Here is a 143,405-nt window from a genome sequence, read left to right on the forward strand (position 1 = left end):
GCTCTGAAGTGAGAGAGTGCCATGCGCATTTGAGGACTAAATTAGGGATTGCACAGGGGTGGACATAGGGGTATTCTACGCCAGTGATTCCCAAACAGGGTGCCTCCAGCTGTTGCTAAACTCCCAGCATGCCTGGACAGTTAGTGGCTGTCCGGAAATGCTGTGAGTTGTTGTTTTGCAACAGCTGGAGGCTCTGTTTTGGAAACACTGCCGTACAATACGTTTTTTTTTTTTATTAGGGAGACAGTGTAAGGGGGTGTAAATGTAGTGTTTTACTCTTTATTATGTGTAAGTGTAGTGTAGTGTAGTGTTTTTAGGGTACGTTCACACTGGCGGGTTTACAGTGAATTTAACGCTAGGAGTTTGCGCTGTGGTGAAAAATTTGCCGCAGCTCATACTTGAAGCAGAAAACTTACTGTAAACCCGTCAGTGTGAATGTACCCTGTACGTTCACATGGGGGGGCAAACCTCCAGCTGTTTCAAAACTACAACTCCCAGCATGTACTGACAGACCGTGCATGCTTGGAGTTGTACTTTTGCAACAGCTGGAGGCACACTGGTTGGAAAACCTTCAGTTAGGTTCTGTTACCTAACTCAGTATTTTCCAACCAGTGTGCCTCCAGCTGTTGCAAAACTTCAACTCCCAGCATGTACTGATCGCTGAGATGTAGTTATGCAACAGCTGGAGGGATCGCAACTACAACTCCCAGCATGCAGAGACAGCTGTTTGCTGTTTAGGCATGCTGGGAGTTGCAGTTTTGCAACATCTGGAGAGCTATAGTTTAGAGACCACTGCACAGTGGTCTCTAAACTGTGGACCTCCAGATGTTGCAAAACTACAACTCCCAGCATGCCCAGACAGCAAACTGCTGTCTGGGCATGCTGGGAGTTGTAGTTTTGCAAGATCTGGAGGTGCACAGTATAGAGATCACTTTGCAGTGGTCTCAAACTGTAGACCTCCAGCTGTTGCAAAACTGCAACTCCCAGCAAGCCTAAACAGCTCTCTGGGCATGCTGGGAGTTGTAGTTTTGCAACATCTGGAGGGTTACAGTTTAGAGACCACTATAGTGGTCTCAGACTGTAGCCCTCCAGATGTTGCTAAGTAACTCACCGGCTTCCGTTGGATCCAGGGAGCTGCGTCGCGGTCCTCTTCTTACGCCGATCGTCGCCCGTGGCCGCCGCTGATCGTCGCCCGCTGCCGTCGCAGATGGATCTTCGGCGCCGGTCCCTGTCGGTTTCCCCGTCCTGCCCCGCCTATTGTGGGTGCGCAGAACAGGGAAACCGAAAGTAAACCCCTCCGCCCCCGATCTGCTATTGGTGGTCGCGTCTAGACCACCAATAGCAGAGATAGGAGGGGTGGCAACCCTGCCACCTCACTCCTATCGCTACAGGGGGATCGTAGGTGTCTAGGATACCCGCGATCCCCCTTCTATTCCGGGTCACCGGGTCACCATAGACCCGTAATAACCCGGAATCGGCGCAAATCGCAAGTGTGAATTCACTTGCGATTTGCGCCGATCGCCGACATGGGGGGGTCTAATGACCCCCCCTGGGCATTTTCGCGGGGTGCCTGCTGATAGATATCAGCAGTCAACCCGGCCCGGTCCCCGCCCGGCGTGCGGCGGGGACCGAAATTCCCACGGGTGTACAGGTACGCCCTTGGTCCTTAAGTACCAGGGAGCAAAGGCGTACCTGTACGCCCTTGGTCCTTAAGGGGTTAAACAGTGGTCCCTGAAAATGAAAAAATTGATTTTTCATTTGCACAGCACATGTTCCAAAGATCTGTCAAATGCCAGTAGTGTGTAAATGCTAACTGTACCCCTTATTACATTCCGTGTGGGGTGTAGTTTCTGAAATGGGGTCACATGTGGGGGGTCCACTGTTCTGGCAGCACGGGGCTTTGTAAACGCACATGGCCCCCGCCTTCCATTCCAACCAAATTCTCTCTCCAAAAGCCCAATGGCGCTCCTTCTCTTTTGAGCCATCTAGTGTGCCAGCAGAGTACTCAACATCCACATATGAGGTATTTCCATATTTCCATACTCATATGGAGTAACACCAGCATTTTAGTGAAAATTATTATTATTATTTTCATTTTCATGTCCAACTTTAGTGAAAATTCGTCAAACACCTGTGGAGTGTAAAGGCTCACTGTGTACCTTGTTACATTCCTTGAGGTGTGTAGTTTCCCAAATAGTGTGCCATGTGGGGGGGGGGGGGGGGTTGTTGTTCTGGCACCATGGGGGCTTCTTAAAAAGACATGTTCCCCCAAAAACCATTTCATCCACATATGAGGTATCTCTTTAATAGAGAGAAATTGGGTTACGCATTTTGTCGGACATTTTCTCCTTTTACCCCTTGTAAAAATGAAAAAAAATGGGTCTACAAGAACATGTTAGTGTAAAAAAATGAAGATTTCGAATTTTCTCCTCCACTTTGCTGCTATTCCTGTGAAACACCTAAAGGGTTAACAGGCTTTCTGAATGTCATTTGGAATACTTTGAGGGGTTCAGTTTTCATAATGGGGTCCATTATGGGGTATTTCTAACATAAAGACCCTCAAATTCACTTCAAAACTTAACTGGTCCCCAAAATGTCCTATTTTAAAATTTTCGTGAAAAATTGCAAAATTGCTGCTATACTTTGAAGCCCTCTAATGTCTTTAAAAAGTAAAAATGTTTTATTTTATCATGCAAAAATAAAGTAGACATATTGTATATGTGAATCAATATACAGGGTGGGCCATTTATATGGATACACCTTAATAAAATGGGAATGGTTGGTGATATTAACTTCCTGTTTGTGGCACATTAGTATATGTGAGGGAGAAACTTTTCAAGATGGGTGGTGACCATGGCGGACATTTTGAAGTTGGCTATTTTGAATCCAACTTTTGTTTTTTCAATAGGAAGAGGGTCATATGACACATCAAACCTATTGGGAATTTCACAAGAAAAACAATGATGTGCTTGGTTTTAACGTAACTTTATTCTTTCATGAGTTATTTACAAGTTTCTGACCACTTATAAAATGTGTTCAATGTGCTGCCCATTGTGTTGGATTTTCGATGCAACCCTCTTCTCCCCCTCTTCACACACTGATAGCAACACCACAGGAGAAATGCTAGCACAGGCTTCCAGTATCCGTAGTTTCAGGTGCTGCACATCTCGTATCCTCACAGCATAGACAATTGCCTTCATATTACCCCAAAGATAAAAGTCTAAGGGGGTCAGATCGGGAGACCTTGGGGACCATTCAACTGGCCCACGACGACCAATCTACTTTCCAGGAAACTGTTCATCTAGGAATGTTCGGACCTGACACCCATAATGTGGCGGTGCACCAACTTGCTGGAAAAACTCAGGGAATGTGCCAGCTTTAGTGCATAAAGAGGGAAACACATCATCATGTAGCAATTTTGCATATCCAGTGGCCTTGAGGTTTCCATTGATGAAGAATGGCCCCACTATCTTTGTACCCCACATACCACACCATACCATAAATTTTTGTGTTCCAACAGTCTTGGAGGGATCTATCCAATGTGGATTAGTGTCAGACCAAAAGTGGTGGTTTTGTTTGTTAACTTCACCATTCACATAAAAGTTTGCCTCATCACTGACCAAAATCTTCTGTGTAAACTGAGGGTCCTGTTCCAATTTTTGTTTTGCCCATTGTGCAAATTCAGTGCGCCGATCTGGGTCATCCTTGTTGAGATGCTGCAGTAGCTGGAGTTTGTAAGGGTGCCATTTGTGAGCAGCTAATATCCGCCAAAGGGATGTTCGACTAATGCCACTCTCCAGTGACATGCGGCGAGTGCTACGCTGTGGGCTCTTGCTGAATGAAGCTAGGAAAGCCACTGATGTTTCTTCATTAGTGACAGATTTGATGCATCAACATTTTGGCAAATCCAACACTGAACCAGTTTCACGAAACTTAGCAAGCAGTTTGCTAACTGTAGCATGGGAGATGGGTGGTCTCATAGGTGTCTTGCATTGAAATCTGCTGCAATTACCCGGTTACTGCGTTCACCAGACATCAACACAATTTCTATCCACTCCTCAGGTGTTAACATCGACGACATGTCAATGGCTAAAACCAAGCACATCATTGTTTTTCTTGTGGAATTCCCAATAAGTTTGATGTTCACATGACCCTCTTCCTATTGAAAAAACAAAAGTTGGATTCAAAATGGCCGACTTCAAATGGCCACCATGGTCACCACCCATCTTGAAAAGTTCCCCCCCCCCCCCCCACATATACTAATGTGCCACAAACAGGAAGTTAATATCACCAACCATTCCCATTTATTAAGGTGTATCCATATAGAACAGATATATAATGTAGGCTCTTCAGTATAGAGTAGTATAGAATAGATATATAATGTAGGCTCTTCAGTATAGAGTAGTATAGAATAGATATGCAATGTATGCTCTTCAGTATAGAGTAGTGTAGAATAGATATATAATGTAGGCTCTTCAGTACAGAGTAGTATAGAATAGATATATAATGTAGGCTCTTCAGTATCAAAGAAAGGAAGCATAATCAATTTATCAAGGACCTCGTGGAATTCAGGGAACACCGCGCCTTTAATTTTAATAATCAAGGCCTGGTCGTTCAGTCTGAGTCCGAGATATCCTCCTCTGAACAATCAGACACAGATACATCCACCTCCCGAAGAGGCCCACCTGCCTATAAACGAGGTTTTAGTAGACGGAGAGGGAACAGGGGTCAAAGATGGGGAAACAGCCAACATCCCAATCAGGGTGGCTCTATGCAGCAGTCATATGCCTCCTCACACTTACCATCAGCTCCTCCCACACAAAACTCTACAACCACAGCCCAACATCTTCACCCTCTCAATTGAGGGAACAACAGAGGCCCTACTATGGGAACAACAGGAGGAGATAGGGGGTAATAGTATGGACCCTTATAACGAACTCCAAGTGATCAACCTCTTGGATAGGGTGCTTTCAGATACGGACGTATCTGTTCTCCAGAGGGGCCTTTCTTTTGTGCCGGTTACACGCCATGAAACATTCTCATGGATCAAAGATTTGCATCTATTTATCCGTAAATTAAAATGGCACAAGTTATTCAAACACATTGACTACCGTAACTGTCAGGAACTGGGTATCCACCCTGATGACCTACCTGATATACGCGTTCTGGCAGACTTATATGAAGAAGGCCAGAGACCACTAGGGGAGGGTCCATTCTCTGACCTTAAGTTACGAAGCAAGAGAAAGCCACCTATAGAGAATACACATCACATTGATATCTTCCTTGATATGTCACACGCGACCTTGAGGCACTAAAGAAAACCCATCATTCACCATATAATCGTACACGTCATGAGTTGGACTCCTTGATTAGCCATGAGAAGGATGAGTTAATCATCATTAAGCAGTCCGATAAGGGGGGTAACCTTGTTATCCTGAGCCATATGCAATATACGTCAATGTGTCATAGGCTACTAAACGATAGAACCTGCTATCGGACCCTAGACTGTGACCCTACACAGATCTTTCTACGGCAGCTACACGATATCTTGAACAAGGGTTTCGAGCTAAAGTTGATATCTAAAGACGAATTCAACTCATACCCGGATACCAACATTTTACGGTCTGCCCAATATACACAAGGGGCTTAACCCGCTTCGGGGCAGGCCAATAGTATCTGGGGTTGACTCCATCACACAAAATGTGAGCATCTATGTCGATCGGATCCTACGGGGCTTTGTTAAGGCCTTGCCCTCATACACTAGAGACAGTATGGATTTATTGCGAAAAGTTGCATCCCTCGAACTTGAATCCACGACCTACCTGGCCAGCATAGATGTTGATTCGCTATATTCATCTATTCCCCATTAGCAGGGTCTGGAGGCTACGCATTACTTTCTGAAAACCCGGGGTAATCATTTCTATCCGCATAATATATTTGTGATTTGTTCAATTTATTCTTACCCACAATTTCTTCCTTTTTAATGGCAAATTTTATCACCAACTCAGGGGGACTGTGAAGGGGAGTCCTTGTGCCCCATCGTACGCAAATCTCCTCCTGGGTTGGTGGGAAGACACCATTGTCTTCCCTGGGGTCACGCCCTGGTGGGCCCGTTACATAGACGACATTCTCATTCTGTGGACAGGCACCGTGGAGGAATTCCCGACTTTCATTAACACCCTTAACAATAATACGATTGGTCTGAGGTTTACACACGAGATCCATCTCAGTGAGATTGCTTTTCTTGATCTCCTACTCAGAAAAAAGAACAACAGGATTGCTACCACAGTATACCGCAAGAAAACATGCCCCAATAGTCTTCTGCACTGGGATAGTTTTCACCCTGTAGCTTTAAATCACGGCATACTGAAGGGTCAATATCTCAGCATGAGCAGAAGTTGTTCCTCTGAGATGGAGTTTCATCAGCAATCGCAAGACCTTTTTCGGAGGTTTATGCACCGTGGCTATCCATCAGATCCTTTGAGGAAGGCATTTAAATTTGCCGCCTCATGAACACGAGGGGATTTACTAATACCCAGACAAAGACAGACTGAATCCAATACCATTCGTATTATTGGCACTTTTGATGACCAGGCGGACCGCATTAAAGAAATCCTCAGGAAATACTGGCCAATTCTTCTGGTGGATGACGACATCAGGGACGTGATCCAAAAATACCCGAGTGTCACCTACCGTAGGGGCTGATTCCTCAGGGATAGGTTGGTCCACAGTCATTATCAGAGACCAACCCCTGAGGGATCATGGTTACAACACAAACCCCATGGTACCTATAAGTGCGGTGGCTGAAGGGCCTGTCCCTCAATATCAAGGACAAAAAGCTTTACCAGTGCCACCACAAACATTACTTACTCCATGAGGGACTTTGCGAATTGCCGCACTAAGGGACTGGTCTATCTAGCTAAATGTACCTACCCCCTTGATTATATAGGTAAGACTAGAAGGGAGTTTCAGAGAAGGATACTTGAGCATCTTAACGACATCTGTCATAAGAGAGATACCCCGATAGCACGCCACATTAATGAGGTTCATGGGGGAAGCCCTAAAGCAATTCTATTCTGTGCCATTGAGATTGTCAGACCTCCCTCTGGGGAGGCAACTGGGACAACCAGATCCTAAGGAAAGAAGCGAACTGGATCTATTGATTTAAGTCGCAGGCACCACTTGGCCTAAATGAGAGGCTAGATTTCACCTGCTTTATAGATACGTAATGCGTGGTAATTAAATTCTTTACCCTCTGACTCTTTTACGTACCCCCCTTCCCCTCCTCCCCTCCCTCCCTCTCCCTCTTCAACCCATGCTATCTGGTCATTATTTGAAAACCTGCTCTTATTGCCACGTAGTTATCGGCACTTAATAGTGTCATGGCTTTATTTCCATTAGGATCCTAATTATCGAGTATCCTTACCACTATAGGTTCCTAATTTTCCTTATGTCCTCCCACCTTAAATACTCACTCTACCCGTCTCATCATGGCCACACATATCCTTCCCCAATGTCAAGATAGGGCATTGATAGGGTCTTAGGTGAGGGATAGGTTCAAGGCGGGGTCGCCCTTTTTAGGGCGAGTGCACCGCATAGATAGGTAGGGCTAGCCAAGGGAAAGGTTCCGTGCAGGGTCGCCCTTTTTAGGGCGAGTGCTCTGCAATCTAGATAGGTAGGGGATTCATTTATAGGGCCTCAATAGGGACAGCTTAGCTACTATTTGTCATACTTTTGGGCATTATATCAACTATTCCCTTTTCCCCTTCACAATTCCCTACCCACTATCAACTCTACAATTAACCTCCACCTTAACATTACCCAGGTATCATGAAAAACCTGCTTATACATCGCTATCATGTTTTCCTATTTCTAACTTAGTATATACCATCAACCTACATTGTCTAGCTACCCCCTTGCTCTCTGATTATTTATCTATCCATCCCCTATCTACTATATTTAGACACCATGCCATTGTTACCAACATCGATATCCCACCTTATTTAATCCTTTTCCATAACAGTCCTTGTTAATGATCCCTCATTAATCCCCATTATCCTGGACACCATAACGCAGTACTTACTCCCCTCCCTCCTTATTAATATACCTTTAACCACCACGCTCTTCCATTAACCTAGACACAGGTACTATAGTAGGTGCATTTTATTATTAGCAATAATGTCAACATTCTATACGAGCATGCACTGGCGATTATATCGCAGTGCGGAGGGCTGTCTTCACATCTTTGTTTTTTCTATGCGCAGGCGGCAATCACGCCGCATACATGTGCCTTTGTTTACATTAGGCACTATGTCACGGGGTGGGCCATGCGCCAATGGCGGATGGTGCCGGGCGCATGCGCAGTCCCGCTTGGCTAATATCGCTATCTGCCCCAAAGTACGGAGTGCGGGTGCGCCTGCGAATCCAGCATCAGGTGCATGCGCGCTACTGTTAATTGCAATAATGCGCACCTTACCCGTTCGATGACCGGAATCTCGCTCCTCCCATTTGTGGGCGGAGCCTAATCCCCATCTTTGGTGCCAAATACTCTTGCTTATAAACCAACTGGGGATTGTCATCTCGCTGCTGCTGCTACCAGGAGGGGACCAGCCATCATCATACGGCTATCTGGATCACTCATCCCACATCAAGGACGATACCTTGGGGTCAGAGTGAGTGGTCCCCATCGGACCATGCATCATATATTCCATTCTTACTGGCGGTTATTATATGACAGTTGCATCTTTTGGATACATTTATTATTATTATTATTTTTTTCCTACAATTTATCCCCTGATGAACCCCGCATCACTCCACACTATCCCTTTTGGAGGGGGGAAATGCGGGATTAGTAACATTGATCTTGTGTGTATTGGCACAGTTTACTGTCTGTAGGATTTTTGTTTGCTGTGATAAATGAAGGTTTGAGCTCAATATCACTTATCCTAGCTTTTATTCACCTATACATGTTGTTATTTTCTATTGTACGTTGAGGACTACTTATATTATTAAAAATTTAGTTTTAAACAAGCTAACTACTCTACTTCTGTGATAAATATATCTATTCTATACTACTCTATACTGAAGAGCCTACATTATATATCTATTCTATACTACTCTATACTGAAGAGCCTACATTATATATCTATTCTATACTACTCTGTACTGAAGAGCCTACATTATATATCTATTCTATACTACTCCATACTGAAGAGCCTACATTATATATCTATTCTATACTACTCTATACTGAAGAGCCTACATTATATATATCTATTCTATACTACTCTATACTGAAGAGCCTACATTATATATCTATTCTATACTGCTCTATACTGAAGAGCCTACATTATATATCTATTCTATACTACTCCATACTGAAGAGCCTACATTATATATCTCTTCTATACTACTCTATACTGAAGAGCCTACATTATATATCTATTCTATACTACTCTATACTGAAGAGCCTACATTATATATCTATTCTATACTACTCTATACTGAAGAGCCTACATTATATATCTATTCTATACTACTCTATACTGAAGAGGCTACATTATATATCTATTCTATACTACTCTATACTGAAGAGCCTACATTATATATCTATTCTATACTACTCTATACTGAAGAGCCTACATTATATATCTATTCTATACTACTCTGTACTGAAGAGCCTACATTATATATCTATTCTATACTACTCTATACTGAAGAGCCTACATTATATATCTATTCTATACTACTCTATACTGAAGAGCCTACATTATATATATCTATTCTATACTACTCTATACTGAAGAGCCTACATTATATATCTATTCCATACTGCTCTATACTGAAGAGCCTACATTATATATCTATTCTATACTACTCCATACTGAAGAGCCTACATTATATATCTCTTCTATACTACTCTATACTGAAGAGCCTACATTATATATCTATTCTATACTACTCTATACTGAAGAGCCTACATTATATATCTATTCTATACTACTCTATACTGAAGAGCCTACATTATATATCTATTCTATACTACTCTATACTGAAGAGCCTACATTATATATCTATTCTATACTACTCTATACTGAAGAGCCTACATTATATATCTCTTCTATACTACTCTGTACTGAAGAGGCTACATTATATATCTATTCTATACTACTCTATACTGAAGAGCCTACATTATATATCTATTCTATGCTACTCTATACTATAGAGCCTACATTATATATCTATTCTATACTACTCTATACCGAAGAGCCTACATTATATATCTATTCTATACTACTCTGTACTAGTGTTGCTCGCGAATATTCGCAATTCGAATTTTATTCGCGAATATCGCATATTCGCGAATTCGCGAATATTCGCGAATATAGCGCTATATATTCGTAATTACGAATATTCGTTTTTTGTTTTTTTTTGTTTTTTTTCACAGTACACATCACAGTGATCATCCCTCTCTGCTTCCAGCTTATGTGGTGTAAGAAGGCTCTAATACTACTGTGTGAGACTGGTGTGCGAATTTTCGCATATGCGAAGATTTACATATGCTAATCTTCGCATATGCGAATTTCGCTTATGTTAATTTTAGTATATGCAAATTTTCGCATATGGCAATTTTCGCACACGCGAATATTCGCATATGCGAAAATAAAAAGAAAATATTTCAAATATGCGAATATTCGCGAATATGACGAATATTCGCCCATATATTCGCGAATATTCGCGAATTCGAATATGGCCTATGCCGCTCAACACTACTCTGTACTGAAGAGGCTACATTATATATCTATTCTATACTACTCTATACTGAAGAGCCTACATTATATATCTATTCTATACTATATACTGTAGAGCCTACATTATATATCTATTCTATACTACACTATACTGAAGAGCCTACATTATATATCTCTTCTATACTACTCTATACTGAAGAGCCTACATTATATATCTATTCTATACTACTCTATACTGAAGAGCCTACATTATATATCTCTTCTATACTACTCTATACTGAAGATCCTACATTATATATCTATTCTATACTACTCTATACTGAAGAGCCTACATTATATACTACTCTATACTGAAGATCCTACATTATATATCTAGTCTATACTTCTCTATACTGAAGAGCCTACATTATATATCTATTCTATACTACTCTATACTGAAGAGCCTACATTATATATCTCTTCTATACTACTCTATACTGAAGATCCTACATTATATATCTATTCTATACTACTCTATACTGAAGAGCCTACATTATATATCTATTCTATACTACTCTATACTGAAGAGCCTACATTATATATCTCTTCTATACTACTCTATACTGAAGAGCCTACATTATATATCTATTCTATACTACTCTACTGAAGAGCCTACATTATATACTACTCTATACTGAAGAGCCTACATTATATATCTATTCTATACTTCTCTATACTGAAGAGCCTACATTATATATCTATTCTATACTACTCTATACTGAAGAGCCTACATTATATATCTCTTCTATACTACTCTATACTGAAGAGCATACATTATATATCTTTCCATTTCGTCTTCAGGCAGCACAGAAGGGTTAATAGCTCCTTTCAGTTTATCCCAGGACCGCCCACCTAGCAAACAATTGAGAGAATTAACAAGCCTCAGGCCAAGCCTGGCTATAACCATCCATCAGAACCTCATCCACTTTTGTTTTTTTCTGTCCTTCAGTTCTGGGACAGGTGTAAGGTGTATATACCTTCCAAGCCCACCAACTAATATCTGTCTTTTTCCTTCCTATTCTCTTAGATGGGGCCATTGGGAAGCCCTGGCCCCCTGAGCGCAGTCTCGGTAAACCTGCGGGGTCGCCAGACTTGGGGGTACTGGCTCGTGGGACCCCTCTGCATGGCTGAGCAAGTCTGGCCTTAAATGCAGTTAAATTCGGCCGCTGCAGGGTAACTATCCATCCCTCTCCCCCCCCTGTTTTCTGGTGCTGGGTGAGCCTGACTAGGCCGTCCCCCTGGAGAGCTGACCTGTTTACAGTGCAGCATAGGATCCCCTGCGCTCCTGGGGCTACCGGTGATTGATTTCACTTGCTAGCGCGTCCATGCGCTATGTGGCAGTGCGGTGCTGCGGCGGGGAGCTCCGGTGGAGGCGGCCATTAGATTCCGGTGTGGAGATGCATCATTCGGCCGCCGGTGCAGGATGGGAGTTCCAGGGGAAGCCCTACATCAGAACGCCGATCATTGCGCCCGCACCTGCAGTGCTGGGCAGCCGGATCGCGCGTTCTATAAGGTATGTGGGGGCACATTGCGTATGCTGGGGTTACTTCTGGAGGGCTGTCTGCCAGCTAGTATCTGTATTAATGTACATGGAGGCCATAATATTCATAGTCAATCTTTGTTTGGTGTTCTGCATATACAAGGCTATTGCAGTGTTGTATATTGCTGGTCTGTTGCTATGTGCATATACAAGGCTATTGCAGTGTTGTATATTGCTGGTCTGTTGCTATGTGCATATACTAGGCTATTGCAGTGTTGCATATTGCTAGTCTGTTGCTATGTGCATATACTAGGCTATTGCAGGGTTGTATATTGCTGGTCTGTTGCTATGTGCATATACTAGGCTATTGCAGTGTGGCATATTGCTAGTCTGTTGCTATGTGCATATACTAGGCTATTGCAGTGTTGCATATTGCTAGTTTCCCTCTCTTATGCTGTTTCTCTCCAGGTAATAGCTGCTGGCAGACAGAGGGATTGTCAGCTGTGAGGGCTGTGTAATTAGGCTCAGCCTCCCCCAGCAGCAGTGTGCAGAGTTAGTGCAGAGTCTCTCACTGTAATACTCTATGGCAGGATAAGTGTGTGACGCTGTACGCTCACGGTAACACTTAGTATATACTATGTATATTGTGATGATGGTTCTCACTATTTATACAGTGTACGTGGTGATGATGCCTTACTCCCCATATCACTCATATTGTAAATCCCTGCCATGTTATTGCTGGTATAGTGTGTAATGCTGCGCGCGCTAATACACTATCATGCAGTATTTCTGTGCGGTTACCTCACATGAGATTATGTGTATTGGTGACTATGCGGGTTATGTCTTTCAGCTTATACTATTTGCTGTCAGTACAGATCACAGATGTCCAGCTACTCCCTGGTTGAGCCGTCTGTGTATATATATATGTATGTATATGGATATAAAATATATATGTATATGAGCTGCTCCCGGGTACGAGTGGGGCCCCGGAGGAGCCTGTAAATAGGTGATGCTGTATACTCACCTTATACTGTATACATAACCCTGTCAGTAAGTGATGCTGTATACTCACATAATGCTGTATACTGATATATAATCCTGTCAGTAAGTGATGCTGTATGCTCACATTATACTATATACTGATATACAATCCTGTCAGTAAGTGATGCTGTATGCTCACATTATACTGTATACTGATATATAATCCTGTCAGTAAGTGATGCTGTATGCTCACATTATACTGTATACAGATATATAATCCTGTCAGTAAGTGATGCTGTATGCTCACATTATACTGTATATTGATATATAATCCTGTCAGTAAGTGATGCTGTATGCTCACATAATGCTGTATACTGATATATAATCCTGTCAGTAAGTGATGCTGGATGATCACATTATACTGTATACTGATATACAATCCTGTCAGTAAGTGATGCTGTATGCTCACATTATACTGTATACTGATATATAATCCTGTCAGTAAGTGATGCTGTATGCTCACATAATGCTGTATACTGATATATAATCCTGTCAGTAAGTGATGCTGTATGCTCACATAATGCTGTATACTGATATATAATCCTGTCAGTAAGTGATGCTGTATGCTCACATACTGTATACTGATATACAATCCTGTCAGTAAGTGATGCTGTATGCTGACATTATACTGTATACTGATATATAATCCTGTCAGTAGTGATGCTGTATGATCACCTTGTACTGTGTACTGATATATAATCCTGTCAGTAAGTGATACTGTATACTGATGTTTTCTATATATTCCTGTCAGTAGTGAGGCTCTGCTCACTGTATATTGATGTTTTCTATATAGTCCTGTCAGTAGTGAGGCCCTGCTCACTATATACTGATGTTTTCTATATATTCCTGTCAGTAGTGAGGTCCTGCTCACTGTATACTGATGTTTTCTATATATTCCTGTCAGTAGTGAGGCTCTGCTCACTATATACTGATGTTTTATGTACAAGGCTTTGCTGACATTTTTTCTCTTGAGTAGATACAAGAGTGGACAAAGCCAGACAGGTACATGAGATGGACTCCAGGCTCAATTCTGAGTCCAAACATTGGGAGAATCCAGGTAAGGCAGACTCTGCTGTTACTTAACTATGTAAAGTCACTGGTGTCCTCAGATATCCAACTCTGCCACCGTGAGTAGTCCGGCTGAGCAGAGACATTGAGGACAAGGTACCTGGAGAAGAATTGTCTCCCAAGTGTCATCACGCAGGTCTGTATCAGGCGTCCTATGTGATTTTCCTTAGATATGTTTAGAATCTCATCTGAGAATCAGCCCGGTTGTCTGATGGGTCAGCAGTATATGAGGATCCTAGAGTTCTTCCAAGGAAAGGAAGAGCTTGGCCTTTCCACAAGCTGCCAAATGAAAACCATCTTAGTCCTGCTGCTCTAAAGGGCGAAACTTCTTCTTCAAGAGCCAATGTTCTGCAAAAGGGCTCAGGAGAAAGGAACCAGGGAGAAGACTACCAAACCAAATCAGTTTGATGTCAGAAGGACAACCATGGTTGGTGCAAGACTTTCTGGATTCCTGTCAGCCTGAGGAAGAGTGGCATGTGTTATGTACACCTATCTACATGTGCCCATACATCCATCCTCAGCGGAATATCAGAGTGGTCATACAGTCAGGAAAAGGAGTGCTTCACTATTCTGGACCCTGCCGTTAGTATATACTCCCAGGGTGGTAGAGCCATTGTGGTAGTGGCTGTTCTTCATCTTCAGGGGATCCATGTGGTGACGTACCCGGGCACATGACTCCGGCTGTTTTTTTCACTGAAGAAGTCACATTCTACAAACAGTCTGAGAGATTTCCAGGAGAAAGTTCAGTCTGTCTGGACAGGAATCTCCAATATTTTCCTCCCCGCGTGGGCGGTCAGTCGTACATGCAGGAGTCTCAGATTGTGGCTTTCCAAAAGAAAATCTCCCAATAGGTTGTAGCTTTTGACCTACAGATGTGGTCCTGCTCACAACAGATGCCTCTGAATCAGATTAAGGAGCTTACATGTTGGATCTTTGAGTCCAGAGGAGCTGGACACATGAAGAATATCAGATGTCAGCCAACCTGAGGAAGATGGGGCCAGTGAACATGGGTATTTTGGCTACTCTTTAACCCAGTGCCCAGTATCCCAGCGGTCCCAGCAGGCACTCTGAATATCCAGGCGGATCATCCGAGCAGAACTATTCTATGTTCAAGCAGAGGTCCCTCACTGAAGTATACCTCTGCCAAATAGTCAGTAAGAGAGGTCTACCTGATTACGACATGAGGGCTACCATAGAAAACTGGAAGGTTGCTAAATTTGCTTCTCTGAATTGCAGAAACCAACCAGACATCTTGGATGCACTGACAGTATCATAGAGAGGCCTCTACATCTATCTATTTCAGCCTCCAGTCATAAGGAAGATCCTGATGGACAAGCCAGACATGATCCTAATAGCCCCATACTGGCCAAGACGGGGTTTGTTTTCCCTCCTGTTACAGTTGAAGGAAATTTCCTCCCCACAGGGACCTGCTGACACAGAATGGGTCCTTCATCCACAGCCGGAGCTGTTACCTTTGACTGTGAGGAGTTTGAGAAGGATAGATTCCATATGATGGGCTCATTGGAGGAGGTGATATCTACTCGTCTTTTCAGCTGAAAGAGAATCCTTAAAGGTGCTCTACTCGACACTCTAGAGAAAGTTCACGTTCTGGAGGAGGATCGAAAAGAGGTTCCATTTGCAGTTGTTTTGCATTTCCTCCAAAATGGATTTGAAAAAAGCCTGTGAGCGAATACATTGATGCTCCATGTCTCAATAAATTCTTTCACAGTTAGCAGATTGGCAGTCATCCAGTCATCACTTGATTCTTCACAGCACTAAGGCAGGTCAGACCAGTCATAGGTCTTCCTCAGACCTGTCATGGGTCTTCCTCAGACCTGTCATGGGTCTTCCTCAGACCAGTCGTATGTCTTCCTCCGGTGGTGGTGTCTAAGCCTCTCCCGAGTAAGTCGACCTGAAGTGATTGTCCTACAAGTTCTTTCCTGATTGCGATAACATTCTCACAATGGTTGGGATAAAATACAAGCGCTCTTCTCATGAGATCCCTTTATAAGATTTGTACCAGAGGGAGTCCTGCTGAAGGTGTCATCTGAGATGACATCATCAGGGAATTCGCTTGCTGAAGTTCTTACTGGATCCACTGTTGAGGAGGAAGAGTTCTTCACCATCTGGATGGGTCTACAGCACTAATCTGCTACCACAATAGAACCAAGACATTCAGGGTGGAAGAGAATCTGTTTGTACAGTTGCTGGTGTGGTAAAGGGAAGAAAGGTGTCTAAAGCTACCTTTGTGGAATGGCTTAAGTCTACGATTCTGAACGCCAGTGAGATCACAGGAGTTGAGCCACCAGATTCCATCATGGCTCAATCTACACTCTAGACAACCAAAGCTGGGGTCCAGCCTCTGGCATGTCGGTGCTCTATGCCGTGTTCAATTAAGTATCCCCCCCCCCCCCTTATGTTGCTATACAGCTCCCTTCTGTGCTGCCTGAAGACGAAATGGAAAGGGAAAAATTTGTACTTACCGTAATTTTGCTTTTCTTGAGTATGAAGGCAGCACATACAAACCCTCCCTACTATAGGTCATCTTTTTGCATCAGAACTGAGTCTATTCAATAACACAAGTGGATGAGGTTCTGATGGATGGTTATAGCCAGGCTTGGCCTGAGGCTTGTTAATTCTCTTAATTGTTTGCTAGGTGGGCGGTCCTGGGATAAACTGAAAGGAGCTATTAACCCTTCTGTGCTGCCTTCAGACTCATGGAAAGCAAAATTGCGGTAAGTACAAATTTTCCCTATTCTATACTACTCTATACTGAAGAGCCTACATTATATATCTATTCTATACTACTCTGTACTGAAGAGCCTACATTATATATCTATTCGATACTACTCTATACTGAAGAGCCTACATTATATATCTATTCTATACTACTCTGTACTGAAGAGCCTACATTATATATCTATTCTATACTACTCTGTACTGAAGAGCCTACATTATATATCTATTCTATACTACTCTGTACTGAAGAGCCTACATTATATATCTCTTCTATACTACTCTATACTGAAGAGCCTACATTATATATCTATTCTATACTACTCTATACTGAAGAGCCTACATTATATATCTCTTCTATACTACTCTATACTGAAGAGCCTACATTATATATCTCTTCTATACTACTCTATACTGAAGAGCCTACATTATATATCTATTCTATACTACTCTATACTGAAGAGCCTACATTATATATCTATTCTATACTACTCTATACTGAAGAGCCTACATTATATATCTATTCTATACTACTCTATACTGAAGAGCCTACATTATATATCTATTCTATACTACTCTATACTGAAGAGCCTACATTATATATCTATTCTATACTACTCTATACTGAAGAGCCTACATTATATATCTATTCTATACTACTCTATACTGAAGAGCCTACATTATATATCTATTCTATACTACTCTGTACTGAAGAGCCTACATTATATATCTATTATATACTATATACTGTAGAGCCTACATTATATATCTATTCTATACTACTCTATACTGAAGAGCCTACATTATATATATATATATATATATATATATATATATATATTCTATACTACTCTATACTGAAGAGCCTACATTATATTTCTATTCTATACTACTCTATACTGAAGAGCCTACATTATATATCTATTCTATACTACTCTATACTGAAGAGCCTACATTATATATCTATTCTATACTACTCTATACTGAAGAGCCGGCATTATATATCTATTCTATACTGAAGAGCCTACATTATATATCTATTCTATACTACTCTATACTGAAGAGCCTGCATTATATATCTATTCTATACTACTCTATACTGAAGAGCCTACATTATATATCTCTTCTATACTACTCTATACTGAAGAGCCGGCATTATATATCTATTCTATACTGAAGAGCCTACATTATATATCTATTCTATACTACTCTATACTGAAGAGCCTACGTTATATATCTATTCTATACTACTCTGTACTGAAGAGCCTACATTATATATCTATTCTATACTACTCTATACTGAAGAGCCTACATTATATATCTATTCTATACTACTCTATACTGAAGAGCCTGCATTATATATCTATTCTATACTACTCTATACTGAAGAGCCTACATTATATATCTCTTCTATACTACTCTATACTGAAGAGCCTACATTATATATCTATTCTATACTACTCTATACTGAAGAACCTACATTATATATATTCTATACTACTCTATACTGAAGAGCCTACATTATATATCTATTCTATATTACTCTATACTGAAGAACCTACATTATATATCTATTCTATACTACTCTATACTGAAGAGCCTACATTATATATCTATTCTATACTACTCTATACTGAAGAGGCTACATTATATATCTATTCTATACTACTCTATACTGAAGAGCCTACATTATATATCTATTCTATACTACTCTATACTGAAGAGGCTACATTATATATCTATTCTATACTACTCTATACTGAAGAGCCTACATTATATATCTATTCTATACTACTCTGTACTGAAGATCCTACATTATATATCTATTCTATATTACTCTATACTGAAGAACCTACATTATATATCTATTCTATACTACTCTATACTGAAGAGCCTACATTATATATCTATTCTATACTACTCTATACTGAAGAGCCTACATTATATATCTATTCTATACTACTCTGTACTGAAGAGCCTACATTATATATCTATTCTATATTACTCTATACTGAAGAACCTACATTATATATCTATTCTATACTACTCTATATATCTCTTCTATACTACTCTATACTGAAGAGCCTACATTATATATCTATTCTATACTACTCTATACTGAAGAGCCTACATTATATATCTATTCTATACTACTCTATACTGAAGAGCCTACATTATATATCTATTCTATACTACTCTGTACTGAAGAACCTACATTATATATCTATTCTATACTACTCTATACTGAAGAGCCTACATTATATATCTATTCTATATTACTCTGTACTGAAGAACCTACATTATATATCTATTCTATACTACTCTATACTGAAGAACCTACATTATATATCTATTCTATACTACTCTGTACTGAAGAGCCTACATTATATATCTATTCTATACTACTCTGTACTGAAGAGGCTACATTATATATCTATTCTATACTACTCTGTACTGAAGAGCCTACATTATATATCTATTCTATACTACTCTATACTGAAGAGCCTACATTATATATCTATTCTATACTACTCTATACTGAAGAGCCTACATTATATATCTATTCTATATTACTCTATACTGAAGAGCCTACATTATATATCTATTCTATACTACTCTGTACTGAAGAACCTACATTATATATCTATTCTATACTACTCTATACTGAAGAGCCTACATTATATATCTATTCTATACTACTCTATACTGAAGAGCCTACATTATATATCTATTCTATATTACTCTATACTGAAGAGCCTACATTATATATCTATTCTATACTACTCTATACTGAAGAGCCTACATTATATATCTATTCTATACTACTCTATACTGAAGAGCCTACATTATATATCTATTCTATACTACTCTATACTGAAGAGCCTACATTATATATCTATTCTATACTACTCTATACTGAAGAGCCTACATTATATATCTATTCTATACTACTCTGTACTGAAGAGGCTACATTATATATCTATTCTATACTACTCTGTACTGAAGAGCCTACATTATATATCTATTCTATATTACTCTATACTGAAGAACCTACATTATATATCTCTTCTATACTACTCTATACTGAAGAACCTACATTATATATCTATTCTATACTACTCTATACTGAAGAGCCTACATTATATATCTCTTCTATACTACTCTATACTGAAGAGCCTACATTATATATCTATTCTATATTACTCTATACTGAAGAACCTACATTATATATCTATTCTATACTGCTCTATACTGAAGAGCCTACATTATATATATATATTCTATACTACTCTATACTGAAGAGCCTACATTATATTTCTATTCTATACTACTCTATACTGAAGAGCCTACATTATATATCTATTCTATACTACTCTATACTGAAGAGCCTACATTATATATCTATTCTATATTACTCTATACTGAAGAACCTACATTATATATCTATTCTATACTACTCTATACTGAAGAGCCTACATTATATATCTATTCTATACTACTCTATACTGAAGAGCCTACATTATATATCTATTCTATACTACTCTATACTGAAGAGCCTACATTATATATCTATTCTATACTACTCTATACTGAAGAGCCGGCATTATATATCTATTCTATACTGAAGAGCCTACATTATATATCTATTCTATACTACTCTATACTGAAGAGCCTACATTATATATCTATTCTATACTACTCTATACTGAAGAGCCTACATTATATATCTATTCTATACTACTCTGTACTGAAGAACCTACATTATATATCTATTCTATACTACTCTATACTGAAGAGCCTACATTATATATCTATTCTATATTACTCTGTACTGAAGAACCTACATTATATATCTATTCTATACTACTCTATACTGAAGAACCTACATTATATATCTCTTCTATACTACTCTATACTGAAGAGCCTACATTATATATCTATTCTATATTACTCTATACTGAAGAACCTACATTATATATCTATTCTATACTGCTCTATACTGAAGAGCCTACATTATATATCTATTCTATACTACTCTGTACTGAAGAGCCTACATTATATATCTATTCTATACTACTCTATACTGAAGAACCTACATTATATATCTATTCTATACTACTCTATACTGAAGAACCTACATTATATATCTATTCTATACTACTCTATACTGAAGAACCTACATTATATATCTATTCTATACTACTCTATACTGAAGAACCTACATTATATATCTATTCTATACTACTCTGTACTGAAGAGCCTACATTATATATATATTCTATACTACTCTGTACTGAAGAGCCTACATTATATATCTATTCTATACTACTCTATACTGAAGAGCCTACATTATATATCTATTCTATACTACTCTATACTGAAGAACCTACATTATATATCTATTCTATACTACTCTATACTGAAGAACCTACATTATATATCTATTCTATACTACTCTGTACTGAAGAGCCTACATTATATATATATTCTATACTACTCTGTACTGAAGAGCCTACATTATATATCTATTCTATACTACTCTATACTGAAGAGCCTACATTATATATCTATTCTATACTACTCTATACTGAAGAACCTACATTATATATCTATTCTATACTACTCTATACTGAAGAACCTACATTATATATCTATTCTATACTACTCTGTACTGAAGAGCCTACATTATATATATATTCTATACTACTCTGTACTGAAGAGCCTACATTATATATCTATTCTATACTACTCTATACTGAAGAGCCTACATTATATATCTCTTCTATACTACTCTATACTGAAGAGCCTACATTATATATCTATTCTATATTACTCTATACTGAAGAACCTACATTATATATCTATTCTATACTACTCTATACTGAAGAGCCTACATTATATATCTCTTCTATACTACTCTATACTGAAGAGCCTACATTATATATCTATTCTATATTACTCTGTACTGAAGAACCTACATTATATATCTATTCTATACTACTCTATACTGAAGAACCTACATTATATATCTATTCTATACTACTCTGTACTGAAGAGGCTACATTATATATCTATTCTATACTACTCTGTACTGAAGAGGCTACATTATATATCTATTCTATACTACTCTGTACTGAAGAGCCTACATTATATATCTATTCTATATTACTCTATACTGAAGAACCTACATTATATATCTATTCTATACTACTCTGTACTGAAGAGGCTACATTATATATCTATTCTATACTACTCTGTACTGAAGAGCCTACATTATATATCTATTCTATACTACTCTATACTGAAGAGCCTACATTATATATCTATTCTATACTACTCTATACTGAAGAGCCTACATTATATATCTATTCTATACTACTCTATACTGAAGAGCCTACATTATATATATTCTATACTACTCTATACTGAAGAGCCTACATTATATATCTATTCTATATTACTCTATACTGAAGAGCCTACATTATATATCTATTCTATACTACTCTATACTGAAGAGCATACATTGCATATCTATTCTATACTACTCTGTACTGAAGAGCCTACATTATATATCTATTCTATACTACTCTGTACTGAAGAGCCTACATTATATATCTATTCTATATTACTCTATACTGAAGAGCCTACATTATATATCTATTCTATACTACTCTATACTGAAGAGCCTACATTATATATCTATTCTATATTACTCTATACTGAAGAACCTACATTATATATCTATTCTATATTACTCTGTACTGAAGAGCCTACATTATATATCTCTTCTATACTACTCTATACTGAAGAGCCTACATTATATATCTCTTCTATACTACTCTATACTGAAGAGCCTACATTATATATCTATTCTATACTACTCTATACTGAAGAACCTACATTATATATCTATTCTATACTACTCTATACTGAAGAGCCTACATTATATATCTATTCTATACTGAAGAGCCTACATTATATATCTATTCTATACTACTCTATACTGAAGAGCCTACATTATATATCTATTCTATACTACTCTATACTGAAGAACCTACATTATATATCTATTCTATACTACTCTATACTGAAGAGCCTACATTATATATCTATTCTATACTGAAGAGCCTACATTATATATCTATTCTATACTACTCTATACTGAAGAGCCTACATTATATATCTATTCTATACTACTCTATACTGAAGAGCCTACATTATATATCTATTCTATACTACTCTATACTGAAGAGCCTACATTATATATCTATTCTATACTACTCCATACTGAAGAGCCTACATTATATATCTCTTCTATACTACTCTATACTGAAGAGCCTACATTATATATCTATTCTATACTACTCTATACTGAAGAGCCTACATTATATATCTATTCTATACTACTCTATACTGAAGAGCCTACATTATATATCTATTGTGCTCACTATATATACTGGCCATACTATAAAGTCTATATGACTGACCCGAGAAGCCTCCTGTCCTCCGCACCAGGATGAGTGTTCCCTCAGGCCCCTCCTCTCCCCACACACAGACAAGGACCCTCTTACATCAGAGGGGGAGGCGGCCATGCCTTCTGTCTTCTACATAGACCGAACTCCTCCCTTCCATCCTCCTGACAGTGCAGACAGTTGCAGCCTCCCTGCCCCCACATGATGGAGACGTGAAACCCCGGCTGCTGTCTCTGAATCTCTGGCCTCCTCACGTGTGGCACTGGCACGGACCGCGCGGTGTGTGAGTGCCCGCTCCCTCATCATAGTCCTTGTCACACTGTCACCACCAAGAGCTGTGCAGCTTCTGGGTTATTAGTTACCAGCTGGCACCGGTAGGTTACCAAGGAAGCTAATGCCAGAATTATCCGGTAACCTCTCCTATATTTATCCTGTCAGTGGAAAGCTGGGTCTATTTACCTTGTCTTATTTTATGTTCTGTGTATGGAGCAATAGAGAGGAGAATAGGAACTTATAGAACGCGATAATAGGCCCTCATGTAGTGTATATACGGTATTATGACATATTAGGGATAGTAGTCCTCATGTAGTGTATTTATTATGGAATGTTATGGATAGTAGTCCTCATGTAGTGTATTTATTATGACATATTAGGGATAGTAGTCCTCATGTAGTGTATTTATTAGGACATATTAGGGATAGTAGTCCTCATGTAGTGTATTTATTAGGACATATTAGGGATAGTAGTCCTCATGTAGTGTATTTATTAGGACATATTAGGGATAGTAGTCCTCATGTAGTGTATTTATTAGGACATATTAGGGATAGTAGTCCTCATGTAGTGTATTTATTAGGACATATTAGGGATAGTAGTCCTCATGTAGTGTATTTATTAGGACATATTAGGGATAGTAGTCCTCATGTAGTGTATTTATTAGGACATATTAGGGATAGTAGTCCTCATGTAGTGTATTTATTAGGACATATTAGGGATAGTAGTCCTCATGTAGTGTATTGTGTAACATTAGGGATAGTAGTCCTCATGTAGTGTATTTATTATGTAAAATTAGGGATAGTAGTCCTTATGTAGTGTATTTATTATGGAATGTTATTGATAGTAGTCCTCATGTAGTGTATTTATTGTGTAACATTAGGGATAGTAGTCCTCATGTAGTGTATTTATTGTGTAACATTAGGGATAGTAGTCCTCATGTAGTGTATTTATTGTGTAAAATTAGGGATAGTAGTCCTTATGTAGTGTATTTATTATGTAAAATTAGGGATAGTAGTCCTTATGTAGTGTATTTATTATGGAATGTTATGGATAGTAGTCCTCGTGTAGTGTATTTTTTGTGTAACATTAGGGATAGTAGTCCTCATGTAGTGTATTTATTATGTAACATTAGGGATAGTAGTCCTCATGTAGTGTATTTATTATGTAACATTAGGGATAGTAGTCCTCATGTAGTGTATTGTGTAACATTAGGGATAGTAGTCCTCATGTAGTGTATTTATTATGTAACATTAGGGATAGTAGTCCTCATGTAGTGTATTTATTATGTAACATTAGGGATAGTAGTCCTCATGTAGTGTATTGTGTAACATTAGGGATAGTAGTCCTCATGTAGTGTATTTATTATGTAACATTAGGGATAGTAGTCCTCATGTAGTGTATTTATTATGTAACATTAGGGATAGTAGTCCTCATGTAGTGTATTGTGTAACATTAGGGATAGTAGTCCTCATGTAGTGTATTTATTATGTAACATTAGGGATAGTAGTCCTCATGTAGTGTATTGTGTAACATTAGGGATAGTAGTCCTCAAATTATAATGTGAATTTTGTTTACACCAGATAGAATATGTTATGAAGCACAAAGATCCTGTCTCTGGTGGTTACATTCATTCTTTATCACATCCGAGCATTGCAGCCTTTATCTAGGATCCAACCCTACTGGATAAACCTCACACCTGTTTGTTTTGTAGGTTTACATACCTGCTGGGTGTCGGGACGCCTACTATGTACATGAATGGGACACCATATTATGTATTTCAGCACGCAGTGATAGAGATAAAGTAGAGCAGTTGCCCGTTGCAATCTATCAGATTCCTTCTTTTGTTTTTCAGAGGCCTTTTTTAAAATAAACAAGTGATTGGTTGCTATGGGCAACTGGTCAACTTTCCCTCTACACAGATTTTAATAAATCTCTGCCAATGTACCTTTAGGGTATGGTCACACGTGGTGCATACACAGCATCTTTCACGCTGCACATTTTTTCTATGAGCAGACACACACAAGGCTTCCCCTCCGCAGCCCTGTGTGTGCAGTGACTGAAGTAACTGTGATGCGCAGGCCCACCTCCAAACCTTACTGCACACACATTGCTGCGGTGGGGGAAACCCTGTGTCTCTGTTTATAGCAAAATGCGCAGCTGATTTCCCACTGCGCAGCAGATTATCTCACAGCATGAAATACGCTGTGTATGCGCTATGTGTGACCCTACCCTAATGCTCCGTTTCCACTTGGCTTTTTTTTTCTTTGGGGCGGTGGGGTGGGGGGGAAGGGGACTGCCACTGCAGTTTTTGAGCCAAAGCCAGAAGCATGATGTGATAAGGCCATTAGCTGAAAACATCACAGATGTTTTCTCTTTCTTTTCTTTATTACATTAGAGTTCATTGTTTTATAGACATTTTTACAGATTTTATATATCTCAACTGAATTCTGAACATGGATGAAAAGTGCAAAGAAAATGAGACAGCAGGACAAGAAGAAGACGCCGCATCTGACAGTGCCAACACCGAATCCAGTGCCACAGAACACCAAAACAAGGTAACTATGGGCCCAAAATATACTTGTGTGAGTGCTGTATTATGTGAGTGCTTTACTGTGGGTGGATGTTCAGTTCTGTTTTATATATATTTTTTCTTTCATACATAAATGTTGAAATCACGCTTAGGCTAAGTTTCCACTTGGTTTTTTTTTCTGGCAGTTTTTGGAAAACTGCCACTGCAGTTTTTGGAAAACTGCCACTGCAGTTTTTGGAAAACTGCCACTGCAGTTTTTGAGCCAAAGTCAGAAGTGGATCCATAAGGGAGAAGAAGTGTAAGTCATTCCTTTATATGTCCTATTCCTTTTGAATACACTTCTGGCTTTGGCTCAAAAACTGCAGTGGCAGTATTCCAAAAACTGCCAGAAAAAAACCCAAGTGGAAACTTAGCCTTAACCCCTTAAGGACCAAGGACGTACCGGTACGTCCTTGGTCCTGCTCTTCTGATATAACGCGGGGTTACACAGTAACCCCGCGTCATATCACGGCGGGCCCGGCGTCATAGTGAAGCCGGGACCCGCCTCTAATAGCGCCTCTAAGAGCTGAGCCACGCGGCTATAACCGAAAGTGAAAGTTCCCGGCTAGCTCAGTCGGGCTGTTTGGGATAGCCGCGGCTAATCGCGGCATCCCGAACAGCTGACCGGACAGCCGGAGGGCCCCTTCCTGCCTCCTCGCTGTCCGATCGCCGAATGACTGCTCAGTGCCTGAGATCCAGGCATGAGCAGTCATGCGGCAGAATCGTTGATCACTGGTTTCTTATGAGAAACCAGTGATCAACATAGAAGATCAGTGTGTGCAGTGTTATAGGTCCCTATGGGACCTATAACACTGCAAAAAAAAAGTGAAAAAAAAAAGTGAATAAAGATCATTTAACTCCTCCCCTATTAAAAGTTTGAATCACCCCCCTTTTCCAATAAAAAAAAAAAACACAGTGTAAATAAAAATAAACATATATGGTATCACCGCATGCGAAAATCTCCGAATTATAAAAATATATCATTAATTAAACCGCTCGGTCAATGGCGTGCGCGCAAAAAAATTCCAAAGTCCAAAATTGTGCATTTTTGGTCACTTTTTATATCATTTAAAAATGAATAAGTCCTATCAATGCAAAAATTGGACCGTTAAAAACTTCAGATCACGGCGCAAAAAATGAGCCCTCATACGCCCCATTCACGGAAAAATAAAAAAAGTTATAGGGGTCAGAAGATGACAATTTTAAACGTATTAATTTTCCTGCATGTAGTTATGATTTTTCCCAGAAGTCCGACAAAATCAAACCTATATAAGTAGGGTATCATTTTAATTGTATGGACCTACAGAATAAATATCAGGTGTCATTTTTACCGAAAAAAGTACTACATAGAAACGGAAGCCCCCAAAAGTTACAAAACAGCGTTTTTTTTTTCAATTTTGTCGCACAATGATTTTTTTTCCCACTTCACCGTAGATTTTTGGGCAAAATGACTGACGTCATTACAAAGTAGAATTGGTGGCTCAAAAAATAAGCCATCATATGGATTTTTAGGTGCAAATTTGAAAGAGTTATGATTTTTTAAAGGCAAGGAGCAAAGAACGAAAATGCAAAAACGGAAAACCCCCCGGTCCTTAAGGGGTTAAATGTTTGTTTTGTAAATAAAAAAAATAAATGATTTCAATGGAATTCTACTGCACTGTTCACACAGCAGAATTTCTGCGGCAGAAACGTCAACAAAATATGATTCTGGTGTCTGCAGAAAGAATAGACAAATCTATTTTTTCTGCAGAGTCTGCTAGGAAATGCATTGCCGTTTATGAGACAGCACATTTCTGAGCGGTCCTAGTGCCCATCGGATCAGGCATATGTGTGGAATGTCTGCAAATATTCCCAATGTGTGAACCTGGCCTTAGAATTAATAATGGGATTTTCCAAGCTTAAAAAATTGCAACTCAGGAAGCCTTACATAATAGTTTTCAGTGTTCAGATTGGTATATGAACACTGATGGTTTTCGCTGGCTCCAGGAGAGGGGCTGGGTCGGAAGGATCCCATACACCCTGGGGTTATTTGTATTCTTGTGAGAAATTGACCATCTTTTATTACTGCTCATATATTCTCTTCCTGTAAAGCAATTCACATACCTTGTATCTCTGTATGATCTGTTATTTTTCAATAAATAGCAGCAAAATAAGACATACATTTTACCCCTTGGGGACAAAGCCCATTTTGACCTTAAGGATGAGGCCAATTTTCCATTTTGCACTTTCGTTTTTCCCTCCTCTCCTTCTAATAATCATAACGCTTTCAATTTATCACCTACAGACCCATATAAGTGCTTGTTTTTTGTGCCACCAATTGTACTTTGTAATGACATCACTTATTTTATAACATATTCTACGGCGGGAAAAAAATTCACCCCAATTTATGGGGTCAAATAAAAAATAAAAAACATTTTGTAACTTTTGGGGGCTTTCGTTTCTAGGAAGTGCACTTTTTGGTAAAAATGACACCTTATCTTTATTCTGAAGGTCCATACGATTACAAGGATACACAATTTATGTAGGTTATATTTTATTTTACTACTTTCAAAAAAATTATAACTACATGCAACAAAATTAGTATGTTTAAAATTGTCAAATTCTGACCCCTATAACTTTTTTTTTTTTCCGTATACAGGGCTACATGAGGGCCCATTTTTTGCGCCGTGGTCTGTAGTTTTTATCGGTACCATTTTTGTTTTAATGGGACTTTTTGATCGCTTTTTATTAATTTTTTTTATGGTATATGAAGTGATCAAAAATGCACAATTTTGGTATTTTTTTAAGTGTACACCATCTACCGTGCGGTTAAACTACCATTATATTTTAATAGATCGGACATTTACGCACACGGTACCACAAATTATTATTTTTAATTTTATTTAAAAAATGGGAGGAGGGGGGAATCAAACTTTTATTAGGAAGGGGTTAATCACTTTTATAAACTTTTTTTTAACACTTTCTTTTTCATTTTTTTTAGGCTGGAGCAGCAGAGCACTGATAACACTGATCAATACTATGCTATGGCATAGCATTGATCAGTGTATGCCATCAAAAGATTGGGACATTGCGGTTTCACTTTTACTTTCGGTTTAGATGCCGTAATCAGCTTTCATGGCGGGGATCTCCGGTAATCTCCTCCGTTAGCTCTGCTCCAGGCACCCGGCTTGGGGCATGGGCGGAGCTTACTGACGTCACTGCTGCTGCAAGACCCAGCAGAGAACAGCAGCGGCTTGGGGCATGGGCAGAGTTTAGTGACGTCACTAAGCTCCGCCCGTGCCCAAGCTGGTTCCCCAACCACAGAACGAAAAAAGGTGAGTACCGTTGTCATCAGTGTCACTTGCACTGTCGGTACCGACAGGTTAGTGCAGGTGACACTGGTGACAGATTTCCTTTAATGCTGGGCATCGGCCCGATCGGTGATGCCCGGCATTAACCCTGGGACCTGGCTGCTGATAGCAGTCGGGACCAACCGGGTTTGAAGCATGCTAAGCTCTTAAATGCGCTTCAAACCCCGGGAATGGGACGAGAGCGTACCTTTCCGCCCTCCGCTCTTAAGTACCAGGACGTGAAGGCGTACCTGTACGCCCTCCGTCCCCAACAGGTTAAAGTATCTCCAGTGTGTTTTCACCTTGTTGAAGCACAGCCAATCACGTGGTGTCAAGCATGTGATGTGTGGATTTGTAGAAAGGCTCATTGGGGATAGATTGATCAAAATCTGCCCAGAGGAAAAGTTACTGAGTTGACCATAGCAACCAATCAGATCGCTTCTTTCATTTTTGAAATGGCCTCTGAAAAATGATAGAAGAGATCTGATCGGTTGCTATGGGCAACTCAGCAACTTTACTTCTGCACAGGTTCAGATAAATATCCCCCATAGACTTTTTTTTATGAATCTGTATAGCTCTTGCTCTGCCCTCTTAAGTTCAGCTGTGCATAATAGAATGGGCTCAGATCTCAGCTGAGCACTTCTGCTCATCACTTTTAACAGTTGGTGGAGGTCTCAGGACCCAAACCCCCCACCAATCAAAGCTTGACATGACTGACCTACTACTATGACACAAAAATATGTAAAAATCTGTATCTTTCAAGTGCCTTTTACTATTGTAACATAGACTGGTGTGGGGACCACTGGAGCTACAGAGAATTGAAAAGATATGTCCTATTTTGTTTGCATCTGTCGGTAATTTGTTAAAAGATGAGAAAATCAGTATACCATTGATTTATGAATGAAACACTTAACTTGAAAAACGTAGCTGTTTTCTTCAAATAGGTGAATGAAAGACACTTATTCATATTTTGGTTGGGCTTTAAAGGGGTACTCCGCTGCTTAGTACCCGAATTCACACTCTTTTCTATCCACTCCTTTTTTTTGTTTGAACATGTGCTGCACTCTTCCCCACCCCCTCAGCCCAACCCTATATAAGTAGTAGTTAGCTACACAAGGGCCATTTCTTTCCTAGCAGCCTCCCAGTCTGACTGGGAGAGCATGGTAAGTGTGCTATTACACCTTGTTCACACTGGTGTGGTGCTGTGCGGCGTCCGTTGCTGCCGTATCTGCGGGAAGGTGCGACCCATAGACTGGTTTGAGTCGCATTGGGGCCGCTCTGCCAGTGGGTCGTTTCCCCCCCGTGGGCACTGGTGTCGCGGCGGTGGTGGTCGCCGCCCAGTGCTACGCCATTTTATGCTAGGGACGTTAAGGACCCACTCTAAATAGGTGGCCTTGACATGGCGAGTGGGCTTGTACTTTTTTGATCAAAAATGTATACTAACAACCTAACTAACCTAACTAACAAGTCTGTGGGAGGGGGGGCATGATGGCTGTCACCGAAAGACTAAGGAAATCCTGAAAACATGACCCGTTGGGGGGTTTTGAGGACCGCGCTTGAGAAACACTTTTCTATCCTGTTTTGGTGTGCAGAATAAAATTATTTATTGGGTGGGGTTTATAAGAAGTTCAAATTTCACAAGATCCCAGTGAAATGGGATCACTCTACCCTCTTGTTTAACCCACCTAAAACATAATTTTTATTAAATAGTCATTAAGAAATACTCACACAAAAACTCTTTAAAAATACTTATACCACCAGAGTATAAATATTAACCCCTTAAGGACTCAGGGTTTTTTCATTTTTGCACTTTCGTTTTTTCCTCCTTACCTTTTAAAAATCATAACCCTTTAAATTTTCCACCTAAAAATCCATATTATGGCTTATTTTTTGCGTCGCCAATTCTACTTTGCAGTGACATTAGTCATTTTACCCAAAAATGCACGGCGAAACGGAAAAAAAAATCATTGTGCGACAAAATCGAAGAAAAAACGCCATTTTGTAACTTTTGGGGGCTTCCGTTTCTACGCAGTGCGTATTTCGGTAAAAATTACACCTTATCATTATTCTGTAGGTCCATACGGTTAAAATGATACCCTACTTATATAGGTTTAATTTTGTCGCACTTCTGGAAAAAATCATAACTACATGCAGGAAAATTTATACGTTTAAAAATGTCATCTTCTGACCCCTATAACTTTTTAATTTTTCCACGTACAGGGCGGTATGAGGATTAATTTTTTGCGCCGTGATCTGAAGTTTTTATCGGTATGATTTTTGTTTTGATCGGACTTTTTGATCACTTTTTATTCATTTTTTAATGGTATAAAAAGTGACCAAAATCCACTTTTTTGGACTTTGGAATTTTTTTGCGCATACGCCATTGACCGTACGGTTTAATTAATGATATATTTTTATAGTTCGGACATTTACGCACGCGGCGATACCACATATGTTTATTTATTTTTTTTTTTTACACTGTTTTATTTTTTTATGGGAAAAGGGGGGTGATTCAAACTTTTATTAGGGAAGGGGTTAAATGACCTTTATTAACACTTTTTTTTTAATTTTTTTTGCAGTGTTATAGGTCCCATAGGGACCTATAACACTGCACACACTGATCTCTCATCCTGATCACAGGCGTGTATTAACACGCCTGTGATCAGTGTTTCTTGGCGCTTGACTGCTCCTGCCTGGATCTCAGGCACGGAGAAGTCATTCGCCGATCGGACACCGAGGAGGCAGGTAAGGGCCCTCCCGGTGTCCTGTCAGCTGTTCGGGACGCCGCGATTTCACCGCGGCGGTCCCGAACAGCCCGACTGAGCAGCCGGGTCACTTTCACTTTCGCTTTGACCGCCGCTTCTAAAGGGTTAATACCGCACATCGCCGCGATCGGCGATGTGTGGTGTCAGCCGCGGGTCCCGGCCGTTGATGAGCGACAGGACCGACGTGATATCGCGGGAGCCGGCACAGGACGTAAATATATGTCCTGCGTCGTTAAGGGGTTAATGTGTGCCACAGGGATGGATAGCATATATAAATGAAACATTAGACATCAGTAATCAGTTAAAGGGGTATTCCAGGAAAAACGTTTTTATATATATCAACTGGCTCCAGAAAGTTAAACAGATTTGTAAATTACTTCTATTAAAAAATCTTAATCCTTTCAGTACTTATGAGCTTCTGAAGTTAAGGTTGATCTTTTCTGTCTAAATCCTCTCTGACACCTGTCTCGGGAAACGCCCAGTTTAGAAGAGGTTTGCTATGGGGATTTGCTTCTATACTGGGCGTTTCCCGAGACAGGTGTCATAAGAGAGGATTTAGACAGAAAAGAACAACCTTAACTTCAGAAGCTCATAAGTACTGAAAGGATTAAGATTTTCTAATAGAAGTAATTTACAAATCTGAAGAAAGCAGGTAAATGCCAGCGATTAAGAAACTTCACCTTTATTGGAACCATGTAAAACCATCGACACGGAGAGACTTCAATAAGACAAACATTTAAAATTCCAGGAGTCAGCGCCAAGCATGACGCGTTTCAGGTCATGTGACCTTTCATCAGATGCATGGTGGGAAGCAGAAGGGTGGGGGAATAAATACCAGCCTCCTAATGGAACAGGTGAGTAGCTTGTAACACAGCGATTAACCATATCCGTTCCAAAGGTAGAGGCACCCTTCTGCTAAACATGACTGGTATTGAATCATAAATCGTTAAGCACATATAACGTGGTTATAAAATAAGTGCAAATAATATATATGAAACCTGTATATTTATAGGGAGACACAAAATGTAAATTCGGAGGAAAAAGGTTGCAAAAACACTTAATTAATAGTGATACAAATATGTATGAAATATCAATGGCAACCTAAAACTATTTAATAATGAAGAATGACGTCTGGTTTTAAATTTAACCCATGTGGTTGAAATGTACGCAAAGAGTAAATCCAAAAGATTTCCCTATTGCGTAATGATTTGATGCGGTCTCCACCTCTGTCATGCGAACAAACTATTTCAATACCCGAGAACGAAAAATGGGCTACATTACCGTCATGGACATTTTTAAAGTGTTTAGAAACATTTGATGTGTTAGTGTAAGAACTGCTGCCAATGGCTCTAAGATGTTCTTGGATGCGTTTTTTCAAGGTTCTTTTAGTGCTGCCGATATAAGAGACATTACAGCTATTACAATCTATTTTATAAATGACGTGAGTAGATTCGCAATTAATAAATTGTTTAATCGGTATAGAATTCGAATCGGGAATTGAAATCGTAGAAGTCTTGGCAGCATGTACACACACAACGCATCTGGGTTAACCGCATTTAAAAAACCCATTTAATTAATCCATGAACGAGAACTGGCAACAGAGGCAAGTGGCAAAGCACTCGGAGATAAAAGATTACCTAAATTGGGGGCCCGTCTGCTCGAAAAATGTATGCCATTTTTTATATATTTATTAAGGATAGTATCCTGACATAAAATAGGTAAATATTTATTGATAATGGATTTAATACTGTTAAATTCTAGACTATAAGTAGTTGTAAAGGTAGGCTTCGATAACATATTCGAAAATGTTTGATAAGGTTTTGGTGTGAGAAGACTCTCTCTAGATTTTTGTAAAACTTTCCGTTTGGCTCTGTTCAGACACCAGGGCTGGTAGCCTCTCTGACCCAAACAATGGAAAATATTATCCGATTCAATTTGAAAAGATTCGTCTGTGGAACAATTTCTGCGAGCACGAGTCAGCTCCCCCACCGGAACGGCTAAAACCGTATGTTTTGGGTGGCATGACAGGGATGTGGAAATCCTATAGCCCGACGCCCGGGACAAGTAGTTTTGGGCGCCGGGCAGGTGAATTGTTTATAGATTTAGTCCTGTATCGGGCGAGCAGGGACAGACAGACTTCTCCCTTATTTTTCTTTAATGTCGGTGTGAGGTGCAGGAGCCGATGGAAGTCTACACCTCACACCAGCTCGGAGTGTATGGAGGGGGCGGCGGCCTCCAGCTGACTGCAGTGCCCCCTTATCTCTCCTCCAGGAGGATGGAGGACGGAGCTCAGAAGACACAGCAGGGTGAGAGAAAGGATGTAGACAGCTCCGTACACAGCTCCATCCCCCGCACTCAGCTCTATCCCTCCCCCTGCTCTGTCCCTCCCCCTGCTCTGTCTAGACAGGACCTAATCCGCCACGGGGCTGTTGCTTGTTTGCACGGGGAAAACACAGAGCAGGGGGAGGGGAGAGAGGAGAGGACGGAAATCTCACCTCACACCGGCCGGGACTACAGCTCTGATGTCCACTCATGGCGGCTCAGGTGAGGAGGCCGAGAATGCAGACAGCGGCAGGAAGGGTGGTTGTATATGTATGGTGTGAATGTATGTGTGATGTGTGTATGTAATGTATGATGGGGGGCAGCGGCAGGTGTATGTATGATGTGTGCATATGTATGGTGTATATCAGTGTTTCCCAACCAGGGTGCCTCCAGCTGTTGCAAAACTACAACTCCTAGCATGCCCTGGGCATGCTGGGAGTTGTAGTTTTGCAACAGCTGGAGGCACCCTGGTTGGGAAACACTGGTGGATATGTATGGTGTGAGTGTATATGTGATGTGTGATGTGTATGTAATGGATAATGTGTGTATGTCTGTCTGTCTGTGATGTGTATGTAATGGATAATGTGTGATGTGTGTGTATGTAATGTATGATGTCTGTGTGTGTGATGTGTATGTAATGTATGATGTGTGTATGATAACTAAGTGTGATGTGTATGTAATGTATGATGTCTAAGTGTGATGTGTGTGTGTGTGTATGTGATGTATGATGTGGGGTGGGCAGCGGCGGGTGTATGTATGATGTGTGTATATGTATGGTGTGAGTGTATGTGTGGTGTGATGTGTGTATGTAATGTATGATGGGGGGCAGCGGCAGGTGTATGTATGATGTGTGAATATGTATGGTGTATGTCAGTGTTTCCCAACCAGGGTGCCTCCAGCTGTTGCAAAACTACAACTCCCAGCATGCTCTGGGCATGCTGGGAGTTGTAGTTTTGCAACAGCTGGAGGCACCCTGGTTGGGAAACACTGGTGGATATGTATGGTGTGAGTGTATGTGTGTATGATGTCTATGTGTGATGTGTATGTAATGTATGATGTGTGTATGATGTCTATGTGGGATGTGTATGTAATGTATGATGTGTATGTAATGTATGATGTGTGTATAATGTCTGTGTGATGTGTGTATGTGATGTATGATGTGGGGTGGGCAGCGGCAGGTGTATGTATGGTGTGAGTGTGTGTGTATGTAATGTATGATGTGGGGGGGGGCAGTGGCGGGTGTGTGTGTGTGTGTGTATATGTATATGGGGGCAGTGGCTGGTGCATGTATGATGTGTATGCATGAATGTTTTGTATAGGAGCGGACTGTCACCTTGGGCATTAGGGCAGTTGTGCCATCTAATTTTATTTATTTTTAGTTTCACCCGCACTAAATTGCACCCCCAGAATCCCCCTCTTCATACTCACCCGCCAACCAAGAGCCCCACGGATGCACACAAACACGCCCGAACCAAAACTACAACTCCCAGCATGTTGGAACATAACCTAAACTGTAGAACTATAAAGTGCAACATGCTGGGAGTTGTAGTTTTGGTTCGGGTCTGCTGCAGAGCCATAGGCTGTATCAGGGCATGCTGGGTGTTGTAGTTACTAACTGTAATTCCCAGTATTCCTTGACACAGACTATGGCTCTGCAGCTGACACAAACCAAAACTACAACTCCCAGCATGTTACACAATAACCTTAACTGTCCTACTATACAGTGCAACATGCTGCAACACCCCCACAACCATAGACTGTATCAGGGCATGCTGGGAGTTGTAGTTATCTACTAACTAAATGCAACTTCCAGCATTTTCTGACACAAAATGCAGCACATAAACTGGAGAAGCAGAACCCCCCCCCCCCCCAGTAACACATAAGTCCCTATTGAGACTGAAAAATAGTGATTAAAATATTTTAAAAAGTGCGTATACATGTGAATAAGCCCCTTTCCTAATAAAAGTTTCCAATTTTCTTAAAATAAAAATAATGTACAAAAATAAACATAAGTGGTATCGCTGCATGTGGAAATGTCCAGGCTATTAAAATATAATGTTAATTAAATACGGTGAACGGTGTAAATGTAAATAATAGTCCAGAATTGCTCATTTTTGGTCACTTCATATTAGAAATTTTTTATAAGGCGATCAAAAAGTTATATCTAGACTTTTCTGGGCTTCTCTGGGGTGTAAGAGGATCTACAGCTCTCCCGACGCTAATATCCTGACATGCTGCGATCACCTATTAACCCATTAGATTACCGCTGTCAGCTGTGTCTAAAGGATCTTATATCCATCCCTGGTGGTCTAGTGGGGGGGATCAGACTATTTTGGTTGAAATTATTTTATCTACCAGGACAAGTGGATTTTCTTGAGGGACAAGTAGATTGTGTTCAGCTTTAGTCCCTTGGACAAGTAGTTTTTTTTTTTTATTTCCACACCCCTGCATGATTCTGCGCGCAGAATGGTGTTGCCTGCAGTCGATTTTCTGTATGTGGAAGTGTGAACACGTCCCTGTCTGCTGTCAAGTAAAATATCCAAAAATGGAGAGACGGATCTATGCCAGGTTGATGTAAAAAATTAATTGTGAGGATTATTGTTAACGTAGTCAACAAAACAGGAAGCATTATCCTCTGAGGACAACCAAATTATGATGACATCGTCAACATATCTTCCGTACCAAACAATGTTGGAAAAGAAAGGGTTGATGTCAGAAAATATATATTGCATCTCCCACCAGTGGACAAAAATATTTGCCACTGAAGGGGAGTATTTAGCCCCCATTGAGGCACCCGTCCTCTGAACATAAATACTGATCCTGAAATTTAAAAAAAATGATGAGTTAATATATAATTTAAAGCCTCAAGAACGAACTGGCACAGATCCTCACTGTACGTAGAAAAATTGTAAATAATATCCGAAACTGCTCGAAGTGAAAGTGAATGAGGGAGAGAAGAATACAAGGATTCGATGTCCATAGTAAGCCACGAGTAAGAAGTGTGCCATTCAATTCGATTCATTATCGAAAGTAAATGTTGAGAATCTTTGATGTGGCTAGGACACATGGGGACAAGGGGTTGGAGAAGTGAATCTACCCATTCGCAAAGGGGTTCATTAAGAGAACCAATACCCGCCCTATGGGTCTCATAGGAGGCGGGAATTGGCCTTTGTGAATCTTCGGTAAAGAATGAAGAATAAAGATCAACATCCATACATATAACAGCCCCCCCCCCCCCCTTGTCAGCTGATTGAATAACCCAATTTTTGTTCTCTCTCAAATCTTTAAGAGCAGCTCTTTCGGATTTTGATAGATTGTTAGGTCTGGGTCCTATACCGGAACGTTTAAGTTCAACTAACTCTTTCTTAACCATGTCTTGAAAGGTGTCCATGTAAGGACTCCTAGAACCAACAGGGTAAAATTCTGGATTTTTAATTTTGAAGGACGGTGAGGTGGTCACTGTGGTCACATGTCGCCGTGTCTCAAAATCCAATGACAATAGGTCACAAAACACATTTTGGTCATGGAAGGAAGAAAAATTATTATTAAGAGACACGTGTGATGCCACAGAAACCTCACTAGACAATGGGATAGCATTAACTTCAACAGAGTCCACAATGTCAAAATGTTTCTTTAAAGTCAAAGTTCTGACAAATTTGTTGATGTCCAAAATAGTATTAAATACGTTAAAGTGGGTTGATGGTGAGAAACCCAGTCCTTTAGCCAAAACAGAGAGATGCGAGGAAGTAAGAGTTAATGGAGACAAAATAATCACTTCTAGATTTTGGCTTACTTGTGACGTTTCTTGAACTCTCTGGCGGACCTTCTTGGATTTGTGTTTGTGGCCCCCCCTCCGCCTGCGTTTTTTGATCTCTTAGAATCATTGGTGGAGCCATTTAAATTAGAGACAGAACGGTCGTCTGAAGCTGTAAGATCCGAAGCATCGGATTGTGTATCGGAAGCCTCCGATTCTGCTGAGCTAAAGGTAACCCGTTGGTTTCTAGGATGATATCTCTTGTGGTGATAACCAGGTTTATCACCTTTTTTCAAAATCGAACGAGATGGAAGGAACTTGTCCCAAGCTCCCCAGGCGTAAACTTTATTCGAATGTTGATCATGCAAGTCCCTTTGACATTTACTTTTCTTGGTTTCCTTAATGATTTGTTCGAGATTCGCTATATTTTGTTTTAGTTTAGAATCATGTTCACACAACAGAGTGGTACCAGCATGCGGAGAAAGAAAGTCCTGCGGTTTTTTATGTCCAATTTCACTTGCACAAGTCATTCCTTTTGGGATAAAACCAGGACATTAATCAATTTAGCAGAGCATTCACTCAGAGCGTCATTCCACATTGTTTGATGTTCCTCCTTTATATTAATGGTGGGGATTTTTTTTTAGACGTAAGCCTCGAGGAATGAGGCCTTTGGATAGATACGTCTCCATAGAAGTAACCTCCCACCACAATTTTGTCTCCTTGACCAGTAGCTTCTCCAAGGAATATAGGTGCATTTTCAACTGTATGTCATGCGAAGCTCGATCCATGTCGAATATTTCCAATGCTGCATCGCAGCGTTCAATGCGGTTATCAACATCCTTTAGGAGAAGTAACCCCTCTTCCATGATCGGGCCCGGGGCACCGGTTTCCGTTGGAGAGGACATGTGAACCGGGAGCACGACAAGTGTGAGGAGCACTCAAAGCAATAGAGCAAAGTAGAAGAGTAGTCAGCTCACCCGGCCACCGCACGGCAATGTAATCCTCCACAGATACGAAGAAAGCAGGTAAATGCCAGCGATTAAGAAACTTCACCTTTATTGGAACCATGTAAAACCATCGACACGGAGAGACTTCAATAAGACAAACATTTAAAATTCCAGGAGTCAGTCATGTATAACGAGTGAACCTGTTGTCCCGTGCTTGCTTCAGCATGCCAGATTTATGTCCGATGACAGGGTCCGCTTCCACATCAATCGTGAGCAATTCAGATGCTGCGTCTTAGGCTGTCAACCCTCCGATTTAGTGCTGTGTCCCCAAATATTGTCAAAGATTCGGATTCTTGCTGTAGACAATCATCAGGAATCGTTTGGATACAGTGCATGATGTTTCAAAATATTTTCTTTAGGCTCCCTATGTAGCGTGGTGCCAATACAGCACTGATGGCGGCCCTATCAGGTCATGTTCTTTCATCTGATGAATACATTTTCAAATAGCACCAAATTTGGCATACATAGGTAACCAATTTAACTTACTACCTGTTGAATTTCAAAAAGCTTGGCAAATGCGTACTGGATATTGGAGTCAACTTGTCTTCTGTAGCAGCAGGTTCCATGCCTTCTATACATCCCTGGATGAGCTTGGATTTGCATGTATACTCTTTTCCAGATGTCCACCATCAAGTGCCTGTGTTCTTTTATTAAAATGTTCTCCTTTTTGCCAGTATCATATATAACTTATTCTTTGCATCTCTGCCAGTGTTTTTGGCTTTTCTTTTTGCTGGTGCACATGACACAGGTATTTGGTATGTACTATTTAAGGAAGCTGGTGAGTCAGGACATATTACATAGTAGTTGTACATCTGGTTCTTCCTTTTCTTTTCCTATCCTGGTTAGATGCAGTTTGCACTGTCCCCTCAAGACAATAGTGGATGCCTATGTAAGAAAACCTTAGTTTCACAAGCAATAACCTGGGACATGTTTCTTAAAAATCTATTTAGTTTTGTCAGGTTTTAATCTCAGTTAAAGTGAATTTCCAGTCCTCTAACTAAACAGCCATTGTGTACCCTCCCCCCCCCCCCCCCCCATACATACAAACAGTTAGAAGAAATAGAAATAATAGTTATAGACATCTTGACATGCCCCCTCCCATAGACTTGCATTGAGGGGCGGGGTGTGACGTCACACGGGGGCGGAGTCGTGACGTCACGATCTTCCGTACCCGTGGTCGAGATGGACTCAGCCTGAGGACCTCCAGCAGTTCCAGAAGCTGCTAAAGGTGGGTGCCGCATGGTAGATCCCAGGGGTCCCCAGCAGTGGGACCCCCGCGATCTGACATCTTATCCCCTATCCTTTGGATAGGGAATAAGATGTCTAGTGGCAGAGTACCCCTTTAAGGACCACGGGTTTTTCTGTTTTTGCACTTTTGTTTTTTCCTCATCACCTTCTAAAAATCATAACGCTTTTAATTTTGCACCTACAGACTCATATGAGGACTTATCTTTTGTGCCACCAATTGTACTTTGTAAATCATTGCACCATAAAATTTACGGCGAACCCAGAAAAAAATATATTTGTGGGGCAAAATTGGGAAAAAAAATTCATTTTTAAAATTTTGGGGGCTTCCGATTATACGCAGTGCACTTTTGGGTAAAAAATACACCATATATTTATTCTGTAGGTCCATACGGTTACAATGATACCCAATTTATATAGGTTTTTCTTTATTTTACTACTTTTATTTTACTACAAAATTATAACTACATGCGCCAAAATTAGTATGTTTAAAATTGTCCTATTCTGACCCCTATAACTTTTTTATTTTTCAGTGTACGGTGTGGTATGAGGGCTCATTTTTTGAGCCATGATCTGAAGTGTTCAACTGTACCATTTTTGTTTTGATAGGACATCCCCCCCCTCCCCTGCTAGGTTTACTCCTGGGCTACCTGTTCCGCCTGGCCTGTGTGGTGATGCGACATAAGTACTTCCCCTATACTGTGGAATTTTTACTTTAGTTTTTAATCCTTACTTACTTATGTATTCACTTATACCACTACATAGAGACCCCGTGATATAGGATTCCTCTGTGGCTTTTTCATGACTGACACAATCAGTGGTTGTCCTATTGACCCAAGTATGCCCCCCCCTTTATTATATACTATGGGATCACTCACTTGTATACGGAATATACATATATTGCGTGATTTATTATCCTATGTCTTTTTCAATCTCTCTAGGAGTCTATGTTAGAATAATATGTAAGAGGACATTATGATCTGAGGCACTATCCTGCTCTTTCCTCACCCCACTGGGGGTTTAAATCTATTGGATATCGCTAGACTGGTGATTATCCAGCATGGAGCATTGCTGCATAAGGTTGACTGTTATAATAATGCCGTGATTGCACACACGATCCATATATGTGATACAATAAGAGATTACCTATACTTGATCTCACTTGTTTTGAGTAACTTGAGTAACTTACCTCTGATGCCGGGAGGTGAGCTGACCTGAAGCCGTCATATAAGGGCCTCCGTGGTCTCCATCCTTCAGCCGGATCCCCTCTGTAGCCAGTACTCCTTTAGGAAGGGGTCCCCTGGCTGTGCAGGGGAGTCTGCAGGTCAGAACTCCATAAAAATGTGTGTCCTGCACTGAAAGCCAGGGGTGATAACATCACTCTCTGACGGGACATCTTTGGAGGCCTACATATTGTCCCTGATTTACCAATAGTGGAGTGAAGTTTTCTTTGAGGGTTTTAATTCCCTACAATTTTTTTCCACAGAAACTTAACACTTAACACAGAGTCTGTGGAACTAGGTGTCCCAGCACACCTACTCAATCTCGGAGACTGCATAAATGCATCCAATGCAAGCTTAAAAGGGTACTCCGGTGGAAAACAATGTTTTTAAAATCAACCACTGCATAAAATGGGGTACAGTGCACCAAACAGTAGACAACTATGAAAGATGCGCAGGGACATTTAGAACATTTAAGTGGTGTAAAGCCAATGATAAATGTCCCCCATTGTCCTGCTGGAAGGTGAACCTCTGTCCTAGCCTCAAATAATGCACAGAGGGGTTCAGGTTTTGCTCAAGAATATTCCTGTATATAGCACCATTAATCTTTCCTTCAACTCTGACCAGTTTCCCAGTCCCGGCTGCTGAAAAACATCCACATAGCAAGACGCTGCCACCACCATGTTTCAATGTGGGAATGGTGTTCTTTGAGTGATGTGATGTGTTGGGTTTGCACCAGACATAGCATTTTCTTTGATGACCGAAAAGTTCCATTTTAGTCTCATCAGACCAGAGCACCTTCCTTCATACATTTTGGGAGTCTCCCACATGCCTTTTCACAAACTCAAAACAGGCCTTTTTGTTTTTAGCTGAAAGTAATGGCTTTCTTCTGGCCACTTTGCCTAAAGCCCAACTCTATAGAGCATACGGCTTATTGTCCTCCCATGTACAGATACTCCAGTCCCTGCTGTGGAAATCTGCAGCTCCTCCAGGGTTACCTTAGGTCTCTGTGCTGCCTCTCTGATTTATGCCCTCCCGGTCCGTGAGTTTTGGTGGGCGGCGTTTCTTGGCAGGTTTGCTGTTGTGCCATGTTCTTTCCATTTGGTTATGATAGATTTGATGGTGCTCCTGGGGACCATCAAAGATTTGAATATTTTTTTATAACCTAACCCTGACTTGTACTTCTCAACAACATTGTCCCTTACTTGTTTGGAGAGTTCCTGTCAGGATTCGGCTGGCTGGAGGTGGATCCTCTGTGTCAGAGAGGGATTGGCGTGGTCCGTGCCGGCGGACCGGTTCTAAGTTGCAAAGCGGGATGGTCTTGCAGCGGTGGTAGCAACCAGGTCGTATCCACCGGCAACGGCTCAACCTCTCTGACTGCTGAGATAGGCGCGGTACAAGGGATTAGGCAAGAGCAAGGTCGGACGTAGCAGAAGGTCAGGGCAGGCAGCAAGGATCGTAGTCAGGGGCAATGGCAAGAGGTCTGGAACACTGGCTTGGGATACACAAGGAACGCTTTCACTGGCACAATGGCAACAAGATCCGGCAAGGAAGGAAAGGGGAAGTGAGGTTATATAGGGAAGTGCACAGGTGAACACACTAATTAGAACCAGGCGCCAATCAGTGGCGCACCGGCCCTTTAAAACGCAGAGAGCCGGCGCGCGTGCGCCCTAAGGAGCAGGGCCGTGTGCGCCGGGACAGAATAGACGGGGAGCGAGTCTGGTAAGCGGTCCGGGATGCGAACTGCGAGCGGGCACGTCCCGCATCGCGAATCGCATCCCGGCTAGGGACATTATCGCAGCGCTCCCGGTCAGCGGGTCTGACCGGGGCGCTGCGAACAGGAGAACGCTGCGAGCGCTCCGGGGAAGAGCGGGGACCTGGAGCGCTCGGCGTAACAGTTCCTTGGTCTTCATGGCAGTGTTTGGTTACTGATGCCTCCTGCTTAGGTGTTGCAGCCTCTGGGGCCTTCCAAAAAAGGTGTGTACACTTAGATTGCACACAGGTGGACATCATTTCACTAAATTATGTGACTTCTAAAGGTAATTGGTTGCACCAGAGCTTTTCATGGGTTCCTAACAAAGGGAATACATTCGGACATATTTTCTATTTCTAAACAATAGTTTTATTAATATATTTTTCTCATTTCACTTCACCAACTTAGACTATTGTGTTCTGATCCATCACATAAAATTCAGATTAACAAAACATTGAACTTTAATGGGCACTGTCAGATACAAAAACCTTTGATATGTTGTAAAGCATGCAAAACCAATAGGTTTTGCAATTGCCTTCATTAGAAAATGTTCAGTATTTCATACTGAAAAAGCCAGTCAAACAACTGCCCCCCCCCGCCTGCTTGGACACATACTAATCCTGCTGTGTCCATGCATCATCACCTATGTCATGAACACACTTGCTTGATTGACAGCTGTGAGTGCAGGGCTCACAGCTGGAGGAAAAATCCTCCCACTGTCAGCTTGTGTGCCGCTACTGTCAGTGAGGACAAGCTGGGAGTTGTAGTTTTGCTAATGCTAGGGGAGATGTGAGCAGACAGCATACTGAGGGAGGGGGCGGAGACCTGCACAGTGAGGCCTCGTCCCCTTCCTTTGAGAGGAATTCAGACTAGTGTGCTAAATTAAAAGTGTAATATAAAAATAAAGTTGCTAGACACATAAAAATTAGATGTACATGGTCAGGATTAGGTACTGAGTGATATATTAAAAAAAAAAAAATTTGTTGGATCTGACGGGTACACTTTAAGGCTGTAATGTACCAAAATACGAAAAAGTGAAGGGGGGGGGGGGTGGAATAGTTTTGCAAGGCACCGTAACTGTGATGTAATACTTGGGTTTGGTTTTGGTGTGAGGTGATATTATCACCAACTTTAGAATCCTCTGTTCAGAAATGTGTTGCCCTTATATATTTAAAAGAAAAATAAATAATTGAGGTAGAGCTGTTGTTTGGGACTTTTTCATAGTAGGTTGGTCATATTTTAACCCCTTAAAGGGGTACTCCGCCCCTAGACATCTTATCCCCTATCCAATCGCTGCGGTCCCGCTGCTGAGGACCCCCGGGATCCCCGCTGCGGCACTGCGCTATCATTGCTGCACAGAGCGAGTTCACTCTGCACGTAATGACGGGCAATACAGGGGCCGGAGCATTGTTACGTCACGGCTCCGCCCCTCGTGATGTCACGGCCCGCCCCTTTCAATACAAGTCTATGGGAGGGGGCGTGGTGGTCGTCACGCCCCCTCCCATAGACTTGCATTAAGGGGACGGGCCGTGATGTCACAGGGGCGGAGCCATGATGTCACGCTGCTCCGTCCCCCGTATCGCCCGTCATTACACACAGAGCGAACTCGCTCTGTGCTGTAATGATAGCGGGGTGCCGCAGCCGGGATCCCGGGGCTCCCCAGCAGCGGGACCGCGGCGAGCAGACATCTTATCCCCTATCCTTTGGATAGGGGATAAGATGTCTAGGGGCGGAGTACACCTTTAAGGACCAAGCCCATTTTAACCTTAAGGACCAGACCAATTTTATTTTTGCGTTTTCGTTTTTTTCCTCCTCGCCATCTACAGACCCATATAAGGGCTTGTTTTTTGCATGACCAATTGTACTTTGCAATGAAACCTCTCATTTTACCATAAAATGTACGGCGAACCGAAACAATAATTTTTTTAGGGAGGAAATTTAAATGAAAACCACAATTTAGCACATTTTGGAGGGTTTCGTTTTCACACTATACACTTACGGTAAAAATGACGTGTTCTTTATTCTGTGGGTCAATACAATTAAAATGATACCCATGGCTAGATACTTTTATATTTTTGTACCTCTTAAAAAAAATCTTACACTTTTTGTACAAAATCAGTAATCTAAATTAGCCCTATTTTGACCACCTATACCTTTTCCTATTTCCGTATATAGGACCATTACAGATGATCGGATCGCCGCGACAGCGCTGCAGGCGATCCGATCATCTGTTTTAACATGCGCGTTGCCGCAGATGCCGTGATCTGTAGTGAGTCGTCTTTTGTTCTCTGTTATGCCTACAGAAAAGTTGGGTACAAGATGGTCCATCTATACTGCTTATCATGGGACATGGTGGAATTTCAGTTTAGGTCTTCAGGACATGTTAATTATTCTAGCTTCCTTCAGGAAGAAGTAAAGAAGGATCTCATCTGTAGTTCATTATACTTTAAATAAGGGTCTCTCTAGTTTCCCTCTCTTTTTGTTTACAACAGGGGGATTAGTGAAAAAGTGAAAAATTGCTGCATTTTAAAGGGTTAAACTGAGATATGTATGTGCTGGAGGGGTCATTTAACCAATTAGAAATATGTATAGCTTCGGGGTGAAAAGCTCTATACTGCTGTGCCCTTACTTTATACCCTAAAATCCTGCTGACAGGTCTGCTTTAACCCCTTAAGGACTCATTTTTACCTTTTAAAGGGGTTCTCCACTGGAAAAAAAAAAATTTTAATCAACCGATGACAGAAAGTTGAACATATTTGTAAATGACTTAAACAATCTTAATCCTTCTAGTACTTATAAACTTCTGTATGCTCCACAGGAAGTTCTTAGTTCTTTTATTTTAGAATTTCCTTTCTGTCTGACCACAGTACTCTCTGCTGACACCTCTGTCCATTTTAGGAATTGTCCAGAGTAGGAGCAAATCCCCATAGCAAACTTCTCCTGCTCTGGACAGTTCCTGATATGGACAGAGGTGTCAGCAGAGAGCACTGTGGTCAGGCAAAAATTTAGCATTTTTCTAATTTTGAAACTCTTTGCCTATAAGGAAAATGTAGATAATAGAGAAGGAAAGATGTTCTGAAGTGGTGCTGCCTTTTAGAGATCAAATTCAGTTACAGTCTGGTTAAAAAGAAGTATTCACATTTATTTGTGCATACATGTACAGGACAGACAAGCAAGATGCGTTTAGGGGTTAAGTTACCCCTTTTTCAATTGCAATTGAAAAATGGGTAACTTAACCCCGAAACACGTCATGCTTGTCTGTCCTGTGCATGTATGTACATACATTTGTCGGATTTATTTGGAGCGGCCTTTCTGTGAGAAATTCCCCATAAATGACCCCATTACAGAAACTGCACCCCTCAAAGTATTCAAAATGACATTCAGAAAGTTGTTGTTTCACAGGAATAGCAGCAAAGTGGAGGAGAAAAATCTAAATCTGCATTTTTTACACTAACATGTTCTTGTAGCCCCATTTTTTTTCCATTTTCAAAATTGGTATAAGGAGAAAAAGCCCCTCAAAATCTGTAGCCCAATTTCTCTTGAGTATGGAAATACCCCATATGTAGACGTAAAGTTCTCTACTGGCACACTACAATGCTCAGAAGAGAAGAAGAAAAATGTGGCTTTTTGAAAGAGAATTTTGCTGAAATGATTTTTGGGGGGCATGTTGCATTTAGCAAGTTCCCAGGGTGCCAGAACAGCAAAAACCCAACACATGGCACACTATTGTACAGTGAGCCTTAACACCTCACATGTGTTTGACAGGTTTATGTTAAACTTGGATGAGAAAATGAAAAATTAGATTTTTAACACTAAAATGATGGTTTTACTCCAAATTTTTCATTTTCACACGTTGTAATAGGAGAAAATGGACCCCAAAATTTTAAGCCCAATTTCTCCCGATTAAGAAAATGCCCCATATGTGGACATAAAGTGCTCTGCTGGCGCACTACAGGTCTCAGAACAAATGGAGCACCATTGGACTTTTGGAAAGAGAATTTTACTGGAATTGAAGTCGGGGGCCATGTGCATTTACAAACCTCCCATGGTGCCAGAACAGCCAAAACCCACATGTGACACCATTTTGGAAACTACACCCCTCCAGGAATTTAACAAGGGTTACAGTGAGTACTTACACCTCACAGGTTTTTTTGAACAGTGGGCCGTAAAAGTGAAAAATTAGATTTTTTTTCATATGGGGTAATAGGGGAAAATGCCCCCATAATGTGTAGTGGAAGTTCAATATAACCTACACTCTTCCTCTGAAATGTTAAACCAATAGAAATGGCAACAAAAACCACCTATGGTACTACTCCTACAATTGTCACCATGAATTAAACACCAATAATACAAAATTCATGAAAAAATTTGTATAAACTTTATTAGATAAACAATTACAAACTAAAGGACAGACAACCCCACCCCTAAAAAACATATACCCCAGAAAAGCACTAGTGACCTGGTCCTGATTATCAAGATGGTAAATATAATTAACACTGCATGAGTTGTATTATTGAATCCCTCTGATTATCAGTACGGTAGTGTGTACCTCAATACAAAATCACCGCTAATACAAAAATGATAAATATCCATAACACACTACCTGTAATAGGCATGTTCCCACAGGCCATCCAGGGACACAGTGCACCCTCAACGGACGTCGTTTCGTGGGTCTCCCCACTTCGTCAGGAGGTGCTGTCATCTCACCCCTCTGCTCCTTATATATGCCTCCATTGCCGGCGCACGGATCGCGTCCGGAAGCGGAATCCGGTACCCGCCGCGTCACAGGGTATCCACCGTCATGTGACCATGACAGTTTCCGCCCATACGTGACACATAGGGATCCGAACTTGGCCTGAGAAAGAAAATACCCCATATGTAACATAGTTCATAAGGTAGAATAAGAGAGTCCATCAAGTTCAACCTATAACCCTAATGAGTCCCTAATGAGTTGATCCAGAGGAAGGCAAAAAATCCTCATGATCCAATGGAGGAAAAAGGGGGAGGGGGAACTCCAGCTCCGCAATAGGAGTAAAAATGAACCTTTAATAATGCATGATTAAAAAATTATCCATGGTCCAAAATGAACAAAAAGACAAACAGTGCTCAGTGAGTTAAAACCCACGTCAACCGACGCGTTTCGGACCAACTAAGGGTCCTTAGTCATGGTGCTGCATCCTACCTGGACGGCTGCTTCTTTTCATACTGAACTAAGTATCACAGTCAAATTACGTCACAGATTGAGCCACAACTGATGTATGATCACCAATGATTAGAGTACGGCATGTACAGAGAAATACAAAAAAGAACTAATAGCAAACAGGAATAACCGTAGAAAAGAAGCTAGTAAATGTACGCTAAGTCACTTTTGTAATTCATGCCCTTAGGATACCTGGTATCCAACATAAGAATCCAAAAGGCTTCACGCTTAAGGAGGACACGTGACCAGTCCCCTCCTCTCGGCGGTGGATGCACCCTTTCGATGCCACATATTTCTATGGAGGATGCATCACCTTGGTGAGTTTCATGGATATGTTTTGCAAGACCAGATAGTTCACCAGGTGTGTGAACTATGAAAATGTTCATATATGCGTCTCTTCAATTTCCTGGTGGTGCAACCCACGTATTGTAATTTGCATTGTCTGCATGTTGCCACGTAAATGACATGTGTAGTGTCACAGTTGATGAATGTTTTTATGGGATATTTGTTTCCATTTATGATTGACACAAAATCTGTCGACTTGGCAACATGCTTGCAAAGATTGCATCTATTGCGGGCACACTTGTAGAAGCCCTTGAGATGAAGCCAGGTATTTGAGGGTTCTTTACTAAGTATATCACTTGGTGATAGCTGATTACCTAGCGTGCGGCCTCTTTTAGCCACAAATTGGACCCCTTCATGTAAAATGGAAGTCAAAATTTCATCATCAAATAGAACCGGTAAATGCTTGGATACAATGCTTTTGATCACTGAAAAATCAGTACTGTATTGTGTTGAAAATGTAATTTTGTTCCTCGCCTTGACACTGTCTGAATTTTTCATGGCCCTGGTCTCTGTTAGAAGAGCATCACGGTTCTTGTTTCTGGCTATGTTCTTTGCTCTGGTTAGTGTGGCTCTGGAATAACCCCTGGCCAATAATCTATTGTCAATATCGGTGCATGTGTGCTCAAAAACTGTATCCGTAGAAGAGGCTCGTTTAGCCCTAATATATTCTCCCACCGGTAAATTGCGGGTGACATGACTGGGATGACAGCTTGTGGCAAAAAGTAGACTGTTGCCTGAGGTAGGTTTTCTGTACATTTTTGAGTGCACCGATTTGACAGCTGTATCACCCGTCAGATGTACATCCAGAAAATTAATTGAGGGCCCCCCCACTCCAACGTGAACCTTAGATTTAGATTATTGTTGTTAATGTAATTGAGGAACAATGTAGCCTCGTCACGGGAGTGGGACCATACTAGGAGGAGGTCATCTATATATCGGCCGTACCAGTGTATAGCATGAGCAAACGGGTTATCGGACGAATATAGATGAACCTCCTCCCAATACGCCATGTATTTGTTGGCTAAACTGGGGGAGAATTTTGATCCCTGGGGCATCCTGTAATTTGAATGTAATGATCAGTGTCAAAGCGGAAAAAAATTGTTTTTCAGGAGAAAAAACAATGTATCCAATAAGAAATTAGATAATATCACATCATAGTTACCATACTTTCTGACATGATATTTAACAGCTTCTATTGCCATATGGTGCGGAATGCAAGAATAGAGGCTAGTCACATCACAAGATAACCACGAGTAGCCATCTAACCAATCAATTTTCTCTATAGCTGATAATAGAGCTTTAGTGTCGCGAACATAACCTGCAGTACGTACAACCAAAGGCTGCAACAGCGAATCCACCCAAGATGCCAGTCTCTCATGCACTGACCCAATCCCTGCCACTATAGGACGTAAAGGTTGAGGGAATACCTGTTTATGGATCTTGGGCAGTGCATGAAAGACTGGCATAACCAGACAATCAGGACAGAGAAACTCGCCCTGTTGCTCACTGAAAATATTCAAAGATACACCATAGGATATTAGTGCTTTTAGCTCCTTTTTGACTATTTCCGTAGGATCACTGGGAATCGATATGTTACCACATCACTAAGCATGTTCAACACTTGGTCACAGTATAGTGATTTGTCCAATATGACTGTAGCTCCCCCCTTATCTGCTCCCCTAGCTATAATATTGGGGTTCTTTTCCAGTTGTTTGAGAGCTGTTCTTTCTGCCCTTGTTAAATTGTTAGGAGATGATTTTTTTTTATTTTGAAAAAGATCTTTCAGATCTCTCTCTACACGACTTTGGAAAGTGTCCATAGATTCGGTTCTCGCATTAACTGGGTAGAAATAGGGGTTAGCTGTTTTAAAGCTTTTTTTGGTGTCCGTGACTGGGGTGATGTCAGACACGAAAGATTCTGCTGACAAATCAACCATGTTGAGCATGGCACATTGGTCCTTGCAGCCTTTGGTTGTACGTACTGCAGGTTATGTCTGCGACACTAAAGCTCTATTATCAGCTATAGAGAAAATTAGATGGCTACTCATGGTTATCTTGTGATGTGACTAGCCTCTATTCTTGCATTCCGCACCATATGGCAATAGAAGCTGTTAAATATCATGTCAGAAAGTATGGTAACTATGATGTGACATTATCTAATTTCTTATTGGATGCATGGCTTTTTCTCCTGAAAAACAATTTTTTTCCGCTTTGACACTGATCATTACATTCAAATTACAGGATGCCCCATGGGATCAAAATTCTCCCCCAGTTTAGCCAACTTATACATGGCGTATTGGGAGGAGGTTCATCTATATTCGTCCGATAACCCGTTTGCTCATGCTATGCACTGGTACGGCCGATATATAAATGACCTCCTCCTAGTATGGTCCTACTCCCGTTACGAGGCTACATTGTTCCTCAATTACATTAACAACAATAATCTAAATCTAAGGTTCACGTTGGAGTGGGGGGGCCCTCAATTAATTTTCTGGATGTACATCTGACGGGTGATACATCTGTCAAATCGGTGCACTCAAAAATGTACAGAAAACCTACCTCAAGCAACAGTCTACTTTTTGCCACAAGCTGTCATCCCAGTCATGTCACCCGCAATTTACCGGTGGGAGAATATATTAGGGCTAAACGAGCCTCTTCTACGGATACAGTTTTTGAGCACACATGCACCGATATTGACAATAGATTATTGGCCAGGGGTTATTCCAGAGCCACACTAACCAGAGCAAAGAACATAGCCAGAAACAAGAACCGTGATGCTCTTCTAACAGAGACCAGGGCCATGAAAAATTCAGACAGTGTCAAGGCGAGGAACAAAATTACATTTTCAACACAATACAGTACTGATTTTTCAGTGATCAAAAGCATTGTATCCAAGCATTTACCGGTTCTATTTGATGATGAAATTTTGACTTCCATTTTACATGAAGGGGTCCAATTTGTGGCTAAAAGAGGCCGCACGCTAGGTAATCAGCTATCACCAAGTGATATACTTAGTAAAGAACCCTCAAATACCTGGCTTCATCTCAAGGGCTTCTACAAGTGTGCCCGCAATAGATGCAATCTTTGCAAGCATGTTGCCAAGTCGACAGATTTTGTGTCAATCATAAATGGAAACAAATATCCCATAAAAATGTTCATCAACTGTGACACTACACATGTCATTTACGTGGCAACTTGCAGACAATGCAAATTACAATACTTGGGTTGCACCACCAGAAAATTGAAGAGACGCATATATGAACATTTTCATAGTTCACACTCTGCGGTTTTTAATATGCAGTCTCTATCTGGTCTTGCAAAACATATCCATGAAACTCACCAATGTGATGTGTCCTCCATAGAAATATGTGGCATCGAAAGGGTGCATCCACCGCCGAGAGGAGGGGACTGGTCACGTGTCCTCCTTAAGCGTGAAGCCTTTTGGATTCTTATGTTGGATACCAGGTATCCTAAGGGCATGAATTACAAAAGTGACTTAGCGTACATTTACTAGCTTCTTTTCTACGGTTATTCCTGTTTGCTATTAGTTCTTTTTTGTATTTCTCTGTACATGCCGTACTCTAATCATTGGTGATTATACATCAATTGTGGCTCAATCTGTGACGTAATTTGTCATGTGACTGTGATACTTAGTTCAGTATAAAAGTTGCAGCCGTCCAGATAGGATGCAGCACCATGACTAAGGACCCTTAGTTGGTCCGAAACGCGTCGGTTGACGTGGGTTTTAACTCACTGAGCACTGTTTGTCTTTTTGTTCATTTTGGACCATGGATCATTTTTTAATCATGCATTATTAAAGGTTAATTTTTACTCCTATTGCGGAGCTGGAGTTCCCCCTCCCCCCTTTTTCCTCCATTGGATCATCCTACTTCACCAAGGATATGGCTCGGCTTTCCTGCTCTCGTGCTCCCTGCAGATGTATCTCCTTGGCCTAATGATTCACGGTGAGCTGGAGTCCTTTTTGTTTTTACTTATCTTGTTCCAAAAAATCCTCATACTAGAGGTAAAAATTAATTCCCAACTCCAAATATTGTAATCAGAATGAATCCTGGATCAACGTTCTGTCCCTATAAATCTAGTATACATAACCAGCAATGTTATTATTCTCCAAAAATGCATCCAGACCCCTTTTAAACTCTTTTACTGAGTTCACCATGACCACCTCCTCAGGCAGAGAATTCCACAGTCTCACTGCTCTTACAGTAAAGAACCCCCATCTGTGCTGGTGTAGAAACCTTCTTTTGTCTAAACGTAGAGGATGCCCCCTTGTTATAGATACAGTCCTGGGTACATATAGATCATGGGAGAGATCTCTATACGGTCCCCTGATATAGTTATACATAGTTATTAGGCCGCCCCTTAGCCTTCCTTTTTCTAAACTAAATAACCCTAATTCTGATAATCTTTCTGGGTACTGTAGTCCTCCCATTCCCTGTATTACTCTGGTTGCCCGTCTTTGAACCCTCTCCAGCTCCACTATATCTTTCTTGTACACTGGTGCCCAGTACTGTACACAGTATTCTATGTGTGGTCTGACTAGTGATTTGTACAGCGGTAGAATTATTTCCTTGTCGTGGGCATCTATGCCCGTATTGATGCACCCCATGGTTTTATTTGCCTTGGCAGCAGCTGCCCGACACTGGTCACTACAGCTAAATTTAATATTAACTAAGACTCCTAAGTCATTTTCCACGTCAGTCGTCCCAAGTGTTCTCCTATTTAATACATAATCTTAGCCCGGATTTTTCCTCCCCATGTGCATTGTGCAAGAACAGCAGAAACCCCACACATGTGAAACCATTTTGGAAACTAAATCACTCAAGGAACGTAACAAGGGTTATAGTGAGTACTTTTTTGAACAGAGGGCCATAAAAGTGAAAATTAGATTTTTTATACTGAATTGCTGGTATCAACCAAATTTTTTTTGGTTTCACAAGTAGTAAGAAAAAAAAAGCTTGACATAATTTGTAGCCCAGTTTCTCCAGAATAAGGAAATACCCCATATATGGCGGTAAAGCACTATGCGGGTACAAAACAGGGCTTAGGATTGAGACAACACCTATGAGATTTGAGGCCTAAAGTGGTGATTTGCACTTCAAATGCCTAGGATCTGACATAAAATCTAAAAAGAATCCCCGCAAGTGACCACAATTTTGAAACTTTTGAAACATGCATCTGTCGGTGAGGGATGTGAACAGAGGGATAGTAGTGTAAAAGTTATCCACGTAAAGGTGTTAACCCTTACCTGCAATTGGTGCAAAAGGCCCCAAATGATTTTTCCGCTAACACCCAGAGTGGGGAGACATTCTGGGGGTTCAATACAGGAATCTCGTCCCTCATACACCATAAACTTGCAAGTGTACCCTGAGGTACTCTCGCAAAGTTTATACATCTTCACGCCATACCTCGCCCGCTTAGTGGGAATGTACTGCCGGAAGCTGAGTCTCCCCTTAAAGCTACTGAGAGACTCATCAATAGCGACCTCCCGCTCAGGGACATAGGCCTCCCAAAAATTGGGGAGGGGGATGCGGCATTATCAACATAATGCAAACTTTTCCGAATGGCCTCAAACCGGGGACGTGTCATGGCCATACTGTAGTGTGGGGTCTGGTAGAGGACGTCCCCGCTCCAGTACTGCCTGACACTGGGTTTTTTAACTAGGCCCATATGCAACACAAGGCCCCAAAAGGTCCTCATTTCGGCAGCATTGATGGTGTACCATCCATTGGGACTGGATATGAAGTCAAAAGCTTCCTCCTTTATTTATTTTCCTCCCCAACAAGGATTAGGAAGGAAAAACCGGGCAACGCCGGGTACTCAGCTAGTATTTAGATATAGTTTGGAGGGATCATGTTTAATATAAAGGTGAATATAAAAACTAGCAGTCCGATCTGGCTCCTACTGCATAAAAGTAATGATGTGGTTTGTATTTTTGCCATCTAGGAAGGAATGCTGGATACACTAAAGACAACTGACGGAGCACTACCTAATGAAGAAAGTGCATTGATAAACAGTGACAGCCATCAGCAGCAGGATCAGAAAGAAACAGCATGTCTGAAGATAAAGAAGTTTTTTGCTTGTCCTCCACAAGGGCGCCTCTCTGTTATAACTACTAATGGTATGCACATCCATTATGATATTGTAGATTTTCTCCTTTTTTGACAGATAATGAAAACTGTGTTAACATTTTGTCTTTGCAGTTATCATGACATTCCTGGTCTGGGCAGTTGTCTGGTCTATTACTGGTCCTCAGTGTTTGCCTGGTGGAAATTTGTTTGGGATTCTAGCCCTGCTTGTTTGTGCTTTATTTGGTGGCAAACTTGTAGGTCTTATTAAGATACGAAATCTACCTCCACTTCCTCCACTACTTGGTATGTACAGATGGCCCTTCTTCTAAAATATTTTTCTTAACCACTTTGTCTCCTTACATGGATTTAATGCTTTTTACCTGGCCCAACATGTGTTGTAAACAAGTGCTTATCTCATAGATTTGTAAAGCACCATAAATAACAACTCTGAGGCTAGGTTTCCACTTTTTTTTTTTACAAAAATGCCAATAAAAACGCCCATTCTGCCACATGGCTTTTTTTTTGTTGTGAAAAAACGCTGCAGCCAGATGTTAGCTGCAAGTCAATAGTAAACTGCAAAATGCCAAATCCACTTGGTGTTTTTCAGTTTGGCGTTTTTTTTTATCCTTTTGGCGTTTTTGGGCTCCTTGCCAGTTTTTTAAAAACTACCTCTTGTCGAGACTATGGCGTTTTTTCGTGAAAATCTTGGTGTTTTTCTCCCATAGAAGTCTATGGGAGTGAAAAAACGCCAAGAAAAACGCCATGTGGTTTTTAAATTTGGCGTTTTTTCAGGCATTTTTTATTCTCTTTTGGACTTTAGCGATCCAAAAAAGTGATGGAGATACCTTTTTTATAAAAATATCGTAGGGTACCATTAAAAAATAATAATAAAAAAGATACAGTAGTGATGGAAAAAATTGTATTTAACCCCTTAAGGACTCAGCCCATTTTGGCCTTAAGGACTCAGACAATTTAATTTTTACGTTTTCATTTTTTCCTCCTCGCCTTCTAAAAATCATAACTCTTTTATATTTTCATCCACAGACTAGTATGAGGGCTTGTTTTTTACGCGACCAGTTGTCCTTTGTAATGACATAACTCATTATATCATAAAATGTATGGCGCAACCAAAAAGCACAATTTTTGTGGGGAAATTAAAAAGAAAAACGCAATTTTGCTAATTTTGGAAGGTTTCGTTTTCACGCCGTACAATTTACGGTAAAAATGATGTGTGTTCTATATTCTGAGGGTCAATACGATTAAAATGATACCCATTATTACATACTTTTATATTGTTGTGCTTAAAAAAAATCACAAACTTTTTAACCAAATTAGTACGTTTATAATCCCTTTATTTTGATGACCTATAACTTTTTTATTTTTCCGTATAAGCGGCGGTATGAGGGCTCATTTTTTGCGCCATGATCTGTACTTTTTTTGATACCACATTTACATATAAAAACTTTTAATACATTTTTTATAATTTTTTTTATAAAATGTATTAAAAAAGTAGCAATTTTGGACTTTTTTTTTTTTTTACGTTCACGCCGTTCACCGTACGGGATCATTAACATTTTATTTTAATAGTTCGGACATTTACGCACGCGGCAATACCAAATATGTCTATAAAATTTATTTTTTACGCTTTTTGGGGGTACAGTAGGAAAAAACTGACGTTTTACTTTTTTATTGGGGGAGGGGATTTTTCACTTTTTTTTTACTTTTACATTTTTATTTTTTTATTTTTATTTTTTTACACTTGAATAGTCCCCAATACCATGATTGCTAATACTGATCTGTTCTATGTATTGGACATAGAACAGATCTGTGTTATCGGCTATCTTCTGTTCTGGTCTGCTCGATCACAGACCAGAGCAGAAGACGCCGGGAGCCGAAAGCAGGAAGGTGAGGGGACCTCCGTGCGGCGTTCTGAATGATCGGATCCCCGCAGCAGCGCTGCAGGCGATCCGATCGTTCATTTAAATAGCGCACTGCCGCAGATGCCGGGATCTGTATTGATCCCGGCACCTGAGGGGTTAATGGCGGACGCCCGCGAGATTGCGGGCGTCGGCCATTGCCGGCAGGTCCCTGGCTGCGATGCCCGCGGTTATGCACAGGACGTAAATGTACGTCCTGGTGCGTTAAGTACCACCGCACCAGGACGTACATTTACGTCCTGCGTCCTTAAGGGGTTAAAGAAATGTATATTTTTTTTATAACAAAATTTTTATTAATTTTTAAACAGGGATCAATTTATGTGGGCCGACAATAATAAAAATGTAGTGTGTGTGTGTGTGTTTTTTACTTTTTACTTTTTTTGCATTTTTTAGGTAGTACTACTACTCCCAGCATGGAACACACTGTTCCATAATAGTTACATAGTTAGTACGGTCGAAAAAAGACATATGTCCATCAAGTTCAACCAGGGAATTAAGGGGTAGGGCGCGATATTGGGAAGGGATGAGATTTTATATTTCTTCATAAGCATTAATGTTATTTTGTTCCAGGAATGTATCTAATCCTGTTTTAAAGCTGTAAATTGTTCCAGCTGTGACCAGTTCCTGAGGTAGACCGTTCCATAAATTCACAGTCCTCACGGTAAAGAAGGCGTGTCGCCCCTTGAGACTAAACTTTTTCTTCTCCAGACGGAGGGAGTGCCCCCTCGTCCTTTGGGGGGGTTTAACCTGGAACAGTTTTTCTCCATATTTTTTGTATGGGCCATTAATATACTTATATACGTTTATCATATCCCCCCTTAAACGTCTCTTCTCAAGACTAAACAATTGTAACTCCTTTAATCGCTCCTCATAGCTAAGATGTTCCATGCCCCATATTAGTTTAGTAACGCGTCTCTGCACCCTTTCCAACTCCGCAGTGTCCCTTTTATGGACAGGTGCCCAAAACTGAACAGCATATTCCAGGTGAGGCCGTACCAATGCTTTATAAAGGGGGAGTATTATGTCCCTGTCCCTTGAGTCCATGCCTCTTTTGATACATGACAATATCCTGCCGGCTTTGGAAGCAGCAGCCTGACATTGTATGCTATTCTGTAGTCTGTGATCTGCAAGTACACCCAGATCCTTCTCTACCAGTGACTCTGACAGTTTAATCCCCCCTAAGACATACGATGCATGCAGGTTATTAGTACCCAGATGCATAACTTTACATTTATCCACATTGAACCTCATTTGCCAAGTGGATGCCCAGACACTTAGTCTATCCAAGTCATCTTGTAACTTATACACATCCTCTATAGACTGTACCGTGCTACAAAGCTTGGTGTCATCTGCAAAGATAGAAACAGAGCTGTTAATACCATCCTCTATATCATTGATAAATAAATTAAACAGCAGCGGTCCCAGTACAGAACCTTGGGGTACACCACTAATAACCGGGGACCAATCAGAGTACGAATCATTGACCACCACTCTCTGGGTACGATCCATGAGCCAGTGTTCAATCCAGTTACAAACTAAAATTTCCAAACCCAAAGACCTTAACTTACCTGTCAGACGACTATGAGGGACAGTATCAAACGCTTTAGCAAAATCCAGAAACACTATATCCACAGCCATTCCTCTGTCAAGGCTTCTACTCACCTCTTCATAAAAGCAAATTAGATTGGTTTGACAACTTCTATCCTTAGTAAACCCATGCTGGTTATCACTTATAATACAGTTATCCCCTATGTATTCCTGTATGTAATCCCTTATAAGTCCTTCAAACAATTTACCCACAATGCACGTTAAACTTACCGGTCTATAGTTTCCTGGGGAAGACCTAGAGCCCTTTTTGAAGATTGGCACCACATTCGCCTTGCGCCAGTCCCTTGGCACAATACCAGACACCAGAGAATCTCTAAATATCATGAACAGGGGTACAGATATTACTGAACTTACCTCTCTAAGAACTCTTGGGTGTAGTCCATCCGGTCCTGGGGATTTGCTTACATTTATATCACTTAACTTACCTTGTACCATCTCTACATTAAGCCAGTTCAGTACATTACATGATGTGTTACCAGCACTGACCTGGCCAATGTCAGCTCCTTCTTCCATAGTGTATACAGAACTAAAGAACCCATTCAGTAGCTCCGCCTTCTCTTGATCGCCTGTGACAACCTCCCCATTATCATTATTAAGGGGTCCTACATGCTCTGTCCTAGGTTTTTTTGCATTTATATATCTAAAAAAATATTTAGGATTAGTTTTGCTTTCTTTGGCCACCTGTCTCTCATTTTGAATTTTTGCTGTTTTTATTAAATTTTTACAGATTTTATTAAGCTCCTTGTACTGTTTAAATGTTATAGCTGACCCATCAGATTTGAATTTTTTGAAGGCTATTTTTTTGTTGTTTATTGCTCTTTTAACATCATGTGTCAGCCATGTAGGATTTAGTTTTAATCGTTTATATTTGTTCCCCTTTGGTATATATTTAGCTGTATAGTTATTTAGAGTTGATTTAAAGATGTCCCATTTACCTTCTGTATCAGTATTTGACAACACCTCCCCCCAGTCTATGTCCTGTAGTGCAGCCCTCAGCCCAGGGAAATTTGCCTCTTTAAAGTTATATGTTTTTGCCTTCCCCGCCTGTCTTTGTTTTCTACATTTTAAGTCAAAAGTAACTATATTGTGGTCGCTATTACCAAGGTTTTCCCGCACAGTTACATTACCAACCAGCTCTGCGTTGTTGGAAATGATCAGATCCAACAAGGCATCACTTCTTGTTGGGTCCTCCACAAACTGGCCCATAAAATTATCCTGCAATAAATTTAGGAATTGTCGCCCCTTTGTAGTTTTAGCCAACCCCGGACCCCAATCTATATCTGGATAGTTAAAATCTCCCATTATTACCACTGTACCTGCCCGGGCGGCCCTCTCTATTTGTTTATGAAGCCGAACTTCTATCTCTTCAGTGATATTAGGGGGTCTGTAGATTACACCAAATACTATTTTTTCAGTATTTCCCTCCTTTTGTAATTCTACCCACAATGATTCCACATCCTCAGAATCATCACACACTATGGCATCGTTCACACTGACTTTCATACCACTTCTTACATACAGACAGACTCCACCACCTTTTCTGTTCATTCTATCCTTGCGAAACAATGTAAACCCCTGCAGATTGACAGCCCAGTCATGCGAGGAGTCCAGCCATGTCTCAGTGACCCCAACTATATCAATATGTTCCTCCAGTATCAAGGCCTCAAGCTCCCCCATTATATTTGCTAGGCTTCTGGCATTTGTGAACATACACTTTACATTTCCATCCTTTATGTTATTGGGGTTAATGGGATTCAAGGGTGTAAGTTTTATTTTCCTATGAAGCTTATTCCTATTAACTATTCTAACCCCTCCCTCCGCTCCACCCCCAGGTAAATTTATAATTCCCACCTCTCTATCTACACTATCTTCCCCCTCTTTGCTGTAGGTTCCCTCCTAGGAGTAGTAGTTACCTGTACTAATTGAAAGATCGCCGGGGTCCCTTGCGATCCTCCTGTATAATGTATAGATACGACTGCTCTTCTATGGTCCCTGCACTGACGTGTATATATACACATATTCATATTTCCCGCAGAGAGCTGTGATTGGTCAGATGGTCCAGCCAATCACAACTCTGTGGGAAATAGGAATATGTGTATATACTCAGTGCAGGAGACCAAAGAAGAGCAGCCGCCCGTATCTATACATTATACAGGAGAATCACAGCGGGTGTCAGGAGTTTCACACGCTGTGATCTGTCTATTAATGCAGGTACTACAGCTCCCAGCATGGAGCAGAGTGTGCTCCATGTTGGGAGCAATAGTACCTGCAGTAAGGGACAGAGCACAGCGGATGTCACTCCTCCTGACACCCGCTGCGATCCTCCTGAAGTGACTGTCGGGATCAGCTGTTCTCAAGGCTACAGAGCCGGGAGATCAGCTGATGCTGAGCAGTAGATATACTTTGTATACCTACTGTCCAGCAAGAACTTACAGTGAGCCTGCAGTGTGTATACAGTATTCACATTGCTGGCTCACTTAACCCCTTGCTGAGCTGTGCACTAAACCAGCCCGGCAAGGAAAGAGTTAGCTAACACTGCTGGACAGTGTAGGTTAACCCTTTGGGCGGTATACACTATAACCAGCTATCTATAGCTGTATATAGTGTATACAGAAGATAGAGAAGTCCCTTACCTCCATCCAGTCCCTGCGGGTCCGTGTAGCTCCGCCCCTAGTGATGACATCATTAGGGCCGGAGCTACAGACGAGATCCAGGCTAGTAAGTCTGAAGCTCTGTTCATATTGTCCATTTTGGATAATGGGAACAGACCCTTCTGCCAGTGTCTACCCAGACAGGGAGACTCCAGCTGTTGCTAAACTACAACTCCCAGCATGCCCAGACAGCCAAAGGCTGTCTGGGCATGCTGGGAGTTGTAGTTTTGCACCAATTGGAGGCTCCCTGTTTAGGTAGACATTGCATTATGGGCGCTCTCCCCTGCAGAGAGCGCAAAAAATGTCCTAACCCATTTTTTTGTGTTTTTTTTTCTTCTCGTTTCAGAACCATGTATGCAGAGGATTACGACGGATTCGATGGATTACGACAGATGAACTTGATTTTTAAAATTTTAATAAAATGGTTAACGAGGGCTGTGGGGCATGTTTTTTTTTTAAATAAAATATTTTTTCCAATGTGTTGTGTTTTTTTTATTGAATATTCAGGCTTAGTAATGGAGGCTGTCTACTAGATGGAATCCATTACTAAGTCAGGGCTTAGCGTTAGCCCCAAAAACAGCTGGCGCTAACCGCCAATTATTACCCCCATACCCACCGCCACAGGGGTGCCGGGAAGAGCCGGTACCAACAGGCCCAGAGCGTCAAAAATGGCGCTTCTGGGCCTAGGCGATAACAGGCTGTCGTTATTTAGGCTGGGGAGGGCCAGTAACAATGGTCCTCGCCCACCCTGGTAACGTCAGGCTGTTGCTGCTTTGTTGGTATCTGGCTGATACTGAATATACAGGGAACCCTATGCGTTTTTTTTTCATAAATAAATAAATAAAAAAGGCATAAGGTTCCCCCTATTTTCAGTATCAGCCAGATACCAGCAACAGCCTGACGTTACCAGGGTGGGCGAGGACCATTGTTACTGGCCCTCCCCAGCCTAAATTACGCCAGCCTGTTACCGCCTAAGCCCAGGAGCGCCATTTTTGACACTCCAGGCCTGTTGGTACCGGCTCTTCCCGGCACCCCTGTGGCGGTGGGTACCGGGGTAATAATTGGGGGTTAGGGCCAGCTGTTTTTTGGGCTAACGCTAAGCCCCGGCTTAGTAATGGATTCCGTCTATTAGACAGCCTCCATTACTAAGCCTGAATATTCAATTAAAAAAAGACACAACACATTGGAAAAATTACCGTATATACTCGAGTATAAGCCGACCCGAGTATAAGCCGAGACCCCTAATTTCAACCCAAAATCCCAGGAAAAGTTATTGACTCGAGTATAAGCCTAGGGTGGGAAATACCTCATCCCCCCCTGTCATCATCCAGACCCGTCATTAACATCCTCATCATCATCCCCTTGTCATCATCCCACACATCCCCCCTTCATCATCCCCTTATCATCCCACACATCCCCCCTTCATCATCCCCTTATCATCCCACACATCCCCCCTTCATCATCCCCTTGTCATCATCCCACACATCCCCCCTTCATCATCCCCTTATCATCCCGCACATCCCCCCTTCATCATCCCCTTATCATCCCGCACATCCCCCCTTCATCATCCCCTTATCATCCCACACATCCCCCCATCATCCCGCACATCCCCCCTTCATCATCCCCTTATCATCCCACACCCCCCCCCCCCTTCATCATCCCACACCCCCCCCTTCATCATCCCCACCCCCCTTCATCATCCCCACACCCCCCCTTCATCATCCTCTTCTCATCATTCGCCCTCAGTGGTCTTCAACCTGCGGACCTCCAGAGGTTTCAAAACTACAACTCCCAGCAAGCCCGGGCAGCCATCGGCTGTCCGGGCTTGCTGGGAGTTGTAGTTTTGAAACCTCCGGAGGTCCGCAGGTTGAAGACCACTGCGGCCTTCAACATCATCCAGCCCCCTCTCACCCCCTTTAGTTCTGAGTACTCACCTCCGCTCGGCGCTGGTCCGGTCCTGCAGGGCTGTCCGGTGGGGAGGTGGTCCGGGCTGTTATCTTCACCGGGGGCGCCTCTTCTCCGCGCTTCCGGCCCGGAATAGAGGCGTTGCCTTGACAATGACGCAGAAGTACGTTGGCAATGAACGCACCTCTGCGTCGTCACGGCAACGTGACTATTCTGAGGCCGGGCCCGAAGCGCTTAGAAGAGGCCTCCCCGGTGAAGATAGCAGCCCGGAACCAGTATCCCACCGGACCACCTCCTCACCGGACAGTCCTGCAGGACCGGACCAGCGCCGAGCGGAGGTGAGTACTCAGAACTAAAGGGGGTGAGAGGGGGCTGGATGATGTTGAAGGCCGCAGTGGTCTTCAACCTGCGGACCTCCGGAGGTTTCAAAACTACAACTCCCAGCAAGCCCGGACAGCCGATGGCTGCCCGGGCTTGCTGGGAGTTGTAGTTTTGAAACCTCTGGAGGTCCGCAGGTTGAAGACCACTGCGGGTGGGGGAGTTCACTCGAGTATAAGCCGAGGGGGGTGTTTTCAGCACGAAAAATCGTGCTGAAAAACTCGGCCTATACTCGAGTATATACGGTATTTAATTTAAAAAAACACTCCCCCACAGCCCTCGTTAACCATTTTATTAAAATAAAAAAAATCAAGTTCATCCGTCGTAATCCATCGAATCCGTCATAATCCTCTGCATACACGCATCTGAAACGAGAAGAAAATAAAAACACAAAAAAATGGGTTAGGACATTTTTTGCGCTCTCTGCAGGGGAGAGCGCCCATTATGCAATGTCTACCTAAACAGTGAGCCTCCAATTGGTGCAATACTACAACTCCCAGCATGCCCAGACAGCCTTTGGCTGTCTGGGCATGCTGGGAGTTGTAGTTTAGCAACAGTTGGAGTCTCCCTGTCTGGGTAGACACTGGCAGAAGGGTCTGTTCCCATTATCAAAAACGGACAATGTGAACAGAGCTTCAGACTAGCCTGAATCCCGTCTGTAGCTCCGCCCCCCTAATGACGTCATCACTAGGGGGGGAGCTACACTGACCAGCGGTGACAGAAACGAGGGAGCTAAGTGGACCTCCTGTTCTGTATACACTATATACAGCTATCTATAGATAGCTGTATATTCTGCATACCGCCCAAAGGGGCTATGGGAGCAGGGAGTCCTGTCAGTCTGGTGACAGGATTCCCTGCTCCTGTATAGTATACACAGGTACACTATGCAGTCCTGTATACTATACGGTCGGGGGAGGGGAGTAGTGATGCTGTACATCACTCCTCACCTCCTTACACTCTGAGGACCGGGCGCTCAGCATCCGACCCACAGAGTGGTACCCTGAAGGCAGTGAAAAAACTGCAACAGGGTACAAATTTGGCTTTTTCCACACACCAGGGAAAACGCCAGAAAAACTGCCAAAACTCAGGAAAAACCTGTGGCTATTTTTCTGGCGTTTTTGCTGTTTTTTTTTAGGTGTACAAAAAAAACCAATGATAACTGATAGCTGATCATTGACCATATTACACAGGGGAATATTGACCTATTTGGCCTATAATTGTGTGGTGTCGGTTGAGGGGAATGTGCAAATTAAATTTTTTAGACGCCAGGGATGGTTAACCTAAACACCATCCGAGGTCGAACCAGCTTTTCCTGTGCCAGGCACGGGGCAATAAATACTCCGATGCAAGTTTACTGATAACTGGCTTTACTGAGGCAGGATAGATGGTAAAATCTCATAAAGCTCAGATTGGTATAAAGGGAGGTGCAGGGTAAACCTTGGAAGCTTATCGCCTTGCTGGGACTTGTAGTTGTGCTGTGTATGACTGACTTGCTGTATGGCAACACAAGCTGACTTTGGCGACTTGAATGACTAACTTGAATCCCTGGGACTTTTGTGCTTACCGCTAGGCTTTCACATTCACCTGAGCACAGGGGATATGCTTTAGCAGATGCGTGGTTGCAGGAATAGACTTGTAGACTGAGGCCTCCTCAGAACACCTCACACTCTCTCTTCAGACTTCCTCCAGGCTGTACCTCAGCTTAATCTGAACTCTTACCACACTATATATTGGGCAGATTTGGTGAATCCCCATTGGGCTGACAAGTCACCTAGTTAACCTCATGCCCCTAACAGGGTTTAACAGGCTTAAAGTAACAGGTACATAGAAAATACCAGTACATTAACCATAGCATAACATTGCATTATATTGAGTCCTGAGTAGTGTGGGCCCAAGACAGACACGGAAGGCAACATCTGCCACACAGGATGGGTATACTATATTCTGTACTGGGTCACCACAATTGCTCTGTGTAATAGGTCCCTTAGATTTTCTGTTATTGCTGCTATAACTTTTGCAATATGGACCCACATATGTAAGCAAACCCATCCACATAACTGTAGTATTGTGCCCAGTTAACTAAGTACTAATTCCATTAAAGCTTATTTTCTTATTCTTTCACAATTTTACAGCACAGATAGAGAAGAAATCTCACATTACTTACTTTGAGCTGTTCTTAAAGGGGTACTCTGACCCTAGGCATCTTATTCCCTATGCCCTATAAGATGTCTGATTGCAGGGGTCCCGCTGCTTTGAACCCCCACTATCTCTCCTGCAGCACCCCATGTCATCTTGTGCACAAAGCGAAGTTCGCTCCATGCCTGATGACTGGTGATACAGGGGCCAGAGGATCGTGACGTCACGCCCTGCCCCCTCAATGCAAGACTATGGGAGGGGGCTTGACAGAAGAGATTGCGGGGGTTCCCAGTGGCGGGACCCCCATGATCACAGATCTTATCCCCTATCTTTTGGATACGGGATAAGATGCCTAGGGGCGGAGTACCTATGGGAGGGGGCGTGGCCGAAGAGATCGCGGGGGTTCCCAGCGGCGGGTCCCCCGTGATCAGAGATCTTATCCTCTATCTTTTGGATAGGTGATAAGATGCCTAGGGGCGGAGCACCCCTTTAATTTACAGGCTGCATTATAGGCCAGAGCTGCAGCACAGTCCTAGTTAATGTGGAGAAATAGAGAAAGCTGGAGACTTCCCTGTGTCGCCTTGCACTGATTAAAAACTTCTTGCTGCAGAAATGTTATCTGGTTATTAGTATATAGTAAGATTAAGTGCAGTTTAAAAAAACTGCCAGTTAGGGTTGAGAATTGGCAATGTCTTAACCTCTTAAGGACAAAGCTCATTTTGACCTTAAGGACCATGCCAATTTTATTTTAGCATTTTCGTTTTTCCTCCTCGTCTCCTAAAATCCATGACTTTTTTATATTTCCATCTACAGACCCATATAAGGGCTTGTTTTTTGTTTGACCAATTGTGCTTTGTAATGAAACCTCTCATTTTACAAAAAAATGTACGGCGAACACAAAGAATAATTTTTTTAGGGAGGAAATTGAAATGAAAACCACAATTTTACACACTTTGGAGGGTTTCGTTTTCACACTGTACACTTTACGGTAAAAATGACGTGTTCTTTATTCTGTGAGTCAATACTATTAAAATGATACCCATGGCTAGATACTTTTATATTTTTGTACCGCTTAAAAAAAATCTCAAACTTTTTGTACAAAATCAGTTATATAAAATCGCCCTATTTTGACCACCTATAACTTTTTCATTTTTCTGTATATGGGGTGGTATGAGGGCTCCTCTTTTGTGCCGTCACATTTTGATAGTTTGGACATTTACACACGCGGCGATAACAAATAATTTTGGGGGGTAAAATGGGAAAAAGGAACAATTTTCGTTTTTATTGGGGAAGGGGATTTTTCACTATGTTTTTACATTTTATTCTTAAATTTTCCACTTTTTTAACACTTTTTATGTCCCCCTAGGTGACTATCAATAGCAATCAATACTGTTCAGTTCTATGCATAGGGCATAGCACTGATCAGTATTATCGGCAATCTTCTGCTCTGGTCTGCTCGATCTTAGACCAGAGCAGAAGACGCTGGGAGACTGCCGGAGGCAGGTGTCGGTACCTCCAACTGCCATTACAGATGATCGGATCCTTGCGGCAGCGCTGCAGGCGATCCGATCATCTATTTTAATGCCAGGTCGCTACCCCTGGCACGACTCGCATACAGGTAGCTGGGAGGTGGCGTGGCACAGAAGGAGACTGGCAGGATGTTCCAAGATGGCAGTAGGTCAGGGCAGGTAACAGGGGTGCAGGGGAGGTAAGGTAGCAAGGAACAGGTGCACGGTAACATTGACATAGGTCTTTCACTATGGCGCAAGGAAATAAGGGAGAAGCTGATATTTAAGGACAGGGGACAGGTGTAGACACTTGATTAATAGAGCACTGGCCCTTTAAGTGAAAGAGCTCCGACACGCTTGCGCCCTAGGAGGCGGGGGCCACGCGTGCCGTGGCTGTGTGGACGCGGAAGGTGAGTGACAGGCTGGGATTCGCATGTTGGCGCATGCGAATCCCAGCACCACCAGCAGCGGAGACATAAGCAGAGAGCGCTCACGGCCAGTGTGTCCAGCCGGAGCACAGGTGTTACAGTATGACTGTAATCTTCCCAAGTAAACAGGACCCGGCACAGTCCAGCTTCTGCACGTCACCAGGATTCCCCCGATACATCTCCTCAGTGTTTCAGGTATATGGTGCTCACAAACAGGTAACATCAAAAACATGAACTCGTGTTAGAAAAAAGCGTTGGAGCACTTTCCGCATACACATATGCTTGAGCCAAATAGCGTCTTTATTGAGGTTACTGTAAAACATCCAGCAGGGAGGTGGGGAGATGGAACACATATGGGTGGGTTCAGCCGGTGGGCGACGGTCCATATCGCGCTCCTGGCGCTTCATCAGACAATGTATGATGATGGCACTCACCGGTGAAGATAGAACGGTGACTCTTTATTGGTGACTACTGGAAGACAACAGCATCGGAATGAGGGACACCACTTACAACTCCCAAAACGATGGTTCCCCATTGGTACCAGTCTGATTTTTTTTTCTCTGAGAAAAAACGGCTGTTAGTTAACATTTTGCCTATATTTTTTACTTTTCTAAAGGTCTAACTACCGGTCTTTCTTGCGTAACCCTAGTTAATAATGGATCTTTTTGAAGGATGGACCAGTTGTCATTAATGGCCTTTTTAATAACTTCAGAAAGGGGGCTAAAATCAAATACAAAAGAAAACATATTTGAAGTGGACTTGCTTTCCTGAAGGTCTGGTTCTCTAATAGAATGGGTTTGGTACTGTTTCTTCTTATTGAAAGTACAAGCAAGTAGAACCAGCTCCACCCCAGGCTTCTGCGCACGGACAGGACCAGGACTTGGTCCAAACATATGCAAGAAAGGAAGAATGTCCAGCGCACACACGTATAAAACAGAGCTGCTTTATTGCATGGTTGCCATAGGAAACATCTGACACTCAGGTAACGTGATGCGTTTCGGCCTGCAGGGCCTTAGTCATACACATGTTACTAGCACTTAGATCGTTTATATATGCAGGGTGGTAGTGTCCTGGGCGGGGCTTAGCCCCGAATCACGTGACATCACGTCTGCACATATAATTACAAACAATGTTAAAAGGTACGTACCATATCTTTATTTCATCACACTTATAACAACATTTTTTATAAAAGAGAGAAAAAGGAAAATGAAACATTGTAAAAATAAATCTTATGCATTAGTTGTATATGTCTGGTTCAAAAACCTAGAGAACCAGACTCCATCCATTTAAAAATATATCCAGACGGTAATGAACAACTAGCACTTGGACCTAAAATATTCAATGCTGATCTTGGAGAACGATTATGTACCAGAGCAAGGAAAATAATTTGCAGGTAATCAAAATGCCATGATATAGACAAGTTAAACAGAAAAATTATAATTATTATTATACACCTATATAAATATAGGAGATACTGAACAGGTGACTGGAAAGCATAAAGCAACCAAAACATACATAGTAATGTCTGGATTATTAGTATTGCGGTCATTAAACCCAACTAATTTAATAGTGTAAGATCGTATCCAGTCTCCTGTTCAGACCTAGCGGTATCCTCGTCTCAAGGGTGAGAATCCAGTATATTTTGCGATCCAACACCATCTGTCTCATGTTTCCACCTCTCAGTGGTTTGTCCACCCTCTCAATACCTTGCACCACCAGACTAGAGGTATTTCCACCATGTACCTCAGCACAATGCTTGCTGACCATTGATACGTGCCGTGCCTGGAAATGTGCAATATCTGATAGATGTTTTCGTACTCTGATTTTTAGCGGGTTGATGGTGCAACCCACATATTGCACATTGCAGGAACGGCACGTAAATAGATACACAACTCCAGCTGTGTTGCAATTAATATATTGCCTGATATTGAATGTTTTGTTATTACTTGTAGATGTAAATGATACTGAATTGTTCATGTAGTTACAGCAAATGCATTTTCTAGATCCACATTTGTATGTACCTTGGCAATTAAGCCAAGTGGAAACTTTTTTCGGAGAGGTAGAGAAGAGGCTAGGGGATAGTGTCTGGCACAAAGTTGGGGCTCTCCTGGATACACACCTAATGCCCCCCTTCAATGCCGTCCAAAAATCTGGATCTGTGTATATAATCGGCATATTCTTTTTGATGATATTGCTGATTACCTTAAACTCAGTGCTGAATTGAGTAGAGATTGCTATGGGTATTATTGCTATGGGTATTTTCTTTTATTAAGTCAGAATGACCCTTCTTAGTAGCAATATTCTGTGCCTTTTTAATAGTCCATTCAGGGAAGCCACGTTGCTTCAGTCTGTTGCTAATAGCAACCACTTCGCTCGAAAAATCCTCATCGAGCGAGCAATTGCGGCGTGCCCTGATCATTTCTCCTGTGGGTAGGTTCTCAATTACATGTGAGGGGTGACAGGAACCGGCATGTAGGATGGAATTTACTGCAGTAGGTTTTCTAAATGTGCATGTAATAATGTTGCCGGTATCACTGTCACCCCGCAATGTAAGATCCAGGAAATTAACCACACTACACTCCTGGCCGATTGTAAAATGAAGGTTGAGCTCATTACAATTTTTCTTGTTTCTTCTTATTGCCTCTCAACAACACAGCACGATTTTGAGATGCTGCTCTCTTGGGATGCTGAGAAAAATAACTGTAAAACTCCTAAGCCATCCACGAGCAGGCACGAGCAAAAAGGTGAGACCGGTCTTCCTTTAGGAGAGAAAACAGACAACAAAGGAGGTTGGAAAAGAAAGGTGTCTTGGCGCTCTTAAAGAATAATGATGTAGCAGCACCCCTATTGGACACGTTGGTGCTTAATCTCACGGACACTTTTCTTACTGATGCTATGGTGAAAGTACTTTCCATGGGACTCAATTTTTTGGGCAGCAATTTGTGGGTTTTGAGGTTGTCACGATCACACCCTATCGGTTCAGCCAAGACACTAGAGAGAGTGTGATGGTGCAAGGGTTAAAGCCACCAGACCCCTGGGTATCCATTACTAGTCCCAGCAAGTCACCAAATTAACCCTTTGATAAACGTGTTTCACCAGAGCTTCCTTCAGAAAGGTGAGCTCCTATATTTAGAGATCAAAGGCCGGAGCTGATTAATTAAACATTTAATCTGAAAAAGGGTATCACAGTGATACGTATAAAATAAACAAAAGACATAGAGGTACAAAAATATATAAAAGAGTTCAACAAGACAAGCTCAGAAAACAAAAAATAAATCCTTACAGCATAATGGTATAGCAGTCCTTGCGAGTCAGAGTCCAGCTGTATCTTAGCATGTCTTTTCAGCTTTTGCCACAGGCTTGAACAAAGGTATATCCAGCATCTCAGTTTTAAAGTGGCTTTATTGGGAGGGAAAACTCCTTCCTCCCCTCCACTTTGACAGATAGACCCCCCAATAAAACTGGAATACACAAAAACAAATACACGGTCTTAATGAACCTTCACCCATGCCTTAGATTATACATTATACACAAATACAATTATAATACACATGTATGATTCCATAATCAGGCCTTGGGCCTGACAGAGGTGGATTTATTTAAATCTACACGCAATCTTAACCTCAAAAGGGTATTCCATAATAAAACTATGTCAGCAAGTAATAAGGAGGGTGAATCTCAAGTTTATGTGGGCCCCTTGGGCTTTAGTCCTTTAGGGAACGCCACTGATGCTGAATTGGAATGCTTAGGTCCTTTAGTAGAACCATTAGGTGAGGATATTGGTCCTCCAGGTCCGGATGCTCCTCCGGGTACAGCGTTTTTCTGAAGGTGTCAAATCCACTTTTTGTCCTCCACTTACGCCTGGTAGTAGCCTGGACTTCTTTCAACACAAGGTGTTGGAGGAGGTCAAGTCTCTACAATACCCTCTGCCCTCCCTTCCCCCCAAAGAAATGACAACTCTCAAAAAATTGAGAGCGTTAAAGGCGGTTGTTTTTAAGAAATCATACAAGGGGGGAATATCGTTCTTATGAGTGAGGAATATTAAATAACTGAAGCACTCCATAAGTTAAAAAAAACCCTATAAAATATGAGGTCCTTAAAAAGAATCCCTCCCAAAAATATAGTACCAAACTCCAAACCCTGCTTAGAACATACGTAAATACGTGAAGAAGGCCCCCCAGATGCCCCATTGTGTCCGGGTATGGAGCCATTATCCAAATATTTGGATTGGCTACTCCATCCACTGTTAGAAGATATCCACGCACTGGTGAAAGATACCAACAATTTTCTTTCTAAAATACTAGAGTGTACCTGGCAAAATGACTTTCTACTAGCAGCAATAGACATTGAAAGTCTTTACACTAACATTCCACAACCTCTCAGTATTCAATGTGTCCATGACATTTTATCCAGATCCAACAAGAGCCCATTGTGTGTTGACTTCGTCTGTGACACCCTCACTCTAATCCTCACCAGTAACTTGTTCCAGTTCAACCAGGTATGGTATAGGCAAATTAGCGGAGTGGCCATGGGCACTCCGGTGGCCTCCACTCTTGCTAATTTGTTTCAGTTTTTGAGCAAAACTATGGTTTTTCTGCAACTAACCCATACCAGAAGTGGATTGGTAGTTACCACCGATTTGTGGACAATATATTCATCATCTAGTCGGGGACAAGTCCCAAGATCGTGCTATGTTGTTTAGAGGCAATAAGAAGAAACAGTACCGAACCCATTCTATTAGAGAACTAGACCTTCAGGAAAGCAAGTCCTCCTCAAATAGGTTTTCTTTTGTATTTGATTTTAGCCCCCTTTCTGAAATTGTTAAAAAGGCCATTAATGACAACTGGTCCCTCCTTCAAAAAGATCCTTTATTAACTAGTGTTACGCAAGAAAGACTGGTAGTAGCCTTTAGAAAAGTAAAAAATATAGGCAATATGTTAACTAACAGCCGTTTTGTCTCAAAGAAAAATAAAAAATCAGATTGGCTTAGTGGATTGGAACCTTCGTTGTGGGAGTTGTAAGTGTTGTCCACAACTAAAAAGAGGCACTGACGACTGTGGGGGAGTGGTCTGAAGAAGTGCTCCCAGCGCACAAAATAGCTATCAAGCTCGTGGCATTCCTCATTTCGATGCTGTTGTCTGCCGTTGTCACCAATAAAGAGTCACCATTCTATCTTCACCGATGAGTGCCATGGTCATTCTTTCGTCTTGTAATTCATGCTTATTTTCTGGATTGAGCACCCTGGTGGATCGTGTATGGACTAAGTGTCCATGAATGCTGTTTGTGTGTGAAGCGAGATTACTATGGGGGCTGTGCTGAACGCTCTGTCTATTGCACCCTAAGTTTTAAGTAGTGTGGCATAGTGCCTCCTGTGGAGACTATGCCATAACACTATGCTGCTAAATCATAAGATTAAGAAAAGACAATCAAGGTTCAAGTCAACTTCAACCTTTATCTCTACTGTGTCTGTTGATCCTGAAGAAGGCATAAACCCTAATAAGGCTGATACCAATTACCCCCTACCAGGGGGGGGGGGGGGGGGGAATTCCTTCAATCATCCAAATATGGCAATCAAAAATAAATCCTGGGATCAACATTCTATCCACATAAATCTAGTATCCATAACTTGTAATATTATTATTCTCCAGAAACAAGTCCAGGCCCTTTTTGAATTCTTATAATGAGTTCACCGTTCACCACTTCCTAGGGCAGGGAGTTCCATATTCTCACTGCTCTTACAGTGAAGAACCCTCGTCTGTGCTGGTGTACAAACCTTCTCTCCTCTAGATGTAAAGGATGCCCCCTTGTTATAGATCCAGTCCTGGGTATAAATACGTCATCGATGAGATCTCTATATTGCCCCTTGATATATGTTTACATAGTTATTAGGTCACCACTTAGTGATCTTTTTCTAAACTAAATAACCCTTCATTTGTAGTTCTCCCATATTACTCTGGTTGCCCATCTTTAAACTTTCTACAGCGCCACTATATCTTTCTTGTACACTGGTGCCCAGTACTGTACACAGTATTCCATATGTGGTCTGACTAGTGATATGTACAGCGGTAGAATTATTTCCTTGTCGTGGGCATCTATGTCCCTAATGATGCACCCCATGATTTTATTAGTCTTGGCAGCAGCTGCCCGACACTGGTCACTACAGCTAAATTTACTGTTAACTAAGACTCCCAAGTCCTTTTCCACATCAGTCCTCCCACGTGTTCTCCCATTTAATACATAATTCCAGCCCAAATTTTTCCTCCCCATGTGCATTACCTTACATTTATCAGTGTTGAACCTCATCTGCCACTTCCCAGCCCAAACCTCCAACCTTTCCAGATCCATTTGTAACAATACATTGTAACACTCTATTGTGATAACCTCTATACAGAGCTGTGTAGAATCTCCAAAGATTTGTACTTTACTGTACAATATACATTGTAAAGTATACAAAGGCATTCATTAATATATTAAAAGGATTAGGACCCAAAACTGTAGTAACAGCAACCCAATCAGAGTATGTACTATCAATAACCACCCTCTGTTTCCTATCACTAAGCCACATACACACATTTCTATCGGCCCAAGCATTCTCATGTTATGTACCAACCTTTTATGTGACACCGTATCAAATGCTTTGCAAAATTCAAGGTATATGACATCCAGCGATTTGCCCTGGGTCAGTCTTGAGCTCACCTCCTCATAAAAGTTGATCAGGTTAGTTTACAGGACTGATCTCTCATAAAGCCATGCTGATATGGAGTTATATGTTTATTTTCATTGAGGTACTCCAATATAGCATAGAAAACCATAAAACAATTTACATACAACTGACTTAGACCCTGGATATCGATCCCTGTGAGCAAGTAACCCCCAAGTTGTCACAGTCGATTTAATAACTTGTGGCTCAGGGTGGGGGCACTTTCTGGTACCACCCTGTGAACTCTTATTCTTATTTTGCAGTTCTTTGGAAAAACACTAATTTTACTCCACTGTGATAAGAAGCCTGGAGCAAGTGTGACGTTTTTTATTTGCATAACTATTTTAACTTAATAAGATATTTGTCACGATGCCGGCTGGCAGGTAGTGGATCCTCTGTGCCAGAGAGGGATTGGCGTGGACCGTGCTAGAGGATCGGTTCTAAGTCACTACTGGTTTTCACCAGAGCCCGCCGCAAAGCGGGATGGTCTTGCTGCGGCGGTAGTGACCAGGTCGTATCCCCTAGCAACGGCTCAACCTCTCTGGCTGCTGAAGATAGGCGCGGTACAAGGGAGTAGACAGAAGCAAGGTCGGACGTAGCAGAAGGTCGGGGCAGGCAGCAAGGATCGTAGTCAGGGGCAACGGCAGAAGGTCTGGAATCACAGGCAAGGAACACACAAGGAACGCTTTCACTGGCACTAGGGCAACAAGATCCGGCGAGGGAGTGAAGGGGAAGTGAGGTGATATAGGGAAGTGCACAGGTGTAAACACTAATTGGAACCACTGCACCAATCAGCGGTGCAGTGGCCCTTTAAATCGCAAAGACCCGGCGCGCGCGCGCCCTAGGGAGCGGGGCCGCGCGCGCCGGGACAGAACTGACGGGGAGCGAGTAAGGTACGGGAGCCGGGGTGCGCATCGCGAGCGGGCGCTACCCGCATCGCGAATCGCATCCCGGCCGGAGGTGGTAACGCAGCGCCCCGGGTCCGTGGAACCGACCGGGGCGCTGCAGTGAGGGAAGTGTAGCGAGCGCTCCGGGGAGGAGCGGGGACCCGGAGCGCTCGGCGTAACAGTACCCCCCCCCTTGGGTCTCCCCCTCTTCTTGGGGCCTGAGAACCTGAGGATCAGACTTTTGTCCAGGATATTGTCCTCAGGTTCCCAGGACCTCTCTTCTGGACCACAACCCTCCCAATCCACTAAAAAAAAAGTTCTTCCCCTGACCTTTTTAGAGGCCAAAATCTCTTTGACAGAGAAGATGTCCGAGGAGCCGGAAACAGGAGTGGGAGGAACAGATTTAGGAGAAAAACGGTTGAGGATGAGAGGTTTAAGAAGAGAGACGTGAAAGGCATTAGGGATACGAAGAGAAGGAGGAAGAAGAAGTTTGTAAGAGACAGGATTAATTTGACACAAAACTTTAAAAGGACCAAGATAGCGTGGTCCCAACTTATAGCTCGGGACACGGAAACGGACATATTTAGCGGAGAGCCATACCTTGTCTCCAGGGGAAAAAATGGGAGGAGCTCTTCTTTTCTTATCTGCGAATCTCTTCATGCGAGAAGAAGCCTGTAAGAGAGAATTTTGGGTCTCTTTCCATATGGTGGAAAGATCACGAGAAATTTCATCCACAGCGGGCAGACCAGAGGGCAAGGGGGTAGGGAGGGGGGGAAGAGGGTGACGGCCGTACACCACGAAAAACGGAGATTTGGAGGAAGATTCAGAGATTCTGAAATTATACGAGAATTCGGCCCAAGGTAGAAGATCTGCCCAGTCATCCTGGCGGGAGGAAACAAAATGTCGTAAATAGTCACCCAAGATCTGGTTAATTCTCTCTACTTGTCCATTGGATTGAGGATGGTATGCAGAAGAAAAATTTAATTTAATCTTGAGTTGTTTACAGAGAGCCCTCCAGAATTTAGACACAAATTGGACGCCTCTATCCGAGACGATCTGTGTAGGCAACCCGTGAAGACGAAAAATGTGTACAAAAAATTGTTTAGCCAACTGAGGCGCTGAAGGAAGACCAGGAAGAGGGATGAAATGTGCCATTTTGGAGAATCGATCAACGACCACCCAAATAACAGTGTTGCCATGGGATGGGGGTAAGTCAGTAATAAAATCCATACCAATCAGAGACCAAGGTTGTTCGGGGACAGGTAGAGGATGAAGAAAACCAGCGGGCTTCTGGCGAGGAGTCTTATCCCGGGCACAGATAGTGCAGGCTCGCACAAAGTCCACCACATCAGTCTCTAGAGTCGGCCACCAATAGAAGCGAGAGATGAGTTGCACAGATTTCTTGATGCCCGCATGACCTGCGAGATGGGAGGAGTGACCCCATTTGAGGATCCCAAGGCGTTGGCGTGGAGAAACAAAGGTCTTTCCTGGAGGAGTTTGCCTGATGGAGGCTGGAGAAGTGGAAATCAGGCAGTCAGGAGGAATGATGTGTTGAGGAGAGAGTTCAATTTCAGAGGCATCTGAGGAACGAGAGAGAGCATCGGCCCTAATGTTTTTATCAGCAGGCCGAAAGTGAATTTCAAAATTAAATCGGGCAAAGAACAGAGACCACCTGGCCTGACGAGGATTCAGCCGTTGGGCAGACTGGAGGTAGGAGAGGTTCTTGTGATCGGTGTAAATAATAACTGGAAATCTTGATCCCTCCAGCAAATGCCTCCATTCCTCAAGTGCTAATTTAATGGCTAGAAGCTCTCGATCCCCGATGGAGTAGTTCCTCTCCGCCGGAGAGAAGGTCCTGGAAAAAAAACCACAAGTAACAGCATGCCCGGAAGAGTTTTTTTGTAGAAGGACAGCTCCAGCTCCCACTGAGGAGGCATCAACCTCCAATAGGAAGGGTTTAGATGGGTCAGGTCTGGAGAGCACGGGAGCCGAAGAAAAGGCAGACTTGAGTCGTTTAAAGGCGTCTTCCGCTTGAGGAGGCCAAGACTTGGGATCGGCATTTTTTTTTGTTAAAGCCACAATAGGAGCCACAATGGTAGAAAAATGTGGAATAAATTGCCTGTAATAATTGGCGAACCCCAAAAAACGTTGGATGGCACGGAGTCCGGAGGGGCGTGGCCAATCTAAGACGGCAGAGAGTTTATCTGGGTCCATTTGTAGTCCCTGGCCAGAGACCAAGTATCCTAGAAAAGGAAGAGATTGGCATTCAAACAGACATTTCTCTATTTTGGCATAGAGTTGATTATCACGAAGTCTCTGAAGAACCATACGGACATGCTGGCGGTGTTCTTCAAGATTGGCAGAAAAAATCAGGATATCGTCCAGATATACAACAACACAGGAGTATAGTAGATCACGAAAAATTTCATTAACAAAGTCTTGGAAGACGGCAGGGGCGTTGCATAGACCAAAGGGCATGACCAGATACTCAAAGTGTCCATCTCTGGTGTTAAATGCCGTTTTCCATTCATCCCCCTCTCTGATGCGGATGAGATTATAAGCACCTCTTAAGTCCAGTTTGGTAAAAATATGGGCACCTTGGAGACGATCAAAGAGTTCAGAGATGAGGGGTAGGGGGTAGCGGTTCTTAACCGTGATTTTATTAAGACCGCGGTAGTCAATGCAAGGACGTAGAGAGCCATCTTTTTTGGACACAAAGAAAAATCCGGCTCCGGCAGGAGAGGAGGATTTACGGATAAAGCCCTTTTTTAAATTTTCTTGGACGTATTCAGACATGGCAAGAGTCTCTGGGACGGACAGAGGATAGATTCTGCCCCGGGGTGGAGTAGTGCCCGGGAGGAGGTCAATGGGACAATCATAAGGCCTGTGAGGAGGTAGAGTCTCAGCTTGTTTTTTGCAAAAAACGTCCGCAAAGTCCATATAGGCCTTAGGGAGACCGGTTACATGAGGAAGCACAGGGACACGGCAAGGTTTACTGGGAACCGGTTTTAAGCAGTCCTTGGAACAAGAGGGCCCCCAACTCTTGATCTCCCCAGTGGACCAATCCAGGATTGGGGAATGGAGTTGAAGCCAGGGAAGTCCAAGAAGGATTTCAGAAGTGCAATTGGGGAGGACCAACAGTTCAATCCTCTCGTGATGAGATCCGATGCACATTAGAAGGGGCTCCGTGCGGAAACGTATAGTACAGTCCAATCTTTCATTGTTTACACAATTGATGTAGAGGGGTCTGGCGAGACTGGTCACCGGGATGTTGAACCTGTTGACGAGAGAGGCTAAGATGAAATTTCCTGCAGATCCAGAGTCCAAGAAGGCCACAGCAGAGAAGGAGAAGGCAGAGGCAGACATCCGCACAGGCACAGTAAGACGTGGAGAAGCAGAGTAGACATCAAGGACTGTCTCACCTTTGTGCGGAGTCAGCGGACGTCTTTCCAGGCGGGGAGGACGGATAGGACAATCCTTCAGGAAGTGTTCGGTACTAGCACAGTACAGGCAGAGATTCTCCATGCGGCGTCGTGTCCTCTCTTGGGGTGTCAGGCGAGACCGGTCGACCTGCATAGCCTCCACGGCGGGAGGCACAGGAACAGATTGCAGGGGACCAGAGGAGAGAGGAGCCGGGGAGAAGAAACGCCTCGTGCGAACAGAGTCCATATCCTGGCGGAGCTCCTGACGCCGTTCGGAAAAACGCATGTCAATGCGAGTGGCAAGATGGATGAGTTCATGTAGGTTAGCAGGGATTTCTCGTGCGGCCAGAACATCTTTAATGTTGCTGGATAGGCCTTTTTTAAAGGTCGCGCAGAGTGCCTCATTATTCCAGGATAATTCTGAAGCAAGGGTACGGAACTGTACGGCATACTCGCCAACGGAAGAATTACCCTGGACCAGGTTCAACAGGGCAGTCTCAGCAGAAGAGGCTCGGGCAGGTTCCTCAAAGACACTTCGAATTTCCGAGAAGAAGGAGTGTACAGAGGCAGTGACGGGGTCATTGCGGTCCCAGAGCGGTGTGGCCCAAGCCAGGGCTTTTCCAGACAGCAGGCTGACTACGAAAGCCACCTTAGACCTTTCAGTGGGGAACTGGTCCGACATCATCTCCAAGTGTAATGAACATTGGGAAAGAAAGCCACGGCAAAACTTAGAGTCCCCATCAAATTTATCCGGCAAGGATAGTCGTATTCCAGAAGCGGCCACTCGCTGCGGAGGAGGTACAGGAGCTGGCGGAGGAGATGATTGCTGGAGCTGTGGTAGTAACTGTTGTAGCATAACAGTCAGTTGAGACAGCTGTTGGCCTTGTTGCGCAATCTGTTGTGACTGCTGGGCGACCACCGTGGTGAGGTCAGCGACAACTGGCAGAGGAACTTCAGCGGGATCCATGGCCGGATCTACTGTCACGATGCCGGCTGGCAGGTAGTGGATCCTCTGTGCCAGAGAGGGATTGGCGTGGACCGTGCTAGAGGATCGGTTCTAAGTCACTACTGGTTTTCACCAGAGCCCGCCGCAAAGCGGGATGGTCTTGCTGCGGCGGTAGTGACCAGGTCGTATCCCCTAGCAACGGCTCAACCTCTCTGGCTGCTGAAGATAGGCGCGGTACAAGGGAGTAGACAGAAGCAAGGTCGGACGTAGCAGAAGGTCGGGGCAGGCAGCAAGGATCGTAGTCAGGGGCAACGGCAGAAGGTCTGGAATCACAGGCAAGGAACACACAAGGAACGCTTTCACTGGCACTAGGGCAACAAGATCCGGCGAGGGAGTGAAGGGGAAGTGAGGTGATATAGGGAAGTGCACAGGTGTAAACACTAATTGGAACCACTGCACCAATCAGCGGTGCAGTGGCCCTTTAAATCGCAAAGACCCGGCGCGCGCGCGCCCTAGGGAGCGGGGCCGCGCGCGCCGGGACAGAACTGACGGGGAGCGAGTAAGGTACGGGAGCCGGGGTGCGCATCGCGAGCGGGCGCTACCCGCATCGCGAATCGCATCCCGGCCGGAGGTGGTAACGCAGCGCCCCGGGTCCGTGGAACCGACCGGGGCGCTGCAGTGAGGGAAGTGTAGCGAGCGCTCCGGGGAGGAGCGGGGACCCGGAGCGCTCGGCGTAACAATATTCTTTTATCATAAGACATTTTTAAAGTCCACACCAGTTCTTTGCCAGTATCCAACATTCTCCATTTGTTCATGCTTTACCACTAGTATCTAGTGAACATTAGGGAGACTTATTATAAGCTATCCTGTATTTATCGATCATGATCATTAAAAATAGAAAAAGTAAAGGGGAGTCCATTGTCTTTGGAATCCATCTTCTCTAACTATGGTCATTATTATATACAGGCAATGAAAATGCATTGTGCATTGTGTCCTAAGTGATATTGCCGACATGCTTTGTAGTTCTGCATCACTTTTACCTGGTGAAGATGTGTCTACCAGCTTTTGTCACCTGCAACTACTACTACTAATGTTTCTTTGGTGCATGAAGGCTTTAGTGGCAGTACTTTGTTGCTGCTAGAGATATTGAAGAATTGTGGATGTTGGCTTATTTTGCAGGCATCATGCTAAAGGTCACCATACTAATGTTCATTGTTTAGGAGACACGTTTATTGTTTTCATACACGTTTTAGTCCATATCAGCCATTATAGTCTTTCACACTGGTGATACATGGCGTGTGACACTGAGTAAAGAACAAAGGAGGGGAGGGGGGATTTATGAATACATTTATAAAGCTTTTTAAATGGCTTTTTTTCTCTACGTTTGACCCACAACATGCGGCACAATGGGTCCGTTCAACTTTTTGTGCGACAATTGCTTTAGAAACATTTCCATGATTTTTACCCATTTAGAGCACTTTGGGACTAGAGCAACCAATCGGATTGCTTCTTTAATTTTTTTTAAAAGGCCTCTGAAAAATGTAGGAAGTGATCTGATTGGTTGCTAGGCAACTCAGCAACTTTCCCCTGGCCAGGTTTTGATAAATCTCCCCCTTTGTGCAGTGGTCCCTGAATTACTAAGTGCGAGTGTTGCAGAATTGTCGCACGATTCCAGAAAAAGACGGTTAAGAGTCAGGGTAAATGTGACTTTTCACACAGAAGCCACACATTCGCACAAAATCTGCATTTTTTTTTTAGAAGTTGCATCAATTTTTCAAAGTCGGTGCGCCGTTTGATACATTTGGCGCAAGTCCACAACTATCATCACAATTTTTGTGCTCTAAAACAGTTAAGAATTCACACCACTCTTTGTAAATGCCCCCCAAACAGTTTGTGGATTCCTTTCCTTAACTGGTGACCAAAATTTTCAAACATGGCCGATGCTTTTAGACAATGACAGTCTGCCATTGCTTAGTTAAAACAATAGTCCAATGATAAAGGGGTACTGCAGTGTAGGACAACTTATCCCCTATCCGACCGCTGGAATCCCTCGCAATCTCCTGCAGGATGCCCAGGATCTCCCATGCATGGAGCTGTGTTGACTCCCACACGAAGCGGAGGCCAACATGCCCTCTTCATACATCTCAATAGGAGAGCCGTAGATACATACGGTGTTCGTGTATCTCTGACTCTTCCCTAGAGATACATAGAGGGGTCGTGCGGGGGTCGACAGTCTCCTTGCATGGAGCAGAAATTGCTTTGTGCACAAAGAAAGCTGGGTGCCGTGCAGGAGATCACAGGGTCCCAGCGGTTGATTCCCCCCATGATCAGACACCCATATGTTTTCTTACACTGCTGTACTCTTTTAAATGTCACCCAAAGAACAATTGTTTTAATTGAAATCAATAATTTTTTTACTTATTTAATCTAATGTTTAGTAATACCGTAAGGTTACGTTCACACGTTATGTTGTTTGCAAAAGGAACTTTGCTGCTCAGTGCACACAGCAGAATTTGCGTGGTGGAAACATCCGCTCAAAAATGCTTTGCCGTCTATGGAGACAATGCATTTCTGAGTGGTCCTAGTGCCGGTATGTTCTGCGGGTGCCCGCTGTCTGCAGAATGTCCACCCAGAAATTTTCCATCCAGATGGATGGTGGTAAGCAAGGTTGAAATCATGACTAGGCAGGCTGAAATAGACATACCCACAAATTACAAGGGAGACAGCTACACATTTCCCACTTAGTATTTGTCTTAACACAAAACAAGTCACTGTGAAAAACAGGGCTGGTTAGAGACAAGAACCTTAGATCTTAAGATTGCCTTTTTTTCTTCTTACTTTAAAAAGTTATAACACATGTTACATTTTCCTCCATAGGTATGTTACTTGCTGGTTTCCTTATACGAAATATTCCATATGTCACGGATAAAGTACAGATCACTTACCAGTGGTCTGCTGCATTGAGAAATATTGCATTGGCAATCATATTGACACGTGCCGGGCTTGGGCTGGATCCAAAGGTAAAACATCTTTAGCATTATTCCAGAAAGATTGGCTTTACCTGAATTTAGGAAAAAGGGGCAGATTGCTTTGTTGATATATGCGGATCAGCCATAACATGTAAATGATGAAATTGCAGAATTTTTCTATCAGAATATTAAAAAACAGAAAAGAATAGAATGTAGAATGTTCTGATTAACATACACGTGAAATGTGCTTGTAGGAATTAGGTCACGGCTGAAGCAGAATGATTTTCTATGACTTGCTTTTAACAAATAGTTGTCACTTTTTAATACAATTTATTATCTTTTCTAGGCTTTAAGAAAATTAAAGGCGGTGTGTTTACGGCTTTCCCTTGGTCCCTGCGCCATTGAGTCTTGTACAGCTGCTCTTATGTCTTACCTTCTGATGGGGCTGCCACTGACATGGGGATTTATGTTAGGGTAACACTTCTCTGTTTAATGCACATTTATTTCCTGGTCTATATGTTTTTATCTGTCAGGATCAATTGAATTATTTCCCCCTAATAGTTTTTAGTGTTTGCTAGACCTAATTTGCTTCACCAGTAAAGAGCTGGCTGTTTGCATGTCTTTGTGTATGTACACCAGTGTGCTTTGAAGTCATTTATATGTGCTTTGGTTTTGCGTAACATATTTATCATTATCACACGGGGTCGCACGTAAGCTAAATACAATTAATAATTTCAGAACTGTTTATAATTTCCTTCTATGTGACTTTTCTGCCACTTTTTACCCTGTTGCGCAAACACATGTGACTTTTTTTAAAGGCTCTTCACAGCTAGTTTTGGAAGCCAGGTCTGAGCTGGTGTAGATTTACGACAAATTGAGAGCTTTGTGACAAACTTGCGTCTTTTTTAAAGAAAACCGTTGCAAAGTGAAAAACTAAAAGTGTGTACCAAAGTCACTTTAGTCAATATCACTTTAGGAAAAAGTCACACAATTTTTGTGCAGCAGAGACATTTCTGCAACATTTCTACACTAAAAAGGCTCTAAACCTGTTGATAAATTCCCCCCATAGTCTGTGTATCAGATCCTGTCCCTCTGCTTTACCCATTTGATGGGGCAAATGACTGAACCTTTTATAAGTACATGGAGTACACTGATAATATACAGTGGGGACTTGTTCACAATTCCTCTAAACTAGATATAAGGGTAAATAAAATAGTTTTAAAAAAACAGCAACATTTTTTTGCTGTCAAGCATGTAAGCTTTCTTAGTTATTGTACTTTCCCTCCCATGTAAATGCAATTGCAGTAACTTTGGATAATACAGTTCCTTATTTTGCCTCTGACTAGTTTTGTTTTAGGTGCTGTATCCCCTGCTGTTGTCGTACCTTCTATGCTACATCTGCAGAAAGAAGGATATGGGGTAGATAAGGGGATACCAACATTGCTTATGGCGGCTGGAAGTTTTGATGATGTGCTTGCTATTACTGGTTTCAACACATGTTTTGGCATGGCCTTCTCATCAGGTAAAGATTTACTTGTACTTCTATATTGCACAATATTAAGTTTAAAACTACTTAAATGTTATAGGAATCACATAGAATGAATGTAGTTCATAGCTATATTCAAATTTGAAGTTTTTTTTTTAACTACAGTGCAACACAATACCCTAAGAATCTGTATTGCATAAGAAAATGTTGGTTGTTTGGGATCAGTTGAGGGTTTATATGTTTTATTGTCTATGGAGAAGAAGAGCTGTGTGACACCACTGGTAGGTGGAGACAAACAAGAATTGTGTGGGGGAAAAACTGACCAATCATTGTACATGTACATTGCTGCAGCTATATAGAGTCATTCATTAATGATGTTATACGAAATGCAGGAGTAGTATTCTGTTCTAACATAAAAGGACCTGAAAATAGGCAAAGCACTAGATAACTGCACATGTAACGTACGTGACAATGGTAGACATGGTTAAGACAACTTGCTGAAGTTCAAACAGCATCAGAACGGGTGAAAAAAGGGGATTTGAGGTGTCTTTGAACTTTGCATGGTTGTTGGTTCCAGATGGGCTGGTCTGAGTGGGATTTGAGGTGTCTTTGAACTTTGCATGGTTGTTGGTGCCAGATGGGCTGGTCTGAGTGGGATTTTAGTTGTCTTTGAACTTTGCATGGTTGTTGGTGCCAGACGGGCTGGTCTGAGTATTTCAGAAACTGATGACCTGCTGAAACTGGGATTTCCACGGACAACCATCTCTAGCGTATAAAGAGAATGTTCTGAAAAAGAGAAAATATTTAGTGAGAAAATAATTAGTGAGTTGCATGGGTGAAAATGACTTGTCAGAGGGGAATTGGCAGACTGGTTCAAGATGACAGTTACTTAAATAACAGTCCAACAGATAAAATGGAATGCTCAGCACTGCTAGAGTGGTATGCTTTTGCCTTCAACACACTTTCAGTCCAGACATGTAGTAATAAATCTCAACACCCAGTGGTGCTAACTGTTCAGTAGTTGCAAACACAATAGTAATCCATGCAAAAAGAAGAAATGAACAGGGCACTCACCATTAGGGATTAGTTACATAGTGCATTCGGTAAGAAACAGACCGGTATATGGATTTGGGGGAACCACCTCATACACTGGTCTGTCTCTTAGCCTCTGAACTGTGTAACTAATCCCTAATGACTGAATAAATCAACAAGCAAGACAATGAATGGTGAGTGCCTTGTTCATTTCTTCTTTTGTATGAGCAACTGAAATATAACTGAAAAACATTCAGATGGCAGGGTCAGAATTTGGCGTAAACAACATGAAAGTATGGATCCCTGCTGAGTTGTATCAATAATTCAGGCTGGGGTATAATGATATAGGGGACATTTTCTTGTCTCACTTTGGGCCCCTTAGTACCAATTGAGCATTGTTAAAACGTGACAGCCTACCTCAGTATTGTTGCTCATCATGCCAATCACTTTTTGACCACAGTGTAACCATGTTCTGAGGGCTACTTCAAGCAGGATAATGTAGCATGTAACAAAGCTCTCATCTCAAATCTGATTTTGTTTTATAGGCTCCACTTTTAACAGCATCATCCGAGGGGTGTTGGAAGTTGTTTTTGGCATTGCAGCAGGAATTCTATTGGGATTTTTCCTTCACTACTTTCCAAGCAAAGATCAAGTAACAATCTTTAAAGCATTATTTATCGGCATAGTTTTTTTTTCAGCATTTTTCTTGAAGGTATCATTGGGGGACACAGAAGACCATGGGAATAGGCTGGTGCCCTAGGAGGACTCAAAGGGGAAAGTGTTAGCTCCTCCCGCACATTACTCCACCAAGGCATAAATGTAGTATTACCCTCCAACTCCAGCACAGACTTGGCTTTACTCCATACTTTAAAAACCAATATAGTAGTTGGTATCACGTCTGGAGGTCTTGTTTGAACATAAAGTCTACCAGTAGGCTCCATCCTAGAGATGTCTGGCCAACCCAAGTGGGTTGGACACCTGGAGGATCATGAATCCAAAAGTACACAATGAAGATAAGGGGTAACTGCTGTCAGTCAGAGCTTAGTGAATCAATCTCTACCACCTATCGATTGCCCTAGGTACCACTTAGTGAGCCTAAGCATTCCTTCAGTTTATGTCTGATATGTGCAGAGAAAAGAGGTAGGAATCTAGCCCAGGTATGTAGGAATCTTCTAATCCTCTTTTCCCTGAGTAGTGAAGACTCTATCCAGTCCATACAGAAAAGGAATACAAGCTTTTCAAGGAGATAATGGGTAGAGGGAGGTGAATTAATTGTCAACAATGGAGTATGGATGTTGTAGCAACAGTGGATATATAAAACAACAGCCTAATCTTACCGGGGATGGGTCTGGCTGGGGTGAACTGTAACATAGTTCATAAGGTTGAAAAAAGACCAGAGTCCATCACGTTCAACCTATATCCCTAATGAGTCCCTACTGAGTTAATCCAGAGGAAGGCAAAAAAAAAACTCATACTAGAGGTAAAAAATTCCTTCCCGACTCCAAATATGGCAGTCAGAATAAATCCCTGGATCAACGTTCTGTCCCTATAATTCTAATTTACATAACCAGCAATGTTCTTACTCATTAAATTCTTTTACAGAGTTCCCCATGACCACCTCCTCCGGGAGAGAATTCCAACGTCTCACTACTCTTACAGTAAAGAACCCCTGTCTGTGCTAGTGTAGAAACCTTCTTTCCTCTAAACGGAGAGGATGCCCCCTTGTTATAGATACAGTCCTGGGTATAAATAGCTCATGGGAAAGATCTCTGTACTGTCCCCTGATATATTTATACATAGTTATTAGGTCTCCCCTAAGCCTTCTTTTTTCTAAACTGAATAACCCTAATTCTGATAATCTTTCTGGGTACTGTAGTCCTCCCATTCCCCTATTACCCTGGTTACCCGTCTTTGAACCCTCTCCAGCTCCACTATATCTTTCTTGTACACTGGTGCCCAGTACTGTACACAGTATTCTATGTGTGGTCTGACTAGTGATTTGTACAGCGGTAGACTTATTTCCTTGTCGTGGGCATCTGTGCCCCTATTGATGCACCCCATGATTTTATTTGCCTTGGCAGCAGCTGCCCAACACTGGTCTCTACAGCTAAATTTACTGTTAACTAAAACTCCCAAGTCCTTTTCCACGTCAGTCGTCCCTAGTGTGCTCCCATTTAATACACAATCCCAGGCCGGATTTTTCCTCCCCAAGTACATTACCTTACATTTATCAGTGTTGAACCTCATCTGCCACTTCCCAGCCCAAGCCTCCAACCTATCCAGATCCATTTGTAACAATGCACTGTCCTCTATTGTGTTTACCGCTTTACAGAGTTTAGTATCATCTGCAAAGATTGCTACTTTACTATTCAACCCCTCTACAAGGTCATTAATGAATATATTAAATAGGACAGGACCTAATGCTGACCCCTGTGGTACCCCACTAGTTACAGTCACCCAATCAGAATAAGTACCATTAATAACCACCCTCTGTTTCCTATCACTGAGCCAGTTACTTACCCACTTACACACATTCTCCCCCAGCCCAATCCTTCTCATTTTATGCACCAACCATTTATGTGGAACCGTATCAAATGCTTTGGAAAAATCCAGATATACGACATCCAGCAATTGCCCATGGTCCAGTCTGGAGCTCACCTCCTCATAAAAGCTGATCATGTTAGTTTCACAAGACCGATCCCTCATAAAGCCATGCTGATATGGAGTCATACATTTATTTGTATCAAGATATTCCAAAATAGCATCTCTTAGAAAACCCTCAAACAATTTACATACAACCAAGGTTAAACTAACAGGCCTATAATTTCCGGGGTCACCTTTTGTCTCCTTTTTAAATATTGGCACCACATTGGCCATGCGCCAGTCCTGTCACTATAGAGTCCCTGAATATTAAAAATAGGGGTCTGTCTATTTCATTACTTAATTCCTTTAGAACACGGGGGTGAATGCCATCTGGACCTGGTGATTTGTCTATTTTGATTTTTTGTAGGCGGCACTGTACTTCTTCCTGGGTTAGACAGGTGACTTGTAAAGGGGAGTTTGCCTTATCTCGTTGTATTTCACCTGGCATTTCATGTTCCTCGGGGAATACAGTGGTGAAGAATTTGTTTAATATATTTGCTTTTTCCTGATCCCCGTTTATAATTTCTTCTTTATCATTTTTTAAAGGGCCTACACTTTCATTTTTGACCTTTTTGCTACTTATATAGTTAAAGAACATTTTGGGGGTTAGTTTTACTCTCTTTGGCAATGAGTCTTTCTGTCTCTATTTTTGCGGCTTTTATCTGTTTTTTTCATAATTTACATTTTTCTCTATAGCTTTTTAATGCTTCTTCACTGCCATCCTGTTTTAGTAGTTTAAATGCTTTATTTTTGTCATTTATTGCCCCCTTAACATTTTTATTCATCCATATTGGTTTTCTTTTATTTCTGACCCTTTTATTCCCATAAGGTATATACATCTTACAGTGAGAGTTTAAGATATTTTTAAAAGTCTCCCATTTAGTGTCAGTATTCTTGTTTTTAGGACATTATCCCATTTTATATTATTAAGGGCTTCTCTGAGTTGGTCAAACTTTGCCTTCCTAAAGTTCATTGTTTTTGTGGCCCCTCGAGAGATTCCCTTATTGAAGAACAAGTTATAACGTATTATATTATGATCACTATTTACTAGGTGTCCTTCAACTTGCACATTAGTTACTCTGTCAGGTCTGTTGGTTAATGTTAAGTCCAGTAGGGCGCCCCTTCTGGTCGGGCTCTGCACCATTTGGGACAGATAATTGTCTTTAGTTATAGTCAGAAACCTGTTTCCTTTATGAGATTCACAGGACTCAGTCTCCCAATTTATATCAGGATAATTAAAGTCCCCCATTATTATCACCTCATTCTGATTTGCTGCCTTTTTTATTTGCCTCAGTAATTGATCTTCTGCCTCTTCCATTATGTTTGGTGGCTTATAGTAAACCCCTATCAGAATTTATTATTTTTATCTCCATATATTTCTACCCATAATGACTCCACAATATCGTTTCCCTCCCGTATATCCTCCCGCAGTGCTGCCTTCAGACTGGACTTTACATAAAGACAGACTCCTCCCCCTTTCCGTTTTGTCCGATCCTTCCTGAATAGACTATAACCCTGTATGTTGACCGCCCAGTCACAGGTATCATCCAACCAAGTCTCTGTTATACCCACTATGTCATAATCCTCCTCAGACATCAACCACTCCAGTTCATCAGTTTTATTGGTCAGACTTCTGGCATTAGTCAACATGCAATTTAATGGCATATGGTTTTACTTCCTTTGAAGCCTATCCCTATTAACTATTCTAACCCCTCCCTCCGCTCCACCCCCAGGTACTTTAATAAGTCCCCCCTCTCTATCTACACTATCTTCCCCCTCTGTGTTGTAGGTTCCCTCCCCCAGTCCCTAGTTTAAACACTCCTCCACCCTTCTAGCCATTTTCTCCCCAAGCACAGCTGCACCCTCCCCATTGAGGTGCAGTCCGTCCCTACGGTAGAGCCGGTAACCTACAGCGAAGTCCGCCCAGTTCTCCATGAACCCAAGTACTTTGAGGTAGAAACCACTTGTATCTGAAATTCCTGTATTTAGGAGGGAGACTAGGAGAGGATCCAAAGGCATAAGGTCTGACTTGTCCCTATGAATAAGTAAGCCAGATTAGGCAACAAGGCGCATAACAGAGCCCAGCAAACAAGCTGTGTTTTAAAGGAACAGCAGCATAACGTCTTAACTGTTTACTCGTTATATTTTGATGCCTCCATAAATCTGTGTAAACCACCTCATGCAAAAATTTGTCAAGCCCAGTAAGCCTCAGAAAAGGTAGCTATGATGGAAAAAGTACATGGCAAAACTGCACCATTGTAGGGAGGAGGATATAAAGAACAACATATGAACTAAACATCCGGTTCCATAACAACCAAAAGGAAATCAGCGATTCATGTCACATGGGGGTTATTTAACATCTAGAACCAGTGTAAAGTGCATTGTGAGAAGTAATCAATAGAGTGCATAATAATAGCACACAGTCGCTTCTTCACATCAAAAAAGGTTGCCCTCTTTTTCTGCACTTAAGATAAATAATCAGGGAAGAAAAAATGATTTCCATCCAGAGCGACAAGTTGCTTTTACCTAGCCAGGAGGGGGGATAATATCTCTGTCACAATAGTGCAATAACTTCACCAACATGAGTCTTGGAGTCAAGTGGCGCGAAGGTACCTGGTGGGCCATTTAACGGCATATTAAGGAGTAAGACCATCAAAGCCAAACAGATCTTTCAGCCAGGTTTCTATATGTTATGGTCACGGCAGGTGGTGGGTACTCTGGGCCTGTGTGGATGATGATGTGAGCCGTGCCAGGGACCAGAGTCTAAGGTGCCACTGGTTTTCACCAGAGCCCGCTGCAAAGTGGGATGGTCTTGCTGCAGCAGGCAGCACCCAGGTCGCTACCCCTGGCACGAATTGTCCACATAGGTAGCTGGGAGGTGGAGTGGCACAGAAGGAGACTGGCAGGACGTGGCAAGATGGCAGTAGGTTAGGGCAGGTAACACAGGTGCAGGGTAGGAATGTAGCAAGGAACAGGTACCCTGTAACAGAGACACAGAACTTTCACTATGGCAATAGACAACCAAAGATCCGGCAGGGAACCAAGGGAGGAGCTGATATTTAAGGACCAGGGTGCAGGTGTAGACACTTGACTAGGAATGCTCAGACCTGACACCCATATAAGGCCATGTAAGCAAGATGGTGCACCACCACATTATGGGTGTCAGGTCCGAGCATTCCTAGATGAACAGTTTCCTGGAAAGTGGTTTGGTCATCGTGGGCCAGTTGAATGGCCCCCAAGGTCTCCCGATCTGACCCCCTTAGACTTTTATCTTTGGGATCATCTGAAGGCAATTGTCTATGCTGTGAAGATACGAGATGTGCAGCACCTGAAACTACGGATACTGGAAGCCTGTGCTAGCATTTCTCCTGCGGTGTTGCTATCAGTGTGCGAAGAGTGGGAGGAGAGGGTTGCATTGACAGTCCAACACAATGGGCAGGACATTGAACACATTTTATAAGTGGTCAGAAACGTGTAAATAACTCATGAAAGAATAAATTTACGTTAAAAGCAAGAACATCATTATTTTTCTTGTGAAATTCCCAATAAGTTTGATGTGTCACATGACCCTCTTCCTATTGAAAAAACAAAAGTTTGATTCAAAATGGCCAACTTCAAAATGGCCGCCATGGTCACCACACATCTTGAAAAGTTTTCCCCCTCACATATACTAATGTGCCACAAACAGGAAGTTAATATCACCAACCATTCCCATTTTATTAAGGTGTATCCATATAAATGGCCAACCCTGTATATGTAGGACACAGTTTGCAAAGATGCTCTCTGCTCTACCTCAGAAGGGGTCCTTTTATTAATATTCATATCATGCGCACCGAATAAGGGGGTCCGCCCTTGAAACGTTGTGCCATGACTGGTGAAAGCACAGATATCGCTGCTATTCCTTGCTGCTATATGTAACTTACCAAGTCCTGCGAGACTGTCCATGTGCAATATGAAATAAGGAAAATAAAGCTGGAAGAATCTTCCTGATTAATGTGAGTGATTGCATATTTTTACTCACGACAAATACTGTTTAAATGTTGGCGTGTTGTTAGCACCTCTATAGCCCTACACACGTGTTTAACTCAATGTGCTTACTGTGCATTTTTATTAGTATACAGAGGAACATTCAGGTAACTGCATTAACATTTTTTTTCTTAAAGCAATCATTCTGGGAGTTAAACCAACAAATTGTAAATGAAATGTAATGCAAATGTGTGGTGGAATTCACCAGTTTTTTTTTTATTCTTACAGGAGAAAGTGAAATGGAAAAGATCTTACCTCCTTATGGCACTGTCCCTATTTGCAGTGTTTGGTAGTCTTTACTTTGAATTTCCTGGTTCTGGAGGACTGTGCACATTGGTGATGGCATTTCTGGCAGGTATTGGATGGTCAGGAGAAAAGGTAAACCCACAGTAATGTTACCCAGTGATCATGGTACAAAACAGTGACTAGTGGCTATTAATAGGAAAACTTTGTGAATAAATCCTGTGCAGCTTTGCAGTTTTATAGACGAACAATTTTTAAAGGAGGTAACTATGCTTGCCAGTTTTCCAATTTCCTTGTTGCTCCTTAAAGGGGTACTCTGGTGGATTTTTTTAAAGGGGTATTCCGGCCAAAGGGGCCAAAGCCCGCGTCTGGGATCCTCCATGATCCCGTGCAGCAATGGAGAGGGCGTGACATGACGTCATGTCTCCAGTCCTGTAAACAAAGAGTTTTCCAAGACAGAGATTGCGGGGGGGGGGGGGGGGGGGGTCCCAGCCGCGACCTTTGTTGGGTAGTAGGAGTCTTTAGATTCATATGCCATATGTGCTGAGAGATTTATGTGGTGTGAAAAGAGCTTAAAGGGGTACTCCCCTGGAAAAAAATTTTTTTCAATCAACTGGTGCCAGAAAGTTAAACAGATATGTAAATTACTTCTATTTAAAAATCTTAATCCTTCCAGTACTTATCAGCTGCTATATGCTCCACATGAAGTTCTTTTCTTTTTGAATTTCCGTTATGTCTGACCACATTGCTCTCTGCTGACCTCGCTGTCCATTTTAGGAACAGTCTGGAGCAGGATAGGTTTTCTATGGGGATTTGCTCCTGCTCTGGACAGTTCCTAAAATGAACAGAGGTGTCAGCAGAGAGCACTGTGGTCAGGCAGAAAGGAAATTAAAAAAGAAAAGAACTTCCTTTGTAGTATACAGCAGCTGATAAGTACTGGAAGGATTAAGATTTTTCAATAGAAGTAATTTACTAATCTGTTTAACTTTCTGGCACCAGTTGATTTAAAAAAAAAATGTTTTCCAGTGAAGTACCCCTTTAATTCTTTAAAAGTGCATTTTTGAGATTTCCACATAGAATGTACTGGTGCATTTCTACCAAGGCAGCAAATATAATGTGACAGATCTTTCACACAATCCATTCCTCTGCTACTGATAATCTGTGTAAACTGTGTGATTGTATTCTTGGTTGTATATACCTGCTGGCAGTGGGTGTGACTGTAATACCTGAAGCCACCACTTTTGTACTTAATCCACGCACAGCTACCCGGCACTGCCCGGCTCAAGCACTCCAAATAGACCTTCGCCGCTCCTACTAGTAGCAATTCCGTTCACACAACAATTCAGTGGTGCTCACAGTGCAATGTAGATACAGTCCATTTCCAACCAAATCTCCGCCAAGAGAAAGAAATACACTGGGCACTCACGGTTAGACGCTTGTGTGGGTTTAATATTCAGAACGGTACATCAGTGCGGCAGACGCTCATGCAGGGATGTGAAACAGGCCTGTGAAACATCCCTGCATGAGCGTCTGCCGCACTGATGTACCGTTCTGAATATTAAACCCACACAAGCGTCTAACCGTGAGTGCCCAGTGTATTTCTTTCTCTTGGCGGAGATTTGGTTATAAATTCATTGTGTTATATCATGTGTGTTGTTTTTGTGACAATTCTAACATGTACATTTTTCACTTGCAGGAAGTAGTTGAAGACATTATCACAGTTGGGTGGGATATATTCCAGCCATTGCTGTTCAGCTTGATAGGATCAGAAATATCTGTTTCCTCATTAAAACCAGAGACTGTAGGTAAGTATATCATTTAGCAGAATAACAAACATGGAAAGATTTCAGTTAGATTATATCCCTTCTGATGAATAAACAACTTTTTACATTTTAATGAAATCTTGTATGTAATGTCCTGCAAATATTTTAATCATTAAGTCCATCTTAAAACATACCGTATACCGGTGCTTGTGATAGTTCCCCTATTCCTAGTTAGCAAAGTATATATACAGCTATTTATGCTTCAGATCTGGTATTTTACTGAAGGTAAGATTTCATGCGCTATTGTCAGCTATTGTTTAGGTTATGGAGTTCTGTTCTCATTAAAGCATAAGTCTCATTGTGAAAAACGTATCCCCTCTCTGCAGAAGCCCCCCCCCACGCAATCTCCTGTACGGGGCCCTGGCTCTCTCCAGGAACGGCACGTCATGACCCCTGCCCCTAGAGGGAGCCGCAACACACACCCTCAATATATCTCTATAAGAGAGCCGAATATAACTGAACGGCTCTCCCGTAGAATAATATGGATGGGGTTGGAAGCCACACTTCCCGCAGGTGGCGTGACGTGCGCTCCTGGGGAGAGCTGGGGCCCCGTGCAGGAGATCACGAAGGGTCCCAGCGGTAAGATCCCCTGCAATCGAAAGCTTATCCTCTATCCAAAGCAGGAAAGTTTCTTTTTCCCCATGATATATCTTCTTTGATTTCAACATTTTTCTGCCCGAAATGAATCCTCTTCAATTCCTCAGTGTGAACATAACCTAAGTGGAAATGTTCACAAAGTGTCAATATTTTATGTGGCCACCAGTATTTTCCAGCACTGCCTTAAGCCTCTTGGGCAGGGAGTTTATAAGAGCTTTACAGGTTGCTACTGGAGTCGTCTTTCACTCCTCCATGGCGACATCCCAGAGCTGGTGACATCGAATTTAGCTTAAAGGGGTACTCCACTGCCCCAGCGTTTTGGACCATTTTGTTCCGAACACTAGGTGCAGGTTGCGGGGGTCGTGACGTCACAGCCAGGCCCTTCGTGATGTCAAACCACTCCCCCGTCATGAAGGGCCTGGCTATGACATCACGACCCACGCAGCCCGCACCCAGCATTCGGAACAAAATGTTCCAAATGCTGGGGCAGTGGAGTACCCCTTTAATTTATTTTAGGCCTAATTCCCTCCCAAGTGTTTTGACTGTTGTAATCACCTTAGAGACTGTAACCACCGGATTTTAAATAAATAACAGAACATTGTCAGCGTAAACCAGAATTTTTTCTTTTTTCCCACTTAAACCAATACCTCTACCTCCACATTTCTCCCTCATACATGCAGCCAATAACTTCATATATAGGGGGAAAAGCAGTGGAGACAGAGGGCATCTATAGCATCCAGGGCATCTACCCCTACATAGTTCATATACATCAGTGAATTCACCATTCACCATAATATGGGCCCTTGGACCATATATAACAACCTGGTCACTGACTGAATTCCTCACACAATCTAAATGCTCTCATCACAGCCCAGAGTAAATTCCACTTCACCCTGTCAAAGTCCTTCACTGTGTCCAGTAATGAGATGGAGCGGGTAACTCAGCCTAAATTAAACCATTGGCAGATACCCTTGTGACAGCTATTTTAATTGACATATTAACTTCTTAACGACTTGGACATTAATTGATATATTAACCCCTTAACGACATTGGACGTAAGTGTACATCCTGGAGACCTGGTACGTTACGCACCAGGATGTACATTTATGTCCTGTTCATGTGGGGAGCATAGAAGCTGCGGGAGCATAGAAGCTGGGGGGCCCCCAGTGGGTCCTGGTGGCCCCCCAGTAATGGCAGATATCAACGCAATCCCACTGTCCGTCAACCCTTTAGATCAGGGGTCTCAAACTCAAGTTATCTGGAGGCCACCGGAGGTAGCGGCTGGGTGAGGCTGGGCCGCATGCGCCCCTCACATATAATGCCCTCATCATGCGCCCCCCACATATAATGCCTTCATCATGTGCCCCCCCACATATAATGCTTTCGTCATGCGCCCCTCACATATAATGCCCTCATCATGCGCCCCTCACATATAATGCCCCATCATGTGCCCTTCACATATAATGCCCCCATCATGCACCCCTCACATATAATGCCCTCATCATGCGCCCCTCACATATAATGCCCCCATCATGTGCCCCTCACATATAATGCCCCCATCATGTGCCCCTCACATATAATGCCCCCATCATGCGCCCCTTACATATAATGCCCCCATCATGCGCCCCTTACATATAATGCCCCCATCATGTGCCCCTTACATATAATGCCCTCATCATGTGCCCCTTACATATAATGCCCCCATCATGTGCCCCTCACATATAATGCCCCCATCATGTGCCCCTCACATATAATGCCCCCATCATGCGCCCCTTACATATAATGCCCCCATCATGCGCCCCTTACATATAATGCCCACATCATGTGCCCCTCACGTATAATGCCCCCATCATGCGCCCCTTACATATAATGCCCCCATCATGCGCCCCTTACATTTAATGCCCCCATCATGTGCCCCTTACATATAATGCCCCCATCATGTGCCCCTCACATATAATGCCCCCATCATGTGCCCCTCACATATATTGCCCCCACCATGCACCCCTTACATATAATGCCCCAATCATGCGCCCCTTACATATAATGCCCACATCATGCGCCCCTTACATATAATGCCCTCATCATGCGCCCCTTACATATAATGCCCCCATCATGCGCCCCTCATCATCCACCAGCAACACCCCCCACCACCAGTAGCACCCCCATTATCCACCAGCAACACCCCCCCCCCCCAACATTCCCCTACCCCCCCTGTGGTAATAGCATGAGCTGACGGATGATGCTACTGCTGGGGGGGGGGGGGGGGTTGTTGGATGATTGGGATGCTACTTCCAGGGCAGTAGCTCCCTCATCATCCACCAGCAACCCCCCCCCCCCCCCCCCCCAGCAGTAGCACCCCCATCATCCACCAGCAACACCTCACCCCCTGTGATAATAGCACCAGTTGACAGATTATGGGGGTATTAATAATGGGGGGGGGTGTTGCTGGTGGATGATGAGGGTGCTACTGCATCCCAATCATACAACACCCTCCCCCAGCAGTAGCACCCTCATCATCCACCAGCAACACCCCCCCCCCCCCAGCAGTAGCACCCCCATCATTCGTCAGCTCATGCTATTACCACAAGGGGGAAGGGGGAATGGGGACGGGGTGTTGCTGGTGTATGATGGGGTTGTTGCTGGGGGGTTGTTGCTGGTGGATGATGGGGGTGCTACTGCTGGGGGGGGTTGTTGCTGGTGTATGATGGGGGTGCTACTGCTGGGGGGGGGGGTGTTGTTGGATGACTGGGATGCTACGCTCATCATCCACCTGGAACACCCCCCCCCCAGCAGTAGCACCCCCATCATCCACCAGCAACAAACCCCCCCCCCCCCCCCATTCACCCTGTGATAGTAGCATCATCTAACAGATTAGGGGGGTACTACTTCTGGGGGGGGGGGGTTGGGGGGTGTTGGTGGACAGACCGCAGTAACACCCTAATCATTCAGTTTGCAGGCCTGAACACTTGCTGAAACATCAGCAACACCCCCCCCCCCCCCCCAAGCATCCCTTTTTCTCCCTGGCAGTATCGCGCCGCTGACGTCACGTGACGCCAACCCCTGCTTTGCCGGTTCAGAACAGAAAGATGAGTACGGGGGGGCAGCGAGGAAGGGGCTGCGGGCCGTGAGTTTGTGAGATTGTGGTGGCCAGAGCTCAACTCACCTGCTCCATGTACGGCTCTGGTGATCTTCTCTGGTCTGCCTTCTGGCAGACTATACAAGTAGATCACCGATATTACTGATCACTGCTATGCCTGTGCATAGCACTGAACAGTAAAAGCTATGCCCCTGTGTGGACTTGTAAAAATTTATAAAAAATATTTGGTATCATCTAGTTTAAACTATTAAAATATAATGTAAGTGATCCTGAACAGCATAAATGCAAAAAAAATCACATCCCAGAATAAATGTAATAAAAAGTGATCAAGGAGTCACATATATGCGAATGTGGTACGGATAAAAATTACATGTAATGGCACAAAATTTAGCCCGCATACAGAAAAATGGGAAAGTTATAGGGGCGTCAGGACAGGACAATTAAGCATACTCATTTTCTTACAAAAGTTCAAAGTAGTACAATAACAGACAAACATGCAAACATGGGTATCATTTTAATCTTATTGACCTCCAAAATAAAATAAAAAATAAGTTTTGCTGTCAAATGCACTGAAAAGAAAAACTTTTTTGCCACTTTTGGGGGTTTTACTTTTTAATTTCCCTCGACAAAAATTGTTTCGATATCCTGTACATTTTATAGTAAAATGAAAGGTAACATTATGAAGTACTATTGTTCATGCAAAAAACAAGCCCTCACATTGCTCTGTGGGTGAAAAAATTAAAGTTATGAAAATGCTAAAATTTAAGCTGACTGTGTCCTAAATGGGCTGTGTCCTTTAGGGATATAAGCATCTAGCGTATTTTTCGCCGTATAAGATGCAGTTTTTCTTCCCCAAAACTGGGGGGGGGGGGGGAGTTGGTGCATCTTATTCGACGAATACACATTACAACCCTATCCTATTGCGACAGTCCCTGCGGCCATCAACGGCCGGGACCCGCGGCTAATACAGGACATCACCGATCGCGGTGATGCCCTCTATAAACCCTTCAGAAGTGGCGATCAAAGCTGACCGCCGCGTCTGTAGGGATAGTGACACTAACCGGCTGCACTGGGAGGAACCTTACCTGCCTCCTTGGTGTCTGCTCCGTGCCGGGATCCCCTGCATGGCCGGCTCTCTCCTTTTTGTCATCACGGCGTCGCGCACGCGGTCCCATCATGCAATAGGAGCGGCGTGCATAGCGACGTAAGAGCGAGGATACCGTTCTGGAGCGACAGGGGCACCCCGGGGACGCGGCGACAGCGATGGAGGGCGACATCAAGGGCAGCGGTGACGGGTCAGGAGTTGCAGGGACACGTGAGTATTACCTCCTACCAGTGGTCTTCAACTTGCGGACCTCCAGATGTTGCAAAACTACAACTCCTGGCATGCCCGGACAGCCAACGGCTGTCCGGGCATGCAGGGAGTTGTAGTTTTGCAACATCTGGAGGTCCGCTGGTTGAAGATCACTGTCCTATACTTTACATTGTATTCTAGATTTTCCTCCTTTAAAGTTGGGTGCGTCTTATCTGCCGGAGCGTCCTATATGGCAAAAAATACGGTATATGATATGTTGTTTTTTGTTAGTATGTCTGAGTTGACCAAAAGGGCCCTGTGGTTCACCAGACGTGGAACTGTAAGCGTATATTTAATATAAGACATCTTTTAATTTAATACATTTTTATATATTTACACATACAGACTTTTTACAGTATCCATTAGATCTTTGAGCCCCAATAATACTAGTTTTCTATTGTATTTATGTTTGTGACTTATGGTATAGGTGACGGATTAGCTAGCTCGATATGTAGGTAGTCTTTTATAATTGCACTCCGGAAGTCTAAGTTGGGCTTTCTTCTGTCCCTCTCTATGCAGGTTGGACTGAACAGCCGGCCAGGGAGTAAGGAGCGTTGCCTCGCACTGCACAGGGTTATAATAACTCACGATTACAGAAGTGAGACCCAATGTGATCTAAACTTTTGGCATGTCTGAATAATGTGTCAAAAGTGTATTCAAATCACAGTGATGCTTTACTAATACATTTCTAAATATATCTATAGGAGTTCCTTATAACTAAAACAGTGGTCCCTCAAGTTACAATATTAAGTTACAATATTAAGTTCCAGGACAACCATTGTATAGTGAAACCATTGTATGTTGGGACCATAACTCTATGGAAACCTGGTAATTGGTTTTGAAGCCACCAAAATCTCATCCAAAAATAGGAAAAAGTATGGATTAAAGAAAAATAAGTAGATTACTAATATAGATAAAACAAGTCCTTACATATAAAAGTAAGAAAGATCTACTGGGAGCAGTAATCACTGTCTATGTAGAGGACAGGAGCTTCTTCAAGGTCCTGTACAGTCTGTGTCCTAAAAAGTAATGGAGCCGCCCTTACTTGGTGTCCAAAGGAGCAGCTAACTGTGGCGTAGGTTAAGAGTACAGAACATGTAATACCTCCCTGTACTGTAGGGGGCACTACCAGACAGGAATTCAGTGCATACGCTTCAGCATAACAGGTGTTTTACCAGTAAATATCCATTCCGATTGGTCAGTTCTTCCATCCATTGATATGTTTCACAGATCTGTACTGTCTGTACATTGTATGTTGAGTCTGGTTTTAAGTTACAATTGTCCAGAAAAGACCCTTGTATGTTAAAACTATTGTATGTTGAGGCCATTGTAAGTTGAGGGATCACTGTATAGTGCTTCAAGTCCTTTGCAAAAGAAAGGTGAAAAAAAAAAAATATGCTGGTGACCTGCAGGTGACATTGACAGCCACCATGTTTTACACTTATTTTTATAAACAAAATTGGTCGACTCCTCTAGAATTTGAATAAATGAATCATTATTAATTGCATAACAGTGTATCATAATACAGATGGATAATTATTAAATTGTGAGTTATTAAGGCTTTAAGGGGGAACTCGGGTGGAAAATAAAAATTAAGATCAACTGTTGCCAGAAAGTTGAACAGATTTGTAAGTTACTTCTATTTAAAAAAAAATCTTAATCCGTCCAGTATTTATCAGCTGCTGTATGCTCCAGAGGAAGTTGTATAGTTATTTTCTGTCTGACCACAGTGCTCTCTTCTGAGACCTCTGTGTAAGGAAATTTCCAGAGCAGGAGCAGATCCCCAGAGCAAACCTCTCCTGCTCTGGACAGTTCCTGACATGGACAGAGGCGTCAGCAGGGAAAGAACTATACAACTTCCTCTGCAGCATACAGCAGCTGATAAATTCTGGAAGGATTAAGATTTTATTTAGAAGTGTTTAACTTTCTGCCATCAGTTGATTTGAAAAAAATAAGACAAAAAGTACTCCTTCATACCTTGAGGTGGGAGCATTGCACATAAGTCTACTAAAACAGCTTTGCCATGCAAGTCAGTTATCAGGTATAGTGATGCTTGTGCTCTCTGCAATCTCCTATAACAAGAAACATTACCGACCAAACTCCATGAGTGTCCACACTTTGTATTGTCCAAGGCCCGGTGTCCTGCTGCCTTGTGGTATGTATGGTACTTCTCTGCAGTGGAGAGTGCGCCCGTGTTCTCTGTTTCAGACACCTTCAGCTCACATCAGTAGACACATGCGGGATGGGAGAATCAAATACCACTGTGACCTCTGGTATTCCTCTTACCGAAATGAAAGATATGGGAAAACTTTTTTTTTAAATCAACTGGTGCCAGAAAGTTAAACAGATTTGTAAATTACTTCTATTAAAAAAATCTTAATCCTTCCAGTACTTGTTAGCTGCTGAATACTAAAGGGGAAATTATTTTCTTTTTGGAAGACAGAGATCTCTGCTGACATCACGAGCACAGTGATCTCTGCTGACATCTCTGTCCATTTTAAGAACTGTCTATAGTAGGAGGAAACCCCATAGAAAACATATGCTGCTCTGGACAGTTCCTCAAATGGACAGAGATGTCAGCAGAGAGCACTTTGCTCGTTATGTCAGCAGAGAGCTTTGTGTTCCAAAAAGAAAAGAATTCCCTCTGTAGTATTCAGCAGCTAATAAGTACTGGAAGGATTAAGATTTTTTTAATAGAACTAATTTACAAATCTGTTAAACTTTCTGGCACCAGTTGATTTAAAAAACAAATGTTATCCACCGGAGTACCCCTTAAAGGATGCAGGGTTTTTCCGTTTTTGCATTTTCATTTTTTCCTCATCACCTTCTAAAAATTATAACGCTTTCAATTTTGCACCTAAAAATCAATATGATGACTTATTTTTTGTGCCACCAATTCTACTTTGTAATGACATCAGTCATTTTACCAAAAAATCCACGGCGAAACGGAAAAAAATTAATTGTGTGACAAAATTGAAGAAGAAACACCATTTTGTAAGTTTTGGGGGCTTCTGTTTCTACGTAGTACATTTTTCAGTAAAAATGACACCTTATCTTTATTCTGTAGGTCCATACGATTAAAATAATACCATAGTTATATAGGTTGGATTTTGTCGTACTTCTGAAAAAAAACATAACTACATGCAGAAAAATGTATCATTTAAAATTGTCATCTTCTGACCACTATAACTTTTTTATTTTTCCGTGTATGGGCCAGTATGAGGGCTCAATTTTTGCGCCGTGATTTCAAGTTTTTATCATTTCCATGTTTGTTTTGATTGGACTTTTTGATCACCTTTTATTCATTTTTTTTGTGCTATACAAAGTGACCAAAAATACTCCATTTTGGGCTTTGGAATTTTTGTGCGTGTACACCATTGACCGTGCGGTTTAATTAACATTATATTTTTATAGTTCATACATTTTTTCTTTTTTTGTTTTTTTTTTGAAAATGGGAAAAGGGGGGTGATTCATACTTTTATTAGGGAAGGGGTTAATTCATCATTAGTAACTTTTTTTTTTCAACTTTGTTTTTTTTTTTTTTTTTGCTGTTATAGCCCCCTCTAGTGGCTATATTATGCATTACATTGATTCCTAACACTGTACTAGATCTCAGGCATGGAGAAGTCAATCGCCGATCGGACATGCCGGAGGCAGGTAACGGACCCTCCGCTCGTGTCCTAGCTGATCGGGACATCGCGATTTCACCGCTATGGTCCCGATCAGCACGACTGAGCTACCAGGATCCAATTTTTTCAACTTTAGATGCGGCGATCAACTTTGATCACCACGTCTAAAGGGTTAATAGCGTGCGGCACAACTATCGGTGCCGCACACTATTAGCCCAGGGTCCCGGCTTTCATTAGCCGCCGGGACCGACCCACTATAACATGAGGTCGCGGCGTGACCCCTTGGTTATAGACCAGGACCGGGCGCAGGGTTTACAGGTACGCCCTGCATCCTTAAGAGGTTAAAAAAATGAAAGAAGTGCTATGGGCAACTTTTCCTCTGCACAGGTTTTGATAAATCTCCACCATAGTGAATAATAATAGAACAGGATACAATGAAAATTTTTTATAATTTAAGAAACGTGAACATGCCCCCTCTCCAGTCTTTGCATATCTATTTCTATGCAGAAGAATTTGAGCTTTTTTTTAATACAAACTATGAAGAAATTTTAAGAAACAGATCAGTGAGATCATTGAGAGAGATTTTCTTTTGTGTTATTTTTTTAATGAAATGTTGTCTCTGCTTGAATTTAAGGATTATGTGTTGCCACACTTGGAATTGCATTGATCATACGGATATGCTTCACTTTCCTGATGGTGACCTGGGCTGGCTTTAATATGAAAGAGAAAGTATTTATTTCTTTGGCATGGATGCCTAAGGCCACAGTTCAGGTAAGGGCTGTATATATAACTATGCTGAGTGAAATATTACAACGTACAGCAAGTCAAGCAGGGTTTCTAAAACTTTTTCTACTGGAGCCTCATTCCGCGAGTGGAAGTCCATGTAAAAATTCTAACTGTTAGCAGTCTACCTTTATTTGCCTCTTATCATCTGAATAACTTTAAAATAAGTACGCAATGGGGGAGATTTATCAAACCTGAGGAAAAGTTGACCAGATCACTTCTTTCATTTTTTAAAAGGCCTCTGAGAAATGAATGAAGAGATCTGATTGGTTGCTATGGTCAACTTTTCCTCTGTACACGTTTTGATCAATCTCCTCCAATGAGTGAGTAATGTTGATTGTTGCAGACAGGAAAAGAACTGGAAAGCTTAGGCTCCTTTCACACTATACTGTTGCTCCGTTACAAAGACCAGTTACAATGTCCCGTTCAGGAAAACCCTTAAAAACGCCCGTTAAAAAATCCCATTAATATCTATGGGATTTTTTGATTATCCTTTCTCACCCGTTATAGCCCGTTATGAATAACGAATGTTATTTGTGATGGGGGAAAAATTAGTGCATATGACGTTTCTTCTCCCGTCACAAATATTACAACACAAATTATTCATAACGGGCTATACCAAGTGAGAACGGATTTACATGAATGGGATTTTTTAACGGCAGTTTTTTAACCACTTATGGACCACGGGCGTACAGGTACTCCCTGACGCTCTGGTACTTAACACCTTAACGACGCAGGACGTAAATGTACGTCCTGGTGAGCTGGTACTTAACGCACCAGGATGTACATTTACGTCCTATGCATAACTGCGAGTATCGGAGCAGCCAGGGACCCGCTTGCAATGGCAGACAGATGTCTGCCATTAACCCCTCAGATGCCATGATCAATACAGATCACGGCATCTGCAGCATCGCAGTACTTTGAATAGATGATCGGATCGCCCGCAGCGCTGCCGCGGCGATCCGATCATCCAGCATGGCGGCTGGAGGTTCCCTCACCTTGCTCCGGCCGTCTCCCGGGGTCTTCTGCTCAGGTCTGCGATTGAGCAGACCAGAGCAGAAGATGACCGATAATACTGATCAGTGCTATGTCCTATACATAGCACTGAACAGTATTAGCAATCGAATGATTGCTATAAATAGTCCCCTATGGGGACTATTAAAGTGTAAAAATAAAAGTAAAAAATAAAAGTAAAAAAAAAGTGAAAAACCCCTCCCCCAATTAAAAACTTAAATTGTCCCATTTTCCCTATTTCACCCCCAAAAAGTGTAAAAAAAATATTTTATATACATATTTGGTTTCGCCACGTGCGTAAATATCCCAACTATTAAAATAAAATGTTAATGATACCGTACGGTGAACGGCGTGAACGTAAAAAAAATAAAAGTCCAAAATAGCTGCTTTTTTATAACATTTTATTCAAAAACAAAAATAATTAAAAAAGTATTAAAAGTTTTGTATAAGCAAATATGGTATCAATAAAAAGTACAGATCACAGCGCAAAAAATGATCCCTCATACCGCCGCTTATACGGAAAAATGAAAAAAGTTATAGATCTTTAAAATAGGGCGATTTTAAACGTACTAATTTGGTTAAACAGTTTGCGATTTTTTTTAAGCGCAACAGTAATAGAAAAGAATATTATCATAGACATCATTTTAATCGTATTGACCCAAAGAATAAAGAACACATGTTATTTTTACCATAAATTGTACGGCGTGAAAACAAAACCTTCCAAAATTTGCTAAATTGCGGTTTTCTTTTTAATTTCCCACACATATAGTATTTTTTTTGGTTGCGCCATACATTTTATGGTAAAGTGAGTGATGGCGTTACAACGGACAACTGGTCGTGCAAAAAACAAGCCCTCATACTAGTCTGTGGATGAAAATATAAAAGAGTTAGAATTTTTTTAAGGCGAGGAGGAATAAACGAAAACGTAAAAATTAAGGGGTTAAGGACCAAAGGCGTACCTGTACACCCGTGGGAATTTCGGTCCCCGCTGCACGCCGGGCGGGGATTGGACCGGGATGCCTGCTGATATCTATCAGCAGGCATCCCGTGCAAATGCCCAGGAGGGTCATGAATTCACACCGGCGATTTGTGGCGATTACAGTCATACGGGTCACGCGTGACTCGGAGATAAATGGTGATCGTGGGTTTAGAATACACCCCCAATCACCTCCTGTATCTATGGGGAGGTGGTGATTTTGTCACCCCCGCAGGAGCGCTGCTATTGGCCGGACGATCATCCAACCAATAGCAGCCGACAGGGGAGGGGTTAATGACCCCTTATCGCAGCTCTGCTAGCCCACTGAGTTCAGTCAGCAGGCAGAGCTGTGAGAAGGAGCCAGGCCCCCCCCTCAGCTGTGATCTGTGCCCCTCAGGGCTTGAAGAACAGATCTCCTGTTTCCAGTAGTGCAGGGTGAGTTTTATCTGCAGGGACAAATCTGCGGCAGACCCCCTAATAGGTCCTCAAGGGTCTACCGCAGATTTTTCACCGTGACCCAGGCCCTCTTAGGGGTTCAGGGCGCTGCATTTGCATCACATATAAAAGTTACACCAAGCACACACACACTACATACTCCGGGCCTCTGCATTAAAAACTGTTTCAGGAAGTATCACACTTCCATGGAGTACTAATTTTTTCCATTTCATTTTAATTTCCCATAATTTGACCCCAATGTACCAAGTCCAGAGCACATTCCAAGTTTTAACCCCATAAAACCACTAAATTGCCCCCCAAAAATTGCCCTCTTTTATATAAAAAAAGAAAACCTGATAAGACCTCTGGGGGTATTTTTTCCAAAAATGGGTCATGGGTCACTGAGTCGCTGTCATCTGGGACTTTTTTATGTTGCCTCAAACAGGGGCAGCAGGTTAGGGACGGCCACACACATCACATTCCCAGAATGATGATTCAGAATATAGGGTTTGGGGTGGGCATATTTTTTTGTTTTGGCTATGCTCTGGGTCATCATTCTGGGAACATAACTTGTTTTACGATTTTATGTCCCACTGTGCCCCATTTTAGTAATTTACCCCATGTAATGCTCCTTGAGGGGGAGGTCCCCGCTGTTCTGGCTTCATAGGCAGCTATGTAGAAGCTCAAGGCCCCTGACTGCGCTCCTGCTCTTCCGTGACAGGTGTGCACCCGCAGAGCTGTTTACTCCCAGATATGAGTTATGTCCTTAATCCAAAGAAATGTACTTACAAATTTACAGTGACATTTTCTTCTTTTACCACTTGTGAAAATGAAAAATTTGGGGTAACCCCAGCATTTTAATGTAAAAAATCGAATTTTTCCTTTTCACATCCTACTTTAATGGCCATTCTCGTGATGGGGAGCAAGGGGCAACAACGGGTCCCGCCGGCTCCCATTTACTATTATGGGGGCCGCAGGACGCGGGAGAAAAAGATGGCTATTGCAGTAATTTATCTCCTGCTATTCCCCCCGGCTCCCCTGACGCCCCTCACACTGCCGGCAGTGTAAAAGTAGCCTTAGAGTCTGTGTCAGACCAGTGCTACAGTTGTCCATGTGGAGTGAAAACCCAACGTTTTTTGTAACATATTTGTGTAAAGGGAATAAATACAATGTATGAAAATAGTTTTGAACAGAATGACAACTTTTTGCCCACACATGGATATGTTCAGCAGTTCCATTAAATTTGAGTTAAGCAGCATTGGGTTACGTTTTGTTGATTTCCAATGTAACACAATCTTAAAAGACTTAATATGATTGTTTTTATTAGGCTGCCATTGGCTCTGTAGCCCTGGATATGGCAAGAAAAAATGAAAACAAACAGTTTGAAGACTATGGAATGGATATTCTTACTGTAGCTTTCCTATCAATTTTAATCACAGCACCAATAGGAGCTTTAATCATTGGAATGACAGGTCCAAAAATGCTCCAGAAATCAAACCAAACCATGGATCTAGAAGAATCTGATTTGACAGACAACAGAACAGAAGTCTGTGGCGTGGTCTAACATACAATCTTCTCCATGCTGGTGAATGGGACAGTTTCTATGATACATTTTTGCTGCAACTGTAACAGTATTTTTTTTAATGAAATGTATTTAATAAACACACCGAAGAGAAAAAATTTAACTAAGTTTATATGTTCCTAAGTGTTTATAGTTTAAGGTAGGTGTTAAATATATTTAGACTTTTCTTGTATTTTTTTATTTGATCTTCCAAAAAGAAAACAAAGACTATAAACTCCAATCAGTATCCAGTACTACAGGAGTGTAATAATACACTTGCTGTACCCTTGTCCAAAACCCTTGTGTTTTAACACAGTCCTACCAGCCATAACACAGCTCTGGTCCTGGTGTTTGACAGTTTGGGCAACTATTGGGATAAGTGTCTGATCTCCTGCACGGCACTCCGGCAGTCCCCAGGAAGAGGGTGTGTTGACCCCTGCAAGATGCGGCAGCAGACACGCTCCCTCCATGTATTTCTATGGGAGAGCCAGAGATACAGCTTTCAGGTGTCTCCATCTCTCCCAAATGGATATATGGAGGGGGTGTGGTTGCCACTGCTTTGTGCGAGGGTTGGCACGCTCCCTTTCTGGAAACTGGCCGGATGCTGTGCAAGCGATCAGACACTTATCCCATTTCCAAAGGATAGGGGATAAGTGTCTGATCTCCTGCACAGGAGTGACATCGCCCTTCCAATTAATATATCTTGTCCCCTGCCTCTTTTTCCCCTAACTGCCTTGCCCAAGACCGAAATAAAGAGGTGGGATGAAAAAATAAAAAGAGGTGCTAGTATAGCACAGATATGTAAAGAGCATAATCCTCAGAAGCATTGGTAACAGCCTCCTAAATAACACGGAAAAGGTGCATCAGGTAACTGGTTGTATTAGATAGTTTGGAAGGGCCTGAGCCCATATTTATATGTCAGTTTGTCTACCAACACAAGTTGATGTCATGTAGTAGATGCCAAACTGTCAGTATGCCCTTACTTTGCCATTCATGAAACAGTTTGCCCTATCTTTTGGGTTCCAAGGGGCAAATATATGGATATAAGAAAGGAAAAGACAAACTTACCCTGAAGCATCGTCCAAACCATGATGGCGTCTCAAAAAAGTATAGAGGTCCGATAAGAAACCAGGCGTGTACCCACGCACGGTTGGGTTTCTTAATAAGGTATCTAGATAAAACCATCCCACTTCATTAGCCACTTGACCTAGCCACTGCACATCAAAAGATTTTTCAGCATCAATTGTGACCAGAGCAAGCAATGTCAGAGTCCCCTTTTCCCCACATAGACATATCTAGAGCCATCAAAACTTTCCTAAAACCAGTCTCCGCTGGAAAACTTAGGAAGGGCCAATGAAGCTAGGTAAGATAAATAACATTAGTCTGGACATAATTTTCAAGTCCTGGTTTATCAATAAGCGGGCCCATCCCTTCTTTTGATAGTATTGTGATGTAAGCCACATTGAAATTACTGGATAGGTTGCACCCTGAAGAAGCACATTAAAAAGGAGTGATAGAGTAGGAGACACCTGACACTGCTTTATAAAACTAAAGGTTCGATATAACTGAGCTAGGAGTTAAAGATACATAGCTTGGTTGGTCTGCTGCTATATACCACCATGCTAAACAAAAGCTGATTTAAACTTCAAAAGCAACATTTTTTTAAAATAACTTTTATATTACTTTATACTGGAAACACTAGTGTGAATTTGGTCCATGTCAAGGTTTTATTGTGTACATCCAATTTAGAAGAGTGTTAAAAGGGTTGTGTCACGATCACACCCTATCGGTCCAGCCAAGACGCTAGAGAGAGTGTGATGGTGCAAGGGTTAAGGCCACCAGACCTCTGGGTATCCACTACTAGTCCCAGCAAGTCACCAAATTAACCCTTAGATAAACATGTTTCCACCAGAGCTGCCTTCAGAAAGGTGAGCTCATATATTTAGAGATCAAAGACCAGAGCTGATTAATTAAACATTTAATCTGATAATAATCACAGTGCTGACTATATAAAAATACAGGAACAAATGACATACAGGTACAAAAATATATAAAAGAGTTTAGCAAGGCAAGTTCAGAAAATAAAAGATGAAGTTCTTACAGCATGATGATATAGCAGTCCATGAGAGTGAGTTCCCGCTGTTCTTAGGATGGTCTTGTCAGCTTGTTGTACAGCATTGAACACCCTGAGTCTAGCATTGTTAAATATTATATATCTGCCTTTTTGGAGGGAGACTCCATTCCCCCCTCCCCTCTGATCCCACCAGGGGGTCTTCTCTCTTCCTGGCCCCTTATCTGTTTGATTATATGATGGGACCAGAGTGCATGACTTCAAAAAAGCCTTTGACTTCAGAGGAGATGTAAACAAACAGCCAGACCCCCAATAAAATGCAATACACAAACCCACAGTCTGAATGACCTCTCACCCATGTCTTGAATGATCCATCACACACAGTTATAATTTATAATACACATATAGGATTTTAATAATCAGGCCTTGGGCCTGACACCTCCCCCTTAAGATGGGGACAGAGAGATCTTGCCCTCCAGGCTGATAGTTCTGTCTCCCTTAACCATCTATTTCTTTTCTTGACACCACAGGCCCTGCATTCCCAGGCAAAGATGGCACTGAAGGGGCCTAGTACATGATTAAGCTGCCTCCTCCTTTCATCTGAGAGCTGTGGATTGATCTCCACATCCTGAAGGGATCCCTGGCTCTAAGCTTCCTCCACTAGGTCTAGTAGGGGATCACTACCCAGCCTTTCCTCTGGTGCACTACATACACTGAGTACCACCTTCTCAGGGTCATAGTATGCCATATTAATGTGGTACTGTCTCTGCTTCTGACCTTTCTCATCAAGGGCAACTACATATGTGGTGGGTTCTAGGCGCTGCAGAATGGGGAAGGGACCCTCCCAGGCAGCCTACAACTTATTCTGCCTGATGGGGTTCAGAACCATTACCTTCTGTCCCACTTCATAGACCCGGTCCCTTGCATTGTGATCATACCAGTACTTCTGCCTGGACTGTGCTGCTGTGAGGTTGTCTTGTACCAGCCCAGTCAGTGCCTGCATCCTGTCCCTGAATCTCAGAGCATACTGCACCACAGAAGTCTCAGGGGCAGGCAGCCCCCATCCCATTCTTCCCTAACTAAATCTCGGGGTCCCCGCACTTTGTGACCATACAATAACTCAAAGGGCGAGAAACCTGTAGGCTCTTGGGGTACCTCCCTGCAAGCAAATAACCGATGGGGTAAATACTTTCCCCAGTCTCTGCCCTCCGATTCTACAAATGTTCATTTCCCTCCCCCCATCTCGTGGTATCAGGAAGCACATTTCCCCCAGGTGAACTAGCATCTCCACCTTCCTCTGCTGGGGCTTGCAAGTCACACAGCTTGCCCCTTGCATCACCAGCCTCCCTTCCTGTTAAAGCTGCAGCCCTGGCATGCTGCTGACGCGTTACCACTGCCACCATTGGTATGCCTCCCTGGGGTATACCTTCCGCCCCCTCAGTTCCAGACATAACAATACAGGCATCATACACAGGGCTATCACTCCTTCCCTCTTCCTTAGGCTCACAGGATTGGGGCATAGCACTCACTGCTGGTCCCTCATCCTTAAATGTCACCAGGGGCACACCAACCCCTCCCCCTAGCCCATCTCCTCTAGGTTTTGGCATTGGCAATGCATTGTCACCACATGTTACAATACACCCCATTTCACTTTTGGAAAACATTACTGGTTCAGTCACAGGAAAACATTTATCAATCCCCTGCACTCCTTCCCAGTTTCCACATCTCGCAGTGTCTTTCAAAGTCTCGCACAGTACCTGAGAATGAACAGGGCTCTCTCCTAGCCCATCCGGTGTGTAGGTAGTGTCCTCTGGAGCATAATGACAGAGCATCCGACCCAAATCATTCCCCAGCAGAACATTAACAGGGATGTCCTCAGAGACCCCCACCTCCCGCAAACCCTTGCCTGTACCCCAATCCAGGTACACACGGGCCATGGGCACAGCAGGCCGCACACCTCCAATTCCTTTTAAAGCCATGGTTCTTCCAGGGATGATGTTCTCTGTACCCACCACTTCAGGCCGCACCAAGGTAAATGAGGCTCCAGAATCTCGTAACCCCACTGTCACCCGGTCACCCACAGTTACACTCTGTAGGTTATGCCCTCGTTTCTCCACCGCTCCAGACACCAGAAGAACGGCTGTGTGACCTCCAGCTGCCAGTGGAGAATTCTTTTTGTTGGGGCAAGTGGCACTCAGGTGCCCAATATTGTTGCATCTGTAACATCGGCGGGTGTCCCCCTGACCCAATGTGGCTCCTGTTGCTTTTGGGAATGATGGCAAAAATATCCCGGCTGACCTGGTGGTGCTTGGTGGTTGTGTGGCTCCCCTCAAGGTACTTGCTCCAGCTTGTGCAGATCCACGCTTTGCTGCTGGCGCCCGGTTGTTGGCAAAGTCATCTCCTAGTTCTGCTGCTTCCATTGCTGTCTTGGGCTTGCGGTCCAAAATCCACTCTCTGGCTTCAAAGCTCCGTGTTTGGAGAAACTGATCCAGGACCATCAAGTCCTCCAGGGCCTCATAGGTAGTGACTTGTAGACCCCCAGTCCATTGCCTGAATGCAGTCCTTAGCTGACCTGCATGTTCAGTGCAGCTTTCTGTGGCGCTTTGTTGCAAAGTCCTAAATCTTTTCCAATAAGCCTCTGGAGTCAGATTAAAACTTTTTAGCAGGGCAGATTTTATTGCCTCATAGTCCTGGTCACTTTCAGAGGGAAGCAAAGCAAACACATCCAGAGCTTTTTCTCGCAGCCGTGGGATTAGATATCGTCCCCACTGTTCCTTAGGAAGATGGAATTTCCGGCAAACCTTTTCAAATCCCCTCAGGAACACATCCAGATCACCATCTTTCTCCAACATGGGGAAATGTTCCAAGCGAGGTTTGTGGTCTCCTTGATCCTGCACATCACTCCGTGCGGATGAAGAATCCCCCCTCAGCCTCAGAACCTCCAGTTCATGCCTTCGCTGGGCCTCTCTTTCTGCCGCCTCTCTCTCTGCAGCTCGTATCTGTGCCTCTCTCTCTCTGCAGCTTGTATCTGGGCCTCTCTCTCTGCAGCTCATATCTGTGCCTCTCTCTCTGCAGTTTGGTACTGGAGAAGCAATTGGAGTTTCATATTAGCATCCACATCCCCAAGGTGTTGTAAGGCAGTCAGCATATAAGAGTCCAAGGCCTTATGTGGAGTACTGTCCTCATAGGGAGAATTGTTGCTGTGTTCCCCAGGAGATATCAGTCCTTGGATGGCAGTTCCAGCTGTAGGACTTTGTCTCATGTCACTCAGCTCTTCTGCACGGGCATCATACTCCACAAGATCAGCAATAAGTTGTTCCTTGTTCTTGTAGGGATCTCCTTTTCTTGGCACATTAGCTCCAGTGCAGACTTGGACTGCTTGTGATATGCCTCCATATTTCTGAGATGAGACAGAGGAGGTAAAACAGGAGATGGGGAGGAAAGAACAGTCTTGCATTCTTTTTGTGTGTCTTTTAAACCAGCACTGAGCTCTGTCTTTGGAATTTACATACAAGAAGATGTATGCAATTTCTTTTTAGTGCTAAGATTTCCCTACAGGTAAAATCCAGCAAGCACTAAAAATTTCTAAATATATCCCGACGCTGCCACCAGTTGTCACGATCACACCCTATCGGTCCAGCCAAGACGCTAGAGAGAGTGTGATGGTGCAAGGGTTAAGGCCACCAGACCTCTGGGTATCCACTACTAGTCCCAGCAAGTCACCAAATTAACGCTTAGATAAACGTGTTTCCACCAGAGCTGCCTTCAGAAAGGTGAGTTCATATATTTAGAGATCAAAGACCAGAGCTGATTAATTAAACATTTATTCTGATAAAAGGTATCACAGTGCTGACTATATAAAAATACAGGAACAAATGACATACAGGTCCAAAAATATGTAAAATAGTTTAGCAAGGCAAGTTCAGAAAACAAAAGATGAAGTTCTTACAGCATGATGATATAGCAGTCCATGAGAGTGAGTTCCCGCTGTTCTTAGGATGGTCTTGTCAGCTTGTTGCACAGCATTGAACACCCTGAGTCTAGCATTGTTAAATATTATATATCTGCCTTTTTGGAGGGAGACTCTATTCCCCCCCTCCCCTCTGATCCCACCAGGGGGTCTTCTCTCTTCCTGGCCCCTTATCTGTTTGATTATATGATGGGACCAGAGTGCATGACTTCAAAAAAGCCTTTGACTTCAGAGGAGATGTAAACAAACAGCCAGACCCCCAATAAAATGCAATACACAAACCCACAGTCTGAATGACCTCTCGCCCATGTCTTGGATGATCCATCACACACAGTTATAATTTATAATACACATATAGGATTTTAATAATCAGGCCTTGGGCCTGACAGGTTGTCTGGGCTAAGTTATTTTCTTTTCGTCCAGCAGCACCAATAGGGGACAGATTTTATTTTCCTGCAATGATAGGACAAATTACAGGGCTACAGTATCTTACACCAGTTAGGTTCAAGGTCCATTATCCTTCTTATAGAAGTGGAACCGGTCTTTACTCCGGAAGACTTTTCGTTAGCTGTTCAGCATCTGGATCAGATAATCTTCCAATAGATTACAGATCTCTGGGGTCCTACAGGTGAACCTAATGGCCACTCACAGGAATGCCAAGGTAGCACAATTCTGCTCCCTGCTTAGGAAAGATAGGCCATGGGCTCTTTATGTAATCACTTTTTCTAACTTCCATCCTGTATCCGTGAACAGGCTTCAGTCATTGTCATCTGCCCAACAGGTCCTGGTTCACACGGCTTATGTTGATTTCATGAGGATTTTATTGAAAGCTTCTACAGATAACACATCTGATGACTCAGGATAATCCAAACAAAGAAAATAGTCCAAGGTTGGCACTGCCACTAGGATATCACATTTGATTCCTATCACTCTCGCCACCGCTACTCACGGATCCTCCGCCTGACACCAGCGCTCTTCCTGACAAATAAAGCCTCAAGCATAAAGGAAGATACGGAGGAACTCAGGTCTTCTGCAGGTAGTTTATTTAGATAAGGTCATACAGCAAAGATTTTTTCATTTGAATTTAGCTTGATGGAAAAAAGTTATTAAATCGGCCATTTTTAAGAATTGGCACATCCTACACTATGATGATTTATTGAAGGACACAATACACACTATGCCGCTGGTGTCATTTAGAAGAACTAAAAACCTAAGAGATATTCTGGTTAAAAATAGATTAGAAAAAGAACAAAATTGGTTGCAAAAACAATTACCGAATGTGGACATATGTCATTTGCTGTGTAATAAAAAAAAATACAATTAGGCTCACACAATGTCAGGATCAATGACTTTATAACTTGTAAAACAAGCTTTGTTGTCTATGCCCTATTATGCTATAGGCAAAATGATCAGAGCCTTACATAAAAGAACACTTAAAGGGGTTATCCACGATAAGGTGAATTTAGTATGTACCTGGCAGACAGTAATGGACATGCTTGGAAAGGATCTGTGCTTGTCTTGGGGATAAATTGCTGTGTCATGAGATTACCATAACGCTGTGGCTAGCTTTTTGTGAACTGATATTTTCTGTTTGACTTTTCTTTTTTTGACTACAAATCCCACAATTCCATTTTCCTCCCTCCCACACATCAGCCACCCCACCCATTGAAACAAAAGACCTGTGGTTTTCAATCAGGGTGCCTCCAGCTGTTGCATTAGTTGCAGGTTGATCCCTACACCCATTGAAGCAGACAGGCTCCCTGTCATCAGCTGACTAGTGAGTCAGGTCTCGGCCGCATTGAAAGCTGGGAAAAATCCGAGAAAACAGTCATTTTGTACATTGATAAAAATAAATAGCGGGGTGAAAATCACGGAATTGTGAGAAAACTGTCACACACAGGTACATACACTATATTATGAACTACACTAACTTTACAGCTCCTGTAGCATAGTCAAAAATAATCCTGGAATACCCCTTTAAGATCTATGTCAACAGGGATTGGTAGTCCAAGATTTTTGGAACGCATTAATATTGCTCATGAAAATAAAAGAGAACAGTTGAACTTCATAGGCCTGTACATGCAGCACATTACACCTAGAGGAGGTAAGAGACAAAAATGATTGTTACAAAAGGAGACAGAATTAATTTTACGAACAGACGTAGCGATTTAAGTGTATTTCCTCTTTAAGCACTTAGTATCTTGGTATGATGTAGTACATGACCATTCATTCATTTGGTGTCTTCTAATATGATGTGCCGGGATTCGCAATATGAAGCCGTCCTGTGGGAAACTATCTTGTTTGCAAGATGAAGTATCGTGACTCTCAGTAAAGTAATTTGCATTTGTTGCATTTTTATAGCATTTTATTATTATTATTTTGTGTATATGTGTTTTGCTGTATTGTTAATAAAGTTACCTGTATTGTATAAATAGGAAGAGGAGGAGAAGGAAGTTAGAGGTCATTGATTAAGCTCATGTGCGTAAAATGATTAGTTGACCAAGCATTGCTGTATGACCTTACCTGAATAAACTACCCGCAGAAGACCTGAGTGCCTCCGTATCTTCCTTTATGCTTGTGACTCAGGATAACGCTGTCCTCAACTAGACAGCCCAATCTAGCAAGAACTAGACTGTCCAAAGCCGTAATTAAAGAGGTACTCCAGTGGAAAACTTTTTTTTTTTTTTTTTTTTTTTAAATCAACTGATGCCAGAAAGTTAAACAGATTTGTAAATTACTTCTATTTAAAAATCTTAATCCTACAAGTACTTATTAGCTGAATCACGAGCACAGTGCTCTCTGCGGACATCTCTGTCCATTTAGGAACTGCTCTGGACAGTTCCTAAAATGGACAGAGATGTTAGCAGAGAGCACTGTGCTTGTGATGTCAGCAGAGAGCACTGTGTTCCAAAAAGAAAAGCATTTCCTCTGTAGTATTCAGCAGCTAATCCAAGTACTGGAAGGATTAAGATTTTTTAATAGAAGTAATTTATAAATCTGTTTAACTTTCTGGCACCAGTTGATTAAGAATTTTTTTTTCCACTGGAGTACCCCTTTAAGGCACTGGCAAGCAGGGCCCAAAACTGAAGCTAACAGAGAAGATTACCGGAGGTCCCTTCACAGTACGAGACAAGTAAGTACAGTTGTCATCAGTGTCACCTGCACTACCCATAGGTACCGACACATAGGTACCGACAGATTTACTTTAACACACCATGATGAACATTTACAAACATGCAGTGCAGGATTTCTATTAGCCCCTTAAGGACCACAGGTTTTTCTATTTTTGCACTTTCGTTTTTTCCTCCTCACCTTTTAAAAATCATAACCCTTTCAATTTTGCCCCTAAAAATCCATATGATGGCACCACCAATTCTACTTTGCAGTGACATCAGTCATTTGAAGGGTCAGTACTGAGGAGCCATTCAGGCCTCCCAGCGGGGGATTTAAACATGAACATTGTGAGTAGCGGGGGGGTATCTATATTAAAAGCGCTGTGGGGGGCAAGATATATAGTGCTGCAGGGGGGGGGGTGCAGACATATAGCCTATATATCTAGCCCCCCAGCGCATTTATAATATGCCCCCTGCAGAACATTAATAAAGATATGACCCCCACCGGCGCATTTATAAATATATACTCCCCGCCAGCTGCACTATGCGCTGCTAATAGAAATACTTATCATTCATAGCGCTGCAGGGGTATATGTATATAGATGTGCTGGGGGGGGGGGGAGGGCAGATAATAGCATTATCTGCCCGCCCCCCCCCCCAGCACATCCATATACATATGCCACCGCAGCACTATGTATGAAAAGTATTTCTATCAACAGCATCAGGCCGGCCGATGCTGCTGCTAGAATGCTTTTCACATATAGCGCTGCGGTGGCATACGTATATAGATGCGCTACGCTGGGTATATTATACATGCGCTGCGTGCCATTATATATGCGCCAGGGGGGTATATATTTATTAATGCATCGGCGGGGGTCATATCTTTACTAATGCACTGCAGGGGGCATATTATAAATGCGCTGGGGGCTAGATATATAGGCTATATGTCTGCCCCCCCCCCCCCCTGCAGCACTATATATCTTGCCCCCCACAGCACATTTAATATAGATATGGCCCCCCCTGCTACTCACGATGTTCATTTTTAAATCCCCCAGCAGGAGTCCTGATTGGTTCCTCAGTACCGGCCATTAAGGGGGATTTAAAAATGAAAGTTAAAACACAGGATAGATCGCAGGGGACCGGACCATGCCACCCGCTCCCCTGCTTAATAACTTCTGATCGCATCGGGTCTCAGAAGTGAAACCCGCTGCGATCAATCCCTCAGACCCTGTACTACAACCCCCATCATGGAACATAATCTGTTACGTGATGGGGGTAGTAGTACAAACACTAATGTGGCCTACCCAGGTGTCTGCAGACTCCCGCAGCCAGGGAATTACTACTCCCATCATGGAAAGAAGTCTGTTCCATGATGGGAGTAGTAGTAGTAGTCCCGGCTGTGGGAGTCTGTAGGCAGAGGTGGCCATACATGAGGGATGTTATGACGGGTCTTAACGGATATTTATTCCGCCGTTAGCACCCGTTATTTCATCCGTTATTATACATCTGCTTTCTCACAGAAAACGGATGTTTAATAACGGATGAATGCTCATAGTGTGAAAGGAGCCTTATAGATAAGAAAATGAAGAGTTCCAAAAGTCCCAAATAAACTAAAATGGTACCAGTTAAAACTATAGACCAAAGCACCAAAAAATTAAGCCTTCTACACAGTCTTGTAGGCAGTAAAATAAAAAAATATTTAAGCATACTTTTTTGTTGAAAAAAAAAATTGTTTGACTTTATTTAATGTAGCAAAATAAAACATAAAATATATAAATATGGTTATCCTTGTAATGTTTTTGACCCACAGAATAAAGATAACCTGTTTTACCATGAAGTGCACTGCTTAAAAATGAAACCACTCAAAAGTCGCAAAATTAAATTCTGACACCCAAACCCCCCCCACAAATAATACTTTTTTGGTCGAGTTTTTATTTTTTACATATTATAGTAAGTAAAAGATGTCAATACAAAGTATGAGTGGTACAAAAAATAAGCCCTCAAATGGCTCTGTGGATGGAAAAATACAGTCTGGTCTATAAATATTGGGATAGAGACACCATTCTAAACATTTTCGGCTCTATACACCACAATGGATTTCAAAAGAAACAAACAAGATGTACTTTAATTGCAAATTGTCAGCTTTAATTTGAGGGCCTTTACATCCAAATCAGGTGACTGGTGAAGGAATTACAACAGTTTGATTATGTGCCTCCCACTTGTTAAGGAACCAAAAATAATGGGACAGAATAATAATCATAAATCAAACTTTCACTTTTTAATACTCTGTTGCAAATCCTTTGCAGTCAATTACAGCCTGAAGTCTGGAACGCAAAGACATCAGCAGACATTGCTGGGTTTCATCCCTGGTGATGCTCTGCCAGGCCTCTACTGCAACTATATTCAGTTCCTGCTTGTTCTTGGGGCATTTTCCCTTCAGTTTTGTCTTCAGAACGTGAAATGCATGCTCAATCGGATTCAGGTCAGGTGATTGACTTGGCCATTGCATAACATTCCACTTATTTCCCTTAAAAAACTCTTTGGTTGTTTTTGCAGTATGCTTTGGGTCATTGTCCATCTGCACTGTGACGCTCCATCCAATGCGTTCTGAAGTTTTTTGCTGAATATGAGCAGATAATACTGCCCGAAACGATTCAGAATTCATCCTGCTGCTTTTGTCAGCAGTTACATCATCCATAAATACAAGAAAACCAGTTCCACTGGCAGCCATACATGCCCACTATGCCATGACACTACCACCACCATGCTTCACTGATGAGGTGTATGCTTAGGATCATGAGCAGTTCCTTTCCTTCTCCATACTCTTCTCTTCCCATCACTCTGGTACAAGTTAGTCTTGATCTCATCCATCCATAGGATATTGTTCCAGAACTGTGAAGGCTTTTTTAGATGTCGTTTGGTAAACTCTAATCTGGCCTTCCTGTTTTTGAGGCTCACCAATGGTTTCCATCTTGTGGTGAACCCTCTCTATTCACTCTGGTGAAGTCTTCTGTTGATTGTTGACTTTGACACACATACACCTACCTCCTGGAGAGTGTTCATCTGGCCAACTGTTGTGAAGGGGATTTTCTTCACCAGGGAAGGAATTCTTCGGTCATCCTCCACAGTTTTTTTCCTTGGTCTTTAGGGTCTTTTGGTGTTGCTGAGCTCACCAATGCGTTCCTTCTTTTTAAGAATGTTCCAAACAGTTGTTTTGGCTGCGCCTAATGTTTTGGCTCTCTCTCTGATGGGTTTGTTTTGTTTTTTCTGCATAATGATGGCTTGCTTCACTGATAGTGACAGCTCTTTGGATCTCATCTTGAGAGTTGACAGCTACAGATTCCAAATGCAAATAGCACACTTGAAATGAAGGTGCATAGAGATGAAAAAGAAACTCTGTCACTAACTACTGCTGCAACAACAAAGGCTTTTATTCCAGAGCTTACTTCATGGCACACATCATGGCAAGGGAGGGAAAGGTGAGAGGCAGGGGGTACCCGTGGGACAGCGCAGTTTCATGCCATGCTGGCACTTCAAGCCACGCAGCCTTGAAATGAACTCTGGACCTTTTATCTGCTCATTATAATTGGGATAATGAGGGAATAACACACACCTGGCCATGGAACAGCTGAGAAGCCAATTGTCCATTACCTTTGGTCCCTTAACAAGTGGGACAGGAGCATTTTTTTGCAAGTCTGACCACTGTCACTAAGCATTAATAACTCTGGGATGCTTTTACTTTTCATTCTGATTCAGAGATAGTTTTTTCGTGACATATTCTACTTAATGTTAGTGGTAAATTTTTGTCGATACTTGCATCAATTCTTGGTGAAAAATTCCAAAATGTGATGAAAAAATTGAATTGAATTTTGCATTTTTCTAACTTTGAAGCTCTCTGCTTGTAAGGAAAATAGTCATTCCAAATAAATTATATATTGATTCACATATACAATATGTCTACTTTATATTTTCATCACAAAGTTGACATGTTTTTACTTTTGGAAAACATCAGAGGGCTTCAAAGTTCAGCAGCAAATTTCCAATTTTTCTAAACATTTTCTAAATCTGAATTTTTCAGGGACCAGTTCAGTTTTGAAGTGAATTTGAAGGGCCTTCATATTAAAATACACCATGAATGACGCCATTATAAAAACTTCCTCGCCGGGATCTGGGTCTTCAGGGACGAGGTAAGTACCGGGGCCAGTCCCCAGCACTCCCCCGCAGGGGATCGGAGGAGGTGGCAGGCTTGAAATTACCGGGCGGTCGGGTCCCAGAGACCCGATCAGCCCGGTATCGCCGCAGATCGCAAGGGCGATTTCCCTTGCGATTTGCGGCGATTGGCGACATGGGGGGCCTACATGGCCCCCCTCGGCGTTTGCCCTGGATCCCTGCTGAAGGATTTCAGCAGGGATCCGCTTCCGATCTCCGCCGGGTGAGCGGCGGAGACCAGGAAAAGACCATGACGTATGCATACGTCATGGGTCCTTAAGACCCAGGGTGTGATGACGTATGCATACGTCATGGGTCCTTAAGAGGTTAAAGGGGTATTGCAGGAAAAAACTTTTTTTTATATATCAACTGGTTCCAGAAAGTTAAACAGATTTGTAAATTACTTCTATTAAAAAATCTTAATCCTTTCAGTACTTCAGAGCTTCTGAAGTTAAGGTTGTTCTTTTCTGTCTAAGTAATCTCTGATGACACGTGTCTCGGGAAACGCCCAGTTTAGAAGCAAATTCCCATAGCAAACCTCTTCTAAACTGGGCGGTTCCCGAGACACGTGTCATCAGAGATTACTTAGACAGAAAAGAACAACCTAAACTTCAGAAGCTCATAAGTACTGAAAGGATTAATATTTTTTAATAGAAGTAATTTACAAATCTGTTTAACTTTCTGGAGCCAGTTGATATATAAAAAAAAGTTTTTTCCTGGAATACCCCTTTAACACCCCACAGGTGTTAGATGACTTTTCGTTTAAGTCGGATGTGTAAATTAAAAAATAAAATTTTCACTAAAGTGCATTTTTCCCCCCCAAATTTACCATTTCTACAAAGGGTAGTGGGAGGAAATGCCCTTCAAAATTTGTAACCCCATCTCTTCTGAGTATGGAAATACCCCATATTAGGACCTAAAATGCTCTGTGTGCGAACTACAATGCTCAGAAGAGAAGGAGTCACATTTGGCTTTTGGAAAGCAAATTTTGCTGAAATGGTTTTTGGGGGGCATGTCGCATTTAGGAAGCCCCTATGGTGCCAGAACAAAAAAAAAACAAAAAAAACACATGGCATACTATTTTGGAAACTACACCCCACAAGGAATGTAACAAGGGGTCCACCCCACAGGTGTTTGACGAACTTTCGTTAAAGTGGGACGTGAAAATGAAAAATTAGATTTTTAACACTAAAATGCTGATGTTACCCCAAACTTTACATTTTGACAAGGAGTAATAGGAGAAAATGCCCCACAAAATTTGTAACCCCATTTCTCTGGAGTAAGGAAATACCTCATATGTGGATGTAAAGTGATCTGCGGGTGCACTAGAGGGCTCAGAAGGGAAGGAGCGACATTGGGCTTTTGGAGAGCGAATTTTGCTGAAATAGTTTTTGGGGGGCATATCCCATTTAGGAAGCCCCTATGGTGCCAGAACCGTAAAAAAAAACAAAAAAAAAACGCGGCATACTATTTTGGAAACTTCACCCCTCACAGAATTTAATAAGGGGTGCAGTGATCATTTACACCCCACTGGCATTTGACAGATCTTTGGAACAGTGGGCTGTGCAAATGAAAAATTACATAAACACACATAGCCTTCAATTCCAGCCCAATTCTCTCTCAAAAAGCCCAATGGTGCTCATTCTCTTCTGAGCATTGTAGTTCGCGCGCAGAGCACTTTACATCCACATATGGGGCATTTCCATACTCAAAAGAAATGGGGTTACACATTTAGTTTTTTCCTATCACCCCTTGTGAAAATGAAACATTTGGGGTAACACCAGCATTTCAGGGAAAAAAAACAAATTTTTAATTTTCATGTCCAACTTTAACGAAAATTTGTCAAAGACCTGTGGGTTGTTAAGGCTCACTATACCCCTTGTTACATTCCGTGAGGGGTGTAGTTTCCAAAATGGGGTCACATGTGGGTGTTTTTTTTTTGCGTTCATGTCAGAACCGCTGTAACGATCAGCCCCCCCTGTGCAAATCACCAATTTAGGCCTCAAATGTACATGGTGCGCTCTAACTCCTGAGCCATGTGGTTCTTACGCAGAGCATTTTACGCCCACATATGGGGTATTTCCGTACTCGGGAAATTGTGTTAGAAATTTTGGGGGTCTTTTTCTCCATTTACCTCTTGTGAAAATGAAAAGTATGGGACAACACCAGCACGGTAGTGTAATAATTTTTTTTTGTACACTAACATGCTGGTGTAGCCTCCAACTTTACCATTTCATAAGGGGTTGAAGGAGAAAAATCCCCCCAAAATTTGTAACGCAATTTCTCATGAGTACAGAAATACCCCATATGTGGCCCTAAACTGTTGCCTTGAAATATGACAGGGCTCTAAAGTGAGAGAGCGCCATGCGCATTTGAGGCCTAAATAAGGAATTTGCAATAGGGGTGGACCCGGTTACAAGGATGGGGCATGTTTCCCAAACAGGGTGCCTCCAGCTGTTGCAACTGGGAGTTGTGGTTTTGCAACAGCTGTAGGCGCCGTTTAGGAAACACTGCCGTATGAGACGTTTTTCATTTTTATTGGGGGGGACGTGTAAGGGGGTATATATGTAGTGTTTTACTTTTTATTATTTGTTAGTGTAGTGTAGTGTTTTTAGGGTACATTCACACAGGCTGGGGTTCACAGTTAGTTTTTTCCGCTGGGAGTTTGAGCTGCGGCAGAAAATTTGTTGCAGCTCAAACTTGTAGAAGGAAACCCACTGTAAACCCGCCCGTGTAAATGTACCCTGTACATTCACATGTGGGGGCACCCTTCAGCTGTGGCAAAATGACAACTCCCAGAATGCACTGACAGACCGTACATGCTGGGAGTTGTAGTTTTACAACTGCTGTAGGCACACTGGTGGGGAACAACTGAGTTAGAAAACAGACTCTAGCTCAGTGATTCCAACCAGTGTGCCTCCAGCTGTTGAAGAACTACAACTCCCAGAATGTACGGTCTTGTCAGTGCATTCTGGGCGTTGTAGTTTTGCATCAGCTGGAGGCACACGGGTTGAAATCACTGAGTTAGGAAAGAGACTCTAGCTCAGTGTTTCCCAACCAGTGTGCTAAAACTACAATTCCCAGCAAGGCCAGACAGTCAGGGATGCTGGGCATGTAGTTCTGCAATATCTGGCCCTTCATATGTTGCAGAACTACAATTCCCAGCATGTCTGGACAGTCTGGGCATGCTAGGAGTTGTAGTTATGCAACAACTGGGGAAGAACAGTTTGGAGACCGCTAAGTCCAAGCATGTCCAGACTGTCCAGGCATGCTGGGAGTTGTAGTTCTGCAACATATGAAGGGCCAGGTATTGCAGAACTACATGCCCAGCATCGCTGACTGTCTGGCCATGGTGGGAATTGTACTTTTGCAACATCTGGAGGGCTACAGTTTGAAACCACCGTATAGTGGTCTCCAAACCGTGACCCTCCAGATGTTGCAAAACTACAGTTCCCAGCATGCCCAGACAGCCTTTGGCTGTGTGGGAATGCTGGGAGTTGTAGTTTTGCAGCTTTTAGAAGGCAACAGAGAAGATCACTTACCGCGATCTTCACTGCAGCCTTCTCAGCCGCACTCCACCTGCCGCCGCTGCTCCGGGATGCCGCCTCCGCCGGTCCGGGTAAGCCGGCCATGTTCCCCCCGCTCTGCCCCGACTTCGATCGGTGGGCAGAGCGGGGGAAATTAACTCTAACCCCCCGCCCCCCTCCTGCCATTGGTGGTCAGCCTGACCGACCAATGGCAGGGGATAGGAGGGGGTGCCACCTCGCTTCTATCCTTTAGGATGATCATTCTGGGCGATTGGTTCACCAGTGACCCGATTGGCCGGGATCGTGGCGATCACCGACATGGGGGACCCCCCTAGGCATTGCCAAGATATGCCTGCTGATAGAATTGTGTCCATGTCCCAATATTTATGGACCTGACTGTAGTTATGTCTAAAAAGGTGAAGAGAAAAACCAAAAATGCAGAAATGTAACATTAGCCTGGTCATGAAGAGGTTATAGAGGGCCACATGCCACTTTATTTCCCCTGTGCCAAATCATACCCCCCCCCTTTATTACCCCGTGCCACATAATTTCCTCTTGATTCCTCCCCCCCCCCCCCCGTGCTATTTCATCCCCCCTTTATTGCCCTCTGTACAAATTCACCACCCCCTGTGCCACTTCATAATAAGAGGGGGGTGATGAATTTACACAGAGGGTAATAAAGGGGAAATGAAACGGCACAGGGGGATCAAGGGGAAATGATGTGGCACAGGGGGTAAGGGGGGGGATAATTTGGCACAAGGCACAGGCGAATAAGGTGGCACAGGGTATAAAGGGGGATGAAGTGATATGGGGATAAAGGATGATTAAACAGCACTCGAAAATTCTACTGTAATATTGCTTTTTATTATGTTTTATAGGTAAAGATTTTTGAACCTTCCCCCCCCCAATAGGGGACATCTCTCAATAGCGGACACTTTTTTATTCCCCATGAGCGTCCGCTATTGGAAGATTCTACTGTATTAGCATTATTCATCATGACCTGACACGCTCTATGTTCATAAATATTATATGAGCCAAATGAGCAGATTCCTCCAATATGTGTGTGGAAAGCTGGCAAACAAAGTTATGTCATTGCACTGTATGAAGCAGATTCTGTGGTTAATGTTTGGGAGGAAAGAGATCACTGTTAAGAAAATGCAGAGTCTCTATATATTACAAATAAGTTATATACTGTCACAAACATTATAAAAACGGAGCCAGGCATATGTTTGAGATTATACTTCTGGTAACCATCAACCATCATCAGCCAGAGTCAAATATAATGAATAGAGAATTAAAGGACACGATAGGATTGTCTTGTGACAATAAATTCACATTTTTGTAGGTAACTTCCTGTTTAATTCTTAGCACGTGAAAAAACTAGAAGCAAAGGGGGAAATTACACTGGCTATACATTAGAGTAAGGGTATCACATCAGCTACACATTAATGTCTATTGATGGTTGTGCTCAAAGCACCTGTAGCAGAAATGTTCCAGTTTTCCCATATAGCATGCGTTTCACAAAAAAGTGTTTTTTCCCTATTTTTATGCTATAATATGTACTTTTTAGTGCCATTGCATATTGAGTTTATTATAGGATTGGAATTTTTCCTCTTTCTGTGGCCTTAAATGGGTACTTATCCCCTATCCAGGAAAGAGGAAAAGTGGATAAGTAGCTGATCATGGGGGACTGAGCGCTGGGACCCCCTGTGATCTCCAGAACGGGAACCCAGCTCTGAGTGAGGAGCAGGTGCGGTAGACAGCACACACTCCATTGATTTCTATAGTTGCTCCAAAGAAACCCGAGTCCGGCACTTGGGCATCATCGGCACCCTCATAGAAATGAATGGAGCACATGTCGTCTAGCGGTAGACGACAAGCGCTCCACACCGAGCGGAGATGGGGTCCTGTTCCAGAGATCGCTGGAAGTCCCAGTGATCGGCTACTTATCCGCTATCCTGTGGATAGGGCATAAGTTAATTTTGGCTGCAGTACCCCTTTAAGGCTTGACATCACTTTCCTTCTCTTAGTATCCAATTCTGTAGGGTAAAGAAAAACACATAAAAAATAGCCAGCACAACAACCAAACACACGGTGCATGTTTCCATTAAATTGAAGGTGCATTAAATTGAAGCTCTTGGCACACTTAGAGACTAAATTAAACTTTTTGATCAAATTCTGCAACCTTTTTTGTGTATTTTGTACCCGTGTGTTTGATTGTTGTGCTGGCTAGAGAAATAATGATTTAAATGTTCATAAAGATATTTAACATGTTGTTCTCTTAGGGTGCGTTCACACGGAGTAATTCAAGAGAAATTTACTCAAGTAATTCCTCCTGAATTCTCCGCTCCAAATTAATTCACATCTCCTTTGCCCATTGACTTTAATGTTTTTTTCCGCTGTCCTGTTCACACTGCAGAAATTCTGCTAGCGGAATTCCGACACTGAATTCCGTTCCGCTTGAAGAAAGAACGTGTTCATTCTTCAAGCAGAAATCAATAGAAGTCAATGGTAAAAAAAAATTCCGCCCGACATAGTTTTCGTGTGGAATTCACTAAAAAAACCTTCCCTTCTTTCTCCCCCATTTCCGCGTGCAATTCCGCACAAAAATAAAAAAATGTCCGCCTGTAAATTTTTCGGTGTGAATTCCTCTTGATTTACTCCGTGTGAACGCACCCTTACAGTAATACCATATGAACATTCTAATCAGTTCTCCATTATTTCTCCTTATACTTTAATCTCTGGAGACATATAGATTCTCACATAAGTAAGCACACCCCTTACAGTTTTGTATCTTTTCATGCAACAACACCAAAGAAATGACGCTCCGCTACAATGTAAAATAGTGAGTGCACAGCCTGTATAAGAGTGTTTAACGTTGTGTCCTCTCAAAATAACTCCACACACAACTATTAAGGTCTAAACCTTGGCAACAAAAAGGAAGTACAAGGAGATGTCCAAATTGGGCCCAAAGTGTCAATATTTTGTGGGGCCACTATTATTTTCCATCACTGCCTAAACCCCTTAAGGACGCAGGACGTACTCAAACGGCCCCTTTTCCGAGTTCTTGAAGACTCAGGACGTTTGAGTACATCCTGTCAAATCCCGGCCCCCCGCCGCTAGCTGGAGGGAGCCGGTGCCTGATGCCGAGCGATGTGTTGCGATTCCGTTCCCCGCCGCTCGCCGGGCGGGGATCGGAGCTGGATGTCTGCTGATTTCATTCAGCAGACATCCCGGCAGTGTGCCGGAGGAGGTCCGGAGGACCTCCTATACCGGCGATCGCTGCAGGACGCCGTTAAGTATTAACCGGCGTTCTGCAGCGGTTCCATGTCATCAGGGTCACGTGTGACCCTGTGACCCGGATATAGATGATGAATGGTGGTGTAATATACACCACCAATCATCATCAGTGCTGTACTGGGGGCTGGCATTGTTGCTACCGCCCCCACTACAGTGTGATTGGGTGGCCAAAGTGGTCACACCAATCACAGTGTAATGGGAGGGGATGGTGGGGGCTAGGAGCATGTTGCTCCGTTCTGCCCGCCATTCCACAGAGATCTGGCGAGCAGGACGGAGCTTTAGATTAGGTAGGGACAGTTTTTTCCAGCGTACCTCAGTGGGTGTCCGTGGGTCAGTAGCACCTTTAGCTGCATGACCCTGGCCCTGCTGGGTCGCTGCGGTCTGCCGCCAGCGTTTTTTTTTTTGGCGCAGATATTTTTTTTTTCCACCTAAGCGTGTGTGCAGACCCTCTTAGTTATAAAAGAGCGGTCCACCACCGTTTGTTAAAGCCCACCCGCCGCTGATCAGTCCCGTAGTACTGATCAGCGTTTTTTTTTTTTGTGGTGCCGGTGTGAGGTGGTTTTTTGCGCCCCCGTAGATCAGTGCGTCCGCTCCTCCCCCAGCTCTCCGAACATTTCCGAAGCTAGAACTGGGGGAGGGCAGAGTACGGGGAGGGAGGAGGTTCACGCCCCCTCCCTCATCTCCCCTCTCTGAGCTCGGCTGGACGCAGATCTCTACGGCAGAGGACATAGATCTCCACGGCAGGTCCCCTCCCTCATCTCCCCTCCCTGAGGACGTAAATCTCCACGGCAGGTCCCCTCCCTCATCTCCCCTCCCTGAGGACGTAAATCTCCACGGCAGGTCCCTTCCCTCATCTCCCCGAGCTGAGGACGTAGAGCAATGCTCCCAATGAGCTCTATGTGTAAAGGGGGACATATTGTACGGGCTAAAGGGGGACATACTGCACGGGCTAAAGGGGGACATACTGCATGGGCTAAAGGGGGACATACTGCACGGGCTAAAGGGGGACATACTGTATGGGCTAAAGGGGACATATCGTATGGGCTAAAGGGGGACATACTGTTCAAGATAAATGTCCCCCTTTAGCCTGTACAGTATGTCCCCCTTTAGCCCTTGCAGTATGTCCCCCTTTAGCCCGTGCAGTATGTCCCCCTTTAGCCCGTGCAGTATGTCCCCCTTTAGCCCATGCAGTATGTCCCCCTTTAGCCCGTGCAGTATGTCCCCCTTTAGCCCGTGCAGTATGTCCCCCTTTAGCCCGTGCAGTATGTCCCCCTTTAGCCCGTACAGTATGTCCCCCTTTAGCCCGTACAGTATGTCCCCCTTTACACATAGAGCTCATTGGGAGCACTGCTCTATGTCCTCAGCTCGGGGAGATGAGGGAAGGGACCTGCCGTGGAGATTTACGTCCTCAGGGAGGGGAGATGAGGGAGGGGACCTGCCGTGGAGATTTACGTCCTCAGGGAGGGGAGATGAGGGAGGGGACCTGCCGTGGCGATCTATGTCCTCAGGGAGGGGAGATGAGGGAGGGGACCTGCCGTGGAGATCTATGTCCTCAGGGAGGGGGCGTGCCGTAGAGATCTGCATCCAGCCGAGCTCAGAGAGGGGAGATGAGGGAGGGGGCGTGAAACTTCTCCCTCTCCTTGCTCTGCCCTCCCCCAGTTCTAGCTTCGGAAATGTTCGGAGAGCTCTGCCCTCCCCCAGTTCTAGCTTCGGAAATGTTCGGAGAGCTGGGGGAGGAACGGACGCATGGATCTTCGGGGGCGCAAAAAAACACCTCACACCGGTGTGAGGTGTTTTTTTTGCGCCCCCGTGAATCCTTGCGTCGGCTCCTCCCCCAGCTCTCCGAAGATTTCCGAAGCTAGAGCTGGGGGAGGGCAGAGCAAGGGGAGAGAGAAGTACACGCCCCATCCTTCCTCTCCCCTCCCTGAGCTCAGGACGGACGTAGATCTCTACGGGGGGAAGTACACGCCCCCTCCCTCATCTCCCCAAACTGAGGACGTAGATCTCCACGGGGAGAAGTACATGCCCCCTCCCTTATGACTGGGGATGTACTGCAGGGACTGGGAATAAATCTCTGACTGGGGATGATTTCTATGTGAGGAGGAGGGGGTCCCTGTTATGTGTGTGTGTGTGCTGGGAGTTGTAGTCCCTGGTATGTGTGTGTATGATGGGAGTTGTAGTCCCTGTTGTGTGTGTGTGTATTCTGGGAGTTGTAGTCCCTGTTAGGTGTGTGTATGCCAGTGCTTCCCAGGAAATGCTGGGAGTTGTAGTCCCTGTAAGGTGTGTGTATGCTGGGAGTTGTAGTCCCTGTTAGGTGTGTGTATGCCAGTGGTTCCCAACCAGGGAATGCTGTGAGTTGTAGTCCCTGTAAGCAGTGGCGTTGCTAGGGTTGGTGTCACCCGGTGCGGTAGAAAATGGTGTCACCCCCATACCTTCCCCCCCCCCAGTAAGTTATTAGCCTGTTGTGACAGACACCACTGTTGTAGCGCATTGTGAGAAATTCCAGTATAATAATCAGATATACCAGTTGCCACAGAATGTGAAAGTGTTAAAGACGTTTTCACCATTTAAATATACAGCTCCCAGAATTACTTAAAGGGGTACTCCACTGGAAAACATTTATTTTTATATCAACTGGTGCCAGAAAGTTAAACAGATTTTTAAATTACTTCTATTTAAAGTCTTAATACTTACAGTACTTATAAGCTGGTGTATGCTCCACAGGAAGTTGTGTAGTTCTTTCCAGTCTGACCACAGTGCTATTTGCTGACACCTCTGTCCATGTCAGGAACTGTCCAGAGCAGGATAGGTTTGCTATGGGGATTTGCTCCTACTATGGACAGTTCTTGACATGGACAGAGGGGTCAGCACAGAGCACTGTGGTCAGACAGAAAAGAAATTAAAAAAGAAAATAACTTCCTGTGAATCGCTTATACAGCAGCTAAGACGTACTGGAAGGATTAAGATTTTTAAATAGAAGTAATTTACAAATCTGTTTAACTTTGTATGGAACATCTTAGCTATGAGGAGCGATTAAAGGAGTTACAATTGTTTAGTCTTGAGAAGAGACGTTTGAGGGGGGATATGATAAACGTATATAAGTATATTAATGGCCCATACAAAAAATATGGAGAAAAACTGTTCCAGGTTAAACCCCCCCAAAGGACGAGGGGGCACTCCCTCCGTCTGGAGAAGAAAAAGTTTAGTCTCAAGGGGCGACACGCCTTCTTTACCATGAGAACTGTGAATTTATGGAACGGTCTACCTCAGGAACTGGTCACAGAAGGAACAATTAACAGCTTTAAAACAGGATTAGATACATTCCTGGAACAAAATAACATTAATGCTTATGAAGAAATATAAAATCCCATCCCTTCCCCAATATCGCGCCACACCCCTACCCCTTAATTCCCTGGTTGAACTTGATGGACATATGTCTTTTTTCGACCGTACTAACTATGTAACTAGGTAACTTTGTAGCACCAGTTGATAAAAAAAAATGTTTTCCAGTAGAGTACCCCTTTATGCAGTTGTAAGGTTATGCTGGGAGTTGTAGTTTCACCGACCATAAATGTTGAACTGACAAGCGACTAAAGCTCTGATAGGACATAGAGAGGAGAATACACAATGATATCAGTGACTACAGGTGACGTCTTCTCTATAGTGAGGAGAATACAAAATTATATCAGTGATTACAGGTGACGTCTTCTCTATAGTATTTCCTTATCTAATTCAGATGGAACATACCGCCAGGACTTGTTCCAGCTAAAACTTCTCTCTGCAGAATGTGACGCCCAGACGTCTCCTCACTATGTCAGCGCATTCTCATCCTCTATATGAAAAAAATATTATTATAAACCTGCCAGACACTGTATCCTCTAAATATTATACTACTATACACTATACTCTTTGATTATAAACCTTCCATACACCATACACACTGAATATAATACTACCACACACTGTACATTCTGAATATAATACCAACACATACTGTACACTCTGAATATAAATCAGCCACATACTGTACCCCTGAATATAATATCACCACACACTGTACCCTCTGAATATAATACTACCACCCACTGCGCCCTCTGAATATAATACTGCCACACACTGTACCCTCTGAATATAATACCGCCACATACTGTACCCTCTAAATATAATACCGCCACATACTGTACCCTCTGAATATAATACTGCCACACACTGTACCCGCTGAATATAATACCGCCACATACTGTACCCTCTGAATATAATACTACCACATACTGTACCCTCTGAATATAATACTACCACATACTGTACCCTCTGAATATAATACTACCACATACTGTACCCTCTGAATATAATACTACCATCCACTGCGCCCTCTGAATATAATACTACCACACACTGTGCCCTCTGAACATAAACCTGCCACATACTGTACCCTCTGAATATAAATCTGCCACATACTGTACCCCTGAATATAATACCACCACACACTGTACCCACTGAATATAATACTACCACATACTATACCCTCTGAATATAATACTACCACCCACTGCGCCCTCTGAATATAATACATAGAGATGAGCGAACTACAGTAAATTCAACTCGTCACAAACTTCTCGGCTCGGCAGTTGATTACTTTTCCTGCATAAATTAGTTCAGCTTTCAGGTGCTCCGGTGGGCTGGAAAAGGTGGATACAGTCCTAGGAGACTCTTTCCTAGGAATGTATCCACCTTTTCCAGCCCACCGGAGCACCTGAAGGCTGAACTAATTTACGCAGTATAAGTCATCAACTGCCAAGCCGAGAAGTTTGTGACGAATCGAATTTACTGTAAATTCGCTCATCTCTAATAATACTACCACAAACTGTGCCCTCTGAATATAATACTACCACCCATTGCGCCCTCTGAATATAATACTACCACCCACTGCGCCCTCTGAATATAATACTACCACCCACTGCGCCCTCTGAATATAATACTACCCCCCACTGCGCCCTCTGAATATAACGTTGCCATACAGTGAACCCTCTAAATATATAATACCACAACCGCAGTAACACCCCTCAACATCCGTTAGCTGATGCTATTACCACGGGAGGGGGGTATTGGTGGTGTTGCTAGTGGATGATGGAGGTGCTACTACTGGGGGGGTGTTGCTGGAGGATGATGAGGGTGCTACTGCCAGGGGGGGAGCATTAGGTAGGCAGCAGTTCCCCCACATTAGGTAGGTAGCAGTTTCCCCACATTAGGCAGCATAGATTCCCCACATTTGGTACCAGTTCCCCCACATTAGGTAGGTACCAGTTACCCCACATTAGGTAGCAATTTCCCCACATTAGGTAGCACAGATTCCCCACATTAGGTAGCATAGATTCCCCACATTAGGTAGCACAGATTCCCCACATTAGGTAGCATAGATTTCCCACATTAGGTAGCACAGATTCCCCACATTAGGTAGCATAGATTCCCCACATTAGGTAGCATAGACTCCGCACATTTGGCAGTAGTTTCTCCACATTAGGCCGCAGGTGCCCTTGCAGGTTCCCCACAATAGGTCAAAGTCTCCCCACATTAGATCGCATTAGATCGCTCCCCCCCCCCCCACACACACACACAAAAAAAACACATACAACACAGTGAGACACACACACACAGTCAGAGAGACACACACTCACAGACAGACACACACACAGACTCACACAGTCACACACACACAGAGTCACACAGTCACACACACACAGAGTCGAACAAGCACACACACACACAGTCACACACACTCAGAGAGTCACACAAACACACACATTCTCACACACACACACAGAGTCACACAGTCACACACACACAGAGTCGAACAAACACACACACACAGAGTCACAGTCACACACACTCAGAGAGTCACACAAACACACACATTCTCACACACACACACAGAGTCACACAGTCACATACACAGAGTCACACACACACACAGAGTCACACACACAAACATAGATAGAGACAGACAGAGAGACAGACACACACACTCACCCATCCAGCGAAGCGCTCCTTCTCACCGGGCGCCCTGCGAGTGACGTAACTGACGTCCTCCTGCGCGGCCATGCGGTGTGACGTCAGGCCGGCGCAGACGTGGGAGCGGAGGCTGGGCACAGTGCTGGTGAAGGTGAGGGGGGTTGTGATGACGGACGGGCGCACAGTGCAGGTGAAAGGGGGGGGTTGCTGACAGAAGGGCGCACCGCACACACAGCGCAGGTGAAGGCGGGGGGGGGGGTGCTGACGAATGGGAGGCCGGTCGGGCACAGATGGGGGGTGCCGGTGTAGCTGGGGAGGGGGGGTGCTGCGGAGCGTCTTGGTGTCACCCCATTAGGTTGGTGTCACCCGGTGCGGACCGCACCCCCCGCACCCGGGTCGCAACGCCACTGCCTGTAAGGTGTGTGTGTGTGTGTATCCTGGGAGTTGTAATCCCTGTAAGGGGTGTGTATGCTGGGAGTTGTAGTCCCTGTTAGGTGTGTGTATGCCAGTGGTTCCCAACCAGGGAATGCTGGGAGTTGTAGTCCCTATTAGGTGTGTGTGTGGGTGTATGCTGGGAGTTGTAGTCCCTGGTAGGTGTGTGTGTGTATGCTGGGAGTTGTAGTCCCTGTTAGGTTTGTGTGTGTATGCTGGGAGTTGTAGTCCCTGTTAGGTGCATCTCTGCTTCCCTGTATGAACCCTGTGCATTTCTGCTTCCCTGTATGAACCCTGTGCATCTCTGCTTCCCTGTATGAACCCCGTGCATTTCTGCTTTCCAGTATGAACCCCGTGCATCTCTGCTTTCCTAGTCCCTGTAAGGTGTGTGTGTGTATGCTGGGAGTTGTAGTCCCTGTTAGGTGCATCTCTGCTTCCCTGTATGAACCCTGTGCATTTCTGCTTTCCAGTATGAACCCCGTGCATCTCTGCTTTCCTAGTCCCTGTAAGGTGTGTGTGTGTATGCTGGAAGTTGTAGTCCCAGTAAGGTGTGTGTGTATCCTGGGAGTTATAGTCCCTGTAAGGTGTGTGTATGCTGGGAGTTGTAGTCCCTGTTAGGTGTGTGTATGCCAGTGGTTCCCAACCAGGGAATGCTGGGAGTTGTAGTCCCTGTTAGGTGTGTGTGTCTATGCTGGGAGTTGTAGTCCCTGTTAGGTGTGTGTATGCTGGGAGTTGTAGTCCCTGTTAGGTGTGTGTGTGTGTGTATGCTGGGAGTTGTAGTCCCTGTTATGTGTGCGTGTATGCTGGGAGTTGTAGTACCTGTTAGTGGTGTGTATGCCTGTGTTTCCCAACCAGGTAATGCTGGGAGTTGTAGATTTGCAACACCTGGAGGCACCCTGGTTGGGAAACACTGGTGTATGCCCTGTAGAGGTGTGGTGAACTACAACTCCCAGGAGACTACAGAGGCAGCATGCTGGTGTTATACCACAGACTGAAGACTCCTGAATGACACATGCTGGGAGTTGTAGTCCCTTTTGTGTGTATACCAGTGTTTCCCAACCAGGGCTGAGTTATGTTAGTGTGATGTGTATAACGCAGGTTTCCTCGGGATGCAAGGGGGGGATGAACTGCACGGGCTGGCTTATGCGTTTTCATTGGATGTTCATTAGCCCCTTAAAGAGGACGTAGAAATGCATGGGGTTTGTACAGGACCTGAACATCACTGTATGAACCCTGTGCATTTATATGTCAGCGTTCATACAGGGAAGCAGAGATACACGGGGTTCATACAGGGAAGTAGAGATGCACAGGGTCCATACAGGGAAGCAGAGATACACGGGGTTCATACAGGGAAGCAGAGATGCAAAGGGTTCACACAGGAAAGCAGAGATGCATGGGGTTCATACAGGGAAGCAGAGATGCAAAGGGTTCATACAGGGAAGCAGAGATGCAAAGGGTTCATACAGGGAAGCAGAGATGCACAGGGTTCATACAGGAAAACAGAGATGCACGGGGTTCATACAGGAAAGCAGAGATGCACGGGGTTCATACAGGAAAGTAGAGATGCACGGGGTTCATACAGGGAACCAGAGATGCACAGGGTTCATACAGGGAAACAGAAATGCACGGGGTCCATACAGGGAAGCAGAGATGCACGGGGTTCGTACAGGGAAGCAGAGATGCATGGATTTCGTACAGGGAAGCAGAGATGCACGGGGATCATACAGGGAAGCAGAGATGCATGGATTTCGTACAGGGAAACAGAGATCCATGGGGTTCGTACAGGGAAGCAGAGATGCACGGGGTCCATACAGGGAAGCAGAGATGCACGGGGATCATACAGGGAAGCATAGATGCACAGGGTTCATTCAGGGAAGCAGAGATGCATGAGGATCATACAGGGAAGCAGAGATGCACAGGGTTTTTACAGTGGTCTTCATGTCAGGGTTTATTGTACTGCAGCTTTGAGAGAAAATCATGTCAGGAGGGACGTACAGGAGAAATAACACTGTAGCCTGTACAGCTTCATCCAGGAGAAATTGAGAAGGAGGGGAAAACGGATTTTGGCGGCAGCCGCCAATTGAAATCTACACTTGCAGAATTCTGCAAGTGGAGTTTTAGATTAAATCATTATGTCATAGCCTGGGGGAGTAGGGTATGGGGAGTGTAGCTGTGCGGTGACTAAAGGGTGTCTGGTTAACCCTTGCTATTCGTAATGCCAGGGTGAGGGCTCCTCTGTAATGCTTGTCCTACCGCCACCCTTCCCAAGAGCGATAGGGAGGTACAGAATAATTGAATGTCCACAACCGGAGAGTTTGCTGAAAACAGTTGGATCTTTTACTGAAGATTTTATGCAAACTTCACAACAGGAACAGTCTCCTCTACAAGTGCAAATTCTCTTGGAGATTGACAAAGGTTGGGACCTTAAGCAATTTAGAGTCTTTAGGATAATATGCGCTGTTCCACTGGATTTAGGGGATTTAGTTGCGGTCCAGTAGTCACGCTAGCTTTAGCGGGGATTAGTTTAGGACTCACGGTTTAGGTTCTGCTGAGGCCGTTAGGTTGTTAGGCCTAGAGTGTCTTTGAAAGTTGTGCAGATCCGCCCTGCTAGTCTGGCATCCACGAGAGCAGTAACCCAAGAGAGCGATCATTGGCTACAGCTCCCTTATATGGGCAGGGGCTGGACTAGTGCTAATTTGTCCATACTGATGTCAATCCCCTTCACAGAGGATTATGGGTCCTGCGACGCTAGCAAGGTAAGTATACTATACATTTTATTAAATATACATTATTACCAAATATGTCCATGTATAAACATTACAGAATTAGAGTAGAGGAGAGGCAACTAGGGGCTGTCCCACCTGGGGGACCCTACCTGAGCGTAGTTACTCACTGACTTTGGGGACCACCATACAAGGTATGGTATGCAATACGGTACCGGGACACCACAATTAACCTGTCTAGGACCAAGGACGTACCTGTACGGCCTCAGGGTTTCCGGTCACCACCAGTAACCGGGTGGTGAACGGAACAGGATGCCTGCTGAAATCGTTCAGCAGGCATCCCGTGCCTATGCCTGGGGGGCTCCTGAGCGCCCCACATGTTGTTCAATTCAGACCGGAGATTTGTGGCGATTCCAGGTCATATGTGTCTCCGGTGACCCAGTAAATAAGGGTGTTTGGGGCTGTCCAAGACAGCTTCGATCACCCTGAAGTGATGGGAGTGAGGTTGCGGGGGTGCCACCCCACCTATCTCTGCTATTGACCGGTCAGAAGTGACCGACCAATAGCAGATCGGGGAGGTGGCGCGAGGGTTAAAGTTCAGTTCCTCTGCTCTGCCCACCCACGGTAGTCCGGGCAGAGCGGGGGAACTGTGATGTGAGCAGCGGGTGGCGGTCCCTTACTGACTGCGGGCAAGGATCCTCCTCTAGGTGTGGCGGGCGGCGATCGTGCTGTTGACGAGAGCCAGGAGGTGAGTAGTTGCTTAGCAACATCTGGAGGGCCACAGTTTGGAGATCACTGTGCAGTGGTCTCTAAATTGTGGCCATCCAGATGTTGCATAACTACAACTCACAGCATGCACTGACAGACCATACATGCTGGGAGTTGTAGTTTTGCAACAGCTGGAGGCTCACTGGTGGGGAAGCACTGAGTTAGGTTCTGTTACCTAACTGGGTGCTTCCTCACCAGTGGGCCTCCAGCTGTGGCAAAACTACAACTCCCAGCATGCACTGATAACCGAAGGGCATGCTGGGAGTTGTAGATATGCAACAGCTGGAGGTACACAAATACAACTCTCAGCATGCCCAGACAGCCATTTGCTGTTCGTGTATGCTGGGAGTTGTAGTTATGCAAGATCTGGATGGCTACCATTTAGAGACCACTGAACAGTGATCTCCAAACTGTGGCCCTCCAGATGTTGCTAGGAAAGTACTCACCTCCTGGCTCCCGTCAACAGCATGTTCACTGCCCGCCTCACTTAGAGGAGGTCGCCGCCCGCAATTGGTAAGGGACCACCGCTGCTCACATCACAGTTCCCCTGCTCTGCCCGGACTACCGTGGGTGGGCAGAGCGGAGGAACTGAATTTTAACCCATGCGCCACCTCCACGATCTGCTATTGGTTGGTCCCTTCTGACCAATAGCAGAGATAGGAGGGGTGGCACCCCTGACACTTCACTCCTATCACTTCAGGGTGATTGAACCTGTCTTGGACAGCCCTGAACACCCTTATTTACTGGGTCACCGGAGACACATATGATCTGGAATCTCCACAAATCTCTGGTCTGAATTGACCAACAGGAGCCCCCCAGGCATAGGCATGGGATGCCTGCTGAACGATTTCAGCAGGCATCACATGCCATTCACCGCCCAGTTACCGGTGGTGAGAAACCCTGGCCCTTGGACCTAGACAGGTTAATGATTTAATCTAAAACTCCACTCACAGAATTCTGCAAGTGTAGATTTCAATTGGCGGCTGCCGCCAAAATCCATTTTCCCCTCCTTCTCAATTTTCCCTGGTTGAAGCTGTACATGCTACAGAGTTATTTCTCCTGTACGTCCCTCCTACATGATTTTCTCTCAAAGCTGCAGTACAATACACGCTGACATGAAGACCTCTGTGCAAACCCTGTGCATCTCTGCTTCCCTGTATGAACCCTGTGCATCTCTGCTTCCCTGTATGAACCCTGTGCATCTCTGCTTCCCTGTATGAACCCTGTACATCTCTGCTTCTCTATATGAACCCTGTGCATCTCTGCTTCCCTGTATGGACCCTGTGCATCTCTGCTTCCCTGTATGAACCCTGTGCATCTCTGCTTCCCTGTATGGACCCCGTGCATTTCTGCTTCCTTGTATGAACCCTGTGCATCTCTGCTTCCCTGTATGAACCCAGTGCATCTCTGCTTCCCTGTATGAACCCTGTGCATCTCTGCTTCCCTGTATGAACCCTGTGCATCTCTGCTTCCCTGTATGGACCCTGTGCATCTCTGCTTCCCTGTATGGACCCCGTGCATCTCTGCTTCCCTGTATGAACCCTGTGCATCTCTGCTTCCCTGTATGAACCCTGTGCATCACTGCTTCCCTGTATGAACCCTGTACATCTCTGCTTCCCTGTATGAACCCTGTGCATCTCTGCTTCCCTGTATGGACCCTGTGCATTTCTGCTTCCCTGTATGAACCCTGTGCATCTCTGCTTCCCTGTATGGACCCCGTGCATTTCTGCTTCCTTGTATGAACCCTGTGCATCTCTGCTTCCCTGTATGAACCCTTTGCATCTCTGCTTCCCTGTATGAACCCTGTGCATCTCTGCTTCCCTGTATGAACCCTGTGCATCTCTGCTTCCCTGTATGAACCCTGTGCATCTCTGCTTCCCTGTATGAACCCTGTGCATTTCTGCTTCCCTGTATGAACCCCGTGCATCTCTGCTTCCCTGTATGAACCCTGTGCATCTCTGCTTCCCTGTATGAACCCTGTGCATCTCTCCTTCCCTTTATGAACCCAGTGCATCTCTGCTTCCCTGTATGATCCCCGTGCATCTCTGCTCCCTATATGAACCCCCTGCATCTCTGCTTCCCTGTATGAACTCTGACATATAAATGCACAGGGTTCATACAGTGATATTCATGTCCTGTACAAACCTCACTCATTTCTATGTCCTCTTTATGGGGCTAACAAACACCCAGAAGCCAGCCTACAACTCCCAGCATACACACACACACCTAACAGGGACTACAACTCCCAGCATACACACACTCACCTAACAGGGACTACAACTCCCAGCATACACACACACACACACACAAACCTAACAGGGACTACAACTTCCAGCATACATATACACACACATAACAGGGACTACAACTCCCAGCATACAAACACATAACAGGGTCTACAACTCCCAGCATACACACACACACACGCACACATAACAGGGACTACAACTCCCAGCATACACACACACACCTAACAGGGACTACAACTCCCAGCATACACACACACACACACACCTAACAGGGACTACAACTCCCAGCATACACACACACATCTAACAGGGACTACAACTCCCAGCATACATACACACATAACAGGGACTACAACTCCCAGCATACACACACACCTAACAGGGACTACAACTCCCAGCATACACACACACCTAACAGGGACTATAACTCTCAGCCTACATGCACACATAACAGGGACTACAACTCCCAGCACACGCACACACATAACAGGGACCCCCTCCTCCTCACATAGAAATCATCCCCAGTCAGAGATTAATTCCCAGTCCCTGCAGTACATCCCCAGTCCGTGTACAGTAAAAACAGACAGAGCTCAAGCAGGGAAGATGAGGGAGGGGGCGTGTACTTCTCCCCGTGGAGATCTACGTCCTCAGCTCGGGGAGATGAGGGAGGGGGCGTGCACTTCTCCCCGTGAAGATCTACGTCCTCAGTTTGGGGAGATCAGGGAGGGGGCGTGTACTTCTCCCCGTGGAGATCTACGTCCGTCCTGAGCTCAGGGAGGGGAGATGAAGGAGGGGGCGTGTACTTCTCTCTCCCCTTGCTCTGCCCTCCCCCAGCTCTAGCTTCGGAAATCTTCGGCGAGCTGGGGGAGGAGCCGACGCAAGGATTCACGGGGGCGCAAAAAACCACCTCACACCGTGCGCACGTCTGCTCCCTCCCCCGACGTGTCCTTCCTGTGCTCCGCACCGTCTTCTGAGGATTCTTAGAGGAAAAGTTCAGCCACAACCCCCGGACATTCCTGGAGCTGGAGCCGCCTGGGCAGAGGAGAGAGAAGACAAGAAACACTGACCTGGTGAGACCCTATGCCATGTGTCATATGTCTGCAAAACTGTCATGTGTGCAACTGTCTGCTGTGCTCTGTATCTAATCCTGTCATGTATGATACTGTCTGCTGTGCTCTGTATCTAATCCGGTCATGTGTGCAACTGTCTGCTGTGCTCTGTATCTAATCCTGTCATGTATGATACTGTCTGCTGTGCTCTGTGTCTAATCCGGTCATGTGTGCAACTGTCTGCTGTGCTCTGTATCTAATCCTGTCATGTATGATACTGTCTGCTGTGCTCTGTATCTAATCCTGTCGTGTGAGACTGTCTGCTGAGCTGTGTATCTAATCCTGTCATGTGTGATCCTGTCTGCTGAGCTGTGTATCTAATCCTGTCATGTGTGATACTGTCTGCTGAGCTGTGTATCTAATCCTGTCATGTGTGATACTGTCTGCTGTGCTCTGTATCTAATCCTGTCATGTGTGATACTGTCTGATGAGCTGTGTATCTAATCCTGTCATGTGTGATACTGTCTGATGAGCTGTGTATCTGAGCCTTGTATCTAGTCCTATTATGGATGATCTGTCTGCTGAGCTGTTGTATCTAATCTTTCCATGGTTGATACTGTCTGCTGAGCCTGTGTATCTAAATATGTTATGTGTGATACTGTCTGCTGAGCCTGTGTATCTAAATCTGTTATGTGTGATGCTGTCTGCTGAGCCTGTGTATCTAAATCTGTTATGTGTGATGCTGTCTGCTGAGCCTGTGTATCTAAATCTGTTATGTGTGATACTGTCTGCTGAGCCTGTGTATCTAAATCTGTTATGTGTGATACTGTCTGCTGAGCCTGTGTATCTAAATATGTTATGTGTGATACTGTCTGCTGAGCCTGTGTGTATCTAAATCTGTTATGTGTGATACTGTCTGCTGAGTCTGTGTATCTAAATCTGTTATGTGTGATACTGTCTGCTGAGCCTGTGTATCTAAATCTGTTATGTGTGATACTGTCCGCTGAGCCTGTGTATCTGAATCTGTTATGTGTGATACTGTCTGCTGAGCCTGTGTATCTAAATCTGTTATGTGTGATGCTGTCTGCTGAGTTTGTGTATCTAAATCTGTTATGTGTGATGCTGTCTGCTGAGCCTGTGTATCTAAATCTGTTATGTGTGATACTGTCTGCTGAGCCTGTGTATCTAAATCTGTTATGTGTGATACTGTCTGCTGAGCCTGTGTATCTAAATCTGTTGTGTGATGCTGTCTGCTGAGCCTGTGTACCTAAATCTGTTATGTGTGATACTGTCAGCTGAGCCTGTGTATCTAAATCTGTTATGTGTGATACTGTCTGCTGAGCCTGTGTATCTAAATCCGTTATGTGTGGTTCTGTCTGCTGAGCCTGTGTATCTAATCCTATCATGTGTCATACTACTGCTGAGCTTGGGGCTGGACTGGCCATTAAGCATTAGAGGCCATGTGAGAGGCCACAATAAGGGGCCATGAGAAGAGGAGTCAGGAGGGTTTAGGGGTATGATGGGGTCAGAGGGGTCTGGAGGAGGACACAGTGGTCTGGGGGGATAGAGGGGTCTGGAGGAGGACACAGTGGTCTGGGGGATAGAGGGGTCTGGAGGAGGACACAGTGGTCTCGGGACAGAGGGGTCTGGAGGAGGACAGAGGGGTCTGGAGGAGGACACAGTGGTCTCGGGACAGAGGGGTCTGGAGGAGGACACAGTGGTCTCGGGACAGAGGGGTCTGGAGGAGGACACAGTGGTCTCGGGACAGAGGGGTCTGGAGGAGGACACAGTGGTCTCGGGACAGAGGGGTCTGGAGGAGGACACAGTGGTCTCGGGACAGAGGGGTCTGGAGGAGGACACAGTGGTCTCGGGACAGAGGGGTCTGGAGGAGGACACAGTGGTCTCGGGACAGAGGGGTCTGGAGGAGGGCACAGTGGTCTCGGGACAGAGGGGTCTGGAGGAGGACAAAGTGGTCTCGGGACAGAGGGGTCTGGAGGAGGGCACAGTGGTCTCGGGACAGAGGGGTCTGGAGGAGGACAAAGTGGTCTCGGGACAGAGGGGTCTGGAGGAGGGCACAGTGGTCTCGGGACAGAGGGGTCTGGAGGAGGACACAGTGGTCTCGGGACAGAGGGGTCTGGAGGAGGACACAGTGGTCTCGGGACAGAGGGGTCTGGAGGAGGACACAGTGGTCTCGGGACAGAGGGGTCTGGAGGAGGACACAGTGGTCTCGGGACAGAGGGGTCTGGAGGAGGGCAAAATGGTCTTGGGACAGAGGGGTCTGGAGGAGGACACAGTGGTCTCGGGACAGAGGGGTCTGGAGGAAGACACAGTGGTCTCGGGACTGAGGGGTCTG

General features: G+C 43.3%; 1 protein-coding gene across 2 annotated transcripts; it reads left to right on the plus strand.

Annotated features, from left to right (window-relative positions):
• Positions 1-23,698: 23,698 nt before the first annotated feature.
• Positions 23,699-107,767, plus strand: SLC9B2 (solute carrier family 9 member B2). 2 transcript variants are annotated; one of them, XM_056566371.1, is made up of 12 exons: positions 23,699-23,962; positions 26,274-26,416; positions 55,334-55,508; positions 55,591-55,761; positions 82,842-82,984; positions 83,280-83,407; positions 84,280-84,455; positions 85,997-86,103; positions 92,349-92,498; positions 94,060-94,168; positions 103,498-103,634; positions 107,399-107,767. In XM_056566371.1, the coding sequence occupies exons 2-12, from the start codon at positions 26,315-26,317 to the stop codon at positions 107,633-107,635; spliced, it is 1,635 nt and encodes a 544-aa protein (XP_056422346.1). In that variant the 5' UTR covers positions 23,699-23,962; positions 26,274-26,314; the 3' UTR covers positions 107,636-107,767. The 2 variants fall into 2 exon arrangements, with proteins under 2 accessions (XP_056422346.1, XP_056422354.1); XM_056566379.1 differs by having other exon boundaries at positions 26,286-26,416.
• The last annotated feature ends 35,638 nt before the right edge of the window (positions 107,768-143,405 follow it).

This window comes from Hyla sarda, chromosome 1 (assembly GCF_029499605.1).
Source record: "Hyla sarda isolate aHylSar1 chromosome 1, aHylSar1.hap1, whole genome shotgun sequence".
In the NCBI taxonomy this organism is placed as follows: Eukaryota; Metazoa; Chordata; class Amphibia; order Anura; family Hylidae; genus Hyla; species Hyla sarda.

Excerpts from the sequence above, each read along its gene's own strand:
- SLC9B2 (XM_056566371.1), top strand. The coding sequence starts at position 26,315 with ATGGATGAAAAGTGCAAAGAAAATGAGACAGCAGGACAAGAAGAAGAC. Across the intron at positions 26,417-55,333 it reads CCACAGAACACCAAAACAAG|GAAGGAATGCTGGATACACT; the intron begins GTAACTATGGGC and ends TTTGCCATCTAG. Across the intron at positions 94,169-103,497 it reads ATTAAAACCAGAGACTGTAG|GATTATGTGTTGCCACACTT; the intron begins GTAAGTATATCA and ends CTTGAATTTAAG.